At 41.0% G+C, this 144,179-nt stretch overlaps 2 protein-coding genes and 1 non-coding gene across 4 annotated transcripts; 2 read left to right on the forward strand and 1 right to left on the reverse strand.

Annotated features, from left to right (window-relative positions):
* Window positions 1-18,652: 18,652 nt before the first annotated feature.
* On the reverse strand, window positions 18,653-69,089 carry LOC126194674 (etoposide-induced protein 2.4). Of its 2 annotated transcripts, none has more exons than XM_049932873.1 (7): window positions 68,675-69,089; window positions 68,390-68,574; window positions 68,046-68,301; window positions 56,474-56,593; window positions 53,671-53,894; window positions 46,970-47,044; window positions 18,653-19,344 (listed from the first exon to the last, which is right to left on the reverse strand). In XM_049932873.1, the coding sequence occupies exons 1-7, from the start codon at window positions 68,789-68,791 to the stop codon at window positions 19,242-19,244; spliced, it is 1,080 nt and encodes a 359-aa protein (XP_049788830.1). In that variant the 5' UTR covers window positions 68,792-69,089; the 3' UTR covers window positions 18,653-19,241. The 2 variants fall into 2 exon arrangements, with proteins under 2 accessions (XP_049788830.1, XP_049788831.1); XM_049932874.1 differs by having other exon boundaries at window positions 68,777-69,086.
* Window positions 68,940-90,766, forward strand: LOC126194675 (trafficking protein particle complex subunit 4). Its single transcript, XM_049932875.1, has 4 exons — window positions 68,940-69,282; window positions 87,833-88,111; window positions 88,186-90,305; window positions 90,462-90,766. Exons 1-3 carry the CDS (start codon window positions 69,108-69,110, stop codon window positions 88,383-88,385), a joined length of 654 nt encoding a protein of 217 aa, XP_049788832.1. The 5' UTR covers window positions 68,940-69,107; the 3' UTR covers window positions 88,386-90,305; window positions 90,462-90,766.
* A 947-nt stretch (window positions 90,767-91,713) lies between these two features.
* Trnal-caa (transfer RNA leucine (anticodon CAA)) lies at window positions 91,714-91,788 on the forward strand. Its single transcript has one exon. It is a non-coding gene; the product is annotated as a tRNA-Leu (tRNA).
* Window positions 91,789-144,179: the final 52,391 nt, after the last annotated feature.

A 144,179-nucleotide genomic window follows, 5' to 3' on the forward strand; every position in this document is an offset into this window, starting at 1 on the left:
GCGTTAATTATGAATATGAATGTGCGATAAGACGCAGACAAATGAACGGAGGGGGGGGGGGCAGTCAACTATTGTACACCCCCCCCTCCCTCTCTCTCTCTCTCTCTCTCTCTCTCTCTCTCTCACTCACTCACATGTAGAAGAATGATGAAGATGTGCGACTTTAGATTTGAAGTATTGCAAGCTCTGTGTATCACGTGTGCGTGAATAATATAATATGGGAAAAAGCAAGTATTTTTTATTTATTGAAGTAAGGGAAGAGGAAAATTACAGGAAGAGGATTTTCACGATTACGACAAGTGCCGGTGTTCCCGGAGTCCTCTGCTGCCTGCAGCTCTAGCTAGGAGGTCAGTGAAGTCCGATCGCCAAGAAAAACTAAGATAAGCACAAACATTTTAACTTTGCCATCATATTCAATTATATTTATTTATACTATTTTTTATACTACAAGTTATTAGGTTGTGCATATGTTCCTAGCGTTTTTGTATTGAATGTTGGTATTCAGGTTCCTATGCGTTTATTTAACTATTGTAATTTTTTGTTTGTAGTTCACTGTTGCTATTTTGAGTTTACATGTGGATATAGTGGAGCTGTGGATGTTACAAAATGGAGGTCCAAGTGGAGAAATCCGAACATTTCTGAGCTATTCCTCTTTTTGAGTTCAATGGAGGGGTGACAGCAATGAAGGCAGCCAGAAACATTTGCGCCATGTATGGTGATAATGCCATCATGCAGAGTATGGAAAGAAAACGGTGTCTTATTTTGAGGAGGATTTTTTGACATTAGTGATTCTCCACATTCAGGAAGACTGGCTGGTTGATTGGTTTGCAGGAGGGGACCAAACAGCGAGGTCATCGGTCCCATTGGTTTTCAGAAGGATGGGGAAAAAAGTCGGCCGTGCCCTACCAAAGGAATCATCCTGGCATTTACCTGAAGCGATTTAGGGAAATCACAGAAAACCTAAATCTTTAGGAAGATTTATGGGGTTTGACAAAGATTGTTTAAATGCATTGATCCACAATAGTCCAAATCAGTGTACTTGAGAATGGGCAAATGTGTTGAACTGTCATCATTCCACCATCATGCAACATCTGCATGCGGTAGGAAAGGTTCAAAAACCAGGTGTATGTATACAGCATGTATTCTGGTGTAACCACAAGCACCAGAACGAAGATGAAGAAAGCAAGAGAAGAGCTGGCAGTGAAACAATGTTGGCCAATTGTGCGCCGATTAGGACCACACCACTACAGGAGGGGCATCTACAAGAGAAGAATATAAGTGCCGCTCCTGCCAGCCTTCCTTGCTCAGTACTGGGACAGTTTTCACAGAATATTAGCATGGCCTAGCAGGGAACGCTACGATAGCAGTTATTAGTGATCCACAACTGTGTGACAAACTTGCATGATAACAGATCGTATGATCTGTACAATGTATGTAATGAGACTAATAAATCACATTTTACATATAGCAAAGGACAACCGAGTGAGTTGCTACTCTCATACCGGGCGCCTCCCCAGGTGGCGGATAGGGGAACGCTCATCAGATATGATGGGTACTGAGGAAATAAAATACTCAGGGCGGACCAAAAGTAGCAAAACAAGTCCAGGAGCGACAGTTCCCAGAATGGGCGACTTCCAGGACAGCCAAAATCCACCAAGCGACTGCCTTGGATCAAGCGGCTTGGCGGTCAGCGTCTGTTCACAGATTGTGCGGCTGAATCACCTTCCTCTACAAATCACATTTGTAGTTGTAATCTCGGAGACTTGTCTCCACACAGGAAAGATACATCCTTGAAAGTTCAAAACATGGAAAGTTCTTTTAGTCAAAATTCCCCGCCTGCCAAAATAAGACAGGAAAGATTGCCATTGGATCCGGGGGGCAATCAACCAAAGGAACTTACGGATGAATCGGAGCATCTGAATACACCGAAGCAAACACTGAGAACCAACACCTTTACAAACTTCGCCACGATAAACATAAACTCACTAGCTAAGGTTGGAAAACTCAAAACTCTACTGGACACTGCCATAGAGCAAAGGATAACAATACTCGCCATACAGGAGATGAGAAACACAATGCGGGAACCATACGAATCACAGGGATTCAGAATCTACCAAGGAATCCCTGGAAAGAGAGTAATGAAAAATGTACCACAATTCGGAACAGGTTTCATAGTGAAAAACACAATAATAAATTCTGTCAAGGAGTTCAAGGCCTACACGGATAGAATAGCAACTCTGACCATCAGGTCCGCAAACAAGACGTACACGTTAGTCAACGTGCACGCACCCACAAACGAGAAGAACAGAACTGACCCGAAACATGTAGAGGGATTCTGGAATCTGCTAGACCAAGTCCTCACTAATGTTCCATCAAACCACACTAAAATCGTAATGGGAGACTTCAATGCGCAGATAGGAAGAGAGAAAAGGTTCAGGAACATTGTTGGGGACTGGCCGGCACAAAAGAAAACTAGCACGAATGGCAGAAGATTGATAGAAATTTGCAGAGAACACAGAATGGTGATTAAATCGACCAGATTCAAAAGAAGACCACACAAGAAGAAAACGTGGAAACACACTGATTGGAAAAAGGGCGAATACCAACTTGACCATGTCTGTATGGACAAAGACCATCACAGAGAAATCTACAACGTTAAAGTTCTGAGGGGAAAGGACCTGGGCTCTGATCACTACCTGTCCAAAATAAAAATCAAGATAACACCGGCTGGAAAAAAGAAAAAAAGAACCAACCGGTTGAGACGAACCCACGACCAAGCAAAAATACAAAACAACACACAATACGCAATGAAAACAAACACAGTCCAATCAGACACGGAACTGGAAGAACTGACAGAGAAGTTGAAAACAATAGCCGCAGAAATAGCACAACCCGAAAAGAGAAAAAAACACCAGTGGTGGGACAGAGTGTGTGAGGAGGCAGTCGACAAGAGACATGAAGCGTGGAAGAAATTCCAAAATAACAAAACTGACGAAAATTTTGCAACGCTGACCCAACAGAGGAAAATAACTCAAAGAACGTTAAGAAATAGCAAAAGAAAGTATCATCACGGACTGCTGGACCAAATAGAAGATAGCTTTGCCAAAAACAACTCACGGCAATACTATAGAACATTTAGGGAAAAAACCAAAACCTTTACACCACCAACCCTCATGCTCAAAAACAAAGAAGGAGTAACGGCACACAACGATGAAGAAAATGCCAATATTATGGCGGAAAGCTTCCGAAATCTTCTGAACTGCGAAGACCCGATCAATATACTCGACATAAATACTAACACAGAAGTCAGGACACCGGAAGAGAACATACAAGCACCATCAATATCAGAAGTGGAAATAGCAATTAAACAATTAAAAAACAACAAAGCTAGCGGAGAAGACCAACTAACGGCAGAGCTATGGAAGTACGCCGGAGAAAACGCAGTGGCCAGCCTCCACAAGAACATTCAAAAGATCTGGAAAGAGGAGAAATTACCGACAAGATGGACAACAGCGATAATATGTCCCATCCACAAAAAAGGGAGTAAGACAGACCCAGGCAATTATAGAGGGATCTCCCTACTGGACTGTACGTACAAGATTCTCTCCAAAATAATTTATAACAGGGTCAGAGACCAACTAGAAAAAGAACTGGGAGAGTATCAGGCGGGATTTAGACCGGGAAGAAGCTGCCCAGAACAAATATTAAACCTAAAGCTAATCATCGACTACTACAAATCAAGAAACAAACAACTAGTGATCTCTTTCATCGATTTCCAAAAAGCCTACGACAGCATACATAGAGAATCTTTGAAGAAGATACTGAGAAATTTAGGCTTACACCCCAAACTGATCAAAATGATTGGGCTTACACTGGAGAACACAACCTCTAAAGTCAAATTCAGAGGAGCAACCTCAGACGCGTTCGAAATTAAAACAGGATTAAGACAGGGGGACGGGCTGTCCCCAATTCTGTTTAACTGTGCACTGGAATATCTGATGAGAGAATGGAGGAAGATTAATCCAGAACTAATAAAAGTAGGAACAAAAATCAAAGTAAACTGTTTAGGTTTTGCGGACGACTTAGCGCTATTAGCAAACAACATAAAAGAGGCAAGAACGCAAATTGAGACACTAGAAGAGATAGCTGGGAAAATTGGACTAAAAATCTCGTTCCAAAAGACCAAAATCATGGTCAGGGATCCTCTCTGTGTTGATCACATATCAATTTTCAACACTAAAGTAGAACTGGTGAAAAAATTCAAGTATCTAGGGGAAACAATAACACACAACAATAACGAGAAAATAAACTGGAAAGAAAGAACTGACAAACTGAAGAAGTCTCTATTCACAACTCAGAACATATACAATAAGAGATGCCTATCAACAAAAACCAAAATCAGACATTACCAGACGGTGATTCTCCCGGAAATACAATACGCATGCGAGACAATCTCCGGACCGTATAAAATAGGAGAGATAGAAGCAATAGAAAAAATAGAAAGAAGGATAGTAAGAAAGTGTATAAACAAGAAGAACCTAGTGGAAGGCCAATGGAGAATAATCCCAAACGAAACCGTCTACAAAACAATCACTCCACTAACAGAATTCTTCAGAAGGAAAAGGATATCATTCCTGGGACACATACTGAGAACGGAAGACACTAGACTAGCTAAACGACTGATCGACTTTTATTGGAATAAAAAAATCAAGTCAAACTGGGTGAGAGAAGTGCAGAAGGACATGGAAGAACTAGGAATCTCGAAGGAGGATCTTGTAACAAAATCACAGAAATACAGCGAATGGGTAAAAACAAACACAATAACACTCACGCACAAACCAAGGCAGAGACGAAATGTGGTGTATTCAGAGGAGGAAAGAAAACGAAGATCGGAACGGCTCAAAAAAATATGGGCTAAAAAGAAAGAAGAAACAGCCAAACAAATGAAACGGCTAAGGACGACTACAAGATTTGAACTAAAGTGATCCAATAGGGTCGTAAAAGCAATAAATAAAATAAAGGACTCTGATTTATGTTGCATATCACCCATCGCTTGCGACATCATTGTAAGTATTTTCATTCTTCTTATTTGTAATAAAAACTATTAATGCTATTTGCTTGAATTGTTGTATAGCATTCCGAGAACGCAGCATCCCTTAGACGCCCTATATGAGATAAGTGGGCAGGACCCCACAGCACGCTCCAAGCCAAAGTCACAAAAATCAGCAACTCTGCTTGCTTGTCATCAACTGGCTTGTGACCACCACCAATCATTCCTGAATTGATACTGGTAATGAGAAATAGTGTCTTTACGGTAACATCTGTGCACATCCACAAAAGACAATGTTTTGTGTCTCGTGGTGTACTACGAATTGCTTCCCCGAGGTGTAACCATCACTGCTGACATTTATTGTCAACAACTGAGACGTCTTGCAGACTCAATCCAAGAACAATGACCAGGAAGACTGTGTGAAGTGATGTTACTCTACGATAGAGCCCACCCGCATTCTGCTAGACTGACAAAAACCACAATACAGGAGTAACGTTGGGAAGTGATTCCACACCCGCCTTATTCACCTAATCTTGTGCCCTCAAATTTTCAGCTTTTCCAGTCTCTACCGAACAACCTTTGAGGAACTCCCTTTCTGGATGCAAATGTGCTACAAACATGACTTGAGAGACTTCTTTACCTCAAGAACAAATTGTACAGTCATGGAATCAAAAAGTTACCCATTGACAGACAATTGAAATAGTGAAGGAGAACATATTATTGATGACTTAAGTCTCTGTTATGTACATCAGTTGCGTCTCTTAAACTTATACAAGAACACTACAAATTTATGCACCAGCATCATAAAAGCAGTTAGACTCTGTCAACAGTGGTTCCTGAAATTGTTGGCTGAGAAGACTACACCCAAGTTCACAAGTACAAAATACCTATCGCGGTGGAGGAACCGAGTGATAAGCATTGGATCAACTTGAAATAAATATGAAATTGTCTATCTGTGGATGTTCAATCATTTTACAGAAGCCAGAAACAATGGACATCAAGTTACTACACAGCACTGGGGCAGTTTGCAATGGCTGGAGCAGCCGCACTACAGCCAGAAACTTTTGAATTCAAAGCTCTTAAAACCTGATATAATTCTATCAAGAAGAGACACAGAATTCGACATCTTCATATCACCAAACAAGTCAGCACCAATGATAAGCATTGTTGTAGTTGTGGTCTTCAGTTGAAGACTGGTTTGATGCAGCTCTACATGCATCTCTATCCTTCAAAAGCCTCATCATCTCCCAAATAACTACTGCAACCTACACCCATTTGAATCTGCTTACTGCTTTTATTCTTCTGCATCTATACTCGACATGCCACCTTGCAGTGTGTGACAGAGGATACTTTGTGTACCAGTGTTATTTCTCCCTTTTCCTGTTCCAGTTGCATATGGTTCATTGAAAGAACAGTTGCTGGTAAGCCTCCTTGTGGGCTGAAATCTCTCTAACTTCATGTTCATGGCCTTTCTGCAAGATTGTGTAGGAGGAAGCAATATATTAGTTGACTCTTCTAGGAATGTACACTCTCAGAATTTTGACAATGGTCCGTAACGTGACGCACAATGCCTCTCTTGCAGCGTCTGCCAATGGATTTAGCTGAGCATCTCCATGACACTTTCGCACTTACTACATGAACCTGTAATGAAATGTGCTGCTCTTCTTTGGATATTCTCTATTTTATTTATCAGTCCCATCTGGTACGGATCCCATAAAGATGAGCAATATTCCAGTATTGATCACACTAGGGTTTTCTAAGTTATCTCCTTTGTGAGTGAAGTACACATCCTGAGTCTTCAAATGAATCTTAGCCTGATATATGCCTTACATATGATTAATTTTATGTTGTCGTTACACTTCAAATCATTCCATGTGCATACCCCTAGATATTTATGGAATAACTGCTTCCAACGATTGTTCTGCAATTTTGTACTCTGCCTACTTATTCACAATACATTACATTTGATTATGTTGATGATCAATTACCAATCTCTGCACCAAGTGTTGATTCCTTCTCTCCAATTCTATTCAGTACCTCCTCATTAGTTTTGTGATCTGCCGGTCTAATATTCAGCATTCTTCCTTAGCACTACAATTCAAAATCTTCTATTCTCTTTTTGTCTGAAATGCTTATCGTCCGCAATTCAGTTTGCACAAGGCCACACTCCAAACAAATACCATTCGACAGGACTTCCCAACACTTCAATTTATATTCGATGTTAAAAAATTTCTCTATTCAGTAAAGCTTTTCTCGCCATTCCCAGTCTACAATTTACATCCTCCCTACTTCAGCTATCACAGTTACCTTACTGCCTAAATAGCAAAATTCCTTTATTACTTTTAGTTTCTCATTTCCCAATCTATTTCTCTCAGCATCATCTGATTTAATTCGACTGCCTTCCATTACCCTTGTTTTACTTTTGTTGATGTTCATATTATTTACTCCTTTGAAGATACTGACCATCCCATTCAACTGCTCTTCCAAATCCTTTGCTGCATCTAATAAAATTATGTAATTGGGAAACCTCTTCCACTTGAACTTTAATTCCTTCTCCAAATTGTTCTTTGGTTTCCTTTACTGATTCCTCATTGTACAGATTGAATAACATCGGGGATAGGTTACAATCCTGTTTCACTCCTTTCTCAAACAATACTTCCCTTTCATGCCTTTGACTGTTGTAACTGTACAAGCTTTAAACAACCTTTCACTCCCTGTATTTTACCTCTGTTACCTTAAGAATTTTAAAGAGTGTATGTTTGATGAATAATTGGGAGCAGAAAGACTGTTTCAACTTCAAACCTCAACTATAATCCTGGACTTCAACCCTGATTTTTTAAGAAATACAGATCAAACCTCAAATAAGTATCACATCTCTAGTAAGAGAACATTACACAGGTTGACATGTGTTCTGGTGTTTGGAAAGTAAGTGGTATTCTTCACTAACTTGTCAACCCTGAACATAAAATTGATATCAGTTTTTTCCCATTACCCTCAGTTTTCTTTACACAGCTACTCCTCCTCCCAACCTACTATTGGCGGCAAAATCTGTGTTGTGCAGTGTAACTTAAATTCTTATCATATAATTAAAAGATATATCTGCTTCAGAGCCTTGAAAAATGAGCTGCTACTGCTTCTCTATTATTTACTGTAAGCTACATTGCATTGTTTGTAGGTCGGTGGAGTAGAGAGGATAATGAGCTTCACAGGTGACATTCCATTATAACCGCAGAGATTGGTGAGTGAGTGCTACAGGTAGAACAATGTGATTACGTGTGTTGTTGTGAGTTGTATTATTTCACTGAAACTGTGTTAAAAATGTAAGGATGGCAGTGTGTGAATAGCCCAGATACATTTTGCTATATCTGTGGAACTTGTGTGATAAGTACAAGGTGTCGAAAATAACACAATTTGTGCAGACATCATATTCTGCTTATTTCAGTACGAAGCTCAGAGACCGGAACAACACACATTGTGTGTCATACATGCATGGAGCAATTAAGGAAGAGGAGTGAAGGTAAAATCAACTGCTTTAACTTCACTATTCACACGGTATGGTGTGAACAGAAGAATCGTGTTGATGAGTGTTACTTCTGTATGACAAAAGTAATAGGATACAAGAGAAGAAACATGAACAAAATCTTGTATCCGAACTTAGACTCTGTGATTACACCAGTCCCTCACGGACCAGGGCTACCGATCCCTTCTCCACCAACATCAATGGATACATTTGAATTCTCCAAACCAGATATAAGTCAAGAAAGTAGTAAATCTGACTATTCCAAGTGTGATATCGACAGCAACCCAAAACCTCCTACTCAAACAGAAGTTCACAATTTGCTGAAAGACGTGGGACTCTCAAAAGAGACAGTTCAACTCCTGGGATCATGTCTCAGTATAACTAATTTTACTTGTTCATGGTACAGTATATTCAATGTACAGAAATTGTGATAAATATGTAGGGAATTTTTTGTTGAAGATGGTTTAATGTTGTTCTGCAAAGACATTGCCTGATTAATGGCGGAACTGGGAGCTCAGAAGTATGAGAGTAAGCAATGGAGATTATTTATATATTCTTCAAAGCAAAGTTTGAAAGCACTGTTGCTACATATTGGAAATGAGCTAGGATCGGTTCCAACTGTGTATTCAGTACATTTCAAAGAGACATGCAGTACCATGAAAGTACTCCTATGAACACCGTGGCTTGTGAGTGGTGATTTTAAACTGACTGGCTTTCTTCTTGGCCAGCAATCAGGGTACCACTGGAGTAGGCGAGAGTAGTCTAAGAGGCAAAACCTGATAGTAGGACCGAAGAACATTGTGACTGAATATTTGGTTAATCCAGATCTCATTTTATTGCTTCCACCACACATCAAATTTGGACTGATGAAGCAATATGTGAAAGCACTGGGCAAAACAGGAAACTGTTACCAATACTTGTGTAGACAATTCCCAAACCTATCAGCTGCAAAGTTGAAAGAAGAGATTTGTTGGACCAGATATACCTAAGTTGATATCTGATGAGTACTTTGAAAATACAGTAACAGAAACGCAACAGCAAGCTTGGAGAAGTTTTACAAATTTTGTGCATGTTACCTTGGGCAGAATAAGCAGCCTGATTACAAGGAAATATTGGAAGATATTCTACAATCATTTAAACAGTTACGATGCAAGGTCCCTCTAAAACTACATTTTCTTATGTCACACTTACACAATTTTCAAGAAAATTTGGCTGACACGAGGAACATGGTGAACAGTTCCATCAGGGACTACAGGAGAGCGTCTGTTAAGTTTGGAAGGTAGGAGATGAGGTACTGGCGGAAATAAAGCTGTGAGGACAGATCGTGAGTCATGCCTGGGTAGCTCAGTCTGTAGAATACCAGACTGTGAAAGGCAAAGGTTCCGAGTTCAAGTCTCGGTCTAGCACACAGTTTTAATCTCACAGGAAAGTTTCATATCAGGGCTCACTCTGCTGCAGAGTGAAGATTTCATTCTGAAAGCTGTTACTAACAGTTTTTGTTTGACTTCAAGAAGTCAATGGCAAATTTAGTCCTTCAGACCAACAAACACTTATTTCTTCTTCTTCTTCTTCTTCCTCCAATAATTGATAATGTCACCAAAAATATTGATGTCATATACTTCCATGACTAATAAAGATAAGAGAAAAAAAGAAAAGAACAACTTAAAATAGGATCTGAACACAGAGTGAAATAATTTGAATCTGTGCTCTTGGCTACTGCACTACCGATTCACTTCATTTCATGCTGCCCAAGCAGACTGATAAAGTTGTCCAAACTTTGTAATTTTCTGAGAAACTACTGAATGTCAGCACCTAAGCCAAAAAAGGTGTCCCTTTATTTTCACTCTTCTTACTCCCTGCGAAGTTTTGACTGTCTCTGGGTGTTTTCCTACTGTGAACACTTCACTAGAGAAGGGAAACTTTGGCTGCTGAATTATCGAGTTTCTCAACATATTGCGTGAACCATGAAAGACACCTCAGGTGGTGCAGCTACAAAGCACAGAGTGCACTTGGAAGAGGCACCATTTGCAGTTGGTTTGCCAATTTTTCCGTCTAACACTATCAGAATTTTAAGCAGGGAGATGAGATCCTTACTACGACTGGCTTTTAGGAACTATACTAGCTAATCTTATAGTGTATGAAGTAAAGAGAAAGATTACTATTGGAGTTTTGCTAGTGGCTCCAAAATGGTGGTAGTTGTGTCCTCTGCTAAGAGCCGAGGTAGCTTTGCACTATCTATAGATGATGTGGGAACCTCCATGAGACTGGACAGTGTTCTGCTTCCTTGGGTTCCCAACTTTTGCGTCACAGCTCCTCTTGAAGTGGCGAAGGCTGTGGTTTCAGATGGTCTCCTCAGGTGTGGAGACTGTAGGTTTTGGCAATTATCTAAGACCATTCTCGCCACTGTCACTGTTGAATTGAGGTGGCATGTGAGGTAGCCATCCTCAACCTCGATGGTGAGCAGCTTCTTGCCTTGCTGCCCTGAATAAGCACTGGCTTGATGCACACGAGCATATTACTAGAGTGAGCTAGCAGTGTAATCTCCTCATGTGTTTTAGCAGTGACACGAAATGGTGGAACACATTACAGCAGTGATGCTCCGAACTCACAATGAGACAATTGTGTTCACTGATCGTGGCTGCATAGCAGCAATCTCACCAGTTGTCACAAAGCAGCAGTCATTGTAGGTGAATGGTGCAGTGTACACATGTTTGCAACCGTAAAAACAGCTGCCATCAGCCTACCTAGGATGCAGCCAGTTTGGATGTGGAACTGTTCATTGAAGAGATGAAGAAATACCCTGATTTGGGACATGTCTCACAAGGATTATCACGATAGGATTAAGAAGGGAACTGCAAGGTTTCAAGTGAGTGAGAAGCTTTGTCAGGATTTTGCTGTGCAACCTCGATCAGAATAATAAAATAAAGGTAAGTACCACTGTTGAACTATTGTGTGTTTGTGCTCTAATAGTGATGTTTTTGCTTGAATATGGTCATTCAAAAATTGAAATAGCACAAAGCAGCAAATGCTTTGCTCCATGGCCTGGAGCATTTTATCTGAATGAACAAATCTTCAGTTAACAATAATAGTTTAAAAATGTTGTTAACCCAGCCAGTTCAAAGCTTTATTGCAATCAAGGCTTTATTGTAGTGCAGCCACAAAATACGTAATTACACATTTAAATACTGACATAAATTAGTCTTTCACATTTGGCTATAAATTGATTCAGCATTCTAACATTTTACACAGCTTAGAGTTTTCAAAGATAGCCTTTTCAAATTTTCTGCCATGATATCTAACATCCATATAGCTGAACAAACAGTTTACATCAGTGACAATGAACAAGACTACAGAATGGAACTTCTTGCAGTTGAAGAACCCGGAAGCACTGAAATCTGGTTTATCTATTCTAACGTACTTGCCATCCCACACACCCAAGCAGTTGGGGAAGTTCACAGTGTTGTGTGGCCAATTCTGTAGTGATAATACAAATAAATTTGAGTGCAGCCACTACCCAGGTATATGAAAAGGATGAATATTAACTTAATAATAATAATACTGATAATAATGATGATAATAATAATAATAATAATAATGTTAAGTCTTTAGTAGTGTCCCAGTACTCTACACTCTGTTTTATTACAGGTTCAAAAGTCATGGAAATGTGGAAAAAAGCCTTGGAAGAATTTGGACAATGTTTCCTAATAGCACAGGGAAATTTGAAGTTTCCTTATTAAAAATCACGAGTTCTCCCATACCGCCAGCTACATACAAAGCACCAGATGATGATAAATCATTTTTTGAACCACTGCTTCGTCCACATAAAACATTGCCACTGAATTGCAAATTGGAACTTAGATGCGAGGTGGTGAAGTTATCGCAGAGGTTCATGACTATGAATGGCATTTCAAGCTCAATGCTCCATGTCCTCAGCAGAGTCTACCTACTGATCATTTTCCAGATTGCAACAATCAAGCCAGTATACTGTTTCATGATTTGTCTGCCTGCCTAGACTCATACACAAGCCATTTCCCAGCAACATCACGACTAGGCCTTCTTCCTACAGCAGAACACAGTGAAGATTCTGTGGGTACTTTTAATAATAATACTCATCAAGTACAGTTACAAGTGGATTCCAATTGACATTATAGAAAAAAAATATTTTTGTACTTACATTTCAAATAAATGTTTTGTTACGAGGTGTGTGTCTATTGTTTGGCAGCCCTATACACATTCTTGTATGGCATTAACTTTCTCAACACCATCAATAATGTTCTTCATTTAATAATTTAGACTACTTATGAAAACTATTTTGCCTAGTCCTAATGCACAGAAGCTGGCTATGTTGCCATATAGCAAAATATATTACCACATACTTGTTAGCAAAATTCCAAAGCTCATTAATAGGTTGAAAAAATATCATTGAGGCAAGATTATCATTTACAACTTCGTTCCAATTTGTTAACTGTATTTTAGCTTTTGTTTAAAATAACCAACAGGATGTGAATACTTAAATACTCTCTACTTATCTCATAGTCACAGTCAACATTTTGAGTTTTCATTGAAGGCCTCACTGCAGAGTCTGTGCTCTTGATAAATGATTGCAGCTTTACTGGTAATTCATCAAACGGCTGTACACTCACATTCAAAAGTAATTATAGAATTTACTTTCATTGTCTCTTAAATCTATGAATACCATATTTACCCAAATCTAAGCTGCACTCGAATCTAAGCTGCACCTGAGAAATGAGACTCGAAATCAAGGGAAAAAAAATTTCCCGAATATAAGCCGCACCTGAAATTTGAGACTCGAAATTCAAGGGGAGAGAAAAGTTTTAGACCGCACCTCCAAATCGAAACAAAGTTGGTCCATTGTAACATGAGACACAATTTAGGTCGAATGGATGAAGATACAGCTACAGTAGTTTGGTTCAAGTCGTAAGCTTAACAGTTAAGCTTTACCAAGTAGCCATTGCTATGTGTCAGGCGCTCCATCCGTATTTGAACGGGTACCCTTCCTTTTTCACGTGTTTCGTCTGGTTTGAATCAATTGCTTATTTTGCTTTGATCTGATAAGTGCTGTTCTCTTTGTTATAGGTGCTTAAGTCACTCTAAGCTGCAACTGCATTATTGTACTGTGTCATGCATTGTTTGTCGCATTCTGATAATGAGTGTTTACGACCTGTCGCCGCTCGCGGCATGACTTGCTTTTGTGTGTGCTACCGCGGCTTACAATAAAAAGAAAAGACAGAGGAATTGTCTCATAAGCGAAAAAATGGCAAGAGACTGCTATTTGTTGTTACTTACACTGCTGCTTTCTTTGATAATGATCAACAAAAACCAAATAATAGGCAGCGTATGATAGAAGATGTTCTGAATGAGAGTTTAATGAAAATTTTTCTCAATTTGAAAATATTTGCAGACACCTCTCTAGTACATTACATTCTGCACAGAAATTAGTCATCTTAGATTTAAAAATCTAGTCACTTGCCATGCTTAGTATCACTATTCAGCATAAGAATAATATGAATATAAACATGACTTGATATGTATATTCTTCTGCGTTTGCTGTCATCTCACTCTAGTTTCGTAGTTTATTAGGCAGACAGGATTTAAATGAGGTAGCAGCAAACACAAAAGAATACATGGCATAATGTTTACATTCTTCTACCTTTTCTTTTAATTTATTTACTGACACAGAGGTTTTGGCGCGAGTATTTATCTTTGTGCCTGCAAAGCATGCCTGTGTAGCAATACATATATTCGACGGCAAAAGTTAGTTGTGGCGGCACCTACCAACATTTTTCAGAACTTCCGCTTACTTTGAATTCGATTCTAAGCCTCAGGCGGTTTTTTCGATTACAAAAACTGGAAAAAAAGTGCGGCTTAGATTTGAGTAAATACTGTAATGTCACAAATACTCCTTTCAGCAGCCATGAACTAACCAGTGGGAGTCCAAAACCACCTCTTGCATTTCTTAAATGTATTCAAAATTGAAATAAGCAAACACTGTCTGTCTTCTGCCTACATCTTTACTTGGTGTCTTTCCAATCTAGTACTGGTGTGCAATCAAGCCTAACCCACCTTGAAGCAAGGATGCTGCCGTAATACCTGGGCTACTTGTGTGGGCTAGAGAAGGTCCAACAGGTTCCTGTGCCTTCACCCATATAACAACTTGATTGGTAGTAGGATAGGAACTGTGGAAAGGAAAAAAAGAGTGCATATAGTTGCTGAGACGTTGGCCAACACAGGCAGAGGACTCCTCTGTGGAAACTGCATAATCCAGCATTGTAATAACTGAGTATATGGGGGATGATCAGTAGAAGCAATATGATGGATGTGACAGGTTTTGGGATGGACTTGTGTTGGACCTAAGGGTTGCTCTCTCTCTCTCTCTCTCTTTTTGTGGTTGTAGTGGTAGGATGATACAAATAAAGTGAGTAAGTGCAGGTGTTGGAGACCCTCAACTGGTGTTCATGACTGTGGAGGACACACATATACTCCACAAGACACTGTACAGTTCATGGTAGGGGTTGATTCATACCAATTTAGCAACTCTCTCTCCTATTCACTTTGGTTACATAGCAGGGGAAATACAACTGTCTATATGCATCAGCTTGTGCTCTAATATATCTCATTTCTCAAGATTTTTAAGAGAGAGGGAAAATGGTCACAGTAGAAATTTTGTACAGCCTACCTTCAACATTCCTATTTTTACAAGAACAATGTCATGTTTCTACCAAAGATTCCCAATTGAATTCCCTGGGAACCTATTACACTTTTGTATGGACTTTATAGAGAGACCTGTTAGTCCTAGTGGTTCATCTCTGATATAGTTTCATTTAGTTTCATGTCTGTTGTAATGCCTACTTGATATGGATTCCAATTACTGGAGCTGTATTCTAAAACTGGTGCACTAACGTCTATACAGATGGACTACACTTTCCCATTAATCTTTTCAGAACCAGTGGCTCCTTCTTCTGGCAGAAGAGCTAAGGGGAAGGCAGAGGGGTGAAGGAAAAGGACTAGAAAGGTTTAGGGAAAGAGGTGCAGTTCAGAAAAGTCACCCACAACCCTGGGTTAGGGGAGACTTGCCAGATGGCAGTGCATCTCCCCTGACCCAGGGTTCTGGGTAGTTTTTATGGACTGTATCCATTTCCCCAAGGTTCTCCAGTCCTTTCCCTTCACCCCTCTTCCTTCCCCTTCAACTTTTCTTATTCTTCTTCTTCTGCCATAAGAAGGAGACACTGACTCCAGAAGCTTGTAAAAGTTAAACCTGTGTGTGTGTGTGTGTGTTCCCCTGCTGCCACTTGGTGAGTAGATGTTTTATCTATCCGTTTAAATTATATAAAAACAAAGATGATGTGACTTACCGAACGAAAGTGCTGGCAGGTCGATAGACACACAAACATATACACGAAATTCAAGCTTTCGCAACAAACGGTTGCTTCATCAGGAAAGGGGGAAGGAGAGGGAAAGACGAAAGGATGTGGGTTTTAAGGGAGAGGCTAAGGAGTCATTCCAATCCCGGGAGCGGAAAGACTTACCTTAGGGGGAAAAAAGGACAGGTATACACTCGCGCACACACACACATATCCATCCGCACATACACAGACACAAGCAGACATGTCTGTATATGTGTAGATGGATGTGTGTGTGTGTGTGTGTGTGTGTGTGTGTGTGTGTGTGTGTGTGTGTGCGGGTGCGGGTGCGCGAGTGTATACACGTCCTTTTTTCCCCCTAAGGTAAGTCTTTCCGCTCCCGGGATTGGAATGATTCCTTACCCTCTCCCTTAAAACCCACATCCTTTCGTCTTTCCCTCTCCTTCCCTCTTTCCTGATGAAGCAACCGTTTGTTGTGAAAGCTTGAATTTCGTGTGTATGTTTGTGTTTGTTTGTGTGTCTATCGACCTGCCAGCACTTTCGTTCGGTAAGTCACATCATCTTTGTTTTTAGATATATATTTTCCCACGTGGAATGTTTCCCTCTATTATATTCATTTACATTATATTGTCAATAAGTAGTTATTTTTGTTGTTATACTACAAGTTTATCCCATTTCATATCCCTGTTTAGTATTATATGTACATATTGAAGAAATGTGGCAGGCTCTAGAAGTTCACATGCAGTGTTATCATTGGATACAATCAGCTTCTTTCTCTTTTTTGCACAGCTGATGGCATTTTCATTTCTGCTGAGCTTTTGCCATCCCTTGTAACATCCTGGATTCTACTGTGAAAAGGAACCTCTGAGTGAATTATATATTTGCAAAGATACTCTGGGAGAGTGAAAGCTCTCTTTGTTATGAGGCAACAAATGTATAATTACTTCAAGTGTCCATTGGAAAATGTAGGTATATTGAATATACTATTTGTAAGCTATCGTGTGTGAATGGGATATAAGCCGCTTCACACAAGTGTTTTTTTTTCTTTTTTTTTTTCTGAACCTGCAACAATTCTTCGAGATTTTTCCTCTAGGAACTATCCATAATGGTCATTCACTGGGGTACTGACATGTAATTCTGAAAATCCATTCTTTTGCCCTTCCAATGAACTTCATTAGTCACCTGTGCTACTTTATAAGTCATCAGAAATTATTCCCTAATTCTTTTCAGACCTATTGGCTTGTTTGCTTTGAGTAGTCTCGATGTTTCCCAATACATTCAATATCATCCATTTGCAAGTTTGTGCAGCAGACAAATATTGGTATGGTAATAGGATCCTCTAACAAGAATAAATGTGTAATATAATATTTTGATTTGTCATCCCAGTTTCAAAGACAGACAGATTCATAAAGACTGGATGGAAGCTCTGGATTTGCTCAATGGGACAGAAAAAGGGGGCAAAAAGGGCAGATCCATTACATTTACTTGGTCAGGCATTGCATACTCTACCACCAGAATAATTTTTGTCAAACCATTTGTTACAGAAGAAATGTCATGAGATCACTAAAAAACAGCAAGTTTTCTGGCTATAATGGTTTTTCAATCGAGTACTAAAATGGTGTGCAGATTTGCTAACACGCTGTTTTAATTACCTTTGTAAGCAGGCAGCGGGTCAAGATGTATTTTTTGAAAGATTACCGGTAGTAACACCTATTTACGAAAGTGGAGGAAAGCAGGTAAGCAAGTAATTTCTAATTAGAGACCCATCTCACTCCCTCCCATGTTTTCAAACTCAGTTTTGGTCAATATGACCAATTATTTGAATTATTTTAGCCTGCTATCATGCAACATTGTTCCAGATACATTATCAGTCATAAAATCTGGAAGTGTAATAACTTACAGACATCATGTATTGATGTTAAATGCCTGCATGTAAAGAATACTGTCGAGCAAATAAGATGTAGAGTTCTGCTCACCACACTGCCATTATCTAACATGCCTATTAGATTGATAGAAGAATAAAATAAGTTCTACAGATAAAACTATGATTATTAATGTGAAATGCGATCTTTTCCTTCAAGAAATAGTCCTATTGCATTAAAAATATATCTTACGCTGTTTCCTGTCTTCACCACAGCCACCTCCTTCAAAAGTGCTCTCATTCTCAAACAATCTGATATAGTTATGCTACCTCAAGACTGTAGTACCTATCTTACTATGTTAAACCTTTAAAATAAAATTATACCTCTTAATGAGCAGAGTATGACAGTACATTTAATTTGCTCAGTACTTATATGAAATAATGAAAATTAAATTTTACTTCCCCTGTGCTATTAGATAGGCAACTTGCAATTGGGACTGAATGCCACAAACTCAGTCAGTAATTTAGTAATACTGATGGTTTGTTCATATTCTCATGTGTTTCTTTGATACGTCAATTACATACGCGTGACAATAACAACTGGCTCGAAACTTCAATTGAAGTAAGATTTATTTCAGCTGAGTTACGTAAACTAATTGACAAACTGCCTGATCTCAACTGGAGATGTGTCACAAATCACACACAGTCTATGAAACGTCGATAAGGACATATTTTGTGTAGCTGCTCATTTCACACTTAGAACTACAATGTGGCTGTTTGTCAACTACAGGGAATACATTAATACTAAAACAAAGAAAAAAACATTGTTATATTTTGTATATATTTTATATCCATATCAATATCAGTATAAAAGTATAACTAAACAATATGCAAAAAATTTGTCAATGAGGCACAAAATCACTGCACATCTGTGAGCAGTGCATCAGAGTATACACCAACACAAGAGTAAAAAGGAGAAGTCTTATGACTAGAATTTCACAACTTTTAAAACTAACTCTCTCTCTCTCTCTCTCTCTCTCTCTCTCTGTGTGTGTGTGTTGACTTACTTGGAAAAAATCACAGATTGTACATCACTTAGACACTTCTTAGGAAAAGAAGAGGAAAAACTAGTTCCTTCTTCACACTGTTATTGTAATGCTTACAATACCATAACTCTGCATCAATGAAATTATAAAGCAAAACATGTAAATTATACAAAATTGATCTGCTTCCGAATGGGCTCGCTACGAATAAAGCCCAAAACCTGAAAGTTCTCTCTTTTTCAAGCAACTGTGATATGTTTTCAAAATAATTTGAAGTAGCACTAAAAGGAATTTTAAAACACCTGTCTTTTAAAATTGAGTTAATTACACAGTTCAGTACATTTTCTGGTACATGTATATTAGGTGGAACACTTGAAGCCAGTGATCATCTCTGTGCTTGTGATGGAGTGTGTTTTGTCCCAATAGTACGGTTGAATAGTGCATTCGATATTGCTATAACAGGCGAGAAAAGCTGCAGAGGATAATCACTGAAAAGAAAGCATACAATGGATTTTATTTTTTGTAAAAAAGTCATGTTATACAATAATCATATAAAAAAGAGAATTTTCTCAATGTGTTTATCATTCTGAAAACTTCATTAGCTAGAAATATAGTCAAATGCTTATTAGATCCTTTCTAGAGGATTGTGACAAAACCATCATGTAAAGTATCAACTTTTTTCGCTAGTATGCACCATCTGACAAGTACAGTGAGACAGTTCAGTTGCAACTACTGACATTTCTGTCCAATGAAACAGTGAATGTGTTAAATGGAATTAGTGTGAACAATTTATTCATTCAGAAAACTCTTCAAAACATCAACTGGTATCAGCCTTCTCTAGCCACCATCAAATAAGGGCCAGAGCAAGCCAGTACCGGTTTATGTTTTGTGATTGTGTCAAATGAAAAAGTGTTCAGAAGATATGTTTGTGCCACCATTTTTATCCTCAGTATTTATGCTTAATTAGCTTTCATATTTATTCTGAAAGACTGAGAGACCACAAATGTGAATGTGTAGTCCATTAATTGTTGCTGGTGTTTTCGTGTCTTTAACCACTAATTCTAGTTCTTAGCTCATATCTCAGTCAGTGCATAGGGATCTTTTGGAAGTGGAGTGTGGTGGTTAGCAACGATAAATAGCAAGATGATGCAGAATGCATTGCATTTAAGAGACAGAGGTGTATTCAAAGAACAACCAATCTTTTAATGAGTTCTTCCTTTGCACTAAAGTCCACAGGTAAGTATAATCTGGTTAGGATTACTTGACAGTTGATATCTGTCACTTGCCATTATAATGTTGCCTCATCAGCTGCCGGCTATTGCTACGTTATAGGCAACACACAAACACAGCGAATCACTTCACAAATCAGGGTTGCCACAAGTTTCCCCAAGTGAATATCCCTGACATTTCCCCGATTAGAATTTTCTCCTGACAAATTTTGAGATCTCAAGGGTAAGCAAAGGTATAAGTTGACAAAAAAATTTAAGGACTTCCATATTTCTAAACATGTGAGCAAAAATCTTAAATACTAATATCCATATCTTTTGTAATTAGCTGTTTCTAGATGGAGAAAGCAAGCGAAATGGTATATGTGTTTCATTAAGGCAACTGATGTTATTTTATTTCAATAAAACGAAACACATTTGGTAACAAAAATATGCATTTCTTTGGAGTCACAAGACAGATTTAAAATACTTTCACTGATTTCAGAAATAACCTGAGAAAAATGTAGGCCACTTGAAAGAAGTGTATACGGCACGGTAGAGTTGTGTAAGCCAAAACTATATGTGACCACCAATAAAATGTTGGTTCTACTATATTCGTTATTGTCAGCTATTACTCACTGTGTTATATCTATTATTTTAGAGGTATTGTGTGGTTTTTCATTCAAGAAACATGTGAGTGCATAGTGTACAAACTGCCAACAACTGCTACAATTTTCTTCTTCTTATCATCCATACTTTCTAATATACAAACTACTTTTGAAGTGCCAAAATGTACTAGAATAAATGTCTGTAAAATGCCGCAATGTACAATGTACTTATGGTGAGACAGTCACAATTCCTGAAATCCATAGCCCACGGCCTCAGGCCTGCTGAGGAGCACCACAGTCCTGGGTCCACGGATAAAGCACGAAAATCAGCCGCATTATGCCATACACAAACAGAACGGCATTCGGGTAGATTGGTGAGACTAGATCTGACATTATAGGGAAACAATCTGGTTCAAATCGGAAGGCCTGATCTGTTAGAGATACCTGTAGAAATGGCCTGAGGGTTTGGCCCGTCATGGAAATCCACAAGCTACAGACACCATGTTGATGAAATGAGACCACGTTGGTCTATCTATGCAACAGATAACTTGTTCAAATACTCTGAGAATCAATAATAATGAGGATAGGTAGCAACTCACTGTAAAGATGATCGCTGAGCCACACTTAGGCACGTAGAAAAGATAATCACACTTTTAGAACTAAATTTTTGGTTACAACCTTTGTTAGAAAGTGAGAGCACACACACATTCACACAATCACTCAGACACAACTCATGCACACATGACTGCCATCTCCAGCTGCCGCAACTGCAGTCTCTGAGAATCGGATCCAAACAAACTACACCTCAAGCCTCCCTGCCTCTTGTCGGCAGCTGCTAGATTAGCGACAAGAATTGGTGGCAGTGCTGACTGCAAGCAGAAGGGAATTGTAGGAGTGCAGCCTGAGAGAAATGGCAGGAATGAGAAAAGCAGTAGTAATGAGGGAGTAGGGAAGCGGCGCATGTACTCAACTGTGCAGTCAGCGACAATGCATGACACCTCAGTAAACAAACCATTTCATCTACTGAGACAACAACAAGATTTTCCAGAGTTTCTTTTTTTTTCTCTGATATTTCCCTGACACGTTTGAAATTCCCCGATATTCCCTGATTTCCAGAACTTATGGCAACCATGCAAATGCTCTTAATGTGAAACACAGAGCAATGCTGGAAGCAGCCACCACAAGGAACGACAGAAATGCGAGATGCTCTGTCGACAGCTGAGTTTCAGTGACCAAAGACTGAACTGTTGCAGACAACAAGTTTTGTAGTCCTGAATTTAAACTCATGCCCTATCCTACCCACAACCTTGTGGTGTGCAATGTATCCGTAGAAACAGCGGCCAACAATCTGTGCCACAACTAAAATCACAATCACTTTCTACACGGCGATTGAAGCCAACCTCTACAAACAAAGACAAAAAAAATTTCAGTTTCAGCACTAAAAGCAAACTGTAATTTCTCACTATCCTTGGTTACCTTGAACTATCCTCACACTGGCTACATGAGCATTACCAACGTAGCTGAACAAAAATAATCACAGTCTTTGCTTATAGAAATAAAAAAATTCCATGTTTATGATGAGAGAGAAACCTACGACTTTTATAATGTTGGGTTTACACATTAATCGCTGTGCCATGCCACTAAACTGTGAAATGATGTTATATATTACATTGGTGCACAAGTTCATAGCATTTGTGTTTTGCATATTGGTATTCAAGTTGTAAGGGTTTATTTATCAACTGCTTTTTTTTATTTATAGTTCGCTGTTGCTATTTGAGTTTACATATTATCATTTGGAAATGGTGAGTGGAGCTGTGGATGGTAGAAAATGAAGTGGGAAGTGAAGAAATCTGAACATTTCTGACATATTCTTCTTGTTTTAAATTCAGCAGAGGGGCGAGAGCAGCAGAGGCACCAGAAATATTTGCACTGTGTATGGGGGCAATGTAATTGGCCTGAGCACAGCAAGAAAATGGTTCTCTCATTTATGGAGGATAATTTTGACATTAGTGATCCTTCATATTCAGCAAGATCTTTGGGGTTTGATGAAGGCTACTTAAGTGCATTAATCCACAATGATCCACAACCAGGGTTGCCACAAGTTTCCCCAAGTGAAATTCCCTGATTTACAGACATATTTTAGCATTTTTCCTTGACAAATTTTGAGACTTATTGATTGATTAATTGAGAGGGTTTATGGGGCCAAATGGCGAGATCATCAGACCTGCAATTCCTAAGTTACTCACAGGAGAAAGAGGGTCAGCTAAAAGTGATAGATCCAGTCAGGGATGTCAAACACACACAGCAAAAGGCATAAAAGGTTATACCAAATCTAAAACCTGAAAAAAAAAAGAGTGATCTTTCCATGGGGGAGTGGTCATGGTGTTCCAGACTGAGAAAACGTGAAGAGTGGCCCCAACCACAATCACCCGGCCTCTGCTCCAGGAGTAAAGCAAAATATTATATCTGGAAATAACCACTTTCACAGAGGAAACTGAGGACCAGTTCAACCACCCATGAATTGTCTGCTAATATTAAAATTAAGGAAGACCATACTTAGCACGAAGGGGATAATCTACCAATATGTGGGATATCGTCAGTCTGGCTCCACACAGTGGGTGAGCCTGGTATGACCAATGTGTAGACGGCATAAAGCAGTGGACTCTGCTAAGGGGAGCAGAAGGAAGAGCACCAAAGCACAGAAGTCGACTCCTTTCGAGAGGAGTGAAATAAGAGCACCAAAGCACAGCACTCTCCTTGATTGTGTGGAGTTTATTAGTGAGATCAATGGTGCACCAGATGTCATTCCACTTTCAGGCAAAGAGAGATTTGACATACACTCATGCTCATAAATTAAGGATACATGGTGAAACAATGCACTGGTGAGCAGTTTGTGGGTGTAAATCACCTCAGGGTATGACCATGCGGTGCATTTGACCTGCGGTTGTCGCATGGTGGCGCTGGCAGCAGTCCACATACGCAGAGGTCTGTTGGTGAATGTCGGAGTACGGTGCTGCGAGCAAGTGTGTAGACATTTACAAATGTGCTAATGGTGACTGTGTATTGAAAATGACTCAAAGAACACATATTGATGATGTTATGAGGGGTAGAATACTAGGGCTACTGGAGGCTGGTCAACCACAGCAGGTCGTAGCACGGGCCCTCCGTGTGCCACAAAGTGTGATCTGAAGATTATGACAGTGATTCCAGCAGACAGAAAACATGTCCAGGCGCTACAGTACAGGACATCCACAGTGTACAACACCACACGAAGACCGATATCTCACCATCAGTGCCTGCAGACGGCCACAGAGTACTGCAGGTATCCTTGCTCGGGACCTTACCCCAGCCACTGGAACAGTTGTCTCCAGACACACAGTCTATATATGACTAAACAGACATGGTTCATTCGCCCGGACACAGGCAAGGTGCATTCCACTGACCTCTGGTCACAGGAGAGCCCGTAAAACCTGGTGTCAAGAACACAGTACATGGTCATTGGAACAGTGGTCCCAGGTTATGTTCATGCGGACGAGTTCAGGTATAGTCTGAACAGCGATTCTCACTGGGTTTTCATCTGGTGTGAACCAGGAATCAGATACCAACCCATTAATGTCCTTGAAAGGGACCCATATGGAGGTCGTGGTTTGATGGTGTGGGGTGGGATTATGATTGGTGCACATACACCCCTGCATGTCTTTGACAGAGGAACTGTCACAGGTCAGTTGTATCGGAGAGTCATTTTGCACCAGTATGTCTGCCTTTTCAGGGGTGCAGTGGGTCCCACCTTCCTCCTGATGGATAACAACACACGGCCCCACCGAGCTGCCATCAAGGGGGAGTACCTTGAAACAGAATATCTCAGGTGAATGGAGTGGTCTTCCTGTTCTCCAGACATAAACCCAATCGAGCACATCTGGGATGCTCTCAGTCGATGTATCACTACATGTCTTCAAACCCCTACGACACTTAAGGAGCTCCGACAGACACTGGTGCAAGAATGGGAGGCTATACCCCAGCAGCTGCTCGAACACCTGATCCAGAGAATGCCAATGTATTGTGTGGCCTGTGTACATGTGCACGGAGATCATATCCCATACTGATGTCGTGGTACATGCATGCGCAGGAAAAGTGGTGTTGTGTAACACATGTGTTTCGGGACGGTTTTCTCAACTTATCACCAATACCGCGGACTTACAGATCTGTGTCGTGTTTGTTCCCTATGTGCCTATGCTATTAGCGCCAGTTTTGTGTAGTGCCACGTTGTGTGGCACCACATTCTGCAACTATCCTTAATTTATGAGCACAAGTGTAGATCTGCTTATCTGCAGCTGGAGTCACGAAAGGGAATGGAGCGTGAGTATCAGTGTATCTAGCCAAACAGTAAGCCCGTTCATTCCCTGGGATACGCACATGACTTGGGACTCAGAGAAAGACAACTGAGCAGGCGCCACGGCCAAAGAAGGAGAGAAGGTCATGAACAGCAGAGATCAAAGGATGACGAGAGTAGCAAGATGCTCAATGAGTCGTTACATATTAAAACACTGGAGGGAGGCCTGAGTAACAAAATGGGTGCCCTGGTAACTGCTAGCAGCTATGCTGTGAACACACTACATGGTCCGGCAATAAATGGTGTTCTAAGCCAGTAGTAGGCATGAAAGTGTATCCAGATTTATCTATCGTCTTAGAACCATCAGTGTAGAAGATGGTAGCAACCTGGAACTCTGCAAGGATGGAATGCACAAGATGCCGGAAGACCAAAGGGGCGACAGATACCTTAGAACTCTAGAATAGATCGGCCCTAATCTGTGGTCTAGGCACCACCCAAGGCGGGTTGTGAGAGGAAATACACGGGGCACATTTCAGTGAATGGAGATGGATATCCTGACAGAGGGAAGTGAGACGCATTCCAACCGAAAATCCCACCCATAGGCAGCGATCAGGAGAGAGACATCCCTCGCTTGCAAAGAGGACAGGGTATACGGAATGGTCAGGGAATCTGCGAATGGCGATTGTGTAAGAAACCACGAGTTGGTTTCATCCTATTCGTGGCGGGGGAATCCCCGCTTGTCAGAAGACTGTAAGCGGGACTAGTGCAAAAGGCACCAACAGCCAGACGCACCCCACAATGGTGAACAGGATCAAGTATTTTCAGAGCGGAAGGAGCAGCTGAGCCGTAAACCTGACTTCCATAACCTAGTCCGGACAAGACCAGATAGATCACTGTAAAGATGGAGAAGGGTAGCATGGTATGCACCCCAAGATGTATGGGCCAGGAGGCGGGGGAGCATTAAGCTTCCACATGCATGTAGTATTCAGGCAGCGAATATGGGCAGCCACGTCAACTTCCTTATATATAAAATTCTCATGTCACAGTGTTAGTTGCCATACTCCTCCAAAACGACTTGATCGATTCTGATGAAATTTTACATGTATATTCGGTAGGTCTGAGAATTGGTCGTAATCTATTTTTCATACCCTTAAGTGATAAGGCAAGGGCCACCCCAAAAATTTTTTCTTATTTTTTGACAGAACTTTTCATTTTAATTTTTTTATGGTGTGACATTACAAAATACATGCAACCCTAAATTTTCACCCTTCTACCACCAACCCCTATTTTAGTAATTTAATAATTTTCAACCCCATTCGATAACTGATCAAATATCACTTGATCAGTTATCCGCACCAGGTCTTTCACTAATCGATAGATAGGTAATTGAAGAAAATGTACCAAAAGCAACGACTCAAATATCCCCTCTTTGAATTGATGTAACTAGACCGAGAAGTTTAAATAGGTAGCACGCATCATTCGCCAAACTGTCATTTAGGCCCAGTGCACACACATCGATTTTCATCGTATGGAAATATATCAATATATTCAATATATTTAAGCCCTGACATAATCAGTATTATTAAATCATGTAGGCTGCGATGGGCGGGTCATGTAGCTCAAATGGATGAGGGCAGGGCAGCGTGCAGAGTACTGCTAGGGCACTTAGAGGGAAAACGTCCTGTGGGGAGACCGAGGCGTAGATGGGAGGACAATGTGAAGGCTGATTTGAGGAGCCTAGATATTGAAGGTGAATGGAAGGAAATAGCCCAATACAGGGACAGATGGCGAAAATACGTTGCTGCGGTAATAGACTCTTGAGTCCGGTATGACCAGTGAGTGAGAGTGGAAATATATCGTACGATCAGATTCTTTTAGTGGAAAAAAGAAGTTCCTATGCTCTCCTTTCTTCCTCTGAAAGAATTTAATCATACAATATTTTTACGTACAATAAAAATCTATGCGTGTGCACTTGGCCTTATTCATAATGCTGGCGAACACATTTCGACACGAAATTGCCACTGTGTTTGTATACTCATGGACGAGCTGTGTATCGCCTGCAATTGTTAAATCTGTGCGATCTACCACAGAAACACTAGAACTGATAATGGCCAATACTGCCGGACTTACCCCTAAGCCTTTTATCACTCCCTACACAGTTTTCGGCCATTACCATTGTTTGTGTCACGAGCTCCCGCCAACAACGGCTGTTGTGTTACATGTATACATTATTTTTATAGGCTAGAGATAACTTATATGGCAAAACAACGTTTGCCGGGTCAGCTATAACATATAAAGATTTTCAGAGGCAGAACGACGTTCGCCGGGTATTGCTAGTTTCATAAAGAAAAAGGCCCAAGAAACGGGATTGTGCATTAACACCTAGGAGCTGGTCGCCTAAATAAAGTTCTGGATCAGGGTGTACTATGAACTGATGACAAAAATGCATAACCCACATTTTGGAGGGAGAAAACTGGAAGCTATGGGAGACAGTCCACTCAGAGGTCAGTCGGGTGGCCCCTTGGAGCTGGCACTCAGCAGATGCTATTGAGTGGGAGCTGCACCAGATGCAAAAATCATCAACATACGATGCTGGGGAACCTGAGGACCAACAGAGATTACAAGCCCACTGATGGCCATGAGGAAGAGTGTGACACTTAATACAGAACCATTTGAGATACCATTCCCCTGAATCCGAGGACTGCTGAGTGAAGTGCCACTGGGACCAGAAAGAGCCAGTGGGGGAAAAAAAAAATTGGAAGGGGGCCACGAAAGCCCCAATCACAGAGAACAACTAAAATGCGATGGTGCCAAGCCATGTGGTACTCCTTACGTAGGTCAAAGAAGACCTGACAAGGTGCCAATAGTTGTCGGATTGCAGTTTCGAATCTGAGTAAATGGTCAGTTTGATATTGTCCTTCCCGGAAGCCACACTGATACAGGAACAAAAGGCCCTGAGAGTCAAGTGCACAACATAATTGGAAGCTAGCCATCCATTCAAGCAATTTACAAAGTACGTTCGTCAGGCTAATTGAGCAGTAGCTGTCGAGAGATGTGGGTTCTTCCCAGGATTAAGGATGGGGATAACTACACTGTCTTGCCACTGTGAGGGGTGGACACCCGTGAGCCAAATGTAGTTGAAGACTGAGTAATACTGCCTCAGTGTAAGGTCCAAGTGCTGCATCATCTGGTTGTGGATGGAATCTGGGCCTGGGGCCGTGTCACGTGAAGAGGTAAGAGCCTGCAAAAAATCCCATTCAGTGAACGGTTCATTATAGGGCTCAGCCTGGTGAGGGTTGAAACAGAAGGTGGGTCTGTTCAACTATGTGTTTCTGCCGGAGAAAGGTGGCAGCATAGGAAAAGGACGCCAACGCTGTCGCAAAGTGTGTCGCGAGGTGTTCTGCAAGGACCAATGGATCAGTAGACAGAGCACCTTGGAGGATAAGCCCCTGGACAGTTGACTGTCTCTGGTGGCCCAGAAGACTACAGAGCTTGAACCAAACCTGCGATGAAGAGCCATATGTGTCCCCAGGGAGGAAACATACCACCCCCAGCATTCCTTTATACTCCGCTTAATAAGGTAATGCGACTCAGCATGGAGACGCTTAAAAGCAAGGAGGTTGGTCTGTGAATGGTGTCGTTTAAATTGTTGCAGTGCCAGTCAGCACTCCTGGACAGTGACTGCTATGTCCTTGGTCCACCACGATACTGGTCGACGAGAAGGGGAACCAATGGATAGGGGGACAGCAGTGCCAGCAGCATGAAGAATAGTGGCAGAAATACCCTGCACGACAGCATCAATGCAGTTCTAGAGAGGGGTATCAAAGTGCACAGAGCAGACGTATATAAAGACTAGTTGGCTCAGCAGAATGCCCAAGGAGGCAGCCTGTCTGCCTGGCAGCGGCAGGGGAATAACAGAATCTCTGAAAAGTGGTCACTATCACAAAGATCATCACAACGTGACCAATGTAGGCAAGTCACGAAGCAGGGAAGGAGATTGTGAGATCGAGAGCAGTAAAGGTTTCATGAGCGGCACTGAAGTGGGTAGGGGAACTGTCACTGAGGAGACACAAATCAAAGTCAGTCGTAAGTTGGTCAAGTAGAAGACCCCTACCCAACGAAGTGGCACTCCCCCACAGGGGGCAGAGGGTGATGTGCACTGAAGTCCCCAAGGAGGAGATACGTGGGCGGGAGTTGCTGTAATACGGTGGACAGTTCAACATAAGAAAGTGGCCTACCTGGAGGGAGGTAGAAATTGCAAACGGTGATTGCCGAAGTCGTCTGCAGGTTGGTATGAAGGGGGATTCAATCACTAATGACATCGGTGTGAACCAAAGTGCAGACCACTCCAGACGCTATCCCAGGGCAAGCAAGGTTCCGACAGAACGCTCATAACATGAAACTTTAGAGAGTGGTCATCACGAAAGTGGGTTTCTTGAAGAGCAAGATAGAACAAAGAGTAGGAAGAAACAAGGCGTTGTATTTCCAGGAGTTGGTGATAATATCCGTTGTAATTCCACTGGATTATCATGTGGTGAGAGTCCAGGTGAAACATAAAGAAGGTGGGGGGGGGGGGGGGGGAGTCAAGTCACTTGGTCGATAGTCTTAACCAATGAGGATGGGGTGACATCCATAAAAACTGAGTCTGATTCGGGATGAGGTGGAGGGGCGAAGTCCTGCAAGAAGCCATGGAAGCCTTGTCCTCTGACTTTAGCTGCTTCTTGTTCTCCCTCGGAGGGAGGAAAGAGGCATTGTCAGCAAGGGAATAGGTGGCAGTGATGTCGGAATCGGACAGAGAGTGAGTAGCCTTGGGGTCCTGGAGTGCAGGTCTCTCCTCCGACCAGAGCGTGCAAGCTTCCTGTCCTGGCAGTGCTGGGGAGGGGTGTTCCGAGATGGAGCCCCCATCCCTAGCAGGAGCCAGAAAAAGAGGACATTTTCCCTGGTAGAGGAGGAGGAGGAGGAGGAGGAGGAGGAGGAGGAGGAGTGGTTCCTGGAAGGGAAGGAACAGGAGCTGCCGAGGGTGAGGAAATGGAAAGGGGGCAGGATGGGGATAAGGGGGGAGGGGCGAGGGGGGAAGTCATAACTGAGTACACAATTAGGCGGTGGGGTGCAAGGGTCCCCAACATGAAGAGGGCAGCCACAGTCACTACAGATAAGGGTGGCATCACATCGCGAGGAAATTTGGCCGAACTTGAGGCAATGGAAGCAACGCATGGGAGGTGAAATGTACAGTTTCACGTCACATATGTACACCATTATCTTGACCTTCTCAAGCAGGGTATCCCCTGCAAATGCCATGATGAAAGTGCCAGTGTCTATGCAATGGTCCATAGGGTCTTATTGGACACGCTAGATGAAATGAACGCCATGTTGTTCCAGATTAGCCATAAGTTCATCACCAAACTCGAGGAGAAGGTCCCTATGGAAAATTACATCCTGTGTCATACTGAGTGACTTGTGAGGAGCAGTAGCCATGGGGTTGCCTCCTAACAGTTGTAGACACAGAGGGAGGCTGGCCGACTGGCATAAGTTGTCTTTATAAGGAGAGAGCCAGAGCTCATCTTGCTTAATGACTCAACTTCACCAAACCTGTCCTCAGTATGTTCCACAAAGAAAATGGGTTTGGTGGTGGCAAAAGTCTCCCTGTTAGTCCTGGTACACACCAGGAACAGTGGAAAGGGTCTTGCCCCAAGCCGGCATGTCTGGCCCTCCTCCCAGGGTGTATCCAAGGAGCATAAGGCTGGAAAGGCAGAAACAGGAACTGATACAAAATTATGTTAAGGAAGAGATACAACCACAGTAGAGTGGCCAGAGAGTTTAACATATTTCATGTGCCAAACTTCTGCCCTGGTACCACCCACTCTCAACAGGGGCTCGCCTTGTAGGCACCACCCAGTCACAGCAATGGCCGCATGGCAGGACGGTCGTTGCCGGGAGTTCAGATGCCACGAAAAGATGGGCAACCACCCCTAGGCTTGCACAAGGCATTCACAGCACAGGTATCAGCAGTGTTATCCCTGTGGTATCGGGGGGCTCAGCCAGATGGATACAGAACAACCCCACCACATTGACTGGCTATCGAGATGATACCTAGAAAGCAGGTGAAAGGGCTTTGGCGGGGAGGGAAGGGAAGGGGGAAAGGGAGCGGGGGAGGAGGAGCAGGAGGAGGAGGAGGAGGAGGAGAGGAATCAACACCAAATACGTTAGGGACGAAGTTCTTACCCAACCGGCTCGCACTACAGATTCAAATTTAGAGATGGAGGTCAAACGCCTGAGGGAGGGGGGGGGGGGGGGGGTGTCAAAAAAGAAAAGCCAAAATGGAGGAGGAAACCCAACCAACCAAAACCGCAACATGAAGCAAAGTCATGAGGATAGCCAGGCCGACACAACGACACAAAAAAGAATGCTAAGAGAAGGAATGGAAGGGGCAAAGGGAAAGGAAGAAGGCCAGGGAAGGAGAAGGGAAAGCAGCCCAGAAAAGGATAAGGCTGCAATAGCTCAGGGACCCATGCGCACCACTCATGTACCCCAGGTGGGACAAATTTTGAGATCTCAAGGGTAAGTAAAGACATAATTTGGCAAAAAAATGTAAGGACTTCTGTATTTCTAAACATGTGAGCAAAAATCTAAAGTACTAACATCAACATCTTTTGCAATGAACTGTGTTTAGATGGAGAAAGCAAGTCAAATGTTATATATGTTTCATTAAGACCACAGATGTTATTTTATTTCGAAAAAACTAAACACATTTGATGACAAAAATATGTATTTCATTGGAATCACAAGACAGATTTAAAATATCTTCACTGATTTCAGAAATAATTTCAGAAAAAAGTAGACCTCTTGAAAGAAGTGTATTAGGCAGTGATGAGTTGTGTAAACCAACACTATATGCGACTTCCAATAAAATGTTGGTTCTAGTATGTTTGTTATGGTCGGTTATTGCCCACTGTGTTATGACTATTATTTTACTGGTACTTTGTGGTTTTTCTTTCACAATACATGTGAGTGCACAGTGTACAAACTGCCGGTGACTGCCACTTTTTCCTCCTCTTATCAACCATACTTTCTAATATATTAACTACTTTCAAAGTGCCAAAATGTATTAGAATAAATAAAATGTCTATAAAATGCTGCACTGTACATTGTCCTTGCAGTGAGACAGTCGCAATTCCTGCTGATACCTGTTGCCCACGGCCTCTGGCCTGCTGAGGGGCACTGCAGTCCTAAGTCCATGGATAAACCACGAAAATCTGCTGCATTACACCACACACAAACAGACTCGACCTGCAGGCAGATCAGTGAAACTAGATCAGATGGGCAGGGCCTGCACATTAGTGGGAAATGATGGGCTTCAGATTGGCAGGTTCAATCCGTTAGAGATACCTACATAAATGGCCTGTGGCTTTGGCCCGTCATGGAAGTCCATCAGTGTGGCCAGCTATCTACACATGTCACAGGCACCAAGTTGGCGAAATGAGACCACAGTGATCAATCCATGCAACAGATAACTTGCGTGAATACTCTCACCATAAAGATGATAACTGAGCTGCAGACAGGCACATAGAAAAGACAATCACACTCTCACAACTAAATTTTTGGCCGTAGCCTTTGTCAGCGGATTTCCCTGACACGTTTGAAATTCCCTGATAGTCCCTGATTTCCAGAACTCATGGCAACACTGACAACAGTATACTTGAGAACTGGCAAATGTGATGAACTGTAATCATTCCAATATTGTGCGACATTTGCACATGATGGAAGGTTCACAAATTGGGTGTGTGGGTACTGCAAGCCCTAAGACAAATTTTTAAAAAAAGTTCAGTGGGTGGCCATATGTGCATTTCTGCTTGCTCATCATCAACTGGCTCGTGAATGATACCAACCATTCGTACCTTTATCATTACGGGTGATGGGAAATTGTATCTTTATGCTAATGTAAGGAAAAGAAAGGAACGGGTGGAAAAAAAAAAAAAAAAGCAACAACTTCCCACATGAATACCTACACACATCCACAAAAGAAAATGTTATACATCTGGTGGAACAGCAACGGTGTGGAATACTACAAATTGCTCCCCCACGACATAACCATCACTGCTGACGTTGAGGAGATGTCTTGCACACGCAATCCAAGAACAATGACCTGGAAGACTACATGAAGTGATGCTACTCCACAATGATGCCTGCCCACATTCTGCTAGTCCGACAAGAAACACTAAACAGGAATTGGGTTGTAAAGACATTCCACATCCACCTTATATGCCTGATCTTGTGCCCTCCAATTTTCACCTTTACTGTTCACTAATGAACAATCTTCAAGGAACTTTCTTTCTACGTCAAAATGTGTTTCGCACATGGCTTGATGAGTCCTTCACCTCAATATCATGTGATTTCTACAGTCATGGAATACAAAAGTTACTGCAGCTCGCAGCATTGCCAGGCTGTTGCTAATGGTGAAGGCCAATATTTACTAGTAATTAAAGTCTATTATGTGCAACTGTTACACTTATTAAGCTTGTGGAAAAAGCTTTGAACTTATGCACCAACCGAATATATACTGATGGTTAAAAAAAATACAGCATAAAACAATTAATGTAGACATAAGAATTTCAGATATATATTTGTCTACATAAAATATTTATGTGATTAACATTGCAAGATCACAGGTTAATGTAAGAGTGAGATAACCCATTGTAAATGTGAAATGCTGGTACATTAAAAACTGGTGTGATCACCAGACTGCTGAATGCAAGAATCTAAACATATGTGCATTGTTGTACAGGTCCAGATGTCAGTTTGTGAGATGGAGGTCCATGCCTGTTGCACTTGATCAGTCGATACAGGGATGGTTAATGCTGTTTGTGGATGATGCTGGAGTTCCCTTCCAATGATTTGCTTGACTGGAGACAGATCTAGTGATCAAGCAGACCGAGGTAACGTGTCTGAAGTCAGCAGAGTACGTCGAGTTACAACAGCGGTACGTGGGCGAGCATTATCCGGTTGGAAAACACCTCCCGGAATGCTGTTCACGAATGGCAGCTCAGCAGGTCGAGTAACCAAACTGACATACAAATTTGCAGTCAGGGTCCACGGGATAACCACGAGAGTGCTCCTGTTGTCTAACAAAATCGCACCCAGACCATAACTCCAGGTGTAGGACAGACAGGTTGGTTACAGACCCGCAACTGGCATTGTGCTAACCGACACAGGGCCATCAGTGGCACTGAGGCAGAACCAGCTTTCATCAGAAAACACAACAGACCTCTACCCTGCCCTCCAATGAGCTCTCTTTTGACACCCCGAAGTCACAAATGGGGGTGGTTTGGAGTCAGTGGAACGCACACTACAGGGCTTCTGACCCGGAGATGTGCTTGAAGTAACTGATTTGTAAAAGTTCACTGAGGTGCTAAAATTGCTGCTGCTGACATAGTATGATATGCTAGAGCCATACGCCAAACATGGTCTTCCCTCTCAGTAGTGCCATTTGGCTGTCCACAACCTGGTCTTCCCGCCAATGTGCTTTCTCATAACCAACACTGCCAACAATCGTTTACAGTGGCTACATTCCTGCCAAGTCTCTGCAATACTGCAGAAGGAACATCCAGCCTTTCATAGCACTATTACACAATCTCATTCAAACTAGGTGAGATGTTGATAAAGATGTCTTTGTTGCCTTAAAAGCATCCCTGACTAACATCATGAGTTGATGTTCAATCAACAAGGTACCTAATGCTCACAAGCATTACAGCACATACTTAAAGCAAATGTGATTTGCCTCCTCATAGTGGCACTACTAGTCTCGCTGTTAAGTTGGTGTGAAATTTGAACGGACATCATCTTCCAGACTCAGAAACATGTCTAGCAACTTTCATTTATGTCACACAAATCCTTCCCAGTGTTACGATTTTTTCCCCCTCAATGTATGACTCTGGTAACCCAGTCGCAATGATGAATTGCAGCGTGCTATAATTTAGCTTCACACGATGTCATGTGAAGCTCTCTAATGCAGGCCTATCTCTATGATTATAATAACTGTATATGTTAAGCTGCTGACAGGCACAATTAAAAAACACTTTCATAATGCTTTCAGTCACGGGCTTTGTCAGCAGAAGAGATAACACACCATTTACACACACAAGCAAGCACACATCATGCGTACATGAACGCCAAAAATAGCATCTCAAGTCAGAATGCATTCTGGCCCGAGATGCGGAGATGGCAGTCAAGTGTGCATCAGGTGCACTTGCTTGTGTGTACGAATGGTGTGTGGTGCTCTTTTGCTGATGAAGGCTGTGGCCAAAAGCTTCAGGTAAGTGTCATAATTGTGTGCTTCTGCAAATTAATGAGTTACGGTAAGTAGCAACCTGTCTTTTTCCTATGTTGCTGATATTCCTACCTGGCATTTCCATTGTTTAATAATGGTCTATGTGATGCTGAATCGTGGAAGGATCCAGTAGTATTCGGTTAGTGCAGAATATGAAACGTGTTTATTTAGTGAGCAGGTTGTGTGTGTGTGTGCGTGTGTGTGTGTGTGTGTGTGTGTGTGTGTGTGTGTGTGTTTTGATTCTGGTGTGGTTATATGTTGAATTGAATTGAATTTTATTTGATCCTGTAAGATTACATTGTGTACAGTAAATGTACGTGTAATATAGGACATGTCAAAGTATTAAAATTCTTTATCACTTATTTTTCTACACCTTTAGCTTACATTTTTATATCACTGATAATGAGTAACAATATATACAAATTTAATGGCATAAGTATTCTGCAACACTGTAAAACTCTTTTTCAATGAGATAGTCTTTGAGTTTCTTTGCAAAGTCATTGTGAAGTACACTATCTTGCAGGGTTTTGGGCAGACTTCTTAGTAGTCTGATACCAGAGTACTGGGGTCCTTTTTCTAGCATTGCCAGTCGGTGGGGTATGCTCCGTACTTCATTCTTCTTTCTTGTATTGTGGGTGTGTACACTAGCATTTGTAATCCAGTCCTCACTACCTTTTGTGATGTACATTATTGTTTTGCATATATACAACGATGAAAAAATTAAGATACCTAAATTCTTGAAACAGTTTCTGCATGTTTCAGAGGTCTTTCTTCTTAAAATGGTCCTAATTGCTTTTTTTTGTAATGTGAACACTCGTTTTGTCTCTTGTTTGTTTGAGTTTCCCCACACAGTCACTCCATACTGTAAGTATGGTTCGAAAAGTCCATGATACACTGTACACAGAAGGTTCTTGTCTGAATACTGTGATAGCTGCATCATTAAGAATATGACAGAGCTCAGTTTCTTACAGGCATTATTAATATGTTTTTTCCATTTCAGTTCATTATCCACAAGAATACCTAAGAATCTAGCAGATTCTACTTCTTCCAGCCTTGTTCCACCAACCTCTAAATCCATGTCTACAGCCTTTTCCTTGTTTTTAAACACTGCATACATAGTCTTTTTTAGATTTATAACCAGTTCATTTTCCAACAGCCATTGAGCTGTGACATTTGCAGATATGTATGCTCTTCTCTCAAGCTGTTCCATATTTTGGTCACTATTTAGTATTGTCATGTCATCAGCATACAACATTTTCTTTTCTTCCTCCTCAACACTTATATCATTAACAAATACATTAAATAACAATGGCCCCATTACCGAACCCTGCGGCACTCCATATGTGATGGATTTGGTTTCTGATTGGTACGAGTCTCCTAATGATACATACTGCTTGCGGTTGCACAAGTATGATTTTTTCCATTCACCTGGTTGCCCCCCGAATGCCATAGTTGCTTAATGTTTGTATCAGCATTTCATGGTCAATGGTGTCAAATGCCTTTGAAAGATCCAGAAACATTGCAGAGACAACCTTTTTCTCATCTAAGGGCTGTAAAATGTATTCTGTTAGACTGACAATTGCTGATTCTGTAGATTTACCCTTTCTGAAACCATGTTGTGAGGTCATGAGAATGTTATGTTTGTCCAAATAGTTAACTAATCTGGTATACATAAGCATTTCTAGGATTTTTGAGAAACCTGATATCAGTGAAACTGGTCTGTAGTTGTTGGGATCATCCTTACACCCTTTCTTGTACACTAGCACTACCTTCGTTATCTTCAGTTTTTCTGGAAAAATTGCATCTCTGAAAGAACAGTTTGCTATGTTCAGCAGTGGTGTTGTTATCTCCTCACATACCAGCTTTATTACATGATTTGATATTTCATCATCACCAGCTGATTTCTTGGACTTCAGTTTCTGTATAGTTTTCCGCAATTCATCTTCCGTGACTGGTCTTAAGAACATAGTACTGCATGATCTTTTTGGTACCTTAATACCCTTCTGTTTTTGACTATTTATTTCCAATTTTAGGTTTTCTACTCCACTGATATAGTTATTATTCAGTATGTTTGCTATTTCCATACCATCTGTGACCACTGTGTTGTCTACTTTGTTTGACCCATCTTTTTCCTTTCTTTCAGCATTGATTGCATTCCAAGCTGCCTTTGCCTTGTTTTTTGAGTTCGCTATAGTGGTGTCGAATGCTCTTGCTTTCGCTTCTCTTATTGTTTTTCTATACTTCTTTTTTAACATTTTATAGTTTTCAGCTTCGCCCATCCGTCTCACGTCCTGAAGCTTCCTTCGCTGTTCTAGTATTTCACTCGTAATCCACTGTGTTTGATCTTGATGCCTTTCTTGTCTCTTTACTTTGGGAAATGCTACATTAAAATGGTACTTAATTGTCGAAATAAATGCATCATATTTTTCATTTACACTCTGGGCCTGTAGGGTTTCATTCCAGGTTTCCTTACTTAACATTGTTCTAAAGATGTTGATATTTTGTTCATTGATGATCCTAATTTCTTTGGTTGTTTGTTTTGGTTCTGATACTGTGTCATTACTTCTGCAAAAGCTGATTAGTTGTCCATGATGATCAGATATTTCTGTCTGAACTACATGTGACTCATAGTTACACATATTAGTAATTATGTTGTTAATAATTGTCTCACTTTGTGAAGTCACTCTTGTTGGTGCAGTTATTGTCACCTTCATGTTATGCTGTATTAACAATTCTTCAAAATCCTGTCTTATTTTTGTGTCTTTTCCCATGTCAATGTTGAAGTCTCCACATATAATAAGATTTCTCTTCATATTCATTCTCAATAAGCTAGCAACTTTTTTTTAGAAAGATGCTAATATTGCCACATGGTGACCTGTACACACAAAACACTCTAAAATCCTCTGCCACTATACCAGTAACTTCAAAGTCTTTTTCTCTAGCTATGGGAAATGTAGCAGCTTCACTGTTTACATTCTTTGATAGAGTACCTGTTTTAATATATATACCAACGCCACCACCCTTATATTTAGATCTGCAGAAGTAACTAGCTAGTTTGTAGTCCTTAATTGCCACATTATGTATTTTACTTTCAGTTAGTCCATGTTCAGTTATGCATAATATGTCTGGTCTTACTTCACTCAGGAGTACTTCTGCTTCTAATTTTTTGTTACCAAAGTATTGAATATTTTGATGAAGTACTTTTCTGTAATTTTTCTTTTGTTAGTTTACATGTTGTGAGCTGTATTCTGGGGCAAATTCTTTAGTATCGTCTTTTTTTGTATGGTGCTTATATTTTTCTTTTCCAGCTGGAGTGTATGATTTTTCATCCCCTTCAGGCCATATTAGTTTCCCTTGCATCTAATGATTTTGCAGACATCTGCAAACATTCTGCTGAACGTTACAGATCCCAGTCTATTTAAAGGCAAGCCATCCTTCGCTAGTGAGTTTTCACATAGGAATTTGTTTGGGTCTATAAAAATTGCCCCAAGACGATCACATTGTCCTTTAAGAGCACAGTTTATTTTGGCGATATATTCTTCACTCACCGACCTTCTGTTTATGATTCCGCTAAGTATCAGACGAGATCCTGCATACATATTTCTTGCAGAACGAATCATGTTTCTTGTTTCGCTTGCCATTTCTTCCTCACTGCTGCTCCTTAACGAATTCGTCCCAACATGTGTAAACACCCCATTATAGTTATGTCTGGTTTCAGAATCTGGTTCTGTAGTATCTTGTCTTGCATTTACCATATTTTTAAAATGTTTACCGAGTTGATGCGTTCTAATACCAGGTCGTACGTCGATCTTGCAATTGCGGACAGCGATATTCTTCAGCAGCAAATCGCCAATTATTAAAAAGTCATTTTCCTTTTGTTGCATATCTGTCGCCTTGTTTTTCCTTTTGCTGTACGTCACCACCTTCCATTTATATTTATCTTCCGGTTTTTGGCTTACTGAGTTTACCGAGACATCAATGGGAACACTTGAAATGTTGTTTTTAAAGTACGATCGGTCATTCGTATTTTCGCGATCTTCTTGCTTTTCCGTTTGATGGCTTTTACACACACAGGACTTCTTTTCTTGTATTAATGTATCGTTTTCTTTCTTGATGGTTGAAAGTTCGGTTTTTAATGCCTCAATGTCACTTTGTAGTAACTTTATAATTTCGTTTTTTTGTATCAACTGCACTTACAAGATTGGCCGTTTCGTCACGTAAACAACCGTGACATGTCCACGGAAAATCATCGCTGACGAACTTTAGATTTACTTTCGCGCACTTTTCGTGTAACCAGAAGTTGCATTTGATACACAGAATACCCTTCATCACACGCTTTTTACATTCTCTACACGAAGAACTGTTCATTTTTTGCCTTTTTAACGAGAGAGAAGCGTCACTACACTTTCCTATCGGCGCCATCTTAACTCTCACTGTGATGAAATACAGAATAAAAGGGCCAGACACATGATTGGGACTCAAACACATCAAGAAAGAAAGCCAGACAAGGAACTGGAAGTGAACTGCCCAACCGATGTGGCAGTTTGGCAACTGCAAACGGTTCAAGTGTGATGTTGAGCACTCCACCTGGAGGAAACCAGCTCCAACAAGTGAAGCATCTACTATCAAGTAATTTTAACCGGACTGAAGTCACTTATGTACAAATCAAATCATAGAACTTTAGAAGTTTGAGTTTTGCAACGTAATTAAAGTATCTGTGAAAGGAAAAAATGGGGGAGGGAGCGGGGGTTGGTGGTTCTGCCACACTGAAAGTATGAAAGTAGACTTAAGGTCTAGTCAACTCAAAAGGTGACTTTTGATCAGGAAACTACTGGGTAATAATAGCATCAGCAACTGCCAGTAAACTCAGTGAGCAATAAAACTGGAACATCAATACCAACCACTGTTGTATTGGTTTATATATCCATATCATGAGCTCACGGACGATGAAGTTGAGAGAATTCATGGAAAAAGTGTCAAGTTTGATGATAGGATGGATGTAACTGCTTGTGGCAAAGACATTCTCCAAAAATTTGAAAGACAAGCTTTCAACTGGATTGCTTCAAGGTTATTACTGAGATACACAAATCTCCAACAAACTGGTCTACTGTGTATAAACTAAATCTGAACCTCCTACACATAGATTCCCAACAAAATGCTATTTCAGGCAACAGCAGGAAGCGAGGCTACTGGAAACGAACAGAAGGGAAACAGAAACTATAATTAAATGATAAATGTAATGTGTCATACAGTTATGATCAGACACCAAGTAGTATAGTGCTGATTTGTAGTTACAAAATCAGCGCAGTGTATTCAGTATTTATATTACGAATTTTTTCAGCCATGTATTTTCCAGATTGACTTAAACATGCATGGTTTGGACTTCACAAATAAGAATAGAGAATAATTAAGTAAGAATGTTAATAATTATAGGCCTCAGTCATTGCTACTGGGTGTTTTCAAAAAGGTCATGTCTAACAGAGCGTTGGCCTATTTCTTCAAGCAAAACTTATTGCTCAATTTTCCATTTCAGTTTTAAAAACAAGTCAAGTTGATAAGACAATAAATTTCTTTTTGCACGAAATAATGGAATATTGTTTTATAACAAATGCAACAGTTGTTTTCATTCTGTGATTTAATTAAGAGAGTTATAGTATATCACTAAATAACATTTTTATGTCATTGTATGGACAAAAAAATCTTATCACCAAGCAGAGGCACGAGAAAACATACAAAACTCATGGAAATGCGCAAGCTTTCAGAGCCAGTGACTGCTCCTCTTGGCAGGAGGGTTGAAAGGAAGAGGGCTGAAGAAAGAGGACTGGCAACTTTTCCATAACTCACACCATTTCCTAAACCTCACCAGTCCTATTCCTTCATCCTCACTTCTTTCCTTTTGGCCAGGAGGAGGAGCCACTGGCTCCGAGAGCTTGCAAATTTCTATAACAATGGATCAATATGTTTTCTCCTAGTGCCAGCTGGTGAGTAAATTTTTTAGCTGTTCAATTACATTATCAAAAATTGATCATTTTCTTTGATAAATAACATTACTGTATTAGAGAAAGCATTCATTTTCTTTCAGACTTCTGTGAGTCGCAAGAAACAGGTTTACAGTTTCTTACAACAGAATATGAGGTAGTATCTGACTTGGGCAGTGTCCTATGAAGTGTTCTCCAAGGTTCCACTCCCAACTACTTTCAAAAACATTAATCAATTCTAAGGAAACTTTGTGCCGCAAATCACAGTTTATATTTACTCTTTAATTCATAATATCCAGAATGATATTCAGTTTTTTTACTAGTAGTGCTGCTGAATTTAAGACTATGATCATACGAAAGAGCCATTTTTCATAGTCCGAAATATTAAAAACTGTGATTTGGTTTGGCCACAGATGAAGGGGGGAGACGTCTGTCATACCTGTAGAACAAAAATATTGCAAGCATTTTTGTCCAACTGAGCTTTGAGATTCCAGGGCCAATTTCAAAACAAATGTTATGAAACTAATAGCAAAAGCAGTCAGAACATCCAAGTAGCTTCATTTACAGACGTGTCACTCAAAACTTCCTTTACTAAACAGTGTACTAGATAATTTAAAACATATGTGAACAACATTTATAAAGCTTTAGATCAAAAGATATTATGAAATTAATAACTGTTTTATATTTATGTTCTCACATAAGTATGGAAAATACAGAAAGGGGTAGATAGCTGCTTTTAACAACCTATTATCTTGAGTGGTACCATACAATGACATCAAGCTCCCATGTGAAACTCTTGCCACATTTTGAAACTCATGACAGCACAGATATGGTAGTACTAGAACCTTACATGCTGTAGGTATGTTATGCTGGGCTGACAGATTTCCAGACCAGTTCTCATTTTACAGGGGCTTCCCTGCTATAAATGTGAATGCAATGCAACACTGAATAACAGGCAATCCTTCCACATGGTTAACAGCAGTGCTAGTAAATATCAGTACTTATGTATTCGAAGCTGATATGAAATAAACTAAAAAGAAAAACTGTGTTTCCAAAACCATTTTATTTATGGATTTAGACTTTGACGTCAAATTTTTGGTTACCTGACAGAATGTCCATGTGACATTTGAGAATGAGGTGGAGGTGGTGATGATGGTGATGATGATGAAAATAATAATAATCCCAACAGTGGTTGTCGAAAGATTATTCATTGTCTCCTTGAAAATATATTTCTCTAAGTTAAACAAGATGTTGGCAGGTTCTACTGATAGCCAGTAATATTTTTTTTAAGAAAATCAGATGCTGCATTTACTTATACTTGGAATGTAATGTGAATCACTTTCTCTTACACGGTAATATTAAACGATGGAAAATTCACTAGAAAATAGGAAAACTGCACTGGGCTACGAGGGAAGAAAAGCCGCCAGGCAAAATCAAACAATGGAAAATATTACATATTATCTTGAAAATTTCTTGGGTATTCGGCCGGATAGAGTCGTCCAAAAGGCGTGATATTTCGGCAAGCCGACTTCTTGCCATCTTCAGGTGTTCTTGGTGTCTGATGGATGTTGACTTTATATAATCTCCACCCCTTTCCCGCAGCCTCCGTCTGGGTGCTTCCGAGCGGTCTGCGGCCAGTGGTGGAGGAAGGGCAGCACTGTGTGGTGGGGGAAGCACGGCGCACCGCGACAGATCATGGGCCACAGACCTTCTGTGGCTGTGGCCGCTTGTGGAACTCTGCCGTCATTGTGACAATGCATCTTCTTCTTCTTCTGCTTCTTCTTCTTCAGGTGTCCTGACAGGAGTGGATTTCCGTGCAGACTGCTGTTGTGTTGTAATCACACTCAAAGCTGGATGCCAGGCTTTGCTTAACTGGAAACTGCTGTCTTTATTTATTAGTTCGTCATGCAGCCGGATCTTCACTGCCTCTTTGAGGAGACAATCCCAGAAGGTGTTTGACTGCTGTAACACCTTTGTGCCATCATAGTTCATGTCATGTCCATGCGAGATGCAGTGCTCTGCTACGATGGACTTGGTGGGCTGTGCGTTGTCTGTGTTGCGTTTATGTTCACTACATCTCTCCTGTACCATCTGGATGGTCTGGCCTATAAACATTTTCCCACACTGGCAATGGATGCTGTTAACTCCCCGTTTCCGGAGTCCTAAGTCGTCCTTGACTGATCCTAATAATGTTTTCGTTTTGGATGGAGGGCGAAACACACACTTGACATTATATTACCTGAGTATTCTGCCGATCTTTGCCAATGTGTTCCCGACATGTGGTATGAGCGCCGTCACAACCGGTTTGTCTTCGTCCTCTGAAGGCTGTGGTCTCGGCCTCTGCGTTTTATCTGCCGTTTGTTGTAACCGTTCGTGCGGAACACGGCCTGCAAGTGCTGCAATTCAGCTGCTAGGCTGTCACAGTCTGAGATTTCGCGTGCTCTGTGCACCAGTTTCCTTAGAACACCCTCTTGCTGTGAAGGAGCATGACAGCTGGAGGCATGAAGGTACAAATCTGTATGTGTCGACTTACGGTAGACGCTGTGTCCTAGTGTGCCATCTGGTCTTCTCTAGACGAGCACATCCAGAAATGGAAGCTGGTTGTTTTCTTCTACCTCCATCACAAACTTTATATTCTGGTGCAGCGAATTCAGATGCAGCAGAAAGTCTTGCAGGCGTTGTCGTCCGTGCGGCCAGATTACGAACGTATTGTCTACATATTGAATAAAGCAAGAGGGCTTGTAGGCTGCCGACTCGAGCGCTTCTTCAAAAGCCTCCATAAACATATTGGCCACTACTGGTGATAGCGGACAGCCCATCGCTACTCCATCTGTTTGTTCGTAGTAGTTCCCATCAAATAGAAAGTATGTTGACGTAAGTACAAATTCAAAAACTTTCGTTACTGTTGGTCCGAATTTTTCTCCTATGAGGCTTAGGGAGTCTCTTAGAGGTACCCTAGTAAAGAGGGATACCACATCAAAGCTCACCATGAGGTCTTCTTGGCCCAATCAGAAGTTTTGGAGCTGCTGGACGAAATGCACGGAGTTTCTGATGTGGTGCTGACATCTGCCCACAAAGGGACTGAGCATCGACGTCAGAAGTTTTGCTAATTCATACTTTGGTGCTCCAATGTTGCTTACAATCTGGCAGAGAGGCAATCCGTAGTAGTCCGTAAAGTGTAGGAGGTGCAGCTGCTTGTGGACCAAGTTTCTTCACCATCGTATTATCTTCGAAGGTGTGCTGGAGAAGCTCAATAGTCTTCCTTTTCACTCTATTGGTAGAATCGTCTTTGATTCTCCGGTAGGTGTCGTCTTCTAATAGGTTGTACAATTTTTGCTTGTATAAATTACAAGGTAGTAGGACCGTGCAATTCCCTTTATCTGCTGGGAGGGCAACAGTCTTGGCATCTTCTCGGAGTCGCTTCAGTGCATTCCTCTCTTCCTTGGAGATGTTTGGCCTCGGGGGAGCCGCCCTGGTGAGTACACGGCATGTTTCCCCATCGTATTTCCTCTGCAGCATCACGTGGAAGTGCGAGAGCGGCCTGTTCCAATGCACTGATGAATTGTTCTGTTGGTAATGTTGTTGGTGTTGGTGCGAAATTCAGCACCTTTTTAAGTACGGATAAGGTAGCATCTTCAATTACTTTCCCTGTACAGTTAACGACAGTTCTCTGTGGTTCTTCTTGGGGTTGTTTGGCTGCAAGGCGTTCGTATTTTGCAGTTTGTCTGCAGGTGGCCGATTGGCAAGCACTGTTGGCTTGAGACCAACTAACTGCATCTACTCACTCCCACGAGTCAAGGGAAAGTGTCGAGGCAAGCTGCAAATGGAGTGAGAAGAGTTCTCTAGAGGTCTCGTCAAGTCTGCGCCGAGTGTACCAGATCCTCTCTCTGAGCAGGGCCAGTCTAGCTCTTCTAGTGATCCAGTTGGCGGCTGCGATTCTGATATGATGAGTGACCTTCGCAAAAGATGGTACGATTCGGTCCTCTTGGCATCTAAGTAGAAAGACAAGGGAGGTCAAAATGCCTCAAGTTCACGATGGAGGTAGAAGAAAACAACCAGCTTCCATTTCTGGATGTGCTCGTCAAGCGAAGAAGAGATGGCACACTAGGACACAGCGTCTACCGTAAGTCGACACATACATTTGTACCTGCATGCCTCCAGCTGTCATGCTCCTTCACAGCAAGAGGGTGTTCTAAGCGCACTGATGAACAGAGCATGCGAAATCTCGGACTGTGACAACCAAGCAGCTGAACTGCAGCACTTGCAGGACATGTTCTGCACAAACGGTTACAACAACCGGCAGATAAAACGCGTCTTAAGACTGAAGAGGCCGAGACCACAGTCTTCGGAGGACAAAGACAAACCGGTTGCGACAGTGATCATACCACATGTCGGGAACACATCGGCAAAGATCGGCAGAATACTCGGGTAATATAATGTCAAGTGCGTGTTTCGCCCTCCACCCAAAACGAATACATTATTAGGATCAGTCAAGGATGACTTAGGACTCGAGAAACCGGGAGTTTACAGCATCCCTTGCCAGTGTGGGAAAATGTATATAGACCAGACCATCCGGACGGTACAAGAGAGATGTAGTGAACATAAATGCCACAAAGACAACACTCAGCCCACCAAGTCCGCCGTAGCAGAGCACTGCATCTCACATGGACATGACATGAACTATGATGGCACAAAGGTGTTACAGCAGTCAAACATCTTCTGGGATTGTCTCCTCAAAGAGGCAGTGGAGATCCGGCTGCATGACGAACTAATAAATAAAGACAGCAATTTCCAGTTAAGCAAAGCCTGGCATCCAGCTTTGAGTGTGATTAAAACACAACGACAGTCTACACGGAAATCCACTCCTGTCAGGACACCTGAAGAAGAAGAAGAAGAAGAAGAAGAAGCATTGTCACCACGACGGCAGAGTTCCGCAAGTGGCCGTAGCCACAGAAGGACTGCGGCACATGATCTGTCATGGGGCGCCGTGCTTCCCCCACCACCGGCCGCGGACCACTCGGAAGTGCCCAGACGGAGGCTGCGGGAAAGGGGTGGAGATTATATAAAGTCGGCATCCATCAGAGGTCAATCAGACACCAAGAACGCCTGAAGATAGCAAGAAGTCGGCTTGCCAAAATATTGCGCCTTTTGGACGACTCTACCCGGCTGAATACCTGAGAAATTTTCAAGATTTCTGTACGCCGGGAAAACCTCAGATTACACATTACATATTATAATATTAGAAGTATCTAATAAGAGGCAACAACTCAATATGTACTTTAGTAAGAAGACCTCTCTCACAAGGAAACCTCTTACTAAACATTACATTAACTGAAAGAGGACACAAGGAAAATGATCGTAAGTGAAGTGATCACGCTAACACACTTGCGTACAGAGGGTGGCTGTAGCAGCAGATGTTCACCACAGAACATGGAAACAGTCTGTGACTGTAACTGATTTTGTTGGAGAAATGACAGTAGACAATGTTGATTTTTGTTAGTGACTGGTCATTCAGAACAGTAAAATCTCAGAATATGATGCACAACTATTAGGAGATTATTGTGAAAAAATGGGAATTGATTTAGTCAACAATTTAGGTATGGCTTATTACAGAGCCCTTTTCACTACCTTATTACAACAAAAAATGAGAACATTAACTATAACTTACCACACTCCAGTTACTGGCACTGCTTCATTGCCACTTATTATGAACATAGGAAATACCATAGAAAATATACAGCCGCTGAAACAGAAGCACTCAAATTACAAAACTGCCACTTATTATGTACTTTGGAAACACTGTAGAATATATACAGCTGCTGAAACTGAAGCACTCTAATCACAAAACAAAACTGTGGAATAACTAAATTAGGGACACTTATCTGGAATCTGGAGTACACAATGAAAGCACTAACACGTGTACTACAACTCTTGACATTCCGATTCCTCATTAAGCTTAGATAACCTGAAATGGCTGACATTTTCTCTGATTTGGACACAGAATGATGAAGTATCAAAGTGAAGATAAACAGGCAATGCTTATCAACAAATGATTAGACCACCATACAGTAAGTTTTAAGCAAACGGTATTCAGCTGCGAGACACTTTACAATAAGAAGGCATAATTATTTTCTCTCGGTCATACAAATGATGGAAATACATCAACAGTGGACAAGAGCTGAAAGTCACTTCTTGGTATAACTCGTTCCCAGGCTGTGGTTTATGAAGGGAGACACAGGGTACCATTTATTGGAACAACTGTGTGCTTCACGCAAAAAAAAGGTGATTTCCTCCCCCCCCCCCCCCCTTTCAACTTCATTGTGGTTGCTAATGTGCAATAACCATTCTCCACTGAAGATTTCTCCTCCATTGCAACAATCAGAGCAAACAAAGCTATATAAATGCACATCCAGTTACTTTAAGTACAAAAAGGCTGTATGGCCAGAGACTCTGCAATCCACTGAAAATTATAACTACTCAAGATAACCAGCTAAAATAATTTAAACTTTATTTTAATTTAACTATTCTGATGGCCAAGCTGAAGAAAAGGAGGATAAGGGAGGTGGGGTTGTCTTTCTGTGCATATCTCAGAAAAGCCTTTAGTGTGCTGGCGAATCCCTGAGCCCAATACAATATACAAATGGATATCTCTCTCTCTCTCTCTCTCTCTCTCTCTCTCTCTCTCTCTGTGTGTGTGTGTGGGGGGGGGGGGGGGGGGCGGCGGCGCTAATCTGTATGGATGTTGTGGAAACTCCTCTCTAGCACAAAGTATGAAAAAATATGTTCCAACGGCCTAATTTCATGATAATAAATATGAAAATGTTAGGTCACCGGAACAAATGTACATCAGAACACTCTGAGACCATTTGAAATATTTGGCTGGCACAAGTAACAGGATATTACAATGCAAATACAGATACAGCAACACTCATTTTATATTTAAATTTATTATGGAAAGTTGTTCCACTATACTGCTTTAGCACACTTCCAACTTCCCTGTAAAAATCTATCAACCGGTTACTATATGTTGCACAGACATTGCAACTGTATTGTTCTATCACTGATCTGCATCATTGTGCTGCACTTATCTGTACCCAGAATACCTGTGGTATTTACTTCCAGTTTTTTCACAGACGTAGCTTTGTAAGTTAATTTTTTAGCCGAATATTACCTATATCTAACAGTACAAGGAAAAGATGGATTGCTTCTCACTGTAAAGACGACATGTTGCAGACAGGCACAACGAAAAGACACTTATACATTAGCTTCTGGCCAAAGCCTTCTTCAGGAAAGGAACCACCGCCCTCTCCACACATACACATACCCACGCATGCACGCAAGCACACCTCACACATGAATGCCATGTCATGTGTGCATTGAGGTGTGCTTGCTTAAGTGAATGAATATGTGAGTGTTTCCTTTTCTGCTGAAAGCTAATGCATAAGTGTCTTTCTGTTGTGCCTGTCTGCAACTCAATCTGTCATCTTCACAGTGAGTAGCAATCACTTTTTCTTATACTGTTGATATTCCAAGTTGGAGTTTCCACTGTTTGATTTTACCCATATTTCAACAACACAATGATACAAAGAGCTTTAGTATATCTTTTTACAAGTAACTACACCTCGGCTTTGTTTCTAAATATACCCTTCACTGATCACCAGATGCTCCAACTATTTACATCTCTAAGGACAACTCTCCAAAATAAAACTTAGCACACTGCATCACATTATTTTACCATTTCCATTCAGATTTTGATTTGAACAAAATACCATTGCCCATGTAGTTGAACAGAGCCCACCAGGGAGCTGCATATTTCATTTATGACCCATTAATATCTCATCTGGTTTACTAGTTTACTTAAGATCAAAGCTGCATTTGTATCAGATTTCTGAACTGAAATATGTACTTTATACTTTAAGCAATGGAAAAATCTATGATGAATAATAACAATATTATGAAAAGGATAGTTGCTTCTCGCCATATAGCAGAGATACTGAGTACCTGTACCTACAGATAGGCAAACAAAAAGATTGTCAGCAAGTAAGTTTTTGGCCAAAGAGGCCTTCATCAGAAATACACACACACACACACACACACACACACACACACACACACACACACACCACAAATGACCATTTACTTGCTGACAATCTTTTTGTTGTGCCTATCTGCGGGTATTCAGCATCTCTGCTATATGGTGAGTAGCAACTATCCTTTTCATAATAATATTGTACTCATATTTTGTCACTTCAGTGGCAACATTCCACCCAAGAAACATGCCTTCCACTGAAATTCACTTCACAATGTTGGCAAAAACAGAGACACAGAAATGATAAATGAATAACACACATAGCTTCAAAGTTGAAAGCAGTATTAACAATGCATAAAAAGTAATTAAAAGAAAATATGGGTTTGATCTCAATGATCCTGTTGTAGTATCACCTCTTCTCTGATCTGACAGTTCAGTATGTCTATGTCAAATTATTAACTGTGGTAATTATGTAGCCCCACTGGCAGTGTATCATATCATAACTGAAATATACACTACGGGCACTGGTTATTCTTTGGTATTTTCATATATGCATGTATGGAACAGAGTTGTGGTTTTATATCTTCTCAGTATGCACATGCTGTGATGAGACTTGTTATCGAATGATCACAAGTCTTTTGCCATTATGTTAATTGGATGAAAATGAATTGCCAAGAGAAAGAAGTCAAATAAATGATAGTTTGTGAGACTCAAATCAAATTATATCAGCTACTTATTAATCAGTCATCAAGATTTAGTTACAATAGTACAGCTTAATGAGAATGCTGGATGCTGTTGACAGGCAATGAGAATGCTGGATGTTGCGCACAGGCCTGCTAGACAGTCAGTCAACCTATTTCAAGCCTCATGCTTCCAGCTTCACTATTTGGGCCCACACTGCACAATGTGGAGTCCCTCTGGCAGTTGACTGATCTTTCCTCACAGGAGTTGCTACCTCACCTGGATCTTCTGTATAGACTTGTGAACTAAATCAGACTAATTCTGAGAATTTAACATCAAAATGAATTTAATAATCAGAATAAAAAAATAAATAAAAAAAATAAAAAATATCATATGAAATAATTAGATTTTTTAAAATAGGATTTTCTTGGTCATCCCTTCATTTTCTCCCCTACGATCTTGCTGAAAATGTCTTGTATTAGAGTATCACGTCTAATGAGTTTTGCTTTGAGCTAGTCTCTAACTTTCAGTAGTTCTCTCTTTTCTTCTATTTCCTTTAGAGCCATCTCATTGTTTTTCCTGCCAGTCCAGCTAGTTTCTTGTAAATCTCCTCCAGAGCCACATTTCTGCAGCTTTGAGGTCAGATCTCTCCTTCGCTAGTGTCCAAATTTCCTAGCCGTATGTCAGGACACTACACACAAATCTTTTATTAGTGTGGAAATTGATGTGCTTTTCAATACAAGGTTCTTCTTATAGTGAAAGCACTCTTGGAAGGCATCGTTCTTCTTCCTCACACATCTATTGTCTTCATCCATATTGCTATTGAGATGGTAAAATTCAGTTACTTCCTTGGGTTGTTTACTACCTATTTTTACATCAGTCTTACCTCCACCACCTTTCTTGTCTATGACCATCAATCTACATCTACATCATACTCCGCAAGCCACCTAATGGTGTGTGGCGGAGGGTACTTTCGGTACCATTATCTGATCCCTCCAACCCTGTTCCATTCATGAATAGTGCATGGGAAGAATGAGTGTCGGTAAACCTCTGTATTGGCTCTAATTTCTTGAATTTTCTAGTTGTGGTCAATACACGAGATGTGTGTGGGGGGAAGTAATATGTTGTCCAACTCCTCCTGAAAAGTGCTGTCCCAAAATTTCAATAGTAAATGTCTCCATGATGCACAATGTCTCTTGTAACATCTGCCAGTGGAGTTTGTTAAGTATCTCCATAACACTCTCTCATCAGCGAAACGATCCCGTGACGAAACGCACCACTCTTTGTTGGATCTTCTCTATCTCCTCTATCAGTCCTAGTTGATGGGGATCCCAGATAGATGAACAATACTCAAGAATTGGGCGAAGAAGCGCCTTATAAGCCACTTCTTTCGTGAATGAGTTACATTTCCTTAAGATGCTTCCGATGAATCCGAGTCTGGTGTCTGCTTTTCCCACTATCTGTTTTATATGGTCATTCCACTTCAGGTCGCTGTGGATAGATATGCCCAGATATTTGACGGCACATGCTGTCCCCAGCTGTTTGTCATCAATAGTGCAGCTATACAGTAGTGGATTTCTTTTCCTACGTATGTACAATATGTTACATTTATTTACGTTCAGGGTCAACTGCCAGAGCCTGCACCATTCATCAATTCTCTGCAGGTCGTTCTGCAAATTCTTACTATCTTCTGGCATTGCTACTTTGGTATAGACAACTGCATCATCTGCCAATAGCTTAAAGAGCATCTGACTCTTTCTACTAGATCATTTATATATATTGTAAACAGCAACGGTCCTATCACACTTCCCTGTGGTACTCTGGATATTACCTTTACATCTGCTGATTTGGTTCCGTTAAGAGCGATGTGTTGAGTTCTATCTGCAATAAAGCCTTGAATCTAATCACAGGTCTGCTCCGATACTCCGTAAGCTCATGTTTTTTTTCATTAAACGCCAATGCGGAACAGTGTCAAATGCCTTACTGAAATCAAGGAACACAGCATCAACCTTAGCGTCATTGTCCACTGCGCTGTGGATCTCATGGAGGAACAGAGAGAGCTGAGTTTCGCAGGATCTCTGTTTGCAGAATCCATGTTGATTTTTATAGAGGAGATGTTCATTCTCCAAAAATGTCTTAATTCTTGAGCGTAAAACATGTTCCATAATTCTACAACAGACTGACGTCAATGACATAGATCTATAATCGTGTGGATCTCTCTCTCGGCCTTTCTTAAAAATGGGAATGACGTGCGCTTCTTTCCAGTCATTAGGTACCTTTCGTTGCTCAAGCGATCTACGATAAATTACTGCTAGAAGGGGAGCAAGATCTTTCGCATAATCTTTAAAGAATCTTATAGGTATCTCATTTGGTCCTGAAGCCTTTCCGCTACTAAGCAATTGTAGCTGCTTTTCAATTCCACAATCGGTTATCACAATATCTGTCATTTTGATGTTCGTACGATGAGTGAAATGAGGGACAGTGTTATAATCTTTTGCGGTTAAACAACTTCGGAAGACCGAATTCAGTATTTCAGCCTTCTCTCTATTCTTTCGTTTCGGAGCCAGTGTGGTCACTGAGAGAATGAATTTTGTCTTCTTGGTATTTATTTTTAGTTTTTTTATCTCCTGACTTAAGACCTTAAGCGCTCTGCTGCCTGGCACCTGAAACAACTGCAATATGAACAAAACATAGTGGTTCTTTGGAGAGCAACAATTCATTGGTGTCATGCGAGAAGAATGTAGGGTAATGGACTGAGGTTGTGACAGAGCAGTCACAATAAGCTAAGCATTAAATGTAAAAGATGCAACTTCTATTTCCATATGGTATTAATATGAGGCATCAGGTTGCTGTGACAGATGTCAACTTCATCATGTAAAAATACTGGAGTTGCCAACATAGCAGCAAACTGTTTGATCATCACAGTTTCCTGCTACACAGGTAAAGCCTTAACATTAGCCAGGACCATAAAGGAAGACTTGACTAAAAGAAACGAAAAAAAAATTACAGTGTGTTTCATTTAACAGCTCAGAAGTCTCTCACTGAAAATTTCTGAATGTAAACTTTCATACAAGTTTTCATCTTTTGCAATGTGTTCCAATGACTTCCATTCAAAGACGGAAAACTGAGTCCTTTTAGAAAATATTATAATTTTGCTGAACTTCTGCTCTGGCTTTTTTCTTCCTTTTGTCATGCATTATTTATTTCTTAGGATAAAAAATAATTTGCAAATATTTTCGTTGTCATCAATCTTTAGTATTTTTGTCTGTTTTGATGCTGCATATTACTACAGCATTATTACAAATGTATAGATATTCCTTTCTGTTGCATTAACAAAAGATGCTTACAAACTAAAAGTCATAAAAAATACTTTTTTGTTTCAGCAGTGACACTGAAATTAATCACATACACGTTTTCTACTGAGGAAAAGAATAACAGAAGAAATTTGGAAATTTGTGGTAAAGTCTTATGGGACCAAACTGCTGAGGTCATAGGTCCGTAAGCTTACACACTACTTAATCTAACTTAAACTAATTTATGCTAAGGACAACACATGCACCCATGCCCGATGGAGGACTTGTAACCTCTTAGGGGGGGGGGGAGCTGCGCGGACCATGACAAGACGCCTCAGACCGCACGGCATAACAGAAGAAACTCACCTTACAATGAATGATGAGGGCAATGCAGTGAGTACTGCGAGAGGCAGACCAAAACCCACAAAGTATGGCCAGTTGTTTTCCATGAAATTCAAACGCTGGTGTAGCTCCCAGCCCATGTTTAACCACTTATATTCAAATGAATATAGAGAATATAGCATACACATGTGAATTAGGCTCAGTAGTTCATTGAGAAACATTATTGGTAATAAGCTCACAAGCATGCTCTGAAATTAAAGAAAAAATTAAAAAATCAGTTAGCTGAGAAAAATTTATACAAACAAATGAGTAAAGAAACAAGAAAATACAGATAAATTCTGAATCATGGCAGCCTCCTGCACTCGAGGCAGCAAGATATGAAGCTTGTTATGGAAGTTAAGCAAATGTTCCTTGTGATTTTTTGAGGCAATGTGGCATATTTTAAAGTTAGCAGTACACAAGTTTGTCTTGCACTGGAATCGTTTGAAAAACAGCATCAGAGGCCAAATAATTCAGTATATATGTAACAAGTTTGGCATGTAATGTCAGGAGATTGCTCAATTCCTATAAGTTACAAAAACAAGTAAAAATGGTACGATTTAACGCTTAACTATAAATGATGCTGTATTTGATGCCCTATCTTCCACACCACATTGAAAGATTCAACCAAGAACTGACAGAATTTTATCCATTCAGATAAATGCACTTCATAGTGCCTTGAGTGTATAAAGCAGCAGTACGGGATACAGATTATGTACCTAATTAAGCAAGTTCATTTTTTTGTAATTTGTAGTTTTGGGTCAACTGAACTTACTGATACTGGACGTCAGCTTCATCCTATAACTTAATTACATAGTGGCATATTATGTCATAATGTGTGAACAGGAGGAGAACAATACATTGGCAATATTTTTTTCTTATTTTTTGGAATGTAGGTTGTGGTGATGGACTCAACTGTACTGTAGCCCAAAGTATAGATTAGGTTGAAAGGTTACACGTCAGGTGTGAGCTGGTAAAGCCAACGAATGTGAATACAAAATCTTAGTTGTGGTAAAATACTGATCTGTAGTGTACCCCAAAGCCTAGGTAAGTTTGAAAAGTGACAATCTGATTGCGAGTTGGTGAAGCAATATCTAAGGCTACAGTCAGTCCGCATACTCAACGAACCGTTAAGATGGATCTGTTTAAAACATGCAACTAACTAAGTTTTGGGAGATTTCAGTATTAAGAAAAATTAATTTGGATTTCTCTTTTCAATATGCTAAACTGTAGTACACCAGCTACATTCTAAGGGCACTGCAATATACACTCCTGGAAATGGAAAAAAGAACACATTGACACCGATGTGTCAGACCCACCATACTTGCTCCGGACACTGCGAGAGGGCTGTACAAGCAATGATCACACGCACGGCACAGCGGAAACACCAGGAACCGCGGTGTTGGCCGTCGAATGGCGCTAGCTGCGCAGCATTTGTCCACCGCCGCCGTCAGTGTCAGCCAGTTTGCCGTGGCATACGGAGCTCCATCGCAGTCTTGAACACTGGTAGCATGCCGCGACAGCGTGGACGTGAACCGTATGTGCAGTTGACGGACTTTGAGCGAGGGCGTATAGTGGGCATGCGGGAGGCCGGGTGGACGTACCGCCGAATTGCTCAACACGTGGGGCGTGAGGTCTCCACAGTACATCGATGTTGTCGCCAGTGGTCGGCGGAAGGTGCACGTGCCCGTCGACCTGGGACCGGACCGCAGCGACGCACGGATGCACGCCAAGACCGTAGGATCCTACGCAGTGCCGTAGGGGACCGCACCGCCACTTCCCAGCAAATTAGGGACACTGTTGCTCCTGGGGTATCGGCGAGGACCATTCGCAACCGTCTCCATGAAGCTGGGCTACGGTCCCGCACACCGTTAGGCCGTCTTCCACTCACGCCTCAACATCGTGCAGCCCGCCTCCAGTGGTGTCGCGACAGGCGTGAATGGAGGGACGAATGGAGACGTGTCGTCTTCAGCGATGAGAGTCGCTTCTGCCGTGGTGCCAATGATGGTCGTATGCGTGTTTGGCGCCGTGCAGGTGAGCGCCACAATCAGGACTGCATACGACCGAGGCACACAGGGCCAACACCCGGCATCATGGTGTGGGGAGCGATCTCCTACACTGGCCGTACACCACTGGTGATCGTCGAGGGGACACTGAATAGTGCACGGTACATCCAAACCGTCATCGAACCCATCGTTCTACCATTCCTAGACCGGCAAGGGAACTTGCTGTTCCAACAGGACAATGCACGTCCGCATGTATCCCGTGCCACCCAACGTGCTCTAGAAGGTGTAAGTCAACTACCCTGGCCAGCAAGATCTCCGGATCTGTCCCCCATTGAGCATGTTTGGGACTGGATGAAGCGTCGTCTCACGCGGTCTGCACGTCCAGCACGAACGCTGGTCCAACTGAGGCGCCAGGTGGAAATGGCATGGCAAGCCGTTCCACAGGACTACATCCAGCATCTCTACGATCGTCTCCATGGGAGAATAGCAGCCTGCATTGCTGCGAAAGGTGGATATACAGTGTACTAGTGCCGACATTGTGCATGCTCTGTTGCCTGTGTCTATGTGCCTGTGGTTCTGTCAGTGTGATCATGTGATGTATCTGACCCCAGGAATGTGTCAATAAAGTTTCCCCTTCCTGGGACAATGAATTCACGGTGTTCTTATTTCAATTTCCAGGAGTGTATATCACAACAAAAGGAAATAACAGAAAATCATATTAACATCAAATTATTTCTTATGATAATCATAACATATTCACTTGAAGGCAAATCAAATCTTACCTGAACAAGGAACAATGCCTGTACTAATATGCTGAATAATAGGTCTGCAATCAATTTGCTGACACTACTCAACATTTGTGGACGACCTCTGGTATGTCTGTACGCAGAATCTGCAATATCCTTAAGGAAAAAAAATGTTACATAATATGTGACTGTCTAAATGATTCAGAAACACACATTTCTGCACAGTATTTAAGATACAGAGCACAGAAATATCAAAATTATTGTCCATTATTTAATTTAGCTTCCATTAGACTCTCCATGATAGTGAAAAATTCAGAACTGAAACAGATGTCAGGCAAGGACATTCTGTATCACCAAAATTATCTCAGAAATCCTACAGAAAGTTTTCAGGTGTTTAAAGTGAGAAAATTACGGGAAATTTGGACCATATCTGAACTAACTACATTTTGTGTATGACATTCTACTGTTTGTCTACAGTGTAGATAGTTCAACAACTGGGTGAAAGTAAACAAAAGAGTGAAAATTGCCTGGAGTTATTTTGGTAAACTAAATAATGTTTTCAAAACCAAGCTTCTGATATGACTTCTTCAAAGGAAGGCTTACATTAGGGTGCATTGCCAGTTTTGTAATATAGCAGTGAGACCTGGACTTTTAATGCAAACATTATTCAAAAACTGACTACTGAGATTTTAGGTATTACTAGGAGGGACAGGAAAACAAATAAACGCTATGATGGAACAGATTGAAGCAGAAGACAGTTATGATTGAAACGAGGGTGAGAAATGTACCTTGGAAAATGAATGTTAGATGGACCATGGAAGTTCCTTACTGGGTGCAAGGAAAGAAGGAAAGATAGAGGCAATGACCTCGTGATAAGTAGGTAGAAGACAGCAGAGAAAATCTGTAGAAGCAACATGGATGAGTATATCTGAAGATCTTAATACTAAGAAAAGTCTACAGCAATGGATATCAAATGGTGGCCACTGCTGTTGAAGATATTAAATCTTCAACAGCAGCAGCCACTTTTTGATATCCATTGCTGTAGACTTTTCTTAGTATTAAGATCTTCAGACATGTAAGTCTGTACTGATTATTAACTCGGCTTGAGACGGAAGTCCCGAGTCCACACACTGAGAATTATTTTCTTATTCTCAGCTAAGTTATTTGCTGTAATCACTGCGAGTAGCATTAAAATAGTTTGCAAGACTGAGATTCGATCACAGCATTTTATCAGCAGCATGCTACCAAATAGGTGTGCATCACTTGAGCAAATCTCACAGACTGTCTCAAAGTGACGACTTGTCCAGGTCCAACACATAGTTTTAACTTTTTTAACTTGTTACAAACTATCATCACAGCTACACTTTACTTAGAGTAAAACCATTAGTTCTCATTAACTTTCATGAGCCAAATCACTCACCCCCCCCCCCCCCCAAGGTGTTATAGTCAGGCCACTACAAAATGTCCCTGACACTTTATGCACATGGACTGCATTGTGCGTGGAGTGGACACATTAGCAATTCGTAAATGTAACCATAGTGATGGTGCCAGGTTTTCTACCCCTATCACTCAAGATGTGGTGTCATGCTCTCTTAGTGGCTGCAAAGCATCTGTCATGTGTTCATCAATTGTTGTGGACCATGTGTTACTGATTCATTTCATGTTAACAGTGCAATGTAAAGTGTCATTTTTTCGAACGTATGTCAATTAACTCTTCCTCTAACTGTAGGAAAGTAGGCGAGGGTGCTACCTTAAAGAGCGAATCTCATAATCCTTGTACCTAATGCATGACATTATTTTGAGTAAGACAGGGGTAATGCAGGACTCTTATACCATTGTCGTAAGTCACTGAACTATGCTCCACCAAAAATTGGTATGACTTCTGTGAAGAAAATAATTAGGGAGAAGTGTGCTGGACATCAACAAGAGTCAACTGCTGCTCTTTCAACTACACGGAAGAGCAGAGTGCATGCCGCTAAAATAACAGAGCTGTATACATTCAGTGACATTTTTATTAATATTACATGTGGAAAAAGTATCCAATGTGGAAGGCGCTGCTTCTCTCGCTATGAGACAGTGAGTTGTTTTTCAGAGGGGAAAAAAAAAAAAAAAACAGTCTTTCTGTTGTACTGAAGAAGATAGGGTTTTGATGGAAAAATTTTACTGGAGCAAGAGTTTCTGTTTGAACAAGAGGATAATGTTGCCTGAACATGACTTTTCTTTTAGGGTAGTATCGAAGTGTGTACCTAATGAAATCATTAGGTTGGAAGAAATGTGGGTGAATGTTGGTCATTCCAGACTGAGTGTGTGGACTGGTCACACAGCACAAGGGACAATGAAAGCTCCAGTCAGTTCATTATTTTACATGCCGGAAAAAATGGTGGGTTTGTACCAAATATTTACGTCAGTAAAACTTGGCACTACCACAAGGAGATTACGGCAACGAATGTTAAAAAATGGTTTGTAAACACTTTGCTTCTGAACACAGGTAAGAACTCCACACAACATTGGACAATGTACCATATCACTTTAATCAGTTACACAAGTCCCATATATGCAACAGCAGGAAGAACGACATAGTGGACTGGCTAGAGAAGAACGGCATAGATTCATTTGGGGCTGGGGGGGTAAACATAACTGTTGGAAATTGTGAAAGAGTACACACGATGTAATACCATTTATGATATTGACAACATCGTCAAGCGTCTTACACCTGTCCCCATATCACTGCCACTTCAAGGTAACAGAACTCATGTGGGCTCAGGTGAAGTTATATGTTGTGGACAGAAGTAAAAGTCTTTAATTTAAAAGAAGTTGATTTCTTAGTGCGTGAGGCATTGGACAGTATTACTTCCACAAAATGGACCAATATTTCAAAACATATGTGGCACATCTTTGAAGAGGCACAGTAACAAGGAGCTGAACTCAAAGAAGGCATGAAAAATGATTAGAGGAGATAGCAGCAGCAGTGCCAGCAGCAATGGTGAAGATAGTGACAGTGATGTAGGAGATGTGAATAATGACAACACTCTCTTTGAAGCCTGTGGAGTCTACCCTCTTCTCAAAAATGTTGTTAACACATTGCATTCGGTTCATGTAGATTTACGTGTTTCCGCATCCAACTATTGTAGATGGATCACATAAATTTACATTTTTTATCCTGTGCGCATTTTCTGAGACCTGCTGCTCATGCCAACAACTATTTCAATTTAACAAAAGGTTACATATAAATTGGAAGGTTCAGTGCAGTGAACAACACTGTGAACTTATTTTAATCTTTCGTCTAACAGCCAACAATCAGTACCACAAAATTGTAAGTACTGTAGTTGTTTCCTTGTGTGGTATGGCACGAAAAAAGTTGACAGAAAGCAAGATTCTTGCTGAACTATTTGCAAATAATTGCTCTGATGTTCCAAGTGATTCAGATGATGTTACTGAGAGTAGTAGTGGAAGTAAAGAAGAAGAAAACAACATGGCTATCATCAACTAGAGTGAGATAATTATGAACTATTTAGATGATGAAGCTTCTGACAGTGAAAGTTGGCTGAAGAAGGGCAAGATGTTATTTTAGAAACATTTAGACAAATTCCAGGAGTAAAAGTCCTTCCCACTGAGATCACTAGCATTATAAGCACTGTGGAATTATTTTTAGGGGATTAATTGTTTGATCAGACATCGACACAATCAAATTCACAGTGCAAAAAAACAAAAACTATTACAAAGAATCTCTGAAGTCTCCTAAATTTACAAATATTACTGCTGTCGAACTGAAAAAATGTCTGGGCATGATTATCTTGATAGTGCAAATAAAAAAAGATTTTTAAAGGACTGTTGGTCGACAGATCCTCTAAAAGAGAGACTGATGATTGGCAAGCTAATGAGCAGAAATCAATTTGAGCAGATATCAAAATTGTGGCATTTCAAGGACAATTCCTTCTAAAGCAGTCAGAAAAACAGACTTTACAAAATCAAACCTGTGATAAAGTACCTCCTAGATAACTTTCAGACAATATACAAAGCAGAACAGGAGCTTTCTCTTGATGAAGCAATGATACCATGGAGAGGGTGGCTTCGTTTCAGACAGATAATCCTGGAAAACTTATCTGATATGATTTGCTTGTTCCTATGGTTTGCAAAAGTATAAGAGGACATATCTCCAATCTAGAAATATATACTACGGAAGGAAAAATAGCTGCAAGACACTATTCTCTCTGTACTTTCACCGCACTTTACAATGTGGCACCATATTTATCAAGACAATTGTCACAATATTACAGCTATTGCCAAAGCACTTCTAGAAAGGAAAGCAAGAGTTTGTGATATAATATGAATCAATAGAGGTCTCCCTCTCAGAGTCTACACAAAGAAGTGTGTGTGTGTGTGTGTGTGTGTGTGGTTCTTCTGGGAATTTTTCTATTTCCAAGTCAAGACAAGAGGATGATAAAGCAACTCTGCTATCTGACCCCTGTGGCACTTTGCCTCTAGTTAGAGTAGGGCGACGTATCTTGTTCGTTTTGAGAGTGCAACTTGGTTGGTTCCTCCTGTCCAGTGAAGTCAGGGAAAGCTGAAGTGTGTCCAGTTGCACCAATGTGGAGCCCTCTGCTGGTGTTTTAGGTTTAGGAGCCAAGGTAGCTGATGGTCTCTGCCTCAAACAAGTGGGCAGACTAATTGTTGTTGTTGTTGTTGTTGTGGTCTTCAGTCCTGAGACTGGTTTGATGCAGCTCTCCATGCTACTCTATCCTGTGCAAGCTTCTTCATCTCCCAGTACCTACTGCAACCTACATCCTTCTGAATCTGCTTAGTGTATTGATCTCTTGGTCTCCCTCTACGATTTTTACCCTCCACGCTGCCCTCCAATGCTAAATTTGTGATCCCTTGATGCCTCAAAACATGTCCTACCAACCGATCCCTTCTTCTAGTCAAGTTGTGCCACAAACTTCTCTTCTCTCCAATCCTATTCAATACCTCCTCATTAGTTACGTGATCTACCCACCTTATCTTCAGCATTCTTCTGTAGCACCACATTTCGAAAGCTTCTATTCTCTTCTTGTCCAAACTAGTTATCGTCCATGTCTCACTTCCATACATGGCTACACTCCATACAAATACTTTCAGAAACGACTTCCTGACACCTAAATCTATACTCGATGTTAACATATTTCTCTTCTTGAGAAACGCTTTCCTTGCCATTGCCAGTCTACATTTTATATCCTCTCTACTTCGACCATCATCGGTTATTTTACTCCCTAAATAGCAAAACTCCTTTACTACTTTAAGTGTCTCATTTCCTAATCTAATTCCCTCAGCATCACCCGACTTAATTTGACTACATTCCATTATCCTCGTTTTGCTTTTGTTGATGTTCATCTTATATCCTCCTTTCAAGACACTGTCCATTCCGTTCAACTGCTCTTCCAAGTCCTTTGCTGTCTCTGACAGAATTACAATGTCATCGGCGAACCTCAAAGTTTTTACTTCTTCTCCATGAATTTTAATACCTACTCCGAATTTTTCTTTTGTTTCCTTTACTGCTTGCTCAATATACAGATTGAATAACATCGGGGACAGGCTACAACCCTGTCTCACTCCTTTCCCAACCACTGCTTCCCTTTCATGCCCCTCGACTCTTATAACTGCCATCTGGTTTCTGTACAAATTGTAAATAGCCTTTCGCTCCCTGTATTTTACCCCTGCCACCTTCAGAATTTGAAAGAGAGTATTCCAGTCAACATTGTCAAAAGCTTTCTCTAAGTCTACAAATGCTAGAAACGTAGGTTTGCCTTTTCTTAATCTTTCTTCCAAGATAAGTCGTAGGGTCAGTATTGCCTCACGTGTTCCAACATTCCTACGGAATCCAAACTGATCTTCCCCGAGGTCAGCTTCTACCAGTTTTTCCATTCGTCTGTAAAGAATTCGCGTTAGTATTTTGCAGCTGTGACTTATTAAACTGATAGTTCGGTAATTTTCACATTTGTCAACACCTGCTTTCTTTGGGATTGGAATTATTATATTCTTCTTGAAGTCTGAGGGTATTTCGCCTGTCTCATACATCGTGCTCACCAGATGGTAGAGTTTTGTCATGACTGGCTCTCCCGAGGCCATCAGTAGTTCTAGTGGAATGTTGTCTACTCCCGGGGCCTTGTTTCGACTCAGGTCTTTCAGTGCTCTGTCAAACTCTTCACGCAGTATCTTATCTCCCATTTCGTCTTCATCTACATCCTCTTCCATTTCCATAATATTGTCCTCAAGTACATCTCCCTTGTATAAACCCTCTATATACTCCTTCCACCTTTCTACCTTCCCTTCTTTGCTTAGAACTGGGTTTCCATCTGAGCTCTTGATATTCATACAAGTGGTTCTCTTCTCTCCAAAGGTCTCTTTAATTTTCCTGTAGGCAGTATCTATCTTACCCCTAGTGAGACAAGCCTCTACATCCTTACATTTGTCCTCTAGCCATCCCTGCTTAGCCATTTTGCACTTCCTGTCGATCTCATTTTTGAGACGTTTGTATTCCTTTTTGCCTGCTTCATTTACTGCATTTTTATATTTTCTCCTTTCATCAATTAAATTCAATATTTATTCTGTTACCCAAGGATTTCTATTAGCCCTCGTCTTTTTACCTACTTGATCGTCTGCTGCCTTCACCACTTCATCCCTCAGAGCTACCCATTCTTCTTCTACTGTATTTCTTTCCCCCATTCCTGTCAATTGTTCCCTTATGCTCTCCCTGAAACTCTCTACAACCTCTGGTTCTTTCAGTTTATCCAGGTCCCATCTCCTTAAATTCCCACCTTTTTGCAGTTTCTTCAGTTTCAATCTGCAGTTCATAACCAATAGATTGTGGTCAGAATCCACATCTGCCCCAGGAAATGTCTTACAGTTTAAAACCTGGTTCCTAAATCTCTGTCTTACCATTATATAATCTATCTGAAACCTGTCAGTATCTCCTGGCTTCTTCCATGTATACAGCCTCCTTTCATGATTCTTGAACCAAGTGTTAGCTATGATTAAGTTATGCTCTGTGCAAAATTCTACAAGGCGGCTTCCTCTTTCATTCCTTCCCCCCAATCCATATTCACCTACTATGTTTCCTTCTCTCCCTTTTCCTACTGACGAATTCCAGTCACCCATGACTATTAAATTTTCGTCTCCCTTCACTACCTGAATAATTTCTTTTATCTCGTCATACATTTCATCAATTTCTTCATCATCTGCAGAGCTAGTTGGCATATAAACTTGTACTACTGTAGTAGGCATGGGCTTTGTGTCTATCTTGGCCACAATAATGCGTTCACTATGCTGTTTGAAGTAGCTAACCCGCACTCCTATTTTTTTATTCATTATTAAACCCACTCCTGCATTACCCCTATTTGATTTTGTATTTATAACCCTATAATCACCTGACCAAAAGTCTTGTTCCTCCTGCCACCGAACTTCACTAATTCCCACTATATCTAACTTTAACCTATCCATTTCCCTTTTTAAATTTTCTAACCTACCTGCCCGATTAAGTGATCTGACATTCCACGCTCCGATCCGTAGAACGCCAGTTTTCTTTCTCCTGATAACGACGTCCTCTTGATTAGTCCCCGCCCGGAGATCCGAATGGGGGACTATTTTACCTCCGGAATATTTTACCCAAGAGGACGCCATCATCATTTAATCATACAGTAGAGCTGCATGTCCTCGGGAAAAATTACGGCTGTAGTTTCCCCTTGCTTTCAGCCGTTCGCAGTACCAGCACAGCAAGGCCGTTTTGGTTAATGTTACAAGGCCAGATCAGTCAATCATCCAGACTGTTGCCCCTGCAACTACTGAAAAGGCTGCTGCCCCTCTTCAGGAACCACATGTTTGTCTGGCCTCTCAACAGATACCCCTCCGTTGTGGTTGCACCTACGGTACGGCCATCTGTATCGCTGAGGCACGCAAGCCTCCCCACCAACGGCAAGGTCCATGGTTCATGGGGGGGAGACTAATTGTATGGCTTGGAAAAAAGAGGACGGAAGGCATATTGCACTGTTGTTTCTGTTTGTACTGTTGTTTCTGTTAGAGATATGTGAACAAAGTATTTTTCCAATGTGTATAGTTATGCATAGACTACATTGTGCTGGGAGCATTAGACCTCTGTGAAATAGTATTCTATGGTTATTGATTGGCAACGAGATCTTGTGCATAGCCCACATGTAAAATGTGGTCATGTGTTAATAAAAGTAACTGTTAATATAAATACAACACAGATACCGCAAATACAGTGACTTGTAGGTTGTGAGAATCATTTAACTTGGAAACCTGTCATTGAGGTGTATTTGCCTTTGGATCACCTGTGGGATGTCGTAAATGGTACACTGAAATCTACAGAATCAAGTTTTTCTGCTAAGGATCAGAAGGCGAAATCAAAACTAATCCTATTGATAGGTCCAGTAAATTACATTCACACAGAAAATGCTACGTCTGCATAGGAGGTATGGGACAAACTTAAAAACGCATTTGAAGATTGAGGTTCAACCAGAAAAGTAGGATAACTTTGTGAGCTGATAACTACAAGATTGAACAAGTGCAAAAACATGGATGAATAAGCGAATAAAATAATGTCATTCTCAAATTGTCTGAAGAATACTGTTTGGTTGGTTTGGGGGAGGGAACCAAACAGCATGGTCATCGGTCCCATCGGATTGGGGACGGATGGGGAAGGAAATCACCCATGCCCTTTCGAAGGAACTATCCCAGAATTTGCCTGAAGCCATTTTGGAAATCACAGAAAACCTAAATCAGGATGAGCGGACATGGTTTTGAACCGCGGTCCTCCCAAATGCGAGTCCAGTGTGCTATCCACTATGCCACCTCACTCGGTGGGAAAATTGGTTTAGAAATTGCAGAAGAATGGATTGGCATTTTATTGTTATCTGGACTACCAGAGACATATTCACCTATGATTATGGGTTTGGAAAGTTTGGGACTACCCATTACAGTGAAGAATGTGAAGGTAACGATTCTACAGGACATGAAAAATGAACCCGATTCTTATGATCCAAAGAAAAAACAGCATCAGGTTTATACTGTAAATACAAGAAAAAAGCCAATAAAATGTTTCAGAGGCCAGAAGACATGTTAATTCTAGTATTCCTGAGAAGAAAACTACCCATAAATGTAAGGCACTTTCTGCTTTTTATTCTTTTAGTGCAGCAAGTGAGGATCATGCAAAATGGTTTCTAGATTATGTGCATATCATTAAAGCTCCATCAGTTTTGTATGATGTTCACTCAATGCCTGACATTGGAATTTCCACAGTCGATGGGCCTAAAGTGTGGCCTCGCAGGAAAAGTTGATCTTAATTTACTAGTGAATGGGGAAAAACAAACTGTACTGCCCATGATGTACATTATGTGAAGAAAATTGGAACTAATATCCTGTCAGTAAGTGTAATAGGCCTTGTAAAGAAGGGTAACAAAGTTATCTTCGATACAGAAGGAGCCAAGATAATCGACTCTTGTGGTGGCATTGTAGCTACTACAACTATTTCAGAGGTATTTACAAATTAAATACAGTTCAGGATATTGCTGAAGCTGGAAATCAACCTGTTTATGCTGCAAAGATTTCTTGTGGTTTATGAGACTTGGACATTTGAAAATAAAAAAGTATGGCCTTATTGAAGATTATGGCAACAGGGATGGAAAATTATAGAACAAATAACGTGAAGTGTGTCTGCAAGGGAAGCTGGCCAGCCTGCCATTTAAATCAAGTCAAAGAAGATCTACAGAAGTCCTACAACTCATTCACACATATTTCTGTGGACCTATGGAGAATAAATCCATAGGAGGTAGCTACTATTTTGTGGCATACATAGATGATTTTTCTTCATACAGTCATGTTTACTTTATAAGTACCAATGATCAACTGAGTGATTATTTGCTGATTATTCCAAAACTGTTGAAAGACAAAAGGGGAAGAGAATTAAAATTATTAAATCAGACAATGGGTCAGAATATGTAAACAGTTAGTTTAAGGAACAGTTGAATGAAATGAGTACCAGGCTTGAGACTACCATTTGCTATAGGCCCTCTCAGAATGGTGTTGAAGAACGTGCCGAAAGAACCAGCGTAGAGAAGGCAAGAAGTGTGCTGAGTGATGCTGACTGAGCTACCTAACAGTTTCTGAGCAGAGGCAGTGTCAACTGTGATGTATTTAATTACCATATTACCTATCAAAGTGGTGAGAAACACGAATCTTAAGAAGTATGGACTGGGAAAATACTGGACCTAAGGCACTTGAAAGTCTTTGTATGTCATGGCATGGTTCAGATTCCAAAACCATTAAGTAGTAGGCCTAAATGCAAAATCTCAAAAATATATTTCTACTGGCCACTGTGAGGATTCAGATTTTGAGTGGTGGGGACAAGGAGGAGGCTGGGGCGGGGAGGGAGAAGGATAGCAGATTAGAGATGGGGGACGGTAAAGTGCTGGTAGCATATAGGGACGAGTATATAATAAACAGTAGAGATGCACTATTTTTGGAGAATTCTAAACAAAATGTTATAATTGAATTTTATATTGTTTGTTTTAGGATGATGCAGTGTTTCTTTATTGTTGCATATTTAGCTTGTCCCCAACCTAAGCCTCCAATTTTCCGTGGTTGTCCCGTTTGTTACATTTCATTTTTGGAGTGAGACATTACTGTCATTTTTATTTTTGTTTGCATTTGTTGGCATGTGTATGTAGGGATGTCATGATTGCCATATTGTATACGCTGGAACTAACCATTTCCACCATACTGGTGATGTCACGGGTCAAAGCAAACGGGTGGAATGTGAAGCTTCTGTAATGCCAGTATTTTTGATATGATAGCTCTTGGCTTCTACACTTGCAAAAAAGGCTGTAGAATTTGTATAGGAATTATGCCCGATGCCAAACAGCACGTGATTCATTTTTCTTGCACTCAACCATGTTGCAGCAAATAGTGTGCTATTTTCAGAGGGTTTGTAACTCATTTGCCTGTCTTACAGAAATTATTTTGTGTCATTTAGAACTCTTCATAATTTTTGCTATTTCTTTTTATCTGTATATGTAACTGCTGTATTTTGAAACAAAATAAATAATTACAAGAGTGTCAAAAGTGGAGTATCGGATACCCCCTTCCCAAAACCGAAAATCTTGTTGTGGTAGCAAACTGGCTGCTTGCAAAAGCCTAATGTTCACATCCATGCCATACCTTTACCAATAACTGGTTTTGATTGTAATAACCATCATACCAAGATTACACACCACACGAGGGCTAGTGTTCAGAGAAGCTTAGGAACCCATCACCAAAACTTGTTTCTGCCAGTAGAACGAAACTTACACACGATTTGGTCTGTTTTTGTTTTTTTATTTATTTTTATAGGCCTATGAAGTACAATCACTGACATTCCAATAGGCTGCCAAAATTTCTTCCCTCTTTTTCCCAATCCTCTGCTGGACTAGTAGTAAATATGGATATATATTTGAGAGTATGATTCTAAGCTGTTAAACTTACTGTTACATACTGGAGGGCATACTGATGAGAATTCATTTCATTTCTAATACATGAATTACTAATGGCACATAAAATTGTACAAATATTTTATGATGCTCACCTGAAACCACAAGCTATTTACAATCTTGCTTAGCAAGAAAAGAGGCAACACCCACATGGTGCTGAATGTCCAAGTGAGTATTGGATGTATCCATGACCAGACAGTATTTTCTGTATCTGGTGAATGGCCGAAGAGTATGGACAAGAAGAATCTCAAAAAAGGCAGCACCCCACATTCAAAAAGAAATATACTGAATAAAAACACAACACCATTTAGTGCACAACACTGTAGTGCCCGAGATAACACGGAAACTGTCCTGGAAATTAGAATGTTTTAGAAAGCAAACATAATAGTATTTGACTGCCAACAGTGTTGCATGTGGATAAATTAAATACAGTGCTTACTCTGGCTCTTTGGAAGACAATTTCGATGTTTCATCTTTCCTATACGAATCCTTTCTCCTGGGTGTAGCGTCCTTCTTGGGTGTACTCTGAGATGCCTTTTCTTTTATCTGCTTATCCAGAATAAATATTCCTACAGTGCCTTTTATGCTATCTATACACCCGCGGAAAACAGCGTACATTATGCCCTAAAAGAAGATGCGTCGTTAGAATAGTGCCACTCAACACTGCAAAGTAATTTCTTGCAATCCAAGGCAACAAAGTACATCGGGCAGCAAGATTTTGCACCTTTGTAACACTTTTAACAGTTTCTGGGAGATGTGCAAGAAAGCGGGGCCATTCATAAAGTATTCTGTTACTCGAACTCCTGTAATAACTGAAATGACTTACATAAAAATGTTCCATTTTGTATATTCCGCGAGTCACATTCAAACAAACTCAACTACAACATTCAGAAAATATCATTGCAATAACAAATCACGATCGATTCTCGATACGATGCGCATGGCTACATGTCGGGGAAAGGGCTTGCTTTGTCATTATTCTTTAGTGGAGTAACCATTCTGGTTTGAAATGCTAAACGAGAAAATAAAGATCAGTTATGTTATTATTTCGTCGTCTCCATTAAATGATAATAAAACGATAGATCGACACAATCTGATGTCATGGGAGGAGCAGCTGACACAATAACCTTGTCCAGTTGTGTGGTTTGTGATGCATTATGGTTGTGTACGGTGTTTACATCGTATCGAAGTCTGGTGGTCTGATATTTAATCATGATCACAATGTACCAAAAATTGAGACAGAAAAAACGTTCAGTTATCCCTTGGATATTAAGCTTATATATGAAAATAAAAAGATAATAGTTGTTTTTGGTCAGAGGGATGGTATAATGGGTAAGTTTTTAAGTGTCAACACAATGCAAGATTCTGCGTTGAACGACAGAGGAACGACGTGAGAGTTACCTTACGTTGAAATAACATTTTTGAAGGGTTATTTTTGTACTTGTCTTCAGTTCGAAGACTGGTTTGATTAGATCTGCATGCTAGTCTATCGTGTGCCAATCTCTTCACATTTACCGCTACCAGCATTCAATTGAATTTGCACGTTTAGTCTGGAACATTACTATACGAATACTTTTTCATTGTATTATTTATTATAAATACATGTGATTTCACTAACAATTACTCGCCCACGTTTATCACAAAGTCAAAAGTACCTCCCCAGACCAATTATCCAATTATTCTACTGCTTGTGGCGTCTGAGTAAACCACACATTAGTTTTAATTCCTTCTAGTTTGAACTGCTACATTCAACTATTATTATTGTTACTAAGTAAGCATCGTTCGTTGGCCATGCCCAGCCAGATTACGTCCTATCTTACCGACTATATATTAAAACCACTACTAAAACTAAGATAACAGGCAAAAAACTTTACGCAATACTGATTTTATAAACAGTGTTTGTAAACAAAACAAACAACTCTGTACAGGTCTTAAATGTTTCTAGTTTGTGGTTACAAATGTGGTGATATGATGTTGACCAGTCAACAGTTCAACTTATAGGGAAGAATCCATTTACAGAATGTAGTGGCTGCTGCTTGAAGATATTATTCTTACAGCATAGGCATGATTCTAGCTCTGAACGTCCTCAGTGGCAACGTTTTAACATCCAGTGGTAGGTGGTCGAACATCTTCAGGACTGCTGTGGGGAAAACTGCCCTGTCTCTCTCTTCATGTGACAACTTGGAATATCAATGGCAGACATATCAGATGTGTCGTAGCTGTGAATGTCTTGTCTTGCAGGAGCCTTGATTTTCTTTTATATAGGCAACAGAATCGAATACATTCAGGCTAAATGTTGTAATTGCTCTTAGCTGCTTGAAAGTGGATCTACAGTGGTCAAATTTCATGCTTGAAGATATTATTCTTACAGCCTTCTTTTGTAGGAGCAATATGTTTTTACTTCTAGTACTGTCTCCCCAGAGCAGTGATATGGTTGTGGAATAGTGCATGATATTATTGTGATCAAGTTCCTTCCTGGTATCACATATTTGAGCTACCTGAGGAGATAAATTACTCAAGACCTTAGAACACACATGTTCATTGTGTTCGGTCTACATCAGCTTTTTGTCAGTTGTGATTGCCAGGAGTTTGACACCATCAACATTTGCTATGCCTCTACAGTCGACAGTGCTGCATAATATTTTCTGGGTTGTATCTTCATTTAAGTTCATTTTGTTTGATTTGGTCAACTTTTTGGCTACTTAAAAAGTGACTAAATAAATAAAAACAAATAAATAAATTCAAAATCCTTTAGTGTCTCTGCTGAATTTGTGTGTCCTTAGTTATTAATGGTGTATCATCTGCAAAGAGCAGGGTATGACCACCACAGCATTAGTCATTGACAAATATTAAAAACAGCACAGGGCCAAGTATGGAGCCTGCAGTACACCATCAAGTACCATTTCATAAGACATCACTCCCTGGATGTAAGCACTTTGCTGTGCCTGTATTTTAGGTAAGATGACTTAGCCTCAAAAACCACACCCTTTATACCATAGGATTGTAATTTTTCCAACAGTGTCTTATGAGAAATGCAATAGAATGACTCATTTAGATCAAAAGAATTAGTGCTGTGCAGTTCTTTTCTTCAACTGCTTCCATTATTTATGTTGTTACATCAAACATTGTAGTAAACGTAGATTTCCCTCTTCTAAAATCCCTGTTGGTTTTTCAGTGAGAGGTTGTAGTCTTTGAAATGAAACAACAGTTGGTTATTCATTGCAGTTTCAGCACACGATATGCCACATATATCTATGCTAATAGAGAGTTTAAAACCTTTCACAGTTTTCACTATGTCCTCTGGAAGCACTTCCTCCTGGTCAAGATACAACTATTGCTAATGCTGATACTGCTTGTAATATCAATTTCCAAGTCTGGTACTTCAGATACATTACTCCCAACAACACCAATAAAACCATCAGGGCTGCAAGCATTTAATAGGGCAGTGAGTCGTTTTCTGTGTTCGCCAACCAGTTCACAGGCCACTTTGCATGGGTTGCAGGCTTCAGAAATGAGTTTAATATTATAACCCTTCTTGACTGCTTCTACTTCCTTCCTGTAGAATCCTTTACCTTTCAGATAAGAGCAATGAATCATATCTTTGTCTCTGGCATCTGCTGCTGTTTTAACTCGGTCATTTAGCAGCAAAATAACACACATTGTGTTTGAACTTGTAAGTACACCATCCTTGCCTTTGCCCTTTTTTTACTTCCATTTTGTAGTTTATTTAAGGGATTCTTTATTGTTACTGATGGGAAACAGTTGTCAAAATTTGTTTTCAGGAGCTGGAAAATATATGTGAAACAATCATTTGGTCCCAGTCCTACATCTTCAGCCTGCAGTCAAATCCAACAAGGGCATACTCCACTGTCAGTCGATTTGTCTGCTCGTTTAGTGTGTGTAAATTTGTCACCTGTGTATGACTAAACATTATTTAAAATGCCAAGACTCATATTAGGATGATGGTTAAAATTTCCATCGAGCCATTGAGATTTGAATACTCCATGGTTTGCCCAAATCAGTTAAGGCAATTGGTTCCTTTGAAAGTGACATGCAGCCGTTGGATAAGCAGCTGCCAGCAGAAAGTCGTATACTCCTAGCTCACTTATTTGGGGTCGACAGAAGTGTCCGATCCCACGCGTCGGCTTTGACCTGTGACGTAAGGGTGTTGTCGTGTGTGACGTCATGACGGCGCGGAGTTTGGTTTGAGTGTGGCTGTCTCCAGTTCTGTTTTATCTTATTTTATTTACTTTTCTGATCTGTTCGTTCTATCTCGTGAGATTTTTTTTTTTAATTTAAAAACACTTATTACTTATTTTAATTATATGTTTCCTCCAATTTCGGTTTTAGTTTATTATATTTATCTTTCTGATCTGTTCGTTCTATCCCATGAGATTTTTTTTTAAAAGACAAAAAACACTAATCAGCTACTGAAGCATCTTTATCTTCTATGGGTTGCAGGGGTTTGTGTGTGTGTGTGTGTGTGTGTGTGTGTGTGTGTGTGTGTGTGTGTGTGTGTGTGTGTTTGTGTGTTTGTGTGTTTTTTTGTTTCCGCCATATTTGTGACGTCATGGGTCAAAGCAGACGGGCGGGATCGGACGCTTCCGTATTTCCCTTATTTGTTACATAGTTTAATTCTTAATTTCTTTGCGGGTTTTTGGTACTTGCATTGTTTAATTCATAAATTTCGGGCGTATTATAGTATTTGAGACTTGTAACATCGCGTTTTTGTGCCTGAATAGTGTAAAATCGCCTAGTCTCCTTCCGCCGCCGAGCAGTGTCTCAGCAGTGCGCAAGTAGCAGCATTACTGCATTTACTAGGCAATCTTGTATTTTAATAACCATTTAAATTTTGTGTCGATTTGTTTGTGCTCTCTGTAGATTAGTTCAGACGTTATTTGCACAACAGTTTTTAGCATGGATAGGGACTGCAACTGCTGTGTTCGGATGCAGGCTGAGTTGGCATCCCTTCGCTCCCAGCTTCAGGCAGTGTTGGCTTCGGTCACACAGCTTGAGGCTGTTGCCAATGGGCATCACTGTGGGGGTCCGGATGGGGGTTTGTCGGGGACGGCCAGCTCGTCCCACACATCCCCCGATCGGACTATGACTGTGGCTGCCCGGGATACTGTCCACATTGAGGCTGATCCCTCACCTGTGGTAGAGTGGGAGGTCGTCTCGAGGTGTGGCAGGGGGCGAAAGACATTCCGGAGGGCTGCACGGAAGGCCTCTCCAGTTTGTCTGACGAACAGGTTTCAGGCTCTGTCTCAGGCTGATATTGATCTTCGGCCGGACATGGCTGCTTGTCCTGTTCCAGAGGTTGCCCCTCAGTCTGCAAGATCTGGGGAGTCGCAGAGGGTGGGCTTACTGGTAGTTGGGAGCTCCAACGTCAGGCGCATAATGGGGCCCCTTAGGGATATGGCAGCAAGAGAGGGGAAGAAAACCAATGTGCACTCCGTGTGCATACCATGGGGAGTCATTCCAGATGTGGAAAGGATCCTTCCGGATGCCATGAAGGGTACAGGGTGCACCCATCTGCAGGTGGTCGCTCATGTCAGCACTAATGATGTGTGTCGCTATGGATCGGAGGAAATCCTCTCTGGCTTCCGGCGGCTATCTGATTTGGTGAAGACTACCAGTCTCGCTAGCAGGATGAAAGCAGAGCTCACCATCTGCAGCATCGTCGACAGGACTGACTGCGGACCTTTGGTACAGAGCCAAGTGGAGTGTCTGAATCAGAGGCTAAGACGGTTCTGCGACCGTGTGGGCTGCAGATTCCTCGACTTGCGCCATAGGGAGGTGGGTTTTCAGGTTCCGCTGGATAGGTCAGGAGTCCACTACGCGCAGCAGGCGGCTACATGGGTAGCAGGGGTTTTGTGGTGTGGACTGGGCGGTTTTTTAGGTTAGATGGCCTCGGGCAAGTACAGAAAGGGCAACAGCCTCAAAGGGTGCGGGGCAAAGTCAGGACATGTGGGGACCAAGCAGCAATCGGTATTGTAATTGTAAACTGTCGAAGCTGCATTGGTAAAGTACCGGAACTTCAAGCGCTGATAGAAAGCACCGAAGCTGAAATCGTTATAGGTACAGAAAGCTGGCTGAAGCCAGAGATAAATTCTGCCGAAATTTTTACAAAGGCACGGACGGTGTTTAGAAAGGATAGATTGCATGCAACCGGTGGTGGCGTGTTTGTCGCTGTTAATAGTAGTTTGTCCTGTAGTGAAGTAGAAGTGGATAGTTCCTGTGAATTATTATGGGTGGAGGTTACACTCAACAACCGAGCTGGGTTAATAATTGGCTCCTTTTACCGACCTCCCGACTCAGCAGCATTAGTGGCAGAACAACTGAGAGAAAATTTGGAATACATTTCGCATAAATTTTCTCAGCATGTTATAGTCTTAGGTGGAGATTTCAATTTACCAGATATAGACTGGGACACTCAGATGTTTAGGACGGGTGGTAGGGACAGAGCATCGAGTGACATTATACTGAGTGCACTATCTGAAAATTACCTCTAGCAATTAAACAGAGAACCGACTCGTGGAGATAACATCTTGGACCTACTGATAACAAACAGACCCGAACTTTTTGACTCTGTAAGTGCAGAACAGGGAATCAGTGATCATAAGGCCGTTGCAGCATCCCTGAATATGGAAGTTAATAGGAATATAAAAAAAGGGAGGAAGGTTTATCTGTTTAGCAAGAGTAATAGAAGGCAGATTTCAGACTACCTAACAGATCAAAACGAAAATTTCTGTTCCGACACTGACAATGTTGAGTGTTTATGGAAAAAGTTAAAGGCAATCATAAAATGCGTTTTAGACAGGTACTTGCCGAGTAAAACTGTGAGGGACGGGAAAAACCCACCGTGGTTCAACAACAAAGTTAGGAAACTACTGCGAAAGCAAAGAGAGCTTCACTGCAAGTTTAAACGCAGCCAAAACCTCTCAGACAAACAGAAGCTAAATGATTTCAAAGTTAGCGTAAGGAGGGCTATGCGTGAAGCATTCAGTGAATTCGAAAGTAAAATTCTATGTACCGACTTGACAGCAAATCCTAGGAAGTTCTGGTCTTACGTTAAATCAGTAAGTGGCTCGAAACAGCATATCCAGACACTCTGGGACGATGATGGCAGTAAAACAGAGGATGACACGCGTAAAGCTGAAATACTAAACACCTTTTTCCAAAGCTGTTTCACAGAGGAAGACCGCACTGCAGTTCCTTCTCTAAATCCTCGCACAAACGAAAAAATTGCTGACATCGAAATAAGTGTTCAAGGAATAAAAAAGCAACTGGAATAACTCAACAGAGGAAAGTCCACCGGACCTGACGGGATACCAATTCGATTCTAGACAGAGTACGTGAAAGAACTTGCCCCTTTCTAACAGTTGTGTACCACAAGTCTCTAGAGGAACGGAAGGTTCCAAATGATTGGAAAAGAGCACAGGTAGTCCCAGTCTTCAAGAAGGGTCGTCGAGCAGATGCGCAAAACTATAGACCTATATCTCCGACGTCGATCTGTTGTAGAATTTTAGAACATGTTTTTTGCTCGAGTATCATGTTGTTTTTGGAAACCCAGAATCTACTCTGTAGGAATCAACATGGATTTCGGAAACAGCGATCGTGTGAGACCCAACTCGCTTTATTTGTTCATGAGACCCAGAAAATATTAGATACAGGCTCCCAGGTAGATGCTATTTTCCTTGACTTCCGGAAGGCATTCGATACAGTTCCGCACTGTCGCCTGATAAACAAAGTAAGAGCCTATGGAATATTAGACCAGCTGCGTGGCTGGATTGAAGAGTTTTTAGCAAACAGAACACAGCATGTTGTTATCAATGGAGAGACGTCTACAGACATTAAAGTAACCCTTGGGGTGGCACAGGGGAGTGTTATGGGACCATTGCTTTTCACAATATATATAAATGACCTAGTAGATAGTGTTGGAAGTTCCATGCGGCTTTTCGCGGATGATGATGTAGTATACAGAGAAGTTACAGCATTAGACAATTGTAGCGAAATGCAGGAAGATCTGCAGCGGATAGGCACTTGGTGCAGGGAGTGGCAACTGACCCTTAACATAGACAAATGTAATGTATTGCGAATACATAGAAAGAAGGATCCTTTATTGTATGATTATATGATAGCGGAACAAACACTGGTAGCAGTTACTTCTGTAAAATATCTGGTATTATGCGTGCGGAACGATTTGATGTGGAATGATCATATAAAATTAATTGTTGGTAAGGCGGGTACCAGGTTGAGATTCATTGGGAGAGTCCTTAGAAAATGTAGTCCATCAACAAAGGAGGTGGCTTACAAAACACTCGTTCAACCTATGCTTGAGTATTGCTCATCAGTGTGGGATCCGTACCAGATCGGGTTGACAGAGGGGATAGAGAAGATCCAAAGAAGAGTGGTGCGTTTCGTCACAGGGTTATTTGGTAACCGTGATAGCGTTACGGAGATGTTTAGCAAACTCGAGTGGCGGACTCTGCAAGAGAGGTGCTCTGCATCGCGGTGTATCTTGCTCGCCAGGTTTCGAGAGGGTGCGTTTCTGGATGAGGTATCGAATATACTGCTTCCCCCTACTTATACCTCCTGAGGAGATCACGAATGTAAAATTAGAGAGATTCGAGCGCGCACGGATGCTTTCAGACAGTCGTTCTTCCCGCGAACCATACGCGACTGGAACAGAAAAGGGAGGTAATGACAGTGGCACGTAAAGTGCCCTCCACCACACACCGTTGGGTGGCGTGCGGAGTATAAATGTAGGTGTAGATGTAGATGTAGATTTCTCTCCTCATCCTCATCAAAACAATGCCTGTTATATTTCTAGAGACCTATTAGTCGAAGGTACATTAAACCATAACCCCCGTGTGTTTCCACTTTAATGTGTTATTGATTTGGATACACTGGATGTTAGAAGGATGTGCCAGGGAAGGAATAAGTAATTGGAGTGACTTTAAAAAATTAGCTTAGGAAATTGGTGTTCACTCTCAACTCAAAATATCATTTACGTGTTCCCTCACCCAATATAGAGAAATTAAAGTACAGTATGGTCCCTATTTCTGAGCAGTTAGCAGATCTGACTGCTATTTGAAGGAGCTGGTTAAATTTCCAATATTGCCCAGGATTTTTATTTGCTGGTAGCTCCTGAACTATATGAACTCAGCCTTGTGAAGATAGTTGAGAAGGAACTTAAAATGAATAGTGATTTTGAGATTGCAAATCTGATAACAGTTGGGAGAGTGGTGTGATCAATATACTGATCCACCAGAATATTATGACCACTGACTTGCTATTGATATAAACCCGTCCAGTTGATAGCAGAAATGATTGCTAGTCTCTCTCTCTCTCTCTCTCTCTCTCTCTCTCTCTCTCTCTCTCACACACACACACACACACACACACACACACACACACACACACGGTACACAGTGTATGTAGTATCAGTGAGCATGCTGTCTGTGTGTAGAATGGGGAAGGTGCGCTATTATATCTGAGTTTGGACCAAGGGCAGATTGTGATGGCCTGGAGCAAGAGCATTTTGGAAACTGCATGACCTGTTGGGTGTTCAAGGAGTGCTGTGGTGAGCATCTTCAACACATGGTGAAACCACATCCATATGGCATGGGGTTATGTGGCCACCCATCATTACAGATGTTAGACATCATAGGCAGGGCAGACTGGTAAAACAGGACAGGTGATGAACTGTGGCAGAACTAACATCAGACTTTAATGCTGGGCAGAGTACAAGTGTGTATGAACACACAGTGCACCAAAGACTCCTAATGATGTGCCTAAGCAGCCGACGACCCATGCATGTGCCAATGTTAACAACACGGCATTGGCTACTACGACTGAAATAGGCACGTGACCATTGGCGCTCGATGTTGGTACAATGTTGCATGATCTGATGAATCCCGATACCTTGTTCATCATACCGATGGGAGGGCACAAATCCATTGTCTTCCAGGGGAAGAGCTCCTTAACACCTGTACTGTGGGCCAGAGACGAGCTGGCAGTGTCTCCATTATGCTATGGGAAACATTCATGTGTGCACCCATGGGTCCAGTGGAGTTCATGCAAGACACCGTGATAGCCAAGGAGTATCATACACTGGTTGCAGACCGCATACACCCCTTCACGACGATCATGTTTCCCGACAGCAGTGGCATTTTTCAACAACATAATACACTACATCACAAGGCTAGGAGTGTGATGGGAGTCGTTCGCGGAACACGGTGGTGAGTTCCAGTTGATGTGATGGCCCTCCAACTCTCCAGATTTGAACCTGATTGAACACATCTGAGATGTGATTGAACATGGCTTCTTTTGAATATCAGCCAATCTTGTAATAGCTTATTATGAACAACATGAAATGTGCTATTCAATTAGATGTAGAAGCATTCCTTTGTTATTGTTCAGAATCATGATTTTGTGAAAATATCTGTGTTGAAGTTGTTTCACAGAGTTTTTCTTTAAGCAACACATAATTTGTTTTTAATATTCTACACATTTAAATAAAACATCAGAACAAACTTGATCTGTTGGAAGGTAAGGTAAAGTATTATAGTTTCATTTCTTACAAGTTCAGTATGGTACAACCCAACAACATATTATTAAACTTCTGTGGCCATTAACAAATCCATCTTTAGTCGTGGTTCCCTGTTACGCCCATGCTTTTGGCCATAAGTAGAGATGTGTGTGTCCTGTAGAGGCCACTTTTAAAAATATGACACTACATCTATAATACAGAGTTTATGGCCATCAGGTGAGCTGCGTGTGCAGATGTGGTGCCAACTCCCTCCAGCGACCTACCAAGGCCCATTGCTTCCGTGCCATGACATGTTGCTACTGTTATCCTTGCTAAAGATGGGCATACCAGCTATTAGGTAGGTGGTCATAATGCTCTGGCTGATCAGTGTATATGCTCCTCCACACCAGCTTCAGTGATGCTGTTTTCCGAAGATGGCCATGGCTTCTGGTTAGTAAAATTTGATCCTTATGGCCTAATCACAGAACTTTAATACCATTTGGTATTTTGTGTAACCTGTTCAAGATATTTGTCCAAGTAAATCGTACGAGGCCTCAGAAGCTATCAGGCATTGTAAGTGTTAATACATCACTAGTGTTAACATATACAATAGTCAGTAAAGTAGTGATAATAAATATAGAACTAACTTACAATGTCATACTTGGTCAGGTTATTTTTCTTGACGCATATGACTTGGTACCTGTGATCGTTCCCATTTAAGTACACCCAATCTGTGTAGTAGTAGTAGTAGTAGTAGTAGTAGTAGTGTCAAGGCTCATGTTTTGGCCACTACCTCACTTTGGCCACTTTGATGCAGTTAGTGAATTTTGAAGCTTCTTTTGAATATCAGCCAATCTTGTAATAGCTTATTATGAACAACATGAAATGTGCTATTCAATTAGATGTAGAAGCATTCCTTTGTTATTGTTCAGAATCATGATTTTGTGAAAATATCTGTGTTGAAGTTGTTTCACAGAGTTTTTCTTTAAGCAACACACAATTTGTTTTTAATATTCTACACATTTAAATAAAACATCAGAACAAACTTGATCTGTTGGAAGGTAAGGTTAAGTATTATAGTTTCATTTCTTACAAGTTCAGTATGGTACAACCCAACAACATATTATTAAACTTCTGTGGCCATTAACAAATCCATCTTTAGTCGTGGTTCCCTGTTACGCCCATGCTTTTGGCCATAAGTAGAGATGTGTGTGTCCTGTAGAGGCCACTTTTAAAAATATGACACTACATCTATAATACAGATTTGGTCTTCATTTCTAACTAGGCTGATTTTATTTAAGTAGGTATATTTAAACAGTTTCCAGTATTTTTTTATACAGAGATAGACCTAATTATTAGTCTTGTCTGAGCACCTCATATTAATTGATATATCCTTGTAACTTAGTGAAATTTGTTACATGAATTTTGAAAATACAACACTTTTTAACACAAAGTTTTGGAGTCAACCAAAAAATAAGAGATTTCAGTATCCTCTCAGTGGGGTTAAAAATGCGCTGGAGGCTATTGTTGGGGGAATGAAAGTTGTTACTGCAAGCAAATTGTATAATGCTCCAAGAACATTAAGGAATAAAGTTTCTGGTCTGTCTCCACTACTGGGCACTGTGGCACATATTCTGTCTTGAGGGGGAGGGGGAGAAAAAATATTGATGGGCTTGGTTGTGGACTGTCCAATATGATGTTGCCAATTTGTGAGGACAATCTCTATTGATCTTTGCAAAAACTTATTGAAAAGGCAGATTTGTGAAATTCTAAGACTGCATTGCAAACAATCAAACTGGAGAAAAGTGGTATCGTGGCTTTCTCAAGAGCGAGAAAGTTTTTTTCACTAAAATATGTTGAATGTTAATGGGGCTAGAGGTTCTATCACAGGGAAGAAAAATAAGAAATTGGTTCCAGGAAGTATCTGAAACTCTGAATTATTAAGGATATGTTAAACAACCCTAACAGAGATATAGCTTTGCCACAGCCTGTGGGACGTCTCCAGAATGAAATTTTCACTCTGCAGCAGAATATTTACTGATATGAAACTTCCTGGCACATTAAAACTGTGTGCTAGACTGAGACTTGAAGTTGAGACCTTTGCCTGTCTCTGGCAAGTGCTCTACCAATTGAGCTACCAGAACATGACTCGTGACTCATCCTCACAGCTTTACTTCTGCTAATACCTTGTATCCTACCATTCATACCAGCGCACATTCTGCCGCAGAGTGAATATTTCATTCTGGGAACACTTGCAGAGTTTCTAATATCAGTAAAACATCTTTTTCCTTTGTCCTAAAGGGGAATTAGTCATAGGGTGTTTCTAGGCCAGTCATTACAATACTTTTTGTTTAACTGTTTTCTATTCCACTCAATTGCTGCAACTTTTACCTGCTGTATGCCTGTTTGTTTTGTTATGTTCTTGTATAAAGAACAAATTATTTTCTAAAAAATTGATTCTATAATTATTTGAAGCCCGGTTTTACACGCTTGTAACATACAGACTTTGAAACAATAGTTGATTTCTTTTTAAGATATTCTTATACTTTTTTCCTATAGCAAACATATAACCTGTTTTGAATTGTCCTTAAGAAGGCCATAAGTCGTGCCTAGATGCTAGTAGTAGTGGTGGTGGTGGTGGTGGTGGTGGTGGTGGTGGTGGTGGTGGAGTAGTGGATAACTTTTATGTAGCTATCACACGTAATTTAAGGGAGAAAAATCAATTCATATTGACAAAATCAAGCAATGTAAACAAAGGAAACTCCAGGTAGGAATATCGACAGTGTAGGAAAAGATAGATTGCTACTTACCATAAAGAAGACATGTTACATGGGAGATAGGCACAATTAAAAGACACTTACACATTGCATGAGGTGTGCTTGCTTGTGTGTGTGAATGGTATTTGTTTCTCTTTTGCTGATGAAGGCTGCGACCAAAACTTTTGTGTAAGTGTCTTTTAATTGTGCCTGTCTGCAACTTAACGTGTCTTCTTTACAGTAAGTAGCACTCTATCTTTTCCTATAATTCGTTTAGTCAGATATTTGCGTACATACAGGTCTAGTTTGACAAGGATGGAACAGATAGCTGTAGCCTTATATCGTGGGCAGGGCCGGTTTAAGGCACAAGTGACATGAGCCACAGCTTGGGATGCAAAACTGAGAGGATTGTGACATTCCAAATTAGTAATGGCTGCTTCGGGTGCCAAAGTGAGTGGAGCACCAAGGTCACCCACGTGCAATGTTTATAAAAAGTGCATATCACTACAAATGGTGAAATCTGACACAGGTGAAAGAGTGTGAAACAAAAGAGGGTTGAGGTGGGCTCCAAAGTCACTTCTGTGGAAAAATGTTCTAGTACTGGTCCTGATAGTAGGAAACCATGGAAAACCTAAATCAGGATAACTAGTCTAGGAGACTCCTCTCTCCTGAAAATATGACCAGTCTGCTTAAAATGGCTCAACCTCATTCATTTTACTCCTAGTATACAATACAGGTCAGCTGATCCTATTGAGAATAGATGTTGGCTTTGTTCCTTAATGTAATGATGATGTGACATATTATGTCGTATGTGTGCAAACAGAACACTGACATTATTTCTTTTGTGTCTATATTACTTTTTGTAGTGTAGGTTGTGATGACACACTGCCCTGTTGTGTAGCCTGGGGTATAGATTAGATTGAAAGATGAGAGTTTCATAAATTCTTGCAAAGAAATTATCTAATAACATAAAAAGCTGGTGCTACATTGATAATTCATTTCTCAATACCAGTTGCTGAGTGGATTATGGTACACACACTGTCAGTTGACATCAGGATCCCATGATGATGATGTTTGCTTTCCATTTTATGTATCCTAACTTCTTATTTGCTTACCTGAAAACTGCGCATATATCCCTTCATAATTACTGGAGATGAGCTCAGAACAAGGATAAGATATCTAGTTGTATAAGTTGCAGAGCTTTGATGTAGGGCTCTGAAAGTGTAAGAAAAAAAGAAGTTTGTTGTGAAATGGAAGAGGTGCTTTATTATTTTAACTAATGTTACATATTTTTGCCAAACCCTTACACTGTGTCATGTAAGTAAACCCTCTTTGTATAGAGCTTAACAGGCAGCCCTATTTTTAGTGGTGTCGGAAAGAGCTTATTTTAATAAAATATCCTTAATCTCATTAGGCAGTTTATTGTTCAATTTGAAATACTGTTAGAAAATGTTTTGAGTGTTATATTTATTCTTTTATAGTAAATATAAGTTCAGTCTAGATCTTGTTCTATGGTCATGAACAGAGCTATTTATGCAGTAGTTATCAAAGTTATGTTTGATGTGCTTAACTGATTGGCAAATTTACTTGCTTGATGTAGTTAAAATGCTCAGTGATTTGAACAGGTATTTACAATGAACCCAAGTACTATTTTTAGATAGTATTTTTATGGCTATTTTCTTTAGTTGGAAAACTGTATGTATATTTTGTACGATGTTCCCCAGGAAAGAATTTCATATCTAAGATTTGAGTGTTTGTACAAATGTTATGTACTTACAAGCCACTGACTGTTACTCACTGGTGACAGGACTCCAAGGGGATAACATACAGATGACACAGTAAATAATAAAGGTATAATTCGGAGTACTCGTAAACTAGCTCTACAATAAGCTCTGGGAGCCATGCTGCAAATTATCCTCAATGCATTCTTTTTGCAATTTAAAAATACTGGCAAAAAGTTTTGTTGGCTCCTTAGTATACTGCTGTGTGTTTTATGACTTACAGCATTATAAATTACTTTGAGCACAGTAATAGTAAAAAAGTGGCATAGGTGCCTCAGAGCAAATATACACTTCCTTATTTATTATACAAGCTTTTCTGTAATGTTTATCGTGAAGACAGTTTGAAATCCTTTATTATCACAAGGAAAAATTGACAGCATTTTAGTCTGGTTCTATTAACATGCATTGATGTCATGTAATATGTACATCATCATCTTTTCTTGACTGATGAGGAGGGAATTTGCATTACACATTTCATCAGCTATTAGTTCTAATTCATATTTTAATATCTCTACTGTTCTTGTTATTACATAGGCCATGAGATCATTAGAAAAAACTATTGCACTTACATTGTTGCTTCATGTTAAACAAAGTCTACGTTGGAATATCAACAATAAAAAGAACATTGCTACTCACTAGAAAGATGACATGTTGACTTGCAGACAGGCATAATGAAGAGACTATTACACACTGAGCTTTCAGCCAAAGCCTTAAACACACATTTACACATGTAGGCACACTTGACCACCACCTTCGGCCTCTCTGGCCAGACTACAGCTGTTGTGTCCAGAGTGGGGCAGGGAAAGGGGAGGAATTGCAGGGTATGGGTAGCAGGAGAGAAGAGTGCTATCTGGTGGAGCATGCAGGGGCAAAGGTGGTAGGATAGTGTTGCCAGGTGCAGCAGCAGGAAGCTATGTGTGATGGAGGAGGTGGGGGTGGGGGACAGGGCGCAGAAAAGGAGAGGAGCAGAGAGGGGAAAAGACTGGTGGTGCATTGTCAGTGAGCATTTCACAATGAGGGCAAGACAATATGAACTGGAAGGAGATGATAGGACAGAGGGGGTTGAAACTGTTGAGTGAAAGATATTCGGACAGTAGGTTATCATAGGTTAAGGCTGGGATAATTTCGGGAGCAGGAAATGTACGAGACCATGAAGATATTGTCAGTGAACCTGAACCAGTCAAGAGTTCGAGGTTTTTGGAGGCTAGGAATGGGCCATAAACAGGTTGCCGTAGGATGGTGCCATGCAAATGCCTGTGGCTATGCTGTGGATTCATTTGTATACCTTCCCTTCGAAGGAGAAGTAGTTGTGTGTTAGGGTAAAATTAGTAAGATGTATGAGGAATGAGGTTTGTAGTCTGAAGGACACTGGGAGAGGTAGTGTTCAGTTGCAGCAAGACCGTGGCCATGAGGGATGTTAGCATATAGGGATGCTGCATCAACAGTGAGGAGTAGGGATTCAAGAAGTAAAGAAGCAGGCATGTGGGCTGGAAGAAAAGCCATTATGCAAAAAAACAGTGGTATAATTATGAAAAGGATAGATGGCTACTTGCCATAAAGATGACACATTGAGTTGCAGACCAGCATAGCAAAAAGACTGCTTACACATGTTCCATTAGTTGTACAGAAACTCCCTAATATAAATAGTGAATACAATTTGAACTTGTACTTAGATTCATGTAGAATACCAGCATGCGTGGGCAGTCACCCAGACTATATACCACTAAGTTCAACATGAAAAATTCTAGTAAACAGTGGTAAAGCCCTCTGGAATAATAACAATATGAATTAGGATAGGTTGCTACTCACCACACAGATGAGGCATTGAGGGGCGGACAGGCTCATTTAAAAGCAGACTAAGCTATCATACAAAGTCATACATCAGATTTAGAAAAAAAATCTGGGAAGAGACTTCATCTGATAGCTTAGTCTACTTGCAATGGGAGTATGTGCTTTTTCTAAATCTGGCAAAGGAAGTTGTCCAATAGCTTAGTTTACTTTTAAATGTTCTTGTTTGTTGCTCAGTGCTTCATTTATGTAGTGAGGCATGAAATATTCTGATTCATGTTGTTAAAACATTCTGTAAATTATGTAAGATTTCACTTATTCAACATGATTTTCTGTACCTTTGTAGAAATGCAGTTTGTTTTATAATGTTTCACATGATACTGTATCGAAAGCTTTTGATAAATCAAAGTGTCTTCTCCGAACCACTGATCTGGTTTCCGTATGCATAAAACATTGTGCAAACAAAGGCAAAGCAACTTAAATTGTATCTTAACCCAGCATTAGTTGTGATTAAATTGCAGGCTTAAACAGTTTCACTAGCCTATCAATAGTATGACCTGAGTATTCCTGGGAGAGGAACTAGGTATGATATTAATGCTCTCAGGAATAATGTAATTCTCCAGACAAGCAAAGGTGAAGTTTCCCACACCGTGTTAGAACATTTTGCCCAAATCATCACCATCACCATCATCATCAACAACTACTACGATCCAGCCATCTACAGTAGTGAACATTCTCTAAGAGGAGAAGTTGTGGCTTTAGTTCTTCCAGTGATAAAATCTAAAGCAGACCTTAAAGGCAGTGTCTGGTATCATCCTTACCCTATACCTCTACTATATTATAAAAATCTGTTACACTATTTCTAATGCGGTGATTTTACAATGCTTCCCAAGCAGAGTTCCATTGCTCTTCATAACCCTTTGCAATTTATAGTCATTCACCTGTCTCCTGACAAAGCTGAAACAACAGAAACAGTTTGAATGTGAAAACATTTACTTGCATTTTATTGTCAGGTGGAGGTAAGAGTCATGCTACTGTTCCTTCTTTCAGTTTTGACATGAATACTGACAGACAGATATTGAGATAAGTAAATACAAAATACTCAGCTACAAATGCTCAACAATGGAAAGGCTACTGAACTCAATGTGATCTCTGTATAATTCTACATATAGGATAAGAAGCAATGTATTCCATTGTAGCAGCACTTTATTGTAGGTTGCTGGAACAGAAAAGCATCAAAAAAGTTTAGAAAATGGTGCAAGTCGTTGTTGTTTCCAGGAAGGGTTCTGAGACAAATGCATATGTCTGGAGACCTAATTCACTGACAATGTATTTTAGAACACATTTTATGCTCGTGTATTATGACACAGACCGAAACCAATTCCACAAACATCAATTTTGTGAAACTGTGATATCTCGATTTGTCTGTGAGATCTAGAAGAGAGTAGATTTGGGCACCTGAGTTGATGCTATGTTCCTTGACTTTCAAACTATGTTTAATAAATTTATACTTTGTCATCTTATGAATCAAACACGAACTCGACTAGCTTTTTGTGATTGGTTTGAGGGCTACTTGGCTGATAGAACTCTGTGTCATTCTTAACAAATTGAAATAGTCAGGTATGAAAGTGAGGGAGTGTTATAGGGTTGTTACTCTTCAAGATATTTATAAATGATCTGGTGGATATCTGTCAGTATATAAGCTTGTTTTATATGCCAGATTGTAATAAAATGCAGGAAACTTTCAAAGGATCAAAGTTTGGTACACAAATTGTCAGCTATAAGTATAAATAAATGGTCATTATTGCACACAAATAATCAGAGACCCCCTCCCCCCAATTGTTTGATTAAATGGTCTGTGATCAGTGACTGGATATATAAAGAACCATAAAATATGCAGCAGTATTGATCTGGTCCAACCTATTGTGGAACAATACATTAAAGTAGTCATAGGAAAAGCAGACACCAAACAAATTCATTGGAAGCATCTTAAGGAAACTTTATTCACCCAATGAAGTGGTAAGTTGCATAATCCTCATTCAACTGATTCTTGAGCATTGCCTGTCAGTGTGGACACTTACCAGTAAATGTTGCAGCACATCACTATAAACATCACCATTGTTAATTTTCAGCATTTTGGCTTCATATGGGGAGGAGAAACACTGACAAAGACTCACCAGTTTGTGGTGAATCTGATTTACACATTTCATTATGCTACATTTTGATGATTTCCCATTTATATTACCACGAAAGGACAGAAGAAAACACAGTTGAAATCTGTCCTTTCTTTTAGCTGATGACAGCCTGTTTTAAAATTTTGCAGGATACAAAGTAAATGTTTAGAGTTCATTGTATTGCAATGTGGCTGGCTCATCTTTTTTTAGGACTAAATGTAGTACTTTAGCCACTTCTCTTTCCACTTCCCTTCCAATTTTTATCTAGTGTTTGAAAATCTTAAATAACCCATGTTTCAACAGTTTATTATGGACACTACTGACCCAACCGTGTAACCCCCACAAAACCTTTCCATCTCCTCCTCATACACCACCACCACCACCACCACCACCACCACCACCACCACCACTGTTATTCGGAATGTTTTCTCTGTTGTTGTGGGACTTAAGAGTGGTATTTGTCAGGGTGGCAAGTTTTTACTTCATTTTTTTTATTCCATTGCACATTTCTTTTACTTTCATCCTTGTTTGAAAACATATTTTTTACTGGCACTAGTAGTCCAGGTTTTGCAAGTTTTATTTAACAAATAAATAAATATATCTTTCCTTATTTCAAACTGTTCGATGATTATGGGAAAAGTTGGTAAATATTTGTAACTTTTAAAACCATCATTAAACACGTGGGAAAAATCGTAGGTTTCTGTGTGGAAAGGAAATGTCAGCCGTGATCCATATAGTTCCAAGGGATAAATATTTATTCATAAATAATAAAAGGAAATTCTTGTTCAAATTTCTCATTTGCTGTATTTCAGACACGACATTTATTACATTTTTGTTATTTTTTTCCAGTTGGACATGTCTTAATCTCAGTGAATGGGATACCAGTCACAGGGAGACAACTGGATGATGGTAGAGATGTATTTGAAGTTTTAGAAAATGAAGAGAATTTTCCTCTTAACTTGAGATTTGGAAGATCTAAAATGACTACCAATGAAAAAATTTTCTTGGCCAGCATGTTCTATCCACTCTTTGCAATTGCAAGTCAGTTAAGTCCGGAGCCAAGGAGTTCTGGAATTGAAGTACTGGAAGCAGATACCTTTAAACTCCACTGTTTTCAGACACTTACAGGTGCTGTAACTTTGCACCTCACATAGTATCTGAGCATATAGTTGATGAAGCTGACAATTTTTTTTCTTTTATAGGAGTAAAATTCATGGTGGTAGCAGAACCTCAACAACAAGGGATGGAGGTCCTGCTAAAGAAAATTTATGAACTGTATTCAGACTATGCACTGAAAAACCCATTTTACTCATTAGAGATGCCAATAAGATGTGAACTATTTGATACTCATCTCCAAAGTTTACTTGATAATATAGAAAAACAAGGAGTAAGTAATGTATAGTTGGTAATACAGGAAGGAACATTTGAAAAATTGTTTCAGTTTGTTTGTATTATAAATATAAAGCTTACAAGAAATCTGTGATATATGACTAAAATGATTGTTCAATTCGCTATTGAAATGTAGTTGATAAGGAAAAAAATAATTTTGATATTGGCTCAGAAAAAAGAACAGCTTGTTATATTTCTGATTTCTGTACCTCTGATCCCCAAGATTTTATCTGATTCTGGTTTATCATTGATTTTTATGGTGCCTTTCTTGTCATCATTGTAAGACACATTTCTGTTGTTCTGTCTTTGTTTCTTCAACATACGAAAAATCGAAAAAAAAGTGATAGTGTTGCTGAAATCTTGGACTGAAGTAGGAGTCACATAATAGCACAGTTTGGGAGTAGTTCACATTTCTTTGATGTATTTGCAAAGCTTAATTGTGGATGCTGCAGGAACTATGAAGAGGGAAGCAAACAATGTCTTATGCTTTACTTAAATAACAACACAATTGGTCTTCTGTACTTTTAATTGCTCAGTTCCTCAACTAACACAGTGAATAGCTACATAATTGGATAGATAAAAAATCTTCCCACGAAGTGGCAGCAGAACACATGCATAAAAGACTGATGTGATTGGCAAGCTTTTGAGCCAGAGGCTCCTTCTTGAGGCATAAGGGTTGAAGAGGAAGGAAGAAGAATGAAGGAAAAGGACTGGAGTGGTCTAAGAAAAGGGGTAGATTTTGGGAAAGTCACCCAGAACCACACGTTAGGGCAGACTTACCATACAGGATGAGAAGGAAAGACTGATTACGAAGCAAACTGGGAGATTTTTACTTCCCCTCATGTTTTGCCATCTGCCTCCTTAAAATTCATTTTTTCAATTTCAAGTAATTACCATTAACATACGTAAATATTATCTGCCTCTCCATAGAAGAGAGAGGTTGGTCCTCAGTTTTAAAGAATATAACATCAGATCTAATTTCGTGCTTAGTTTTATGTATGTAATTGATTTTCTATTTTATTTTGACTATTCCTAGTTTTGTTACAGGTTGAAATCAGTAATTTTTTTGTAACTTAAATTCTATTGTTGACATATAAACAAATATAAATTCTGTACTCATTATAAACATTTGGAAGACGAAATACTAGTAATCGTAAAGTATCTGTTTGGCTGTAGTTGGAAACATGTTAGCAAAGCCAGCCCTTAATTAATTCCAAACTAATTAACAGTTTGTCCAAAGTATTGTTTGTGTACTTATATTTGTTAATTTCATGATTTAAACAAATAATTCGGCTTAACCCTTGCTGTAGAAGGAACTGTTAAAAAGAACCAGTTTTCAATGTTTTCAGTTAATTTAATGAGTTAAGTTTTTAATTATAATTTCTGTAAATTAAACTTCGAACAATGTGTAATTTCAGTCCCTATTATTGTGATGATATACAAGGGCCAAAATTTTGGTCACGAGACAGTCAGTCCATGGCTGAGTTTCAGTCGAGAAACCTGTGTTGGTTAGAACATCAACAACAATGCTTCAACTTTTCCGTAAGTGTTACGCAATTAGACCGTGTGTAAAAACAATGGCAGTGTCTGCTCCATAGGTACCTTTCTAATTTTCAAGAACTGTGAACTTTGTTGCTAGGTTTTTACTGCTTGTAGACATTCAATGGTAAACTGATGTAGCAGTATGTGGAGGTTTGTCTGCACACTATTAATGAGGCTTCGAAAGTTAAACAATAGTGCACTGGGCAGATAACTGTGTATTATCAGGAGGTTGTGAACAGTGAAATTAAAGTACCGTGAAACGCAACTGTGCACCTGTCGGCTACATGATTTACAGTAGTCAGTGTTGGAATCCACAACCCATTTTTCAGCCACTGTAGCAACGCAGTACGTCAACACCGAGGACATCAAACAAATGAAAGAAACAAAGAAGGTGAGCCGCTACAAGTAGTTAACTTTACTACTGCATTATCAAATAATTTGTATCATATTGACAGTAAATATTGGTACATGGAACACATCAACTGAACAAAAGTGTCACATGCATCTTAAAAAAGTACTTGCATGGTTGTATATTGTCTATTTTCAGATTTTTAAATGCCAAGTCACACCGTAGTTAGAGGTCCACTTTAAACTGCAAGTTCTACTGCAACTGGCTGGGTAAAAGCAGTTCAAAGGACAGCTAAAGAAAGTGGTCTTCCTCTAATTGGGAATTAACTACATGTGATGTTCCTCAATGTTCCATCTTGGGTCCATTGCTTTTTCTTGTGTACATTAATGACCTCTCGTCTGGTACATTGCCAGATGCTAAGTTTGCTTTGTTTGCAGATGATACAAACATTGCAATAAATAGCCAGTCAAGTACAGGTTTAGAAATGGCTGCTAATAAGATTTTCACTGACTTTAATAAATGATTTAAATTTGATTACGTGTTATTAAATTTTTGGAAAAGACCCACCACATGCAGATCACAACCTGTAATAATTTCCTCCCAGCATGTGTATAACATTTGAAGACATGCAGATAAAAGAGGTTGACAAAGTTAAACTTCTGTGAAACTTCCTGGCAGATTAAAACTGTGTGGCCGACCGAGACTCGAACTCGGGACCTTTGCCTTTCGCGGGCAAGTGCTCTACCAACTGAGCTACCGAAGCACGACTCACGCCTGGTCCTCACAGCTTTACTTCTGCCAGTACCTCGTCTCCTACCTTCCAAACTTTACAGAAGCTCTCCTGTGAATCTTGCAGAACTAGCACTCCTGAAAGAAAGGATATTGCGGAGACATGGCTTAGCCACAGCCTGGGGGATGTTTCCAGAATGAGATTTTCACTCTGCAGCGGAGTGTGCGCTGATATGAAACTTCCTGGCAGATTAAAACTGTGTGCCCGACCGAGACTCGAACTCGGGACCTTTGCCTTTCGCGGGCAAGTGCTCTACCAACTGAGCTACCGAAGCACGACTCACGCCTGGTCCTCACAGCTTTACTTCTGCCAGTATCTCGTCTCCTACCTTCCAAGCTGTGAGGACCGGGCATGAGTCGTGCTTCGGTAGCTCGGTTGGTAGAGCACTTGCCCACGAAAGGCAAAGGTCCCGAGTTCGAGTCTCGGTCGGGCACACAGTTTTAATCTGCCAGGAAGTTTCATATCAGCGCACACTCTGCTGCAGAGTGAAAATCTCATTCTGGAAACATCCCCCAGGCTGTGGCTAAGCCATGTCTCCGCAATATCCTTTCTTTCAGGAGTGCTAGTTCTGCAAGGTTCGCAGGAGAGCTTCTGTAAAGTTTGGAAGGTAGGAGACGAGGTACTGGCAGAAGTAAAGCTGTGAGGACTGGGCGCGAGTCGTGCTTCGGTAGCTCAGTTGGTAGAGCACTTGCCCGCAAAAGGCAAAGGTCCCGAGTTCGAGTCTCGGTCGGGCACACAGTTTTAATCTGCCAGGAAGTTTCATATCAGCACACACTCCGCTGCAGACTGAAAATCTCATTCTGTTAAACTTCTGTGATTATAACTCTATAATAAATCCAGTGGCGTAGGGCATACCACAGAAGTACTGAAGCGCTTAAACAAGTCTGTACACTCAATGCGAATGTTGTCAAATGTAGGAGATATAAATATAACAAAGCTTTGCATACTTTCATTCTATTATGTCATATGGAATCATATTTTGGGATAACTTGTCAAACCAAGCAAAAGTATGTAATAAAATGTAAATGGATAGATAAAAAATCTACTCAACCAGTGGCAGCAGGAGAACACACACACACATGCAAAGGTTTAACTTTTACAGGCTTTCAGAGCCAGTGGCTCCTCCTCCTGGCAGAAGAGTTGAAGGTAAGGAAGAGGGGTGAAGGAAACGGACTGGAAAGCTTTAAGAAAATGGGTACAGTTCAGAGAAGTCACCCAGAACCCCAGGTTCGGGGAGACTTAACAGACGGGATGAGGAGGAAAGACTTCTCATCCCATCTGGTAAGTCTCTCTTGATCCAGGGTTCTGGGTGACTTTCCTGACCTGGATCCAGATTTTTTATCTATACATTTACATTATATTGTCAATAATTGATTATTTTCATAGCTAAAGTATGTTATAAGGCTCATTTGTGGTGTAAATTCGAGAACATCATGTAGAAACCTGTTCAAGGAACTGGTTATTGCAACTGCTTCTTCTCAGTATATTTGTTCCTTAATGAAATTTGTTGCAAATAATATATCTCTGTTTCCAACCAATAGCTCAATACACAGTATCTATCGATACTGGGAATAAGAACAATCTACATAAAGACCTGCAATCACCTACCCTGATCCAAAAACTGGTCCAATATTCAGGAACATACATTTTCAATAAAATGCTAGCAACCATTAAAAACTTGGTTTCAGACAAAGCACAGTTTAAACAGGGTTTGAAATACTTTTTGATAGGCAACTCCTCCTACACTATGAGTGAATATCTTAACAGGGACTGTTAGATCAGCTTAAGTAAAAATGTGTGCTACATTTCAGTTTTGACACCATTGATCAAAAGTCAAGATTTGGTATTTTGTGTTACACATTTATTAAAAGTGTGTAACTACATTTTATTCTGACTGTGTATTAATTCTGTAAATATAGTTCCAGTTTACTGTAATTTATTCACATAATTCTGACAATCAATCAGGGAAGTGAGTATTATATTCAAATGTTCTGTGTTTTTCATGTTATATGTTCTGACTTGCTCCACACCCATGAGAATCATCTCATTTTTGGTTCTGTGGAATGATAACTGAATCTAATCTAATCTAATGTAATGTAATTACTGTGTAATACTATACTATAGTACATAATTGTATGAAAATATTTAAGCTTACCAATTTCCATATCCTCAAAATGTGGCAGTTGGTCTTATGGCAAAAATAGCTCAACTCATGAATGTTGCTCTACAATATAAGATTACTGTACCTAGTTTTCAGTAGTATGGATACCCAAGAATTTAATATTTTTATTGTTCGTCCACATCAAGAATCAAAGATTAGTGGAATGCTAATGAGAAAACTTGGGGAAAATATTACATAAAAATTCCTCTATCATGCCCTAATGATATGGAGTAGATTCCAGTCTGCCTTCTACAGACTGGAAGATGGAAAGCAATGATGGAGAATCTTGTCTTGCTGTTTAACAAATGTAAGATGACATGATTGGTAGCAATGGAAGTTAGTAAGAAATGGGAACGACCCGTCTGTCATTCAGTAACTTGTAGAAGACACACACACACACACACACACACACACACACACACACACACACACTGAATGAATTCAAAACAGACATAAAAACAACTGTGTTGGAATGGTTCAGGGAATTTCAAAATGTGGTCTTCTGAGTTGTCAAGAAACCCTAAAAGTTTTGGTTTCTCATAAAATTAGTCACTGGAACAAAATCATCTCTTCAGATGCTGATTAATCACAATTGCACTGAAATGGAATAGGATGTAGTGAAATCTGAAACACTAAGTTCTGTCATCAAAGATCACAGCAGAGTTTCTGCTTTCCGCCACTGCATAGATATGGAAATGCTGGATGCGTAAATTACGAAACACTGAATTGAAGATCAGCTCAAATTGCTGGATAGGGGACAGGCCACTTGATTTGAAGAGGGCACCATTATTTTCAGCTGCATATCAAATATGCACAAGACCTGACCCTCTTCTAGGAACTGTTGATCGTAAGTCACTGACATAAGACAGTATACCAAAAAAAAAAAAAAAAAAAAAAAAAAAAATAAATAAATAAATAAATAATGCAAGTCATCCTAATAAGCACCCTAATAAACAAAAACGGTCCTAAGGCTAATGCACAGAACAATATTCCTATCTCTCTGATGGTAGTACGATGTAAACTGAACTGATTTTGTGCTCATGTAAGATTCATTTTCCAGAGACCAAACAACTCATTTTGCAGGAAGCAATACAATTGCTGCAAGCCTCTGATTTAGCTTTGCAACCTTGCTTGGTAGAAAACTGGACTGAAGACTTCACATCAGATAGAAGTGTGTGTATAATTCTTAATTGGAAGGCCGTATTAGAAACAAAAGTAACACTTGGCACCCCTTAGAGTAAGGTGATGGTGCCACTTTTGTTCACAATGTGTATTGGGGGCTTGGTGAATAATGTCTGTCACTCTAAGAGACTATTTGCTGATGATGTAATCATGTAGAGGGAGGTGAAATTATCACGAAATGCGGATGACTAATGTGCTGCAAATATTGACAACTGATCCTTCACAATAATAAATATAATGTAATGCATGGAAATAAATGTCCTTCCAAGAGCTAAAAATTTGTGCTGTAGTTTATATAGTCACCTAAGATAACCGGATTCTTGGTAGTTATTCATCTGAGGAGAAGAAAAATAAAACCAACAAAACAACAATAGACTGCAGCTAATACAAAGCAATTTGTATTTAAAAATTTGATGGAGACTGTTTATTGCCTAACTGTCATTAGGCACACAGCATAATAGATTAAAATCAGGTGAGGGGTTTCTCAAAGGTGTAGAACATGTCATAAAAGAATAATACATAAAAATAAAAGGATGAAAAATCCGGGATGGAATAATGATACATATTAAATCAGACTACTGCTCATGACAAAGAGGAGGCATTGAGCTGCGGACAGGCACATTCAAAACTAAACATAAATATACCCTTACTAGCACTGAAAAAACCCCAAAGCGATGAAGGTGACACTGAGGCAAGTAATTTAACAAGACACATGGGGCTGCAAATGTCATAAAATAGCTGAAAAGTGGGTGACAGATGTGATGTCACCAGATGATGTACCTCACCACACGTGTAGTTGGTGAGCCTGTTGATCCTACCCCTGTTGGCATGGGGCAGTGCTGCATAGTGTTGTAAATGTAGAAGTTAGAAGAAAATTATTGTTCACACTGTAACCAAATGAAAGCTGTTCTTATTTTGTGTTTCATTTTGTCCATTCTTTTTTTGTTTGTGGATTTTATTTCATAAAGAAAAGTAGGTCATTTACTGGTAGAGACACAATATGGAAGCTTATACCCATTGCTTTGTGATGCAGGATGCTAGTTTTCTGTTATACTGCACTTCACAATAAACTGACTATGACCACTATACCAGTAAATGTAAATACAGTTGTCTAAGCAATGAAAAAAAGAAATTCCTGCCACACACAAGATTCGAGCCATGAGTGTCGCGCACTAACGGCGAGGTATGTCGTGCAGTGATGTCACAGGGTCAGCACTTGTCATCAACTTTTTGGATACTTCCTGACATTTACAGCCCCATGTGTCTTATATTAAATTACTTGCATCAGTGTCATCTACACTGCGGGGTTTAAAACAATGAGAATCAACCTCTCTCTCTCTCTCTCTCTCTCTCTCTCTCTCTCTCTCTCTCTCTGTGTGTGTGTGTGTGTGTGTGTGTGTGTGTGTGTGTGTGTGTGTGATGTAAAATCCAGCATGGAATATTGTGAGCAGCTGCAAATGACGGAAGAAGTGAGAAGCAACGTGAGTAAGGAGGAGGCTGGGGTGGGAAGGGGGAGGGAGGGATAGCAGGTTAGGGGTGGGAGAAGGTAAAGTGATGCTTGTGGGGGCATACACAGATGTAGTGGAGACAGTGTACGACAACTAGGTGCAGTCGGGAGTAGGAAAGGGGATTGGTGGGTGAAGGACAGTGACTAATGAAGAGACTATGGTGTTATGGGAACATAGGATACATTACAGAGAGAGTTCCCACCTGCGCATTTCAGAAAAGTTGGTGTTGGTAGGAAGAATCCAGATAGTGGACTGTGAAGCAGTCATTAAATTGAAGAGCGTTGTGTTGGACAGTGTTCTCAACAGCTGGGTGGTCCAGATGTTTCCTGGGCACAGTTTGTACGGTCCAACAGCATGTTGGTTTTTGTGCCCATGTAGAACACAGCACAATGGTTGCAGCATATCTTGTTGACTAGTTTCACAAGTAGCTCTGTCTTTGATGGGATATGTGATGGTTGTGACCGGAGTAGAGTAGGTGATTGTGGGAGGATGTATGGAACAGGTCTTGCATCTTGGTCTATTACAGTGATATGACACATGAGGCAAGGGTTTGGTAGGGGGTGGAGTAGGGCTTGACGAGGATATTAAGAATATTTTGTAAGTTCGGTGGGTGGCGGAATACCACTGTGGGAGAATTGGGTAGGATGGTGGATGCTACATTCCTCATTTCAGGTCACGATGAGAGCTAGTTGAAACCCTGGTGGAGAATGTGATTCAATTGTTCTAGTCCTAGATAATACTGATTCACAAGGGGAATCCTCCTTTGTGGCCGGATGGAGGGTCTTTGGGAGGTGGTTGAGACGCCCTGCTAAACCCGCAGGGCAGGACAGGTAGTTTAAATTGTGGAAAGGGGCCAAAATAAGCGTCAGTAAGTTACACTTGAACATACAACTTTATTTATTGGAACAAACATTACAAAAGCCAAGAAAATATCAATAAAATAAAAAAAAAGAAACATTAAATTTTGGAAGTTAATTACCGGCTGAATGCGCCATACAATCTCATGCCTTTAATTTAAAATCAGCTGAAAGCCAATAACTTAAGAGTCAAACCAAAATCAGAAATCTAAAAGGCAGAAGGCCTTATCTTAAATCAGTTCTTTCAAGTAGGCTAAAGGCCCAAACAATCTCACACCTTAGGAGCAAAACAATTTTAATTTAAAAATTGACTGAAGGCCCATCACTTAAAAGACTCAAATCAAAATAAATTTTTAATAGGCCAAAGGCCTTACCTTAAAACAGTTCTTTAAATTAGGCTGAAGGCTCAAACAATCTTACGCCTTAAGAGCAAAACAACCTTAATTTAAAAATCGACTAGAAGCCATACAAATACAAACAATAAGAAAAGGCAGAACACCCAACGGCACTCAGAAGTTTCCAAGGGTCAGCCTGGAATTCAAACACTAACACTCACTAAGGTAAGACAGACAGTCGGCCCAACCATTCTCGATCCGATGACAACCCAACCGACAGACAGACAGTGGATCCATCGACAAAATAACTTCCGCTCCACCCGACCAGTACACAACAGAGAGTTCAATGGATCAACGTAGAAGGTATTGGCTCCCACAACCGATTATACATTGAGCTGTCAAATTACACACCGTGCTGGACAGCGAAAACATGAGGAAAATACACTGCCTGAATTTACGTCAACGGCCAGGGCGGGTAACCGGAACGTTAATGGCCACAAGGCAGAAGATTCCGCTGATGTGCTTCAATTCAAAATAACCAAGCGCAGTTAAACTACACCAGAGGGTGGCTAAAATTTGCCAATTTGAAAACACACGTTATTGCTCGCAGGAATGTCCCAACAGCCGACAACGAAATCCAAACAACACAATGTGAATGGTCGTGACTTGTTGGTAGATTAAGTCAAAACTCAACTTTTGTGTCCAGGGTCTGTGAGTTATGGACCTCGTAGCAATGGGAACAGCACCACACACTCCGACTGCGGGTGGACCCTGCCAGCAGCCTTGGCCAAACAACGTGCCGTGCAGACTTGCTGCTCCACGCCAACCGACCAACTGCCCGCACACAGCACAGCCGGAAACTATAAGCACCAGGCCAAAGATAGTACAAGGTGCGAATATCGATACACACTGCTGCTGCCACTTGCGGAGGGAGAGGATAACAGCATAATCACGATAACCGTGGGAGACTAAACACAGTATAGCAATCAAGGTTTAATCCAATGCATAACATGAGCCAGCCACGGCTCAACCTCCACCCCTCAAACTTAACACAGGGAGAGGGTGATTCAACCGCTGAGCTACCTGAACTTAACTTGGGTAAGGTGAACCCGATACTGCTTACTTGAACTGTTCTCCTTGACCAACAGGTTTACTGGGTCTAAAATACGCACGATAGTGCAAGGCCCCAGAAAACGAGGAGTAAATTTACTAAGATTCCCGCCACGCACGTGCCTCCCCGGGAAATTGCAGACATGAACTTGAACCCCTGGCCTGCCCTTAAAGATTTCTCAATTACGATTATAATGCTCAGCTCGTTTATTATGGGCTCTGAGTATATTATGCCTGGCCCAGTTCCAGTTTTCCTTGATAACACGAGGACTAATATCGGCTGGAATAAGATCTTGAATTCCCCACAAGTTCAAAAGAGGGGAATTAACCGGATAGGAAAGGATCAAAGAGGCGGGCGTAGCTCGCAAGGCATCATGACTGGCGGTATTAAAGGCAAAACTATGGCAGGGAATCTGGAGTCCCATTTACTAGGGATTTTCTGATGATAAATAATCAACGCGGACTTAAGATTTCGGTTAACACTCTCCGCAAAGGACCCCTGGAGATAATATGGGCTGGTCATGATATGCTTGACACACTTCTGAAAACAGAAGGCCTTGAAAGGAGCCAAAAAAAAAAAAAAAAAGCAGGAGCATTACCGCTGACAAGCTGCTTGGCTGGGCCAAAAACGCTGAAGACATTAGTTAAATGATAAAAAGTGGTGGCAGTGGTAATGTTACGGCTTGGAAGGAGCCAAGTAAATCTGGAGAACGCATTGATAATAACTAGTACTTATTGATGACCCTTCTTAGTACGAGGTAAAGGTCCTAAATAATCAATATAGAGCTTGTGCATAGGACAGGACTCTCGTTCAGAACTCAACAAACCCTGTTGAAGAGCATTCTTGGGTTTGGCTACATTACACAAGTGGCATTGGGATATCATCTCTCTCACATCCCGGTCCATGGAGGGCCAAGTTAAATGCTCCTTGATTTTTTGGAGAGTCTTGTAAGTACCTAAATGGCCACCCACCAATGAATCATGAAAATAACAAAAAACTGGGCGCACCAAGGTTACAGTTAAACAGATTTTGCACTGCTTAGCATCACCCACCCTGTTACAGAGAATACCACTCTTAACAACATACTCATCCAATAGCTCTCCTGCCAACACACATTACTTAATGGGGGCCCAAACAGGATCCTGATCCTGATGCTGAGTAACATCTTCAAACAAGAGGGAAATTTTATCCAACACCATACAATTAAGACTGTCTCCTCTACATGCTGGTTTCTTTCATTAGGTGTAGTTTCAGCGAACATCCGGCTGAGGACATCTGCAAAGATATTTTCAGAGCCCTTCACATGTTTAACTTCAAACTGAAATGCCAAAATGTGTACTGCCCACCTGGCAATACGGCTGGTTTTACACGGCCTAGCCAACACCCAGCTCAAAGCCTGATTGTCAGTTTCTAATTGGAAAACCCAATGTTCAAGGTAGAAGGGTACTTCTCTAATGCAAATAAAATGGCCAAAGCCTCGCACTAGTAGACAGAGTACTTGTAATTGGCATCAGTTAACCGACGAGTCATGTAGGCTAATGGCTACCTCTGCCCCTCAAACTCCTGGAGGAGAACAGCTGAAATACCAGCATTAGAAGCGTCAGTTTGAACAACAAATCTTTTATTAAACTCGGGTACCCAAAGAACCGGAAGATTGACTATTGCTGCCTTAATTTGATCAAAGACAGCCTCCTGGGTGGGTCTCCATTCAAAATGCACGCCCTTTGGCATCACTGATTTTAAGGGTGCCGCCAACTGAGCAAAACTGGAAATGAAACGCCCAAGGTAATTTGCCATGCCTATGAAGTTAGCAATTCCCCACTTATCAGTAGGCGGAGGCAAAGCCCGTAAGGCTTTAGTTCGCTCTTGCTCAATGCAAATACTCTGACCCGACACTATATGACCTAAGAAAGATACCTGCTGCTTGGCTAGCGTCATCATACCAGGCTTAACGGTCAGCCCGGCTCCCTGTCATCTCAAAATAACTTGCTGTATATGCTCCAAATGATCCTCAAACGAACGACTATAGATAACCAAGACGTCCAAATAATTGTACACACAGACTAACTTCAAGTCGCCAAGTATATTATACAACAAACGAGTAAGCACAGCCGCTCCCGCTGATAGCCCAAAAGGACCTCTGTTAAACAATTTTCAATCAGTACAAAATGCAGTAACATGTTTACATTCTTCAGCCAATGGAATTTGATAATGGGCCTGATTCAAATCAAGAACCGTAAACCAATTAGCACCGGCAAACCAAGTAAAAGAATTGTGTAGATAAGGTAGGGGTACCGATTCAAGGACAACCTTAGCATTCAAAAAGCGGTAGTCAACCACAGGTATGAAATCGCCCCCCTGATCTTTAGGTGCAATAAATATTGAGGAAGCATAAGCAGATGTAGAAGGCCTAATCACTCCTTGTTGGAGCGTCTGAGGTATTTTAGCCTTGAGTACCATCACCTTAGGGGGTGAGAGGTGGTATGGAGACTGCCTAACCAGAATATTGTCAGACAGACGGATTTGATAATCAAGAACGTTAGTAACACCCAGGTTATCACTAAGTAGTTGGAGAAAACTGTGCAACAAATCACGTAACTGAGAAGCCTGATGGGCCAGATCAAACTTGTTAGCTACGGCCTCAACAGCCAACGCCATGACAGTTTGATGCTCAATAGGTTTAGCGCATTCGCAAAGGCCAAAGTTCTCTTCAGGAGCGAACTTAAAGGAAAAGTTGGGGGGTGATGAGGGAGCGACCACCCGAGTATGCCAAGGTCTGAAAGCTCGAACCCGAGTTTGCGGCCCAGCCCAGTGTCATCTATTGGTTCTAGGTGCATGAAGCTGAACACAAGAGCGCACCAAATGAGTCTTAATGCTGCACCTGAAACAATGCCGGGGTTCCCTTTTGATAACTTCAGCGGATGTAGATACTTCGGAATCAGCGCCTACGTCCCGCCCCTTAACCGCGTGACAGACATGGATCTCAAGTGGTAATTTGAATGCTGCTACGCCCATGTCAAGGAGCTCTTCCCAGGTTGAAGGCTGCTTACGGAAGACAAAATGCGACTTATCCTCCGCACGCATTCCCCTAAGAACGACAGAGACCAATTCTTGTTCAGGTAAATCAATTAGCAAGGGCAAAGAGGCTGTCTGAACTCTATTGACATACTAATGTAACTGCTCCTCACCCCGCTGCACTTCCCAAATGTAGCGACACTCAAGCTGTTTACGAACCCTGGTGGTCAACCTTTGCCTAATTACGAGCTCCCTTAATTGCTGCAAAGAAAAACCTTCCACCATGGCTTGCGAGAGGAAGTTCTGCAACTCGCCTCTAGCTAATGGGTACAACAACAACAAAATTATTGGGTGCAGAACGTGAAAGGTGGCCGCATGTTGTTCTAAGCGAACCAATAACCACAATAATTTTTCCATCTGACCAAGTCGCTCCTCCACCAATTCAGTAATATCTTGGAAGAAATAGGCCAGAGGATTAGGCAACTTGGCAAACATAGCATCTAACTTGACAGAGGATGTAACAGTACCAACCCTGGGCTGGCTCTCACCCTCTCCCTGACAGCATAAGTCCCTATCTTCAACCCTCCTGCCATCCAACTCCAAATACATAAGGTTAAACTGTAATGCGCTCACCAAAGTTCCCAACTCAACGGCAATTTTTTTGTGATGATCTTCCAAATCTAACATGTGTAACTACACTATCCTATTAGTTAAATGCATTAACTGTGCCCGCACCCTATGCAGCTGACTGTCACTAGGTTGGGTTCCCTCCAAAAGACAAATAGTGTCCTCAAGGCCTTTAATAGCCTCAAACAAAAATTCAATTGCTGCTCCTGTCTCACCCACCACCACCGCCGACGTGACGTCAACTGGCTGAAGAAAGACAGCGAGCAAATGGGCTACCAATTCCGGAACACTGCCCTCAATCGGTTGGTGCCTTATTGCCAACTTGTAAATGAGGTGGTCCTTTCTGAGCAGGCCGATCCCTGGACACTGTCTGACTGCCATTCGGACACTGTCTGACTGTCATTCCGATAAGCACCTGAAACAAGTAACAGCCCAAACAATATGGTGCCACAGAACACAAATGAAACAAGAGTGAAACTGACAGCAACTAGAATGACAAGCACAAGCGCAACCACACTCTGCTACCAGTGAGACTCCCTGCTAAACTCACAGGACAGGACAGGTAGTTTAAATTGTGGAAAGGCGCCAAAATAAGTAACTTAAGACTCTAACCAAATTCAGGAATCTAAGAGGCAGAAGGCCTTATCTTAAATCAGTTCTTTCAATTAGGCTGAAGGCCGAAATGAAATCACACCTTAAGAGCAAAACAACTTTAATTTAAAAAAAGGCCCATCTCTTAAGACTCAAACCAAAATAAATTTTTAAAAGGTAAAAGGCCTTACCTTAAAACAGTTCTTTAAATTAGGCTGAAGGCCCAAACAGTCTTACGCCTTAAGGGCAAAACAACATTGATTCAAAAATCGGCTTGAAGCCATACAAATACAAACAATAAGAAAAGGCAGAACACCCAACGGCGCTCAGAAGTTTCCGTGGGTCGGCCTGGAATTCAAACACTAACACTCGCTTGTGAGACAGGCAGTTGGCCCAACCATTCTCGATCCGACGACAACCCAACTGACAGACAGTCATTGGACCCATCAACAAGATAACTTGCACCCCACCCGACCAGCTTACAACAGGGAGTTCAATGGAACAACGTAGGAGGTATTGGCGCCCACATCCAATTACACATTGAGCTGTCAAACTACACACTGTGCTGGACGATGACAACACGATGAGGAAAATACACTGCCTGAATTTACGTCAATGGCCAGGGTGGATAACCGGAACATTAATGGCTACAAGGCAGAAGATTCCACTCATGCACTTCAATTCAAAATAACCAGGTACAGTTAAACTCCACCAGAGGGTGGCTAAAATTTGCCAACTTGAAAACACAAGTTGCTCGCAGGAATGTCCCAACAGCTGACAATGAAATCCAAACTACACAATGTGAATGGTCGTGACTTGCTGGTAGGTTAATTAAAAACTCAATTTCGTGTCCATGATTGGTGAGCCACGGACCTCATAGCAATGGGAACAGCACCACACACTCTGACCGAATGTGGACCCTGCCAGCGGCCTCGGCCAAATTATGCACCGCAGAGATTTCCTTGCTGCTCCACACCAACCGACCAACTGCCCGCACACAGCACAGCCAGAAACCATAAGCACCAGTCCAAAGATAATACAAGGTGCGAATATCGATACACACCACTGCTGCCACTCGCAGAGAGAGAGAGAGAGAAAGAGAGAGAGAGAGAGAGGGGATAACAGCATAATTGCAATAACTGCGGGCGACTAAACACAGAATAGCAATCAAGGTTTAATCCAACGCATAACATGAGCCTGCCACGGCTCAGTGGTGAGTGACTGGAGAGATAAGGGATGCAAGGTCTGTTTCTGTATAATGTTGGTAGCTTAATTTAGGTCTGTGGAGGCCTCAGTGAGACCCTTGGAGTATTCTGAGTGGGATGTGATGGCCGTGGGTGGCTAGACTGTACAGAAGGGACTTCTTGGTACGTCACGGATGGCAGCTGTCAAAGTGGAGGTATCACTGGTGGTTGGTAGGTTTGATACAATTGGAGGTACTGATGTAGCCATCTTTGAGGTGGAGGTCAACATCAAGAAAGAAGGATAGATGAGGACCAGCTAAAGTGAATTGGGGGAAAAGGTCTTGAGGTTCTGGAAGAATGTGGATAGAGTGTCCTCACCCTCGATCCAGATCTCAAAGATGTCGTCACTGAATCTGAACTATGTGAGGGGTTTGGGATTATGGGTGATCAGAAAGGATTATTCTAGATGGCCTATGAGTAGGTCACCAAAAGATGTATTTGTTTACAGGTGATGCCTTCAAAGGTGAAGTATTTGTGGGTGAGGATGTAGTTGATCATGGTGACCAGAAAGGAGGTTGTAGGATTCCAAATGGACTCCAAACCTATAAGCTCCTTCCTGGTCACCATGACCAACTACATCCTCACCCACAATTCTTTCTCGTTTGAAGGCATCACCTAAGAACAAATCCGGAGTATGGCAGTGAGCACTTGCATGGCGCCATCTTTTACTAAAATATTCATGGGCCATCTAGAGGATTCTTCCTTGTTGTTGTAATTGTTGCCGTCTTCAGTCCTGAGACTGGTTTGATGCAGCTCTCCATGCTACTCTATCCTGTGCAAGCTTCTTCATCTCCCAGTACCTACTGCAATCTACATCCTTCTGTATCTGTTTAGTGTGTTCATCTCTTGGTCTCCCTCTATGATTTTTACCCTCCATGCTGCCCTCCAATACTAAATTGGTGATCCCTTGATGCCTCAGAACATGTCCTACCAACTGATCCCTTCTTCTAGTCAAGTTGTGCCACAAACTTCTCTTCTCCCCAATCCTATTCAATATCTCCTCATTAGTTATATGATCTACCCATCTAATCTTCAGCATTCTTCTGTAGCACCACATTTCGAAAGCTTCTATTCTCTTCTTGTCCAAACTAGTTATTGTCCATGTTTCACTTCCATACAAATACTTTCAGAAACGACTTCCTGACACTTAAATCTATACTCAATGTTAACATATTTCTCTTCCTCAGAAATGCTTTCCTTGCCATTGCCAGTCTACATTTTATATCCTCTCTACTTCGGCCATCAACAGTTCTTTTGCTCCCCAAATAGCAAAACTCCTTTACTACTTTAAGCGTCTCATTTCCTAATCTAATTCCCTCAGCATCATCCGACTTAATTCGACTACATTCCATTATCCTCATTTTGCTTTTGTTGATGTTCATCTTATATCCTCCTTTCAAGACATCATCCATTCCGTTCAATTGCTCTTCTAAGTCCTTTGCCGTCTCTGACAGAATTAGAATGTCATCGGCAAACCGCAAAGCTTTTATTTCTTCCCCTTGGATTTTAATACCTACTCTGAATTTTTCTTTTGTTTCCTTCACTGCCTTCTGCACTTCCTAACCAAACGGAATCCCAAACACCTCACCTTGTTCGGATTCATTGTTGATATCTTTCTGATTTGGATTTGGATTTGGGGTAGGGACGCCCAATTCACATTCCTCCAGGACCTCAACACTTTCACCCCATTCACTTTACCTTCAACATGCCACCTTCCTCGATGACAATGAAGATGGCTCATGAGTACCTCCATCCATATTAAACCTACCAACCACCAGCAATATCTCCACTTTGACAGCTGCAACCCGTAAAGTACTAAGAAGTACCTTCCATATAGCCTTGTCACCTGTGGCTATCGCATCAGTAGTGATGAGCAGTCCCTCTCGAAATATACCAAGGGTCTCACTGAGGCCTTCACGGACCTAAATTACACTCCCAACCTAGTACAGAAACAGATCTCCTGTGCCTTATCTTTTCAGTCACCCATCATCTACCAAAGTCCCACTGTCCTGCTACGAAGGAGCATTCCCCTCATGACTCAGTACCACCCAGGACTGGTGCAGTTGAATCACATTCTCTGCCATGGTTTCAATTACTTCTTGTCATATCCTGAAACGAGGACTGTACTACCCACTATTTTTCCCATCCCTCCCACAGTAGTATTCTGCCACCCACTGAACCTACAGAATATCCTCATCCATCCTCACTCCACCTTTGCTCCCACCCCAACCCATGCCTCATGATTCATATTCGTGTAATACACCAGCTACTTCAGTCCAATCAAAAACATCACCTATCCCATTGAAGGCAGGGTTACGTGCAAAAGCAGTCAGGATAACCACTGTGCTACATTCTGCATGGGCATGACAACCAACATCCACATGAATAGCCACCGACAAACTGTCCCCAAGAACCAGTTGGTCCACCCAGTTACTGAGCGTGCTACCCAAACACCATTCTTCACTTTAACGATCACTTCACAGCATGTACAATCTGGACCCTTCCTACCAACATCAGCTTTTCTGAACTGTGCAGCTGAGAACTCTACCTATAATATATCCTACATTCCTGTAACCCCCCTGCCCCCAACCTTTATCAGTCACCATCCTTCACCCACCTATCCCCTTCCTTGTTCCCACTCCAGCACTACACAACCAATGCACCCACAGCCTTTTTACTTCTCTTCTTTTCTGCTCCCTTCCACTCCCTCTCCCCACCCTCCGTCTAACCTCCCAACTGCACCTAGTTGCCCTGCCCTCTCCCCACAAAGTCCCTGCATCTCTGTATGTTCCCACAAGCAGCACTTTACCGTCTCCCACTCCGGCCTCCTCCTTCCCCCATTGCTTCTCCCATTATGAACAGTTGCCTGCAGTCTGGCCTCGGTGGCCAGAGAGAGTAATTGTGTGTGTGTGTAGCAATACATTCGTTTCATAATGTTGTGTTTATGGAGGGCATTCTCGTGTTACTGAAGTTATTTGTAATGTTTGGTTTGAGGTATTCTGTGGCAGCACGTACTGAGGCTGACAACCTCATCTTTACAGTGACAGAAAATTCTTATTAAAAAGTTACGCAACACTTCCCACATCTGTTACCAATGTATCATTTACTCTTAAAGCTATTTACTCCTCCCCATCTCTGTTTCTACCAGTATTTTCCTTCGCGGTGTCCTAGAGTGTTTTTATTTTATTACCTGATTTGACTATCTTCCTATTGTAATTCGTTTGCTATGATATCTGTATTACCATCTTCAAAATTCTGCACTATGCCTAATAGTGATCTGTGGCATCAACAGAGAGCTGTTTCTGAAAAGTGGATAATGTTTCCTTTTTGTTTTCCTCAAAGAAGATAAGAATTTTATTAATAAATGTGTTGTATTTTTCATTCATGTTGTCAGTATAAATTACACCAAGTTTCTTGAAATAAGGTATGCAGGTGCCATATAGAGACTTACAAACAAATATTTTTGAGAATTTTTGGAAGTAACGAGTGTTGTTCATACTCTAGTTTATAGTAAATCCCATGGCACACATTATAACTTATACATGTAGTTTTCCCTTTCAGCAGGAATGTATACTATCTGAATTTATCACAAATTAATGCTATTTTTGAGTTTGTTAGTGACTATAACCTCAAAAAATGTTCAGGTAATTTGTTAGTTTTATCCCAGTTTTTTCTGTTGCCTTAATAGAAATCTTGTTTTGCATATTAAGTGCTTCAGTTCTCAAAAGGAATTTGTAATACTTTTAGCTTACAGATCCAGAAATTAAAAGAGAATCAGTTAGCTTATTGTAAAGTTATTTCTTTACTGTTCTGTAAAACACTGCACTAGCCACAATGCAGCATCACTCTGACTGCTGTTCTCAAACACAGAACAAAGTAATTGACTTTAATGAGCAGCTGGAAATCGTGCTTGCTACTGCCAAATAACTGGAGGCTGCTGTGAATGGGTGTATTGAGAGAGCTGCTGAGAGTGATGTATCAGAGTTACAAAAGATACCTCAAGTATTACTGGGGATCCTGTCTCCTCTACGGGAAGTACTGGCTATGGTAAGTACAGAATTTGTCAGTACTCGTCCTCCTGACTGTGAGTGGTGTATCAGTGGTACAACTAGGCCCCATCTCAGTGGAAGACAGGAACCAGGGAGAACTCGTGATGTTACACCGGTCTTCCTAACTAACATGTTTAAAGGTGCTGTCTTTCACTGAAACAAAACTGAGCCAGTGACATCCACTTCGCTTGTTGGGAAACCTGCCATATCCTGTGTCAAGAGGAGGCAACTGCAAAAAGGTAGGGGTCTACTAATTGTAGGTAGCTCAAATGTACAGCCAATAATGGAACCCCTCATGGAAGAGACAATAATGGATGGGAAGGAATGCCAGATGCACTCAGTGTGGACAACATTTGTGAGAAAAGGAATGAGACTAACAAAACTGTGTGAGAAATGTGGCAACACTGTGTTGTCATACTTGGCTAGACCAGTGTGTTCATCCCTTCCAGATGCTCAGTCAGAGTTTCAGCTCTGTACAGCCATCCCTGACTTTTGAGAGTGCCATCAGTGATTTTGAGAGTGCCATCATTGAAGTTGTGTTTTTGTTGTTGAAACAGGTCCATTTGGAACATTTATTATCAATTACTGTATATCAAATTTTGACCAAAGTTTTGCACATGCAACAGGTTTGTGCCAAGATGGTGCCCAAAAACCTCACAGCTAAGCAGAACTACAATCAAAGAAATGTGCATATTGATCTTCTTGAAAGGATTGCCAATGACCATGAATGGTTCATTTGTGTGCCCACTGGATTTTTGTGTACAATCCTGAGACAAAACGGAAAAGTGAGGAGTGGAACACTGAGACATCTCCTTGACTGGAAAGGGCTCAGTTGAACAAATCAAGATAAAAACAATGCTGATTTGTGTCTTTGACAGCAGGGGTATCATGCATTAAGAATTTGTTCTTCCAGGACAACTTCCAACCAAGTGTTTTACAAAATTGGTCTTGAAAGGCTCAGGAAAAGGGTGAATTGAGTAACACTGGACATTGCAGACAAATGGATACTGCATCATGGAAACACCCCATGTCACAGGACCACTACCATCACGGAATTTTTGACCTCAAAAGGCATTCCTGTTGTTCCACAACCCACCTGTTCGCCTGGTCTGAATCCTTGTGACTTTTTCTTTTCCTGAAATTGAGAAAGACTCCAAAGGATATCATTTTAGGTCTCTGGAGAACATTAAAAAGAATGTGACCAACATGTTAAAGGCCCTACCAGGCGAAGTCTTTCAGCACTGCTGCCGAGATGGGGAATGACGACTCTGCCAGTGTATAGCTGCTGAAGGGAACTGCTTTGAAGGGGCTACTTTGCAGGACACAATATTGTTGTTTGAAAAAGAAAAAACTTTGGTAGATAAAAAATAAATCACATTACTTTTGCCTCATATCTTGTATGCTTGTAGGCTGAGAAGACCGGCCTTGCACACTGACTTTCAACAGATCTCACAATTTTCAGTGTTTCCTGCCAGAACTGATGCTGGATCTCTGTTTCTGAGTCAAGAGACTTCGAAGGTTCCATGAAAAGCTAAGCTTAGACTTCCTGGACTTCAACCAGAAGGTTGAGAACTGTAGGGTTCCGCTAAATGTATCAGATGTGCACTACACATCAGAGGCTTCTACCCAGGCAGCTGACTTTATGTGTCTGTATGCAAGCATTAACATTCTAATATTTAACTGCTGAAACATTTGCAACAAAGTGCCATGGTTTGAAGTACATCTAAAAATCTTCAGAGCTCGCAGTATGCTAGGCACAGAAAGATGATTTAAACCTAAAAGTGATAGTGAGATATGTGGGGAAAATTGAAGTATATATTGAAGGGATGGATTAATAGTAAATGGATGTGAAATACTTGTTGCAGTAGACCAGTATCTCAAATCCAGTGAAAAAGAAACGAACTCAAGGTGAGACTAGGCAAGACTCAGTATCATAAGTGGGGAAATCATACTGTCATCACCGGAGGAGACTTTAATCATCCAACAATCAACTGAGAAAAATTTCTGTTGTGTAAGGGATGGGGGTGATAAGATGTCCTACAAAATGTTACTAAATGCAGTCTCTGACAAGTACCTTGAATGGACTGTTTGAAAACCTGCTCGTGGTGGGGATATATTGGATCTAACAGTGACGAACAGACCTGACCTCTTTGAGGATATAAATATAGAGACGGGCATCAGTAACTGTGAGGCAATTGTAACAAGAGATATTACAAAAATACAAATGGCAACTAAAAGAGGAAGATTTATACTGTCAGCAACCTAGGTAAAGAGGCAGTAGTGTCATATCTCAAGGATGAACTCAAAACATTTAGCATTTGGCAGGGGCATGTATAAGAACTGTGGTTCAGGTGCTGGAGAGACATGTAGGAGAATAGTTTATGATGGGAGAGAAATCACTGTAAAGAAACTTTTAAAGAAACAGAGACTACTGCCTAGTAGGTGCGAAACACAGCATGGGGCTAGAAATAGGAAAATGCTGAATGAAACAGTTTTGGCTGCCAAGCCAGTAATGCATGAAGACTTCGGTGACTGCCAGAGCAGAACATTATTGAAGGATCTCTTACAAAACCCAAATAAATCCTGATTGTGCATAAAGGCTGTTAGTGGAACCAAATTTAGTGTCCAGACACCCATGGACAAGAGAGGGTCTGAAACTGAGGGTAGGAAAGCAAAAACGGAAATGCTGAAATCGGTTTTAAAATATTCCCTTACAAATGAAAATACAGGGGTATTGCCCTAATTTAAAAACACTGTAGGAAAAGACAGATTACTATTTACTGTAAAAAAGACATGTCAAGTTGCAGACAGGCACAATTAAAAGACACTTACATAAAGCTTTTGGCCACACACACACACACACACACACACACACACAGAGAGAGAGAGAGAGAGAGAGAGAGAGAGAGAGAGAGAGGGGGGGGGGGGGCAAGTACACCTCACACACACGACCGCTAACTCCGGCAGCTATATTTGGTTGCTATAGCAACTTTTTGCCAGTATTGATAGTTGCACTGCAGCGAGGCCCATCACAGATACCACGGTGGAGGACAGAACGCTCTGTTGCACAGAGTACATACAAATGGCCACAGGGGCAGTCTGCACAGAGTAGTGATTACAGCATGCCTCTCATTTTGTTTCATTCACTTAAATTAATTATGATAGGATTAGACATGTAAAATTTTATGTATCTAATTTTTGTATTTATTTCTGTATCTATGTTTCTTATAAATTCGATTAAACCAATCAAGGTAACATATCTCACACGATTGGTTGTCAGTGTAGGTGATGGCTGGAACTTACAGTTAATAATCTTGACTAAAGCTGCCTTATTCAGCAGTGATATCCTTACTTCTACAGATCTCACTCCATCTGCCACCACCAGCAGCCATAGTGGGTATAACATTCAATTTTTTAATTATTGTTGTTTATTTTTAGACATTGTTTAGCCATATTTGCATCCCTCTATACTGGATATGTATTTTTACTGCCCTGCAGTGTGGAAAAGCCTGAAGATGGTCTGAGGAAACGACCAAATCTGGTTGCTAACAATTAAAAATCTGAAAACATAATCGAGACTGTTTTTATTTGATTTTTTAGGATTTTATACCAATCACTGCTTTGCTCCATTTACAGAGTGCTTTCTGAAATTTGAGACGGAAGTGGTACATTTTTAGTAAGGGTGACAAACACTGTCTCTAAAGTAAAATTCATGAGCAAAATCTGTGAATCTTTTGATCCAAAATTCTTGAAAAAGTAATGTATTCAAGAGTAGCATCACATATTTGTAAAAATGAAGTACTAACAAAATGTCAGTTTTGTTTTCAGAAAGGCTTTTCAATAGAAAATGCTATACATACAGGGTGTTTCAAAATGAATATACAGGTTTTAAGGCTTTGTATCTCATATTACATTCACCTTACAATTATAAATAATACACCAAATGAAAGAGAAACACAAACATTTTTTTGTACAATTATTCATCGTGAACACCGATCACACATCGAGCCCATAGGTGAAGTGTTCTGAAACCTTGATCAATGTGCCAGGAGTAACTGTTGCAATAGCACTGTTTCTATAGTCAGATAGATCAGCTGATATCGGAGGCACATACACAGGATCGCATCAGACCGTGTATGAACATGGAGGTCATGCATAAAATGCTGTGTCAACCGGCCCCTTGCACCCAATCCACCGGTCGCATACAACATCGTCTAACCAGTCTGTTATGCCAGTGAGGCGGCACACCATCTTGTTCTCAAATGAAGATGTATTGTTCAGCTTCTTCCCATTGAGGCACAGCCCATAGCTGTAGTGCATCAAGATAAGAAACAAGAGTTACAGTTGATTCACCAAAAAAGAAAGGCCCATAAACTTTCCGCAGGGATATTTCTTGGGGCTAAGCGTGAAAGACTCTCGCTCATTCAACATGTTTTTCAGTCACTCATTGTCATTCAATATTCTTCCTGTTGTGCACAGATATACAAACAAAACTGTTTGAGTTGCTCTTTCATTTGGTGTATTATTTACAATTGAAAGTTGAACATAATAAATGCTACGATTCCTTAAAACCAGTATGTTCATTTTGAAACACCCTGTACTTTTACTGATCAAATATTATATGCATTGAATAATAGAACATCACCCATTGGGATATTTTGTGGGCTTTCAAAGGCTTTTGATTGTGTGAATCATGAAATTCTTCTTGATAAGCTTAAGTTTACCTAACATTGGTTCGCCCACTGTTAGAGTATGCGGCTGTGGTCTGGGGGAAAGCCGCAGATGCTCACATTGTGACTCTGCAGCGGATACAGAACCGCACCCTGAAGACTGCTATGCATCTTCCGAGGCGCTTCTCGACGCGCCAACTCCACGTGGACACCGGGATCCTGCCTCTCCGAGACAGGTTCTGCGCCATCACCAGGAAGTTCTACGAGAAGACGGGACGCTCCCGCAACCGGCTCATCCGTGGACTGGGCCAACAACCTCATCACAGGCCAACCACGCGTTGGCCTGACCTGCTGAGGGATTAAGTTTTACTAATCCCTCAACAGAGTGTGTCTTTCTCTTTTCAGGTTACACCAGACAGGACCAATCAACAAGAGTGGTAATATATCTTTCTCTCTCTTACAGGAACCGCAGGAATGACAAATTTTTGTCTAAACTGCACCACCACGAGCCAAGGACAGGCTCGTCATTCCAGCGTCAGTGATAAGCTTATGTATTGTGGTATGAATGTGACAGTGCACAAGTGGTTTAATTCATATTTAACTGGAAGAATGCAGAAGGCTGAAATTAACAGTACAGATAGTCTGCAAAAATCAGCAGAGTCCTCTAACTGGGGAGATATCAAGAATGGTGTCCCGCAAAGTTCAGTCTTGGGTCCCTTATTGTTCTTAATATACACTGCTGGCCACCGTAAATGCAACACCCTGAAGGAAGCATCCGAATCAAGTGAAATTTACACCATGGGTTTGCAGCGATGAGATATGCAACTGATTAGAATTTCAGCGCAGACGCACATCACGCGCGCCTGTGGTGCCACCTCATAGCGCCATTTAAGGCTTGGCGATTTCGACGAGTGACGTTCGGCATGTGTGTTTACCTTGTGTTTGTTTCACAAGACGATCAGTTATGCCTCGTAGACAACAGCGAACATCTTTTGATCAAGTATCCGCGTTCGACAGAGGAAGGATAGTGGCTTACCGAGATTGTGGATTATCATACAGAGAAATCGCTAGTCGTGTTGGACGAAACCAAACAACTGTAATGTGGATATGTGACCGTTGGATGGAGGAGGGTACGACGGACCGACGTGGTCGATCGCATTCACCTCGGTGCACCACTGCACGTGCTGATAGGCAAATTGTGCGCATGGCAGTGACGGATCGCTCAGTGACATCCCGAACCATAGCACAGCACATTGCGTCTGTAACGCATCATCCAGTGTCTGCGCGTACCAATCGACGCCATTTACAGCAGAGTGGTCTGTCCGCAAGACGTCCATTGCTTCGTCTACCATTGACGCAGAACCACAGACGTCTCCGTCGCCAATGGTGTGATGACAGACGGATGTGGACAGCAGAATGGAATGACGTTGTCTTTACTGACGAGGCACGCTTCTGTCTGCAGCACCACGATGGTCGGATTCGAGTGTGGAGACACCGTGGAGAGAGGATGCTGGACAGCTGCATTATGCACCGCCACACTGGTCTTGCACCGGGTATTATGGTATGGGGCGGTATTGGATATTACTCTTGCACGCCTCTAGTATGCATTACCGGTACTTTAAATAGCCGGCGCTACATATCCGAGGTGCTGGAGCCAGTTGTCCTTCCGTACCTTCAGGGCTCGGCCACAGCCATATTTCAACAGGATATTGCGCGACCACACATGGCACGCGTTGTCCAAAGGTTCTTCATCAATAACCAGATTGAATTGCTTCCCTGGCCGGCTCACTCTCCGGATCTTTCGCCGATAGAAAACATGTGGTCCATGGTTGCTCAACGAGTGACCCAGATTACATCCCCAGCTGCCACACCAGATGATCTTTGGCAACGTGTGGAAGCTGCTTGGGCTGCTGTACCCCAGGAACACATCCAACGTCTCTTTGACTCAATGCCGAGACGTGTGGCAGCGGTGATCTCCAACAATGGCGGCTACTCTGGCTACTGATTCTGGCAGGAACCACATTTCACAGACGTCTGTAAACGTAATCATTTGATACTTGGTCAACATGTTATCTACAAAATAAATCTTGTTGTGCTACCCCTTGTCTTTCTTGGTGTTGCATTTACGGTGGCCAGCAGTGTATATTAATGACTTGTCACTCTATATTCATGTACATGCAAAGCTAGTTCTCTTTTGCTGATATTACAAGTATAGTAATCATACCCAGCAAACAAGAATCAGCTGAGGAAATTGTAAATAATGTTTTTCAGAAAATTATTAAGTGGTTCTCTGCAAATGGACTCTCACTAAATTTTGAGAAAACACAGTACATACCATTCTGTACAGTAAATGGCATAACACCATTGATAAATATAGACTATGAACAGAAGTCTGTTGCTTAGGCAGAATATTCAAAATTTCTGGGTGTGTACCTTGATAAGAAAGTGAATTGGAAGAAACATGTCGATGACCTGCTGAAACGGTTACGTTCAGCTACTTACACTACTAGGGTTATTGCAAATTTTGGTGATAAACATATCAGTAAATTAGCCCATTATGCCTATTTTCATTCACTGCTTTCATATGGCATCATATTCTTGGGTAATTCATCATTAAAAGGAAAAGGTACTCATTGCACTAAAGCATATAATCAGAATAATAGCTGGAGCCCACCCAAGATCACCTTGCAGACATTTATTTAAGGAACTAAGGATATTCACAGTACCTTCGCAAGATGTATATTCACTTATGAAATTTGTTGTAAATAACCAATTCAAAAATAACAGTGAAGTGCATAGCTCCAACACTAGAAGATATGATGATCTTCACTATTCTTTGGCACAGAAAGGGGTGAATTATGCTGCCACAAAAATCTTTGGTCATTTGCCAGGTAGCATTAAATGTCTGACAGATAGCCAATCAACATTCAAATACAAATTAAAAGGATTTCTGAATGATAACTCCTTCTACTCAATAGATCAATTTTTAGATATGAAGTAGTAGCTGGAAAAAAGTTATTTATTTTGTGTAAAGAAAACTTATGATAAAGTGACATGTTCCACATCATTACAAAATGTCACATTCACGATCTATGGAACAAGTTTTAATGTATGTATGTATGTATAAAAACAGGCATAAGGCAAGTGATGGACTGTCTCCACTTCATTTATTTTTGGTATAGTACTATGCATGTCTTTAGGATACCTCAAATAAATGGAAACAAAAAGTAAAAGAAACAGTACCAAATGTCTCGGATTTGCTTGACTTGATATATCTCACCATGAAATACGGTGTCATCATCAGGTCCAACACATCAAATTATTGGGAACACAGGCAATAGCAAAAATTGAATAAGACTTATTCAGAAAAATTACATAAAGCCTTACACAATCCACTTGAATATTTCCACCAAACTCAGCTATGCTACTTCCAAACAGTTGTCAGTGCTCATGCAGTTGAAACTTCATCAACCGTGAATGTCATTATAATCGAGAAAGTGGAACTACATATATTGTGGAAAATATTCAGACCCAAGATCCTGGCTGGTCTCTAGCTATGCAGAAGTTCAGAAGTATTGTATTTCCTAACAGAAAAATGTAGTTTTATTGCATTGAAAAGATGTGTGTAATTCGGAGAACATATGGCAAGAATGGTGACACACAATTGACCAAGAAAACCTTCAACATCAGACACAGGGTCTTAAAAAGAAAAGTACAATGGCTATCTAGCACCCAGATGTATCTCCAGAAAGTCGCTGTTGACCCACTGTTACTGTTGTAGACAATATGAAGACAAAATTAACTCTCATAAGAGGATAAAAAAGTTTTGGGAAGATAAGAACAAGAAGACTAAAGGTAACTAGTGGTTCAGTTTGCTCTTAAAAATGGCGAAACAGAGTAACACTAATAATCATATATAAAATGTGGTAAATCAAATTAGGCAGTGTAAGTTATCTTGTAGTGGACAAAAATATTATACACTCCTGGAAATTGAAATAAGAACACCGTGAATTCATTGTCCCAGGAAGGGGCAACTTTATTGACACATTCCTGGGGTCAGATACATCACATGATCACACTGACAGAACCACAGGCACATAGACACAGGCAACAGAGCATGCACAATGTCGGCACTAGTACAGTGTATATCCACCTTTCGCAGCAATGCAGGCTGCTATTCTCCCATGGAGACGATCGTAGAGATGCTGGATGTAGTCCCGTGGAACGACTTGCCATGCCATTTCCACCTGGCGTCTCAGTTGGACCAGCGTTCGTGCTGGACGTGCAGACCGCGTGAGACGACGCTTCATCCAGTCCCAAACATGCTCAATGGGGGGACAGATCCGGAGATCTTGCTGGCCAGGGTAGTTGACTTACACCTTCTAGAGCACGTTGGGTGGCACGGGATACATGCGGACGTGCATTGTCCTGTTGGAACAGCAAGTTCCCTTGCCGGTCTAGGAATGGTAGAACGATGGGTTCGATGACGGTTTGGATGTACCGTGCACTATTCAGTGTCCTCTCGACGATCACCAGTGGTGTACGGCCAGTGTAGGAGATTCGCTCCCCACACCATGATGCCGGGTGTTGGCCCTGTGTGCCTCGGTCGTATGCAGTCGTGATTGTGGCGCTCACCTGCACGGCGCCAAATACGCATACGACCATCATTGGCACCAAGGCAGAAGCGACTCTCATCGCTGAAGACGACACGTCTCCATTCGTCCCTCCATTCACGCCTGTCGCGACACCACTGGAGGCGGGCTGCACGATGTTGGGGCGTGAGCGGAAGACGGCCTAACGGTGTGCGGGACCGTAGCCCAGCTTCATGGAGACGGTTGCGAATGGTCCTCGCCGATACCCCAGGAGCAACAGTGTCCCTAATTTGCTGGGAAGTGGCGGTGCGGTCCCCTACGGCACTGCGTAGGATCCTACGGTCTTGGCGTGCATCCGTGCGTCGCTGCGGTCCGGTCCCAGGTCGACGGGCACGTGCACCTTCCGCCGACCACTGGCGACAACATCGATGTACTGTGGAGACCTCACGCCCCACGTATTGAGCAATTCGGCGGTACGTCCACCCGGCCTCCCGTATGCCCACTATACGCCCTCGCTCAAAGTCCGTCAACTGCACATACAGTTCACGTCCACCCTGTCGCGGCATGCTACCAGTGTTAAAGACTGCGATGGAGCTCCGTATGCCACGGCAAACTGGCTGACACTGACGGCGGCGGTGCACAAGTGCTGCGCAGCTAGCGCCATTCGACGGCCAACACCGCGGTTCCTGGTGTGTCCGCTGTGCCGTGCGTGTGATCATTGCTTGTACAGCCCTCTCGCAGTGTCCGGAGCAAGTATGGTGGGTCTGACACACCAGTGTCAATGTGTTCTTTTTTCCATTTCCAGGAGTGTATAATAATTGACTGCTAAAGCATAAGACACAAATTGTAAATTGAAGATCATTAAGCCTGCTGAAGCAACAGCAATGTAACTGTTCTACTTTGTGTTGTCTACATACATTATTGCAAGGACTCTTAGCTGATCTTTTCAGATTAAGAATTGCATTCAGTCTTACCTTTGATGTAGATTCTTCCAGTAACAGGCCACCAAAGTGGTCAGTAATAGATTATGTTTATCGGTGAGTCAAATTACTGGCATTTAATAGTGATTGCAATGAAATTTCGAAATTCTTTATATGGAAAATGCGAGGCCACAAACATTTTAAAGATACATCAGTGATGTGCTCTTAAAATCTATTGCATTGCCTTAATATCATATTTCATAAGCAGAGTTATGTGGAAATGAAGTTTAAGAGTGCAGTGTGTTAAGAAATTGTGTAGAATTTGTTCTGTGATATTCATTCACAATATGATTAATTTTTTGTGATCCTGTCAGTGGTAGCTATCTATCTCCCAGCATATTAATCAAACATTTACAGGTAAGTGTGGGTAGCAGTACCAAGTGAGATAAATATGCTGCACAAACCTAATCACAGGAAAACTTATTGACCGATTTCAGTTCTGATAAAAATCTCCTTGAGTGAAGCCAGTACATGAAGAGGAGTTTGAGCAGAGATGTCTGGCATTTCTGCCTTTGGTCATGTTGCAGCATGTGGAATTCTGACTGACTGACAAGGAGTTATCTAATGTATTCAAAGATTTGTCATTGAAATAATGACTGTCTAGTTTATCAATACAGGAAGTAATTCAAATGTTTAATAATGCAAAATGCTGGGGGGTGAAGTCTTTCATCCTAAATAGCCTTTTGAAAATTTGTTTTCTAAGTAAAGTTAAGTTGTATGGCATGATTGGGTGGGTGATCCTGAAGGGCGGGTACACATGCCAGAATTGGAAAGGTGTCTTCTGTCTCTTGTATCCATAGGCACCTTTCTTTCATGGAGTGTGAGCTTAGAGTTTGTACAGGGTCCCCGCATGGCTCAATTTTAGGGCCTTATCTTTTTCTGTATTTCATACATGATTTACCTATAAGCAAATTGATGTTCACTCCATTTCATTAACAAATGACACCTCGGTTTTAATTGAAAATGACAAGTTAGAACAAATACATGATACTGTGGAAAATATAATGGGAAACCTAGAATTATGGTTTCAGTAAAATGGATTAAAACTCGATGTCACAAAAACACAATTAGTGCAGTTCAGTGCTAAAACATCACCAGCATCTCTCATAAAAATAGTGCACGGTGATCAGGAAATGACCGAAGCAAGTTGTGTAAAATTTCTAGGTCTAAATCTTGACAAAAATTTAAATTGGAAGACACATGTAGACTTCTTAGCAAACAAACTAAATGGGCTAGCTTATGTGATGGATGTCTTATCTGGTTCCATCCTTATGGAGTAGAATAGAATAGAAGTTTACTGTCTCGTAACATACAGTTTCAAAAACACAAAAACCAGTTTACAATTTTCCTTACAACACCAGTAATATAATATATAGTACTGAATAAATACTTAATTAAGCAATTAATATTTTTCCATCAAAAGTAACAAACTTTTAAAAATTAACAGTCCCAAGTACTTACTCTCTCTTGCTCAAATTTTCAGGTTGTCATTTATGAATTCTTCTACTGAATAGTAACATTTCTGCACTAGTTTCTCATATAAGGATTTCTTCAGTGTTTCCAAATTTATGCAGTGCAATTCTCTTCCTTTCACTCTGTTATAAATTTTCATACCCATACAGTGTGTAGTTTGAGCATAAAGTTTTAATCAGTGGGTGGGCAGCATAAAATTATTTTGATTTCTGGTGTTGTAATCATGTTGAAAATGATTTGCTACAAGTAAATCAGAGTTACTGTATACAAAGGTAATCAGCTCTTATGTGTATAGTGAGGGAACACTTAATATAATTAGATTTTTTAGGAGTGGGTGACATGATTTTTTTTCTCCCTACATTGTGCATATTTCTAATGATGGTTTTCTGAAGTTTTAGTATTTGACACATATGGTTTGAGTTACCCCAAAATACATTTCCATATCTTATCACTGACTCAAAGTATCTATGATACACTACTTTTCTTATGCCCATACTGGTAGCATTGTACAATATCTTCATTACAAATGCTAGGATATTTAATTTATTTGCAAGGTACTGTATATGTGATCCCCATGATAGATTTTTATGTAGTTGCATTCCTAGGAATTTCACTCAGCTAGCTTCCTGCAAATTCCGGTTTCTGTGACTGACCTGAATATAATTTAATTTTTCTTGTTTTGTTTTAAACTCATTAACTGAGTCTCTTCATGTTTAATTTTAACCTCTTTAAATCAAACCAGAAACAGAAACAGAATGGGACCGAAGACAGAACCTTGGGATACTCCAGGTGAAATGGTTTTCCATTTTGAAGTATAAATTTCTGTCTCTGATGATATAACCACTCTTTGTCTTCGGTTGGTTAGGCCTTAAACCACTCCAATAGCATGCCCCTGATTCCATTCTTTTCCAGTTTACACAGTAGCAAAGAGTGATTCACACTATTAAAGGCCGTTGATAGGTCACAAACAATTCCTGTGGCATGCTGAGTCGTCTAGAGAAGAGCTAATTTTATCAACAAAATTATTTATAGCAGATACTGTGGTTTTACATTTTTGAAATCCATACTGATTTTTTGAGATTATTTTAAATTTTTCTATGAAATTTTGATTTTGTGTGGTGACTACCTTTTCAGATATTTTTGATAGTGATGGAAGGTGAGGGACTGGGTGATAGTTTCCCATGTGTTCTTTTGTGCCTTTTTTGAATAGTGGCTTAACTACTGCATATTTCAGTGTGCCTGGAAAATAACCTTTCTGAAGGGACTTGTTAACTACTGTAGTTAGTGGTTGCGTAATTATTTTAGAGACTAACAAACTTGTGTTGGTATCCCATCCCATCCTGCTGATGTTTTACTTTTTAGTGATAGTATCACATTTTTTATATCTTGTACAGTAGTTTTGGTAAATGTACTGAAAAATTCACCTTCAAATTGCTCACTGTTGAAGAAATTTACCTTGTCTGGGTAATCTTCTACATTGATGTTAAATTTGTTTACATTTTTAAAGAATTCGAAACAGTTGACCTAGGGATGTTTAGGAGTGCGGAAAACTCGCATACAGACATATGACACAAGTGACACCCAATCACCTGTCCACATTTGAAGTCCATGAGTTCTGCAGAGTGCCCCATTCTGCTCTCTCACAATGTCTAATGACTACTAAGGTAGCTGATATGGAGTACCTGGCAGTAGGTGGCAGCACAATGCACCTAATATGAAAAATGTATGTTTTTGGAGGTGTCCAGATACTTTTGATCACCTAGTGTATATTTACATGTGCTGGCATCTGTAGCTTTCAACACTTTGTAGCGTCATTGGATGATGTTTCCAGACATGGGTTCATATTTGAAACTTCATCACTAAGTCCCCTCTACAACCTCAAGTAGTGTGTAACAAGAATTGTGAAACAACCTCTATATGTGGCTTTTTCCATAGTGGTAAGTAGACGGAATAAGTTTAACATACCAGTTCCATGGATATAGCCTCTTTACTGAACATGAATGATTACACAGCATGAGACGTATATTAACACAGATAATCCAGCCAAAGACCAAGAATAAAACAAAAGACATTACACACTTACAACATTCTTAAGCCTTGATTTTGCTTGCTCATATCAACACCTATGCAGGCTGCAGGTCAATGTTGCCACAGAGTGCCCCTCCCCATTTGCTCCCCTTTCAATGCAGAGCACTGGGGGAGAAAGTTGATGGAGGTGTCACTAATCCTGAACATACTCTTGCAGGGGATCTGTAGAGGAAAATGGGAGGTGCACTGTTGTTTTCGTTGGTTGGGACAGACTCTCTTGTTGGTTGAAGCACAGGTAGATGTAGAATCTACCAGTTGCTGTAATAGGTCATCCTCACCTTCCTGTTCGTACAGCATCCGATCTGGCTGAAGGCACTAAACGGGGACAGTTGTTTGCCATTAAGCTGTCTACAGAATGTTTGGCCCCATGCTGCAGCACCTTCTGAGGGCCTGAATATGGATGTTGAAGAGCTGCTCATATGGCAAAGACTGAGTGAGATGGCACGGTGGTTAGCACACTGGACTCACATTCAGGAGGATGATGGTTCAAACCAGCGTTCGGCCATCCTGAGTTAGGTTTTCTGTTATTTCCCTAAATCGCTTCAGGCAAGTGCTGGGATAATTCCTCTGAAAGGGCACGGCCAACTTCCTTGCCCATCCTTCCCAATCCGATGGGACCAATGACCTTGTTGTTTGGTCCCTTCCCCCAAACCAAGCAACCAACCGAGCAACTGTGTGATATTATCGCTGAACATTACATGGCTACAGTCCTTCTAGGTCTTGTACACATAAACCTGTTGTATGCTGTGAGCTTGGGGAGGCAAAAACTTAGACACAAGAGACATTAACCCAGAGATCACCAGAGCCATTGACAGTAGGGGAAGAATACGGGAAGAATTACAGCATTCACCACACAGTATCTCGGCTAGAGATGATTTCAGATCTGTCTTGTATTAAGCGCTACCTCACAATGAAATTCATGGTAGGTCTTCATTCACAGTGAATTGTGGCCCATCAGTGTCACTTTAAGTGTATAATGTCAGCACTCAACTAAACTGTTGGTTTGCAGGTTGTATGCTGTACTGTGAAAATGTTACATGCTGCACAGTTTACACAATTCCTCAAAAAGCTATGACTCAAACTGACACCCTGGTCAGTAGTAATTGATGACACACAACTGAAGCAAGCAATCCCTATGTGAATGAAGATCAAAGCAGTAAATTCAGCTGTCACATCCTGTAAAGGTATAATTTCTGCATCATCCTGTCAGTTGTTGGTAAAATATATTGGAAATCATTCACATCAGGTAACAGACCAGCCAGGTCCAAATGGATGTCTTGTTGTCTGCCTTTAGGCGCATCAAATTTTCCCACTTGTGGAAAAGCATGGCACCCTATGTTACTGCGTTGGTAGGCAAGACAGGCGTATGTCCACTGTCTGCAGTCAGGTCTAACACCTGACCACACAAAGTGCTCAGTCACTAACATAGTGGTGGGACAAATGGCAGCATGTAACAAGTTAGACAGATTGTCGAAGATGGTTCTGTGGAATTTGATGAGAACCAGAGGATGTAATCTGCCCTGTGAGGCATCCCACCAAAGGAGTAAGTTAGTGTCGGGGACCTGGATATATTCCAACTTCAGTCCAAGTTGGTGTCTTTTAAGAATACAGCTAGCTGTTGATTTTGTTCCTGTTCCTTAGGCAATTTTCTGAAATTGAACAACTTGTAATTCACAACCAGATTGTCTGCTCTGTTCACATGAGGAATTACAGTAGTAAACTGTTCAATTAGTCCAAGTATCTGAAACAACAGATTGTAGCATTCCTACTAAGATTACGTACTGCATGAACTAAAGGATGATGGTTGGTAAAATTTGTGAGGGGTCATCCCTCAACATAATCTCAGAAGTACTTTGCTGCTACACTTAGGGCCAAAAGTTTGCAGTGAAAAGGAAAAATTAACATGAAAAGAAATGCAACAGATGTTGATATCCGTTAACAGTCTGTTGTAAAACTGCACCAATAGCTGTGTCACTTGCATCTGCTGCAATGGATAAATAGGCCAGTGGGGAAGGGCAAGCCAAGGTGATAATTTTTTGTAAGCACCCTTTGATAGCTTTGAATATATGTAGGATTTCTATTGTCCATTGTAAAGGCCGTTTTCCCTTTGTATTTTAGCCTGCCAGAGCAATGGTCTTGCAGCCAGCAGGATATGTTACTTGTAAAAATTAGTCATCCCCAGAAACCTTCTGAGTTCTTGGAATGTGACAGGTTGAGGCATCTGTTTAATAAGCTTAGCTCCCTCTCTGCCATAGGTGTGATCCCGGCCTGTGTCACTGAATGTCCGAGAATGCCACTGATCTCTAGTATAACTGATATTTGTCCTTGTCCACAACAATATCTAACTTTCCCTTTGCCCAAAAGACGAGATGCAGATGCTCCTCATGTTGGTGAGATGAAGAGGAAAAAATCAGTAAGTAATCCAGGTAAGGGGAACAGAAAATAAGTTTGCCAAGAGCTGAATCAATAAAGCGCTGCCAGATCTGTGCAGCAGTTTTTAAACCGAAGAGCACGTACAAGAAATCAACAAACCAAAAGGAGAAATTATGGCTGCCTTTGAAATGCCCTCCTTAGCCATAGGTATCTGCAAAATAAGTTTTTTCACAGCCTATCGTACTCAAGACCGAAGTATTACCCAAAGAATAACCGAAGTCCTTGGGTACTGAGTATGAGATATATGTATGGTACAGTTTGTGCGTTCAACCCCATGCAGTCGCCACACATTCTATATGTACTGTCTTTTCTTGTACTAAATGAATCAGGGAAGCCTGGCATTGTCTGCCCTTCTTTAAAACCGTAATTAATCTTTGGCTCTTTTTGCGATGTGTAATTTGGCAGGGGTTAGTCACTGCACTTTATGGAAGACGGGGGGGTCCCTCAGTAGTGATTATCCTGTGCAGTATATTTCCCTTAATGCCACGGTGGATGTGGATATGATCTGGAGAAGCACTGATCACTCTTGAGTTGGGGGGGGGGGGGGGGGTTGTCACTGAGTACAAAGTCACTGAACTCTGCCAGGAAGTTTCAGTCACTGAACTGTAAATGTTTCTCCAGTTCTGGTTGAATGCTGTTGTACAGAAGAGATGGTGTAGCCATTGATAATTCTAGTTCTTTGAGGCACTTGTGGCTGGTGTGTACTAGCTTTCTGCACATCATCCTCATTGCCTCTAGTATTCACCACATCCGAGTCCCGTAGAGGCTGGGCAAACATCCCATCTGTGTATTTGAGTGCTGTATTGTCCTTGGAACTGTGTTCAGAGTTGTTTATCCTACTCCATGAACTCTACACTGTTTGTGGTATGCTGTTTGAAATTGGAACTGGAAGATGAATGAAAATTAATGATGATAACTGAGGAGATTCTTAATTATAGCAGACGTTTTGGCTCAGCAAGTTTGTTGCATCAGTCATGCAAAATCTTGTGCAACTTCAAATTCTCTTTCTGTAATGCCAGTTGATATTTTCCAATTTCTATGTTCGTAGTCAGCTGCTCAACTAGTGAGGACCTTAGTTTTTGAAGTTTGTTTACCAAAGGTGTTACAGACTCTGTTTGCCATGGGGAAACAAAAGCCAGAGGTCTGCCAAGAATACCTGAAATGGAATCACTAATCTCTTTTGAAAAGTAGTTCTTTTGATTTGCGGCACAAGTGATAACGATACAAAAAACCACTCCCTATTAGCCACCATAAAAGTCTACATAAATGTTTTGCTGAGACCTAAATCGACAATGCATGTAGTGGAACCATACAGAACTGTAGCACAGATCCTGAGATGTAAGAGCTGTCAGCTCTCCTTAGGATCAAAGCTCAAGTCCACTAGAGAATGCTGGTCAGTACTGTTGTCAAGAACACAGAAGTGGCTATTGTTTTTCGAAGCATGAGGCAGACTAGTTCAATTTGTATTTTTAGGACTTAAGCATACTTTCTCAGTTCTGCGATCTGTGATGTCTACTGGAGACCGTGACTGGTGTTTGGGTGCTCGCACGGTGTGGTGCACTCGAGTGAGGTTGCAACGAAATGTGAAGACAACTAACAGCAATGCTTGTTCTGTTGGTTGTTGTTGGAACTCTGACTGGTGTCTGGTGGTAGCCAGTCCATTATACTTAAATATGTAGAAATGTGCTTTATAAAATTGATAGATTAAGTGAACTGATGAAGTCTATTGCACATAATAAGCTGAATGACGAATAAATAATCTGAATATGCAGCTGTTCACATTGAATCTTGGGAGCCAGGAGTTGTTGACCTGTGGGGTGTGTGTCACGTTTCACTGGATGCATTCAGTGCTGCTCAGCTACCGAATGCCATACCATAAGTGTGGCTCAATTACACCTTCTGGGTAGTAACTACGTTCACCTTGCAGTGCGAAAGCATGGTTGGTGATCTGTAGTTTGACATCTTGTGTGAGTCTTTCATTCATAATTAAGGACTCTCAAATAATATGAAGCAATTTGCATGTCCATATTCCCCATAATGTATTGTACACATTAACTTTAAATCCATTAAGTTTCATAAATGACACCAGAACTGTGAAGGTACCCGTCCACTTACTGGTTCTGAGTAAATCGCCTGACAAACTTGTTGTTCAGGTGATAAGTGTAACGTTTGCGATAGAGCCACCTTAGCTGTTTAGAACTAGCAAAAGGTGGGTGGTGGTAGAATTACTTCTTGATCTTCAATATTACACAACAATGCAGAATATTTTGCATACCATCAATGACATTGTGAGTTGAAAGCGCAGATTCTACACTGGTGACCATAGTTTGTGGCTGTTCTGGCAGAAATTGTGGTAATTTAGGTAACTGTATGAACATTGATGGAAATGTGTTTGTATGGCACAAAGTAATTCAGTCCCGAGTTGTTGCCAAACATAGCCCCATTGATCAGCCACGATGTAGAAGATAACCTGAAAATCTCTGTGTGTCCCCCAATCGGCCAGGTTCCACAAGGGGGAAGAAACAGGTTTGTCACCCCAATTACTGGTATGGGAGCACAGCTGCAAGTGTGAGGAGCTTGGTCACAATGATACTCACACGTGAAAGACTGATGCAGGTCCATGAACACTTGTACTGGTCTCTTTTGCTCATTTTCCATAAAGAAGCCCACAAGATCTAAGGAAGGTCTGAATAACCTTTGTCAGATATCACTGTTCATTGTTTGGTGAGAATGTATGTTTATTTATTGGTCCTGTGAATCATACACTGTACAGGGGTACATAATGATATAGGACAAGTCAAATAATTTGCAATAAAGTTTAGCAGAAAAACTGTTGTATGGTTTTCAGTATATAGCAATATAACTCTGACATATGGGAATAACATTTCACAAATACACAAATAAATTTTACACGCACGTGTTTCATACTTTCGGCCTTTTGATTATACAGACACACTCATACGTGTAATAGACCACATATAATACACAGATAAATCTACATGTACACATTTCTTATTTTGGCCTTAATTGTAAAAACTACTTAAATTTTTCACATATTTATATTGTAGATAAAAATTCATCAATACTGTAGTAGCAATTCTGTAGCAAGTAGTCACTCACTGCAGTTTTGAATTTCTGCATGCCAGTTATTGCCTTAATTTTTTAAAGGTAGTTTGTTATACAGTTTTTTTCCTGCTTGCAAGGGTCCTCTTTGTTTTAGTATTGTATGTGAAAACTGCATATGTAAGTCTTGATTATTCCTTGTGTTTTATGAATGTATATTTATTTTTTTTGGAGCAATCTTACTATTTTCATCTACGATTTTCCTTATAAACATTATTGTTTCTAGGATGTATAGGCATGATAATGGAAGAATATGAAGCTTTTTAAATGAGGATTTGCATGAAGGTCAAGGTGCTGAGCCTTCCATGGCTTTTATAATTCTTTTATGTGCAATAAAACAGCTTTTGCTGGGTGGTGAATTTTCCCAGCAAATTAAACCATATCTTAGTAGTGATTCTGCTTGGGCATAGTACACATTTTTTATGGCTTGCATTGATGTGCATCCAGCAAGAATTTTTATACTATAACAAATGGTATTTAATTTACTACATAGGTGTTGTATGTGCTTCTGCCATCTTAGGTCATCTTGGATCCAAACTCCCAAAAATTTGGTGCTATTTACAATTTCAAGTATTTTATGGTTGCAGTTAAAGGCTGTTTATTCTGCACTGTGTGTAGATGCATAGTGTTTGTTTTATGTGTGTTTACTATTAAGGTGTTCATTGCGAACCATTCTGATACATGTGAAGTGCGCTTTTTTATTTCATTTTGGGTCTTTCCTTTGATAAGTATATTTGTATCATTGGCATATTTAATGTCCTTATAGTTAGGGCTGGATGGTTCCAGGTCATTAACAAACAGCAAGAACAAGATTGGTCCCAGTATGGAACCCTGTGGCACACCGTATTTAACACACTGTTTTTCTGATTGATGGAAGTTAAATTTTCATTCTTTGTACAAGATTTAAACTATTTGGTGTCTGTTTTGTAGATATGATGTTACCCACTCATAGGCTGGGCCTCTGACACCAACATTTTCTAGCTTTCTAAGCAATAGACCATGGTTAATGATGTCAAATGCTGTTGAAAGATCTAGGAATATTACTGCTATGTGTTCTTTTTTATCTAATGCATTTAAAGCTTCATTTAAGAAATCAATAATAGCTGTCTCAGTGGATTTTCATTTTCGGAAACCATGCTATGTAGCTGAGAAATGTTTGTTTTTTTCAATGAAATCTACGAGTCTTTTATAAAAGATTTTTTCAATTATTTTAGAAAAAACAGATAGTAGAGAGACTGGCCTATAATTTCTTATATCTGTTTTCTCACCCTTTTTGTACAATGGCTTCACTTTAGCTATTTTTAACCTTTCTGGGAAGATTCCCTGAGAAAGTGAACTATTGCATATGTCTACCGTGGGCCTAACTACTAAGGGTGCACATTTTTTAATGATATGGTCTGGTATGTTGTCCGTACCAGAGGAAAATTTTGATTTTAGCTGCCCTATTGTTTTTAGCATTTCCTGTTCATCTATTGGGTATAGGAAGAGAGACTTGTTACTAGGGATAGTTTTAATCTGGTTTGCAGTGACAGTGAAAGTTTTGCTTCACCAGAATCTCAGCTGTCTCAGAGAAATACGAGTTAAAATTATTTGCTATCTGCTGGGGATCAGATATTACAGAAGTGTTTTTATTCAGTTTGATATTATGGTATTCTCTCTGTTTTACTCCTGTTTCATGCCTTACAATGTCCCATATGGCTTTCATTTTATTTTGTACATTTGCTGTGAAGGAACTATTTGCCATTCTTTTTGCTTCTTTTGTGACTTAAGTTAAAATCTTTTTGTAATTCTTAAAATGTGGTGTGCTGTCTAGATATTTCATGAACTAATCTCGTTTTCTTCAGAGATATTTGTATCCCAGTTGTGACCCATTTTATTTTCAGATCCTTTTTTGTGACAGTCTTTTTATGGAGTGGAAAGCAAAGTTCAAAATAATAGCTAAAACTATTTAGGAATTTGTTGAACTTATCATTTGTACTTTTACATTCATAGATGTCTTCCCACGTTTCTTTACACAGATATTTAAGGAAATGTAGTATATTCTGGTCATTATACTTCCTAGATGAAGTAGTTAGACATTCAGTTGAACTAAACGGTTTTCCTAATCTTATACTAATTTCTTGGGCTGTGTGGTCCCCAAAGCCTGTATTGTGGGTTTGTGTTGTATGTTTCAAGGACACATTTGTAAATATTTGATCAAGGATTGTGGCTGAGGTTTTTGTGATGTGTGTTGGCATTTCTATAGTAGCCTTTAAATTGAAAGTTGCTAAGAGGTTAAGTAAAGCAGTTTTTTGATTGGACTCACTTGCCAAGTCAATGTTGAAATCCCCACATAAAATTAGTTTTCTATTTTTTTGTGTAGTCTTGTGTAAGATATTTTCAAGGTTCTTTAACATGATGTTAATATTGCCAGTTGGCGCCCTGTGTAGACAAATTATAGCAATTTTTTCGTCCGTGATTTCAATTCCATTTACCTCAATATCTTTCTCTATGGATAATTTTTCTACATATGACATACATTTAAAATTTATGCTATTTTTAACATAAATGCAACTACCACACTGTGCATTTCCTGAATCAATAGAAATTGATTGGTTGTCACTGGTCTCCAGTGTGGGTTTTTCTTTGGTGGTGACTATATCACACACACACACACACACACACACACACACACACACACACACCACTGGTCTCCAGTGTGGGTTTTTCTGTGGTGGTGACTATATCACACACACACACACACACACACACACACACACACACACACACACACACACACACACACACACACTCAAAAGAAAAAAAAAAAGCAAGCACATCTCACACGCTCACGACCGCCAATTCCAGCATCTCAGCTGTGGCCAAAAGCTATAAGTGAGTGTCTTTTAATTGTGCCTGTCTGCAACTTGAAGTGTCTTTTCACGGTAAGTAGCTGTCTATCTTTTCCTATATTGGGGGTATCCCTACCATATTCCTACCTGGAGTTTCCATTATTTGACAGTCCAAAATGGACTAGACATAGACAAAGAATAAAATAAAAGGCATTACACACATATAATGTTCTTAGGGCTCTATTTTACTTGCTTATATCACCTCAGCAGGTTGACTTCGCCACATATACATAGGTATTTGAAACGAAATGGGCTGTTTGTACATGTGCAAACTTCCAAACAAAATCGAAATGATATTGTTTTTGCTCAGCCCATAGTAAGCCTGTATTTTATTAAGGCACGTGACTGTAGCACTGTTGAGAAGAGAACTAGGAAACAGGGGAGAAAGTGAGAGGAAAGCATTAGACAATTGCCCTGCAATTAGTGTCATAGGTAGACAGTTTGCATCCAGTATGGAGTTGTACTGATTTTACAAATAATAACAATATATTATTATTATGATTTTATTATTATTATTGTTGTTGTTGTATTAAAACATTTTATATAATTTTCTTACATTTTTGCTTAGTACATCACTACTGCACACTGGACTCGCATTCGGGAGGACGACGGTTCAATCCCGCGTCCGGCCATACTGATTTAGGTTTTCCGTGATTTCCCTAAGTCACTCCAGGCAAATGCCGGGATGGTTCCTCTGAAAGGGCACGGCCGACTTCCTTCCCTAATCCGATGAGACTGATGGCCACGCTGTCTGGTCTCCTTCCCCAACCAACCAACTAACCAACATCACTACTGCAAACTTTGAAGGGTTGCAGTTCATATAAATACAAAATCTGAAAAGCATTTGTCACAAAATCTGGGAAGTACCATGTTGTGCACTTGTTTTAAGCTTATAATAGCAATAAGCTTTCACAACATTGACAACTTCATAGTTTATGATGTAAAATTGAAGTTAGTGCTCAACATTATTTGTATTTCACTTAGTTTTTAGATTTCGAATACAGGTCTGCAGACCTCAGCTATGTAAGCATACCATACCATACCATACCTGCACGATTTGCATGGACAATGCTGGTTTGTTAGTGTTGTCCAAGGTAATGTCCTAGGTAGCAAAAAATGCCCATGGTTTGAGAATTTTGTAACTGGCAGAGTTTTTTAAACTTTTTATTTTAGACCTATACCAGCTTTACTGTATGGTTTAATGATGATGGCCTCCTCTTGGGTAAAATATTCTGGAGGTAAAATAGTCCTCCATTTGGATCTCCAGGTGGGGACTACTCAGGAGGATGTTGTTATCAGGAGAAAGAAAACTGGCGTTCTACGGATCGGAGTGTGGAATGTCAGATCCCTTAATCACAAAGGTAGGTTAGAAAATTTAAAAAGAGAAATCGATAGGTTAAAGTTAGATATAGTGGGAATTAGTGAAGTTCGGTGGCAGGAGGAACAAGACTTCTGGTCAGGTGAATGCAGGGTTATAAATACAAAATCAAATAGGGGTAATGCAGGAGTAGGTTTAATAATGAAAAGGAAAATAGGAATGCAGGTAAGCTACTACAAACAGCATAGTGAATGCATTATTGGGGCCAAGATAGATACGAAGCCCATGCCTACCACAGTAGTACAAGTTTACATGCCAACTAGCTCTGCAGATGACAAAGAGATTGATGAAATTTATGATGAGATAAAAGAAATTATTCAGATAGTGAAGGGAGATGAAAATTTAATTGTCATGGGTGACTGGAACTCAATAGTAGGAAAAGGAAGAGAAGGGAATGTAGTAGCTGATTATGGAATTGGGTTAAGGAATGAAAGAGGAAGCTGCCTGGTAGAATTTTGCACAGAGCACAACTTAATCATAGCTAACACTTGGTTCAAGAATCATAAACGAAGGTTATATACATGGAAGAAGCCTGGAGATACTGGAAGGACTCAGATAGATTATATAATGGTAAGACAGAGATTCAGGAACCACATTTTAAATTGTAAGACATTTACAGGGGCAGATGTGGATTCTGAGCACAATCTATTGGTTATGAACTGTAGATTAAAACTGAAGAAACTGCAAAAAGGTAGGAATTTGAGGAGGTGGAACCTGGATAAACTGAAAGAACCAGAGGTTGTACAGAGCTTCAGGGAGAGCATTAAGGAACGATTGAAAAGAATGGGGGAAAGAAATGCAGTAGAAGAAGAATGGGTAGCTTTGAGAGATGAAATAGTGAAGGTAGCAGAGGATCAAGTAGGTGAAAAGACAAGGGCTAGTAGAAATCCTTTGGTAACAGAAGTGATATTGAATTTAATTGATGAAAGGAGAAGATATAAAAATGCCTTAAATGAAGCGGGCAAAAAGGAATACAAACGTCTCAAAAATGAGATCGACAGGAAGTGCAGGGCTAGGGGTGGCTAGGGGACAAATGTAAGGATGTAGAGGTGCATATCACTGGGGTTAAGATAGATACTGCCTACAGGAAAATTAAAGAGACCTTTGGAGAAAAGAGAAGCACTTGCATGAATATCAAGAACTCAGATGGAAACCCAGTTCTAAGCAAAGAAGGGAAAGCAAAAAGGTGGAAGGAGTATATAGAAGGTCCATACAAGGGTGATGTTCTGGAGGACAATATTATAGAAATGGAAGAGAATGTTGATGAAGATGAAGAGATATGATACTGCGTGAAGAGCTTGACAGAGCACTGAAAGACCTAAGTCTAAACAAGGCCCCAGGAGTAGACAACATTCCAGCCTTGGGAGAGCCAGGCCTAACAAAACTGTACCATCTAGTGAGCAAGATGTATGAGACAGGCGAAATACCGTCAGACTTCAAGAAGAATATAATAATTCCAATCCCAAAGAAAGCAGGTGTTGACAGATATGAAAATTACTGAACTGTCAGTGTAATAAGCCATGGCTGCAAAATACTAACATGAATTCTTTACAGACAAATGGAAAAACTGGTAGAAGCCGACCTTGGGTAAGATCAGTTTGGATTCCGTAGAAATGTTGGAACGCATGAGGAAATACTGACCCCACAACTTATCTTAGAAAATAGATTAAGGAAAGGCAAACCTACATTTCTAGCATTTGTAGAGTTAGAAAAAGCTTTTGACAACATTGACTGGAATATTCTCTATCAAATTCTGAAGGTGACAGGGGTAAAATACAGGGAGCAAAAGGCTATTTACAATTTGTACAGAAACCAGATGGCAGTTATAAGAGTCGAGGGGCATGAAAGGGAAGCAGTGGTTGGGAAGGGAATGAGACAGGGTTGTAGCCTATTCCCAATGTTATTCAATCTGTATATTGAGCAAGCAGTAAAGGAAACAAAAGGAAAATTCGGAGTAGGAATTAAAATCCACGGAGAAGAAATTAAAACTTTGAGGTTCGCCATGACCTTGTAATTCTGTCAGAGACAGCAAAGGACCTGGAATAGCAGCTGAATGGAATGGACAATGTCTTGAAAGGAGGATATAAGATGAACATCAACAAAAGCAAAATGAGGAGAGTGAAATGTAGTCGAATTAAATCGGGTGATGCTGCGGGAATTAGATTAGGAAATGAGAGGCTTAAAGTAGTAAATGAGTTTTTCTACTTGGGGAGCAAAATAACTGATGATGGTCGAAGTAGAGAGGATAGAAAATGTAGACTGGCAATGGCAAGGAAATCGTTTCTGAAGAAGAGAAATTTGTTAACATCGAGTATAGATTTAAGTGTCAGGAAGTCATTTCTGAAAGTATTTGTATGGAGTGTAGCCATGTATGGAAGTGAAACATGGACGATAACTAGTTTGGACAAGAAGAGAATAGAAGCTTTTGAAATGTGGTGCTACAGAAGAATGCTGAAGATAGATGGGTAGATCACATAACTAATGAGGAGGTATTGAATAGAATTGGAGAGAAGAGGAGTTTGTGGCACAACTTGACTATAAGAGGGGATTGGTTGGTAGGGCATATTCTGAGGCATCAAGGGATCACCAATTTAGTATTGGAGGGCAGCGTGGAGGGTAAAAATCATAGGAGGAGACCAAGAGATGAATACACTAAACAGATGCAGAAGGATGTAGGTTGCAGTAGGTACTGGGAGATGAAGAAGCTTGCACAGGATAGAGTAGCATGAAGAGCTGCATCAAACCAGTCTCTGGACTGAAGACCACACACACACATTTTAGACCTATATGTTCGGCATCACGTTTTTAATGTGTTGACTGCCATGAGACCTCTGGTGGCCACAGAACAGAATTATACCTGACACTGTGGTCTGGCAGTGAAACATCCATTACTGTCCAAGTGTCAGTTGACGTGTTAAACAATTCAATTGCTGCCATGGCTCTCTCAGCTGACTCTGGAGCAAATGCTGACATTGAGGGGCAGGCATGACGACCAGTTCCACCGAAAATATTCAGTCATTTTGCAACACAACAGGAGCAATATGTGTATGTTGCTTTTGTGTGTGAGATAACTTGTGTATATGTTTTTGATATTTTTATCTCTTTTCTGGTTTTGTCTCATTTTGTAGCACTGGGCAAAAGAAGGCATGTGTTTAATGTTTTATACCATCTTCTTTCAAAGAATTGGTATTCATGATAAAATAATCTAATGAGGTACAGGGACAAAGATTCAAGCATAGAACATTTTTATAAACCTAGTATACAGTACTTAGAGTTGCAGAGAACCAGTTCTGAGAAAGTTAGTAAGTTTCTGTAGACAAATTTAAACTGCCTGGTCTGATTTAGAAGCAAGTACACAAGTTGTTGATAAAACTGTAAAAAATTCCACACATGTTGATGATCTATTTAATGGACATAAACTGCTGAATGAAGCAATTGAAAACCAAAGGGTAGGATGTGGTTCAAGCTCTGAAAAAGTGCCACATACTATTCAAGAGTAGTGGAAAGTGATTTTTAAGGTGTTTCAAAATACTTGTACTTCATGTTTGCAATATTTCTAAAATGGTCGAGTTTGCAATGTCTCTGTTCTCAGCTCCAGTTGAGAGAGCATTTTCAATTATGGGGAACATATGGCCTGCAGAAAGTGGGTGACCTTTCACTGTCTACTGTTAAACATCTACTCAATGTTAAAATTAATTCAAAACTTTCTTGTTGTGAACTTTCAAAAGTTTGTACTGGGTTGGATCCAAAGAAATACAGTAAGCCTATGGTTATGCGAATAGATAAATGGGATAAATTGGGGGGGGGGGGGGGGTTCTATATATGTTTCTGGTTTCTGCCATCTCCAGTTACATTCGGGTAAGTCAATGTTTATGTTATTTTGTTCCTAGTGGAGCATATTTTCCCTTGTGTCCTACCTTTCATCAGGTTCCTAAACTCCACCAGTGAACTCCTGGTCCACGTCAGGTTTGTTGCTGGCAGCAGGTACGCTTTAGAGATCAGAAATGAACTCCATATAGGGATACTCACTTCAAACTCACCAGAGAGTCCTGTGATGTCACCTCCAAACTCACCATCTCCATGTGCCCATGGACTTAACTCGTGAGTCTTTGTCACAGTCCTCTCAGCATCTGAGTCTGTTTTCAGGTACAAGTGGACACAACTCGCTCAGAAAGGAGAGCACAAGTATAACTGGAGTCTCACAGCATTCCCACTACATATGCAACTGCTCAAAGATATTTCCAACATTAAAATGTAAATTACTATTTCACACAATCATTATTTTGGCTTTATAGCCATTCTCAAGTGCAAGCTGAAATGTCACAAAATGACTGATCTGCGTAAATGACAGAAGTAAATTATATACCAATAAAGTGACTGATTGCTAACCAGTGAATATTATTATGTTTATAAATTAATAGAGGGAAACATTCCACGTGGGAAAAATATATCTAAAAACAAAGATGATGTGACTTACCAAACAAAAGCGCTGGCGCGTCGATAGACACACAAACAAACACAAACATACACACAAAATTCAAGCTTTCGCAACAAACTGTTGCCTCATCAGGAAAGAGGGAAGGAGAGGGAAAGACGAAAGGATGTGGGTTTTAAGGGAGAGGGTAAGGAGTCATTCCAATCCCGGGAGTGGAAAGACTTACCTTAGGGGGAAAAAAGGACGGGTATACACTCGCACACACACACATATCCATCCACACATATACAGACACAAGCAGACATATTTAAAGACAAAGAGTTTGGGCAGAGATGTCAGTCGAGGCGGAAGTGCAGAGGCAAAGATGTTGTTGAATGACAGGTGAGGTATGAGTGGCGGCAACTTGAAATTAGTGGAGATTGAGGCCTGGTGGATAACGGGAAGAGAGGATATATGAAGAGCAAGTTCCCATCTCCGGAGTTCGGATAGGTTGGTGTTAGTGGGAAGTATCCAGATAACCCGGACGGTGTAACACTGTGCCAAGATGTGCCGGCCGTGCACCAAGGCATGTTTAGCCACAGGGTGATCCTCATTACCAACAAACACTGTCTGCCTGTGTCCATTCATGCGAATGGACAGTTTGTTGCTGGTCATTCCCACATAGAATGCGTCACAGTGTAGGCAGGTCAGTTGGTAAATCACGTGGGTGCTTTCACACGTGGCTCTGCCTTTGATCGTGTACACCTTCTGGGTTACAGGACTGGAGTAGGTGGTGGTGGGAGGGTGCATGGGACAGGTTTTACACCGGGGGCGGTTACAAGGGTAGGAGCCAGAGGGTAGGGAAGGTGGTTTGGGGATTTCATAGGGATGAACTAAGAGGTTACGAAGGTTAGGTGGACGACGGAAAGACACTCTTGGTGGAGTGGGGAGGATTTCATGAAGGATGGATCTCATGAAATTTGAAATGAGATCCATCCTTGAGTATGAAGTGACTACAGTGCCACAGTTCCTAGTCTCATCATACTCAAGGAACTACACTGATGTAACAATGGCACTTTGATTTGTGAAGTATGCACCCTTAACATTAGACTCATACTCACTCCGTTTCTGCTCTCTAGTATGTTTAACCTGTGAGTGCATGCCTTCTCCTGGCTGGAATGCTTTCTACAGCATGTCAAGCCACAAAACGGTCCATGTGGGGTACTAATGCTCGGATATGTAGGGTTACTATATGTCTGCTATTATGTGTGAAGATCCACATTTTCAATGCAGTGTCCGCATAAATTTTTATGATTTCTGCTAATGTCTGTGTAGATGTTTTCCTATGTGTAGTGGAAGGTAATACAACAATAAAATCTGTACACGAGTATTATGTATTAAACATTTATTAATGACCGCACAATACAATAAGCCACCTCCCTCACTGTTCAGTGCGAACTGCCTGTCCAAAGTGTAGATGCTCTGCACCTTCGTTCAGCTGTGTTGGTCAATGATGATTCTGTATGTTTGATATGGAGAAAATCATGGCGGAAGGTGATGTAGTTGGTCATAATGGTTGGTGGCAGTTATTGGTGTTGGTTGTTGCACTGCTAACAGTGATGGTGAATCGTCTACAGGTGGTGATTGATGGGGAGATGAAACTGATGTTGGCGAGCTGCTCGGTGTTTTAACTGGCAGGTTCATGATGAGATTACCTGCCAGGGAGATTTGTGAAGACAGTGCCCAAACTCCACTGTAGTCACTGAAGCGCCCATCGAAGGACCTAGGTCCGTGCACCCCTACGGTGTGTGAGTGCTGTCTTTATCATACGGTGCCATTGTCCCACCAGGCCATTACTCTGGATGTGATACACCATGGTGCAATGGTGGGAGATTCTGCAGAAGTTGCAGAGGGCAGTGAAGAGTGCAGATTTGAATTGCCACCACTGTCTGTGACGATGGTATCTGGGCAGCCAAAGTGTGATATCCAAGCCATTACGAAAGCGTCAACAGTGTAGTCCATCACAATATCTATCAGATGAACTGCTTCTATCCAGTGTGAAACTCAGTCAACAGTGGACAGAAGGTATATTTACCCATTAGATGCTGGCAGAAGTGCCACGAGGTGTAGATGCACATGGCGAAAGTACCTGCATGGTATTCGAAACTGCTGAGGGGTGTCTGCAAGTTAGGCCCACCTTTCTGTGTTGACAATTGAGACACAGGTGTTTCTATGCATGTCATGGCAGTTGCGTCTGATACCCAGCTAAAAGAAACACTTAGTGACGAGTCAGATTATCGGTCAGATGCCTGGGTGCACGAGATTGTGCCATTTATTTTGGCCCCTTTCCACAATTTAAACTACCTGTCCTGTCCTGTGGGTTTAGCAGGGCCTCCCACTGGTAGCAGAGTGTGGTTACGCTTGTGCTTGCCATTCCAGTTGCTGTCAGTTTCACTCTTGTTCTGTTTTGGTGTTCTGTAGCACCATACTGTTTTGGCTGTTACTTGTTTCAGGTGCTTATCGTAATGGTAGTCAGACAGTGTCCGGGGATCAACCTGCCCAGAAAGGACCACCTTGTTTACGAGTTGGCAGTAAGGTGCCAGCCGATTGAGGGCAGTGTTCCAGAATTAGTAGCCCGTTTGCGTGCTGCCGTTCTTCATCCAGTTGACGTCACGTCAGTGGTGGTGGGTGAGACAGGAGCGGTAATTGAATTTTTGTTTGAGGCTGTTAGAGGCCTTGAGGACACTGTTTGTGTTTTGGTAGAAACACAACCTAGTGACAGTCAGCTAGATAGGGTGCCGGCATAGTTAATGCATTACTTCCAATAGCTCTTTTCGTTCTCAACTGAAAATAGTTTTTTTTTTTTTTTTTTTTTTTTTTTTTTTTTTTTTTTTTTTTTTTTTTTTTTTTTGAGACTTAGCTCGGTACCTCCTTCAGTGCAGAGATGTCGGGTTGCCTGTCGGCATATTTCCTCTGCCTGGTTGGTTTCGAGCAGGTGTCTCGCTTTAGCTTTTGACCTAGCAATGAGACTTGAATTAGTCATCTTTCAGGACTTAAGTCAGTCCGTTCCTGGTGCAGGGATGTTGTTAGCCCATGGGCGTATTCCTTCTGCATGGATGGGTCCAAGCGAACATCTCACTTGTGGGTTTCTCATGACCATTATCGCTTTCATTAAGGAGCTAACAGTCAATTTCATTTTGCTATGTCACCTCTGGGTTGATGTTTGAGGGGGGGAGGTTGAGCCGTGCACGGCTCTCATTTATCCCATTTGTTGTTTGTCATCTTCTATTATGCACCAACAGTGCAGTCAGTACGCAGCAGAAGTCGGGACGGAGCCCCAGTGAGGTGCGGACAGCCAGATCTCACCGACCGCTGGCGACACACATGCACTGTCCAACGGAGGGAGATTGGAGCAGGACATCTGTTGGTTCATCGTTCGGTTGGTCTACATCTACATTTATACTCTGCAAGCCACCCAACGGTGTGTGGCGGACGACACTTTACGTGCCACTGTCATTACCTCCCTTTTCTGTTCCAGTCGCGTGTGGTTCGCAGGAAGAACGACTGTCTGAAAGCCTCCATGCGCGCTCGAATCTCTCTAATTTTACATTCGTGATCTCCTCGGGAGGTATAAGTAGGGGGAAGCAATATATTCAATACCTCATCCAGAAATGCACCCTCTTGAAACCTGTCGAGCAAGCTACACCGCGATGCTGAGCGCCTCTCTTGCAGAGTCTGCCACTTGAGTTTGCTAATCATCTCCGTAATGCTATCACGGTTACCAAATAACCCTGTGACGAAACGGGCCGCTCGTCTTTGGATCTTCTCTATCTTCTCCGTCAACCCGATCTGGTACGGATTCCACACTGATGAACAATACTCAAGTATAGGTCGAACGAGTGTTTTGTAAGCCACCTCCTTTGTTGATGGACTACATTTTCTAAGAACTCTCCCAATGAATCTCAACCTGGTACCCGCCTTACCAAAATTAATTTTATATGATAATTCCACTTCAAATCATTCCGCACGCATACTCCCAGATATTTTACAGAAGTAACTGCTACCAGTGTTTGTTCCGCTATCATATAATCATACAATAAAGGAGCCTTCTTTCTATGTATTCGCAATACATTACATTTGTCTATGTTAAGGGTCAGTTGCCACTCCCTGCACCAAGTGCCTATCCGCTGCAGATCTTCCTGCATTTCGCTACAATTTTCTAATGCTGCAACTTCTCTGTATACTACAGCATCATCTGCGAAAAGCCGCATGGAACTTCCGACACTATCTACTAGGTCATTTATATATATTGTGAAAAGCAATGGTCCCATAACACTCCCCTGTGGCACGCCAGAGGTTACTTTAACGTCTGTAGACGTCTCTCCATTGATAACAACATGCTGTGTTCTGTTTGCTAAAAACTCTTCAATCCAGCCACACAGCTGATCTGATATTCTGTAGGCTCTTACTTTGTTTATCAAGCGACAGTGTGGAACTGTATCGAACGCCTTCTGGAAGTCAAGGAAAATAGCATCTACCTGGGAGCCTGTATCTAATATTTTCTGGGTCTCATGAACAAAGAAAGCGAGTTGTGTCTCACACGATCGCTGTTTCCGGAATCCATGTTGATTCCTACAGAGTAGATTCTGGGTTTCCAAAAACGACATGATACTCGAGCAAAAAACATGTTCTAAAATTCGACAACAGATCGACGTCAGAGATATAGGTCTATAGTTTTGTGCATCTGCTCGACGACCCTTCTTGAAGACTGGGACTACCTGTGCTCTTTTCCAATCATTTGGAACCTTCCGTTCCTCTAGAGACTTGTGGTACACAACTGTTAGAAAGGGGCAAGTTCTTTCACGTACTCTGTCTAGAATCGAATTGGTATCCCGTCAGGTCCGGTGGACTTTCCTCTGTTGAGTTATTCCAGTTGCTTTTTTATTCCTTGAACACTTATTTCGATGTCAGCAATTTTTTCATTTGTGCGAGGATTTAGAGAAGGAACTGCAGTGCGGTCTTCCTCTGTGAAACAGCTTTGGAAAAAGGTGTTTAGTATTTCAGCTTTATGCGTGTCATCCCCTGTTTCAATGCCATCGTCATCCTGGAGTGTCTGGACATGCTGTTTCGAGCCACTTACTGATTTAACGTAAGACCAGAACTTCTAAGGATTTTCTGTCAAGTCGGTACATAGAATTTTACTTTCGAATTCACTGAACGCTTCACACATAGCCCTCCTTACGCTAATGCGACATCATTTAGCTTCTGTTTGTCTGAGAGGTTTTGGCTGCGTTTAAACTTGGAGTGAAGCTCTCTTTGCTTTCGCAGCAGTTTCCTAACTTTGTTGTTGAACCACGGTGGGTTTTTTCCGTCCCTCACAGTTTTACTCGGCCTGTACCTGTCTAAAACGCATTTTACAATTGCCTTGAACTTTGTCCATAAACACTCAACATTATCAGTGTCGGAACAGAAATTTTCGTTTTGATCTGTTAGGTGGTCTGAAATCTGCCTTCTATTACTCTTGCTAAACAGATAAACCTTCCTCCCCTTTTTTATATTCCTATTAACTTCCATATTCAGGGATGCTGCAACGGCCTTGTGATCGCTGATTCCCTGTTCTGCACTTACAGAGTCGAACAGTTCGGGTCTGTTTGTTATCAGTAGGTCCAAGATGTTATCTCCATGAGTCGGTTCTCTGTTTAATTGCTCGAGGTAATTTTCGGATAGTGCACTCACTATAATGTCACTCGATGGTCTGTCCCTACCACCCGTCCTAAACATCTGAGTGTCCCAGTCTATATCTGGTAAATTGAAATCTCCACCTAAGACTATAACACGCTGAGAAAATTGATGTGAAATGTATTCCAGATTTTCTCTCAGTTGTTTTGCCACTAATACTGCTGAGTCAGGAGGTCGGTAAAAGGAGCCAATTATTAACCTAGCTTGGTTGTTGAGTGTAACCTCCACCCATAATAATTCACAGGAACTATCCACTTCTACTTCACTACAGGATAAACTACTACTAACAGCGACAAACACGCCACCACCGGTTGCATGCAATCTATCCTTTCTAAACACCGTCTGTGCCTTTGTAAAAATTTCGGCAGAATTTATCTCTGGCTTCAGCCAGCTTTCTGTACCTATAACGATTTCAGCTTCGGTGCTTTCTATCAGCGCTTGAAGTTCCGGTACTTTACCAATGCAGCTTCGACAGTTTACAATTACAATACAGATTGCTGCTTGGTCCCCGCATGTCCTGACTTTGCCCCACACCCTTTGAGGCTGTTGCCCTTTCTGTACTTGCCCGAGGCCATTTAACCTAAAAAACCGCCCAGTCCACGCCACACAACCCCTGCTACCCGTGTAGCCGCCTGCTGCGTGTAGTGGACTCCTGACCTATCCAGCAGAACCTGAAACCCCACCACCCTATGGCGCAAGTCGAGGAATCTGTAGCCCACACGGTCGCAGAACCATCTCAGCCTCTGATTCAGACCCTCCACTCGGCTCTGTACCAAAGGTCCGTAGTCAGTCCTGTCGACGATGCTGCAGATGGTGAACTCTGCTTTCATCCCGCTAGCGAGACTGGTAGTCTTCACCGAATCAGATAGCCGCCGGAAGCTAGAGAGGATTTCCCCCGACCCATAGCAACACACATCAATGGTGCCGACATGAGCGACCACCTGCAGATGGGTGCACCTTGTACCCTTCATGGCATCCGGAAGGACCCTTTCCACATCTGGAATGACTCCCCCCGGTGTGTACACAGAGTGCACATTGGTTTTCTTCCCCTCTCTTGCTGCCATATCCCTAAGGGGCCCCATTATGCACCTGACGTTGGAGCTCTCAACTACCAGTAAGCCCACCCTCTGCGACCGCCCGGATCTTGCAGACTGAGGGGCAACCTCTGGAACAGGACAAGCAGCCATGTCCGGCCGAAGATCAGTATCTGCCTGAGACAGAGCCTGAAACCGGTTCATCAGACAAACTGGAGAGGCCTTCCGTTCAGCCCTCCGGAATGTCTTTCACCCCCTGCCACACCTGAAGACGACCTCCCACTTTACCACAGGTGAGGGATCAGCCTCAATGTGGGCAGTATCCCAGGCAGCCATAGTCGTAGTCCGATCGGGGGATGCGTGGGACGAGCTGGCCATCCCGAACAAACCCCCATCCAGACCCCCACAGTGATGCCCATTGGCAACAGCCTCAAGCTGTGTGACCGAAGCCAACGCTGCCTGAAGCTGGGAGCGAAGGGATGCCAACTCAGCCTGCATCCGAACACAGCAGTTGCAGTCCCTATCCATGCTAAAAACTGTTGTGCAAAGAACGTCTGTACTAATCTACAGAGAGCACAAACAAATCGACACAAAATTTAAATGGTTATTAAAATACAAGATTGCCTAGTAAATGCAGTAATGCTGCTACTTGCGCACTGCTGACACACTGTTTGGTGGCGGAAGGAGACTACGTGATTTTCACTATTAAGGTACTAAAACGTGATGCTACAACTCTCAAATACTATAATACGCCCGAAATTTATGAATTAAACAATGCAAGTACCAAAAACACGCAAAGAAATTAAGAATTAAACTATGTCGTCTCATCGGCCACCGTATATTTGGTCCTTTAACGATTTCTGAGCCTGGCAGGTGGTCAGTTGGCGTGGAGCAGCGAGGAAATCTCCGCAGTGTGTAGTTTAGTTGAGGCCGCTGCCGGCGTCGATGCGCTGCCGGAGTCTGTGGTGCTGTTCCCAATGCTACGAGGTCTGTGGCTCACCGATCCTGGACACGAAAGTTGAGTTTTGACTTAATCTACCAGCAAATCACGACTGTTCACATTGTGTTGTTTGCATTTCCTTGTTGGCTGTTGGGACATTCCTGCGAGCAACAACATGTGTTTTCAAGTTGGCAAATTTTAGCCACCCTCCAGTGGAGTTTAACTGTACTTGGTTATTTTGAACTGAAGTGCACCAGCGGAATCTTCTGTCTTGTGGCTGTTAATGTTCCAGTTACCGGCCCTGACCGCTGACGTAAATACAGGCAGTGTAGTTTCCTCATCGTGTTGTCAATGTCCAGTATAGTGTGTAGTTTGACAGCTCAGTGTATAATTGGTTGTGGGCGCTAATACCTTCTACGTTGTTCCATTGAACTCCCTGTTGTGTACTGGTCGGGTGGAGCGGACGTTATCTTGTTGGAGGGTCCGTTGACTGTCTGTTGGTTGGGTTGTCGTCGGATCATGAATGGCTGGGCCGACTGCCTGTCTCACCTAAGCGAGTGTTAGTGTTTGAATTCCAGGCCGACCCTTGGAAACTTCTGAGTGATGTTGGATGTACTGCCTTTTCTTATTTGTTCTTGTTGTTTGTATTTGTATGGCTTCTAGCCAATTTTTAGATTAAGGTTCTTTTGCC

This window comes from Schistocerca nitens, chromosome 7, assembly GCF_023898315.1.
Source record: "Schistocerca nitens isolate TAMUIC-IGC-003100 chromosome 7, iqSchNite1.1, whole genome shotgun sequence".
NCBI classification, from domain to species: Eukaryota; Metazoa; Arthropoda; class Insecta; order Orthoptera; family Acrididae; genus Schistocerca; species Schistocerca nitens.

Excerpts from the sequence above, each read along its gene's own strand:
- LOC126194675 (XM_049932875.1), top strand. The coding sequence starts at position 69,108 with ATGGTTGTGTACGGTGTTTACATCGTATCGAAGTCTGGTGGTCTGATA. Across the intron at positions 69,283-87,832 it reads TCAGAGGGATGGTATAATGG|TTGGACATGTCTTAATCTCA; the intron begins GTAAGTTTTTAA and ends ATTTTTTTCCAG. Across the intron at positions 88,112-88,185 it reads CTGTTTTCAGACACTTACAG|GAGTAAAATTCATGGTGGTA; the intron begins GTGCTGTAACTT and ends TTTCTTTTATAG.
- LOC126194674 (XM_049932873.1), bottom strand. The coding sequence starts at position 68,791 with ATGGAACATTTTTATGTAAGTCATTTCAGTTATTACAGGAGTTCGAGT. Across the intron at positions 68,302-68,389 it reads TTGTCTTCCAAAGAGCCAGA|GACAGTTTCCGTGTTATCTC; the intron begins GTAAGCACTGTA and ends TCTAATTTCCAG. Across the intron at positions 53,895-56,473 it reads AGGCATTGTTCCTTGTTCAG|AGCATGCTTGTGAGCTTATT; the intron begins GTAAGATTTGAT and ends CTTTAATTTCAG.